Source organism: Cajanus cajan, chromosome 11 (genome assembly GCF_000230855.2).
Source record: "Cajanus cajan strain Asha chromosome 11, NIPB_CcT2T_4, whole genome shotgun sequence".
Lineage (NCBI taxonomy): Eukaryota > Viridiplantae > Streptophyta > Magnoliopsida > Fabales > Fabaceae > Cajanus > Cajanus cajan.
Window position 1 is genome coordinate 9266091 of NC_138527.1, and position 144179 is coordinate 9410269.

The 144179-nt window shown below is 32.1% G+C and overlaps 6 protein-coding genes and 1 long non-coding RNA gene across 10 annotated transcripts; 6 read left to right on the plus strand and 1 right to left on the minus strand.

The window, feature by feature from the left end:
- Positions 1-11427: 11427 nt before the first annotated feature.
- LOC145953345 (heparanase-like protein 2) lies at positions 11428-18626 on the plus strand. The gene is made up of 12 exons (XM_083067282.1): positions 11428-11440; positions 11566-11775; positions 12551-12633; positions 13871-13922; positions 15789-15934; positions 16044-16080; positions 16336-16516; positions 16638-16792; positions 16931-17164; positions 17303-17492; positions 17589-17714; positions 18281-18626. The coding sequence occupies exons 1-12, from the start codon at positions 11428-11430 to the stop codon at positions 18624-18626; spliced, it is 1773 nt and encodes a 590-aa protein (XP_082923408.1).
- Positions 18627-27144: 8518 nt separating this feature from the next.
- LOC109794246 (heparanase-like protein 2) lies at positions 27145-34341 on the plus strand. The gene is made up of 12 exons (XM_083067283.1): positions 27145-27157; positions 27283-27492; positions 28268-28350; positions 29588-29639; positions 31506-31651; positions 31761-31797; positions 32053-32230; positions 32352-32506; positions 32645-32878; positions 33017-33206; positions 33303-33428; positions 33996-34341. Exons 1-12 carry the CDS (start codon positions 27145-27147, stop codon positions 34339-34341), a joined length of 1770 nt encoding a protein of 589 aa, XP_082923409.1.
- Positions 34342-55499: 21158 nt separating this feature from the next.
- Positions 55500-61573, plus strand: LOC109794358 (heparanase-like protein 2). The gene is made up of 9 exons (XM_083066679.1): positions 55500-57180; positions 57290-57326; positions 57582-57762; positions 57884-58041; positions 58177-58410; positions 58549-58738; positions 58835-58960; positions 59172-59271; positions 59545-61573. The coding sequence occupies exons 1-9, from the start codon at positions 56977-56979 to the stop codon at positions 59869-59871; spliced, it is 1557 nt and encodes a 518-aa protein (XP_082922805.1). The 5' UTR covers positions 55500-56976; the 3' UTR covers positions 59872-61573.
- Positions 61574-72061: 10488 nt separating this feature from the next.
- Positions 72062-76080, minus strand: LOC109793938 (uncharacterized). 4 transcript variants are annotated; one of them, XR_014430642.1, is made up of 6 exons: positions 75860-76080; positions 75209-75290; positions 74918-75131; positions 74542-74665; positions 72984-73137; positions 72062-72301 (listed from the first exon to the last, which is right to left on the minus strand). It is a non-coding gene; the product is annotated as an uncharacterized LOC109793938 (long non-coding RNA). The 4 variants fall into 4 exon arrangements; XR_014430641.1 differs by having other exon boundaries at positions 74978-75131; positions 75860-76077; XR_014430643.1 differs by having other exon boundaries at positions 75046-75131; positions 75860-76076.
- A 15236-nt stretch (positions 76081-91316) lies between these two features.
- Positions 91317-97706, plus strand: LOC145953280 (heparanase-like protein 2). Its single transcript, XM_083067198.1, has 9 exons — positions 91317-92750; positions 92860-92896; positions 93152-93332; positions 93454-93611; positions 93747-93980; positions 94119-94308; positions 94405-94530; positions 94742-94841; positions 95116-97706. The coding sequence occupies exons 1-9, from the start codon at positions 92547-92549 to the stop codon at positions 95440-95442; spliced, it is 1557 nt and encodes a 518-aa protein (XP_082923324.1). The 5' UTR covers positions 91317-92546; the 3' UTR covers positions 95443-97706.
- A 7676-nt stretch (positions 97707-105382) lies between these two features.
- Positions 105383-112579, plus strand: LOC145953346 (heparanase-like protein 2). The gene is made up of 12 exons (XM_083067284.1): positions 105383-105395; positions 105521-105730; positions 106506-106588; positions 107826-107877; positions 109741-109886; positions 109996-110032; positions 110288-110468; positions 110590-110744; positions 110883-111116; positions 111255-111444; positions 111541-111666; positions 112234-112579. The coding sequence occupies exons 1-12, from the start codon at positions 105383-105385 to the stop codon at positions 112577-112579; spliced, it is 1773 nt and encodes a 590-aa protein (XP_082923410.1).
- A 23975-nt stretch (positions 112580-136554) lies between these two features.
- LOC145953064 (heparanase-like protein 2) lies at positions 136555-142597 on the plus strand. Its single transcript, XM_083066657.1, has 9 exons — positions 136555-139603; positions 139713-139749; positions 140005-140185; positions 140307-140464; positions 140600-140833; positions 140972-141161; positions 141258-141383; positions 141595-141694; positions 141968-142597. The coding sequence occupies exons 1-9, from the start codon at positions 139400-139402 to the stop codon at positions 142292-142294; spliced, it is 1557 nt and encodes a 518-aa protein (XP_082922783.1). The 5' UTR covers positions 136555-139399; the 3' UTR covers positions 142295-142597.
- The last annotated feature ends 1582 nt before the right edge of the window (positions 142598-144179 follow it).

Sequence of the window (144179 nt, forward strand, 5' to 3'; positions counted from 1 at the left end):
GGGACCTTAGATTTGGGTGAGACATTGATTTGTCGAGAGTTTACGGTTAATGGAGTTTCTAGAATCTATAGTTGTAGCGATTGAATCCAAGGAGGTTGTATATGAGAATTGGAGTTTTGGTATCCTTGATGAGAGATTGAAATGTTGGTAATTCCCTTGAGTGTTGGTGTTGGCATGTTTACCGTTTATGGTTTAGGTAGCATGTGAGTTTTATTTTCTAAGTCTGTTGTGCTAAATATGTGAGTTGTTTGGTTTAGGATTGTAGTGGGAAGCTTGAATATGAAGTTGAGGTGTGAGTTTGGAAGGGTTGATGTATTTTTGTGGCCTTAGATATATTGATATACTATTGCTGTTTGGTGTAGAGGATATTTTCGCTGCAGTTTTGTTGTGCCATTATGACTACCATATTGACAGATTTAGATTTTATGATCTTCATAAAAGTTATAGCCTTAGACGTTATCTTTCCAATGGAATTGGAATCAGGTAAAACGGAGGTCTAGAACTCCAGTTATAGCTACTTTGGTGATCAAAGGTCTAGCTGTAAGCGCCGAATATATCTGCTGCGGTTTTTGAAATTTTTAGCTAAGAAGAGGATCTTTTAGAATTTTATGTCTTCATAAGAGTTTTAACTTATTCTCTTAGCTTTCTTTTGAGATAGGTTTGAGATCATTTGGATGAGTATAACTCTCTAGGTATCATTTTCTTTGATCATTGTTGAAGGGATATGTATGGTGTCATGATATTTTTGAATCGTTAGACAATGCAAGGATAAAAATTGATTTTTGTCATGATTCTAAGATGTTAGGTGGATTGAGAGGTTGTTTAAGATTGTATGATGTTATGTGGTAAAGTTGATTCATGCTTTATGGTGTAAACGATGATTGATTCGTATATGCTTAGGGATAGTATATATGAAAATTTTAAAGTAGGTATTCTAATATGATTTGATATGCATGTATGTATATATGAGGATAGATGACTTTATGGATCAATTAGTGGATGTTTCTGTATTAATGAGATTGATCTTAGGATGTGATATCACCATATTAAGAGTTAAGTGTGAAGATATATCCAAGATAAATTTAGGATAGATTATCTAAGTATGATTTTTGACTGTATGAGATGAGTGTTCTAGGCCATGTAATTTTCTTGCGGAGGTATAACGTAGATCTATCTAAGATAGAAGTTGTGCTTAAGTGAGAGATACATGAGTCTATTAGCGAGGTTATGAGTTTCTTGGATTAGCTCATTGTTGTTGGATATTTATTGAGTAACTTTCTAAGATAGCATTACCTTTGAACATATTGAGTAAGAAGAGTGTTATTTTTGTGTGAGATAGTAAGTGTGATAGTAGTTTCCAAATTCTTAAGGAAAGATCGACTAGTGCGCTAGTGTGAGCATTGGCCGATCTCAGTAAGCCTTTTGTGATATATAGTTATGCTTTTAAAGATATGTTTGGGAGGAGTATTGTGACAAGAAGGAAAGGTAGTAGGTTATGATTTTAGGCAATTGAAAATTCATGAGAGGAATTTTCTTATCTATGACCTTGAGTTAGTAGCTTTAATATTTATACTAAGATTTGGAGACATTATGTATATGATTCCAAGCTTGAAGTATTTTTTGATCGTTAGAGCCTTAATTATCTGTTGATTGAGTAGTTAATTATGTGACTAAAGAGATAGTTTAATTTCTAGAGGACTAATATTTCAAACTTAGTTGTTAATTGAGTAAAGCTATTGTGGTGACCGATGTTTTGTGTAGGAAACCTTTATATTTATCTTCCCTTATGTTTAGAGAGATGAATCCTTTTGGCTCAAATTAGAGATTTAAGTTTGGCTTATAAGGTTACTCTTAGTAGTGTGAGACTAAGTATGACTTGAGTAACGAATGGATTGTTGAAGGAAATTGGAGAAGCACAATTTTGGTGACAAGATATGAGGCTATAGGATAAGGTGATGGATAAGAGTTTGACTTGGGTGTAGATGGAGTGGTGAAATTAGAGATCTGATATGTATACCTAGTGAACTTACGCTTAGGTGCTTAATCTTTAGAGATGATCATAGAAGTAAAACCAATGTTGTAGTAGATGCCTTGATTATGATAACCTCTGGTATATCGTTTATGATGATTTAAGGGTTGGATTTGATTGAAGAATTTAGAGACTTATGCTTTGTGTGTGAGATTATCCTTAGGAGCATTGAATTGATTATGTTGAAAGTGACTAGTGAATTAATGGATGAGATTAAAGAAGCCTAGGAGTTAGAGCCTTTCTTAGAGAACCAAGTGGAAAAGATTGGTAGGAGTGTAGATAATTTTTTTGAGTAGAATCGATGTTATTTTGAGGTGCAAGAACAAATTTGGGTGCTTAGTAACCTTCAATTAAGAAAGATGATTTTAGAGGAAGGACATTCATTTAGGAGCTACTGAGATGTATCGGGACCTTAGGAGGATGTATCAGAGTGGTGCAGCGGAAGCATGGTGGCCTAAGGTGAAGAGAGGAGTAGAGAAATTGTATGCTCGTGTTTAGTATGCAAGAAGTCTTTTGGAATTTTGTAGCACTTAGACGTCCCATTTTGGAACTGTAATGGTGAGTGGATAGACCTTAATTGTAGGTTTGTCTGAGATACTTAAGAGATCGATTCTATTTGTGTTTTAGTGGATAGACTCGCCAAGTTTACTTGTTTTACCTTTAGATATCCTTTGGTGAAATTGATAGAGTTGTACATCAATAAGGTAGTGAGGTTGCATAAGGATTAGAAAGTAAGAAGAGAGAAGTCTACCATTACAAAAATTTCGGGGACGAAATTTCTTAAAGGAGGGGAGTATTGTAACACCCCAATTTTCAAAAAGGTTATTATTATTATTATTAGATGGTATTTGGTCATAATTATTTTAATAATTATAGAGAAATATTATTTTGTACGTTTTAAATAATTATTATTTTGGACAATTATTTTGTACGAATTAAATAAGTATTTTTATTAGCATTTTTAAATAAATATTTATATGTTTTAAGAAAAGGTTGATTTTATACGATATTTTGTTATTGAAATTATATTATTATATTTAGGGTCAGAAATATATTATTATTATAGAGAAAAAATATTTTATAATATACATGTATTTATTTTATTTAATTATTTTGAGGAAAATTAGAAGTGGGTTAGAAGAGAAGGAAAATGGGTTGGGTTGACCCAGTCCAACGGATTAATTTTAAGAAAGGAGTCTGGTGGTGTTAACCCTATCTGCCTCATTTGCGTTCTGAAGGGTTAGGGAAAAAAAAGAGGAGAAACAAAGAGCTCTAAGGAAGAGTACTCAGGAACGATCTTAGATCACACCAAGACCATTCATCTTCTGCTCATCCAGGTACGGGGGAGATGTGTTTCTTCATATGTGAATATAGGGGTGTTCGGGTAGTGAGGGCAATCCCTAAGTCCCTCTAGGAACTCTATTTAAAATTCTGAACGATTATCTGTGCAATCGATGTTCTAAATTCTTAATTCATTTGGAAGAACTTATTTCTTGAATTGTCTTTGAATTCCATTGAGGCTTTCTTGTTAATTCTTTATCCTTAAATTTGATGACTTGAATTTTATGTGTTAAGAAGAGTTTAGATTTTTTTTGTAAAACCAATGGAAACCAATTTTTGAGGCTTGAGATGTGTATGGATTGATTTGGAACGTATAAAGAATATAAATGGAGTTAAGTTGAACCAACGGGGTGTAGAAGTAGTGAAAATTGGTAAAAACCTTGTTCAAACTCGTAAAACGCAGGTTTAATTTCACAGAGGGGAGTCTGGGCAGAGATTTGGGCGCTCAGCGCCAGTTTTGGGCGTCGGGCGTCGGGACCCCGACATACGTTTGTAATTTTGCGATATCTTTCTGTGTAGTTATCAAAATCGAGTTCCGTTTCTTTTGTTAGAAACTAGACATCTGGGGCTACCATTTAGACACAAGAATCGTGTAAAAATATTAATATTTGATCAGGTTATGTGAGTTGCAATTTGAGCCTTCCAATCTGTGTGCGAACCACAAAATCAATTTTTGTGAGCCCTGAATGGTAACCTAAACGACTTTATTAGAATTTGTGTTCTTAATGAAAGTTGTAGATATTGATGTTAGGATTCTAATGGAGTTGGTATCACTTAGAAAGGATATGTATATCTCGAGTTATGGTTAAATTATTAACTGAATGTCATAGATATTGTGATGTGTGTGAAGAATTATGTGAAATTTGTGGTCTATGATGTTGATAACTTAATGATAGGTACCTAGCATGTGAGGATGATATTGCATGGATTGTTATTGACATGTGATGATGTTATATAATGGAGATGCATTAATTATGAGTTACGTGGGATGCATGAGTTGCATGAGACTTATGAGTTGCGTGTGGTGCTTGAGAAGCCAGACGTGGCTATATTGCATTGGACCCTGGGCCCAGAGAGGGGTTGAGACAGGGGGGACCATGACGGGAGGCATTCCATGCGTGGGCCGTTGGGTGTTTAACTGCGCAGCTCACTGGCCACAGAGGGTTTAACGGTGGGTGGATTGCCTTTGCACGGGCCGCTGGGTGTTTAACCGTGCAACATACCGGCCCTGGGAGGGTGTGAGAACGGTATGCCCGCATTGGCAACAACTAAGGGAATTGATGAGGTACGCCCATTGTGCGGAGTGCCAAGTTGAGACTCTTAGGAGAGGAGATGTGTATGAGCATATAGTGAGCATGTGTATGAAAGCTTGTATGATTGAAAAAAAAATGATGTTTGGTAATTATATGAGATGTATTTGTTGTTTATAGTTAATGATGATATTTTGGTGCACGGTGTGGGGTGGGAATTGGGTAGCTCTATGTTCATATATGATGTTATCTATCTCTCACCGTCCTGTTTTTATGTGGTTTTCTTTTAGGTGAAGATGAAGGCACTCATAGTGTTGAATTCTAAATAGAAGGGGTTCTGCTCTGATAGGATGTGACATTGGGGCATGAATTTAGGATGCTTTAGTTATGAATTGTTATTTGTCGTTTGAGGAGACTTATTTTGAGGAGTTTTATATTCACCTTATATTTGTAAATTCTGGATCCCTTTCATTTTTCTTTAGAGACCTTGATAATTTTCTTTTAAGAGTAAAACTTTATTATTAATATTATTATTATTTCTATTTATTTCAAGACTTGTGAACCTATGAGTTTTTATTAAAATATGTGGACCCTTCTTGATATTATATTTATTGAATTATTCTTATTGTTGTTACTTATCTATTATGGGGTAGAAGGGTGTCATAGACCCAGAACGGCCCGTTCTGAAACCGGAATGGGTCGTTCTGGTTGCACTTTTGGTGTTTAGTTTTGCATCCGGAACGGCCCGTTCCAGGTGCAAAATTAACACACAAAAAGTGCATCAGAACGGGGCGTTCTGGTTTCAGAACGGCCCGTTCAGGTTTCAGAACGCGCGTTCTAGTTTCAGAACGGTCCGTTCCAAAACTGAGAATAGTGCCTTCATTGTATCTTTTGGTAATTATGCAATTTTGATCCCTAAGGTTTTAATTGAGTAATTTCAGTCTTTAAAAGATTATAGTTGTGTAATTTTAGTCTCACCATTTTTAAATGAATAATTTTAATCTCTCAAATATCATGATTGTGCAATTTTAGTCTTTCTTATTAAAAATATAATAATTTTAAAATTTTAATATATATATATATATATATATATATATATAATGTTTTAAAACTATATAATTGTTTGCTTATTTAAATTAACATATATTATAATTTTTTGTAATGTATCAAATGATATATATTTATTATTACTAAATAAATAAAATTTATATATTATTAATATTTTAATATTATTAATAAATTAATATCAATAATAATTTTCCTATATTTATAAATAAACTAATAATTTGATAAATATATATTAATATATATTAATATATTTTTACAAAAATATAAATATATAAGATCAGATATATATTTCTAATTAATATACTTATATTTTTGTAAAAGTATATTAGTTTATCTATAAATATATTAATAATACTATTGATATAATATCAAAAATTATAACATATGTTAATTTGAATAGATAAACAATTGTTTAATTTTAAAACATTATATATATATGTTGGATATCAGCACATATCAATCAGAATCTGTTGGAAATCAGCATATATCAATCAGAATATTCAATTGTGATTTGTAAATATTTAATGTTAATAAGATCAATTTTATTTTCCCTCCTTTAATTATTTAGATACAACATTTATAGGGAGAATTATTTCCCAGATTTTTAGGGATAGATTAGTGTGTAGATTTATTCCCTTGTATTCTATTTATACCACTTTTGTATTTTTCCCAAATCAGAGAAATATACATTATATTTTTCCGCAATATATATATATATATATATATTAAAATTATTAATTTTTAATGGGAGAAACTAAAATCGTAATGTTATGATATTCTTTATTAATTTTATTAAAAAATGTAATAATTTTGAAAAGTATTTTTTTATGGTAAAAATTTTAAAATTACTTATTTTATTAAAATATTTATTTTATTAGATATAACAACATAATTAAAATATAATTAATAATATATATTTTGTAAAATTATTAATATATTATATTTTTAAAAAAGTTAAAACCGGAACGGCCCGTTCTGAAACCGGAACGGGCCGTTCTGGTTTCACTTTTTGTGTGTTAATTTTGCATTTGGAACGGGCCGTTCTGAATGCAAAATTCATACACCAAAAAAGAAACCAGAACGACCCGTTCCGGTTTCAGAACGGGCCGTTCTGGGTCCAGGTATTTTAAAAAAAATTGTCATCCACGTGGCATCCACATGGCATCCACGTATGCATCTTCGTGGCATCCACGTGGACAAAAGTTAACTCCGTTGAAATAATTTGGACGGAAGTCCCAAATTGAAACCAATTAATTTTTAAGGGACCAAATTGAAACCAATTAATTAGTTTGGGACCAAATTGAAACCAAAAATAAAAGTGGGACTAAATTGAAACAAACAATTATTATAAGGGACCAAATTAGTATTTTAGCCAAATTTAATAATATAATTTCAATAACAAAATATCATATAAAATCAACCTTCTCTTAAAACATATAAATATTTATTTAAATATGCTAATAAAAAATACTTATTTAATACGTACAAAATAATTGTCCAAAACAATAATTATTTAAATCGTACAAAATAATATTTTTCTATAATTATTAAAATAATTATGACCAAATATCATATAATAATAATAATTATTATTATAATAATAATAATAACTTTATTGAAATCTGGGGTGTTACAGAAGGCCACCACCCGAAGGCTAAGTCTCAATTAAGCGTACGATGCATGTCGAACAAGACTCACAACATTATCATATTATAATAATATGCATCATAAATGCATGTCAATTTACTTTCACAATAGCCTCATCTATATACAAAGGCAAAACCTCATTCACTTTATCAAGATATCGATATAAATACTCAAACAATTTATCGTTTAATGATTTGTTGTACACATTTCATTTACAACATTCAATTGTCATAACTTCACAATTCATATTCAATCATCTCAAACAATTAGTACAAGAATCATTCCTTGGACAAGATAACCAACACATAATACATTGTATCACACAAGAGTCATAAGTTCACATTTCAAACACACATTTACATACATTAGCTCGATACACCTCAAGTCATTAACAATCAAATCACAACATAAATATTCACAATTATTCTCTTTCATGATTTCTCTTTCCTAAATATTGTTATAGGAACCTCAAATTATTCATAAGATCAAACACCTAAACAGTAAAGTTATTCATTATCGTCTTTCACACACTATATTTTCATAACTTAATCTTCTATGACATTGTGTTGTCTAAACACCTTATCTACAGACATACATATGGTATCAATTTGATATTAATGTTCCTTGAAATATAAGGCAATTTTGTACAACTTCTATGCTTATATTAAGAGCTAGTTCTACCATCAACTATTTTTAAAAATTACAAAATCTCAACATTTCAACCTAAATCTGACAGCCTGACCTCCTCTCACTAACTTGACCATAACTCGAGTTCTAGACCTCCTTTTTAAGTTATTCCAATGGTATTTGAAAGCTTATATCCAAGTATACAACTTTCATGTAGATTAGAAATCCTAATTATTTCATTCATGTCTACTCTAAAGGCTTATAATATACACATGTTACATTTCGCCTACAGAATATGAGGTTCATCTTTTAACTCACATAACTCGATCATTCCTTAACATTTTTAGATGATTCTTGAGTCTAAACTATAGCCCAAATATCTAATTTCTAACCCAACACCAAAAACTCAATTTTATTAATCACACACAAAGAAATCCCATCAATATCAAAGTATAATCATACAAGAATTCAGAACAAGGCACAACTAATACCCAAACTCTCTTCTCATTTCCAATAGGTAAAAACATAAATTAAAGCCTAATATTAGTTTATTATACCCTCAATTACTCAAATCCAACCTTAATTTCATATATTCGAGCATATAACATCAATCTTCACTTTTCTCTATAAGCAATGGTTACTTATAGGAACTACATGCATTCACAAGTTCTCAAACAATTTAAATTACATGAAATAAATTATATGTATAGTTCAAACATGACATATAATGCACATAATTACATAGTTATTAAACTTTTCATTCAATCACCAAAAATGCATTCTCTTAGGGTTCCCATAGGTGTAACAACCCAATTTCCACTAGGTCAAGAGCCCAATTAAGGTGGTTTAGTAGCACGGAACAGGCCATTCCAAATTACTAAATAGACCTACTTTTGGGAGCTGGAACGGGCCGTTCCGGATTTGGAACGGCCCGTTCAAAACCATAAAATTTGTCTATGATTCTTAGTTGGGAACGGGCCGTTCCGGACTTCAGAAATGGCCTTTGAACCTTATTTGAGAATGGGCCGTTTCAAAATATGACCGTTGAGAGTTTTAATGCAAACCCCAGAAGGGGCCGTTTCGCGAATCCTGATGCCTATAAATTGAGTGCTCTCGCACTCCTAAAATCATATTTTTCAGTTCTGACTTCTTTTAGTTCTGACTTCTTTCTTCTACATTCTCTTCTTTCCCTTCTACACTCTCTGAAGATTGAGGGGCACTTAGAGGAGGAGATCAAGAGATCTCTGTTTTGGTTTCAACTACTGTTTATCCAGGTACGGGGGAAAAGGGGATTATTTATATGTAGAGTTACATGAGGGAATTGGGTAGAGGAAGAGTCCCTTATGATTATGAGTAATTTTATAATTATTTTTGTTTGGAGAATTATTGGTCTTATGTGATTCTGTATGTATTTAGGATTACGAATATATGATTTATTTGTAAAAATGATGCTCTGGGAGAGAGAACGAAATTATAGAAAAGTGCCTGTAAGTTAGGTTTTGGAAAAATTAGATTATTTCTGTTTGAGGAATTAATGATACCATTAGATTCTGTATGTGTTGAGGATTAGAAATATATATTTAATTTGTAAGAATGACGATTTGGGAGAGAGAACGAAATTGTAGAAAAGTGCATGTGAGCTAGGTTTTAGAATAATTGTGGGTTTTACCGTTTATGTTAAATTATATTAAATTGATAATTCTATTGATTATTTTATTAATTTATGAATGTTATTATTATGTTAATTGATAAGAATTGATGATCTAGATGTGAATTGCATTAGGGGTGTGTAAACCCTTATTTTTGTTGGATTTATCTGTTGTGTATGTGATATGGAATTGTGTATGTAATATGGAATTGAGATATGAGATGAGATGTTGTGTGGATATGATTATGATTGTGATTGTGGTACCTCACACTAATGACCAGGGATGAGACGAACCTTGAGTAGTGATGCTTCAAGGACGAGCGTGCCCCTGGCATAGTGTGGGATGAGTGAGGCAATTAACACGCATCACTTATGTCAAATATGGCAGCCCTGTCATAGGGTTAATTGCAAGACTTGTGTGGATTGGAATGTGACTGTGGTTCCTCACACTAATGAACAGGGATGAGACGAACCTTGGGTAAGTGATGCTACGAGGATGAGTGTGCCCCTAGCATGGTGTGGGATGAATGAGGCAATTAACTCGTATCACTTGTGTCAGATGTGGCGTGGCCTTGGCATAGTGTTAATTGTAAGATTTGTGTGGATTATGATGGATTGATGTAATTGAGATGTGAAGATGATGAATGATTGATAAATTATGATATATATAAATTCTTGTGAATATTTCATTCAGTAAGGAGTTATGATGGATTATGTTGTGTTTTTTTTTCTTGTGTGCTTTCCATATAGATGTTTTCTTTTCTCACCGTATAATTTGTGGATGTTTTAGGTGAGGAAGATCCGGCTTTTAGTGGCATCTAGAATGCCAACCATTGAGTTATGGATGTGCTCTGATATTATGACATCGGGACAGAGGATTCTAGGATAAATTTTTATATTTATTTAGAGTTATACCTTCTCTTTTGAAAACAATTTGTAAACTCTCAAGTTTTACTTTCTAAATTTCATTTTTAATTATTTTAGTTATTTATGAAGGTTTTATGTGAACCTTTTTTACCATTGTTGAATATTTTATTCTTTAGTTAATTACAAGATTTATTTATATGTGTTGGGTAGTAAGGGTGTCACAATAGGAACTCACGAACAATTCAAGAGCCACAGGATTAGTTCAATACACAAAATTAAAAATAAATAGCATCAATTAAAGCAATGAAGAATCATATAGAAGACAAAGGAACTGATACAAATTGAGTTTCCCCCTCGTACAATACATTCAACAGAAAAGAGATTGGGGTCCAATCTCACTACCTCGCAATTATCCCATGTCCAAAGGGAGATTACACACTCCCCTTTACCTCGATGAACGGTTGATGAAGGACATTGATCTCCGGGGTGTTCTCGTATGAGGTATGGATCTCCTTCCTATGAGCATATGCATAATATGAAAAATGAAAAGCGTAAATAAAATAACTCTCATAACCTACTTTTTACAAACTTAACTCACACTTAACTCTTCAGTAAAAATACTTGAACCATAGTTCTCATTTCCTTTCCATCAAATATTAACACTTATAAATAAATAATATATCAAATAAACATATTTCTCCCAACCCAAATAATTATAACAAAAAATAGGGCTGTTCAAAAAAACCAAAAACTATTTAAAAAAAACCGGAACCAATTATAATAAATTGAACCGGTTTTAATTTTTAAAATGAAACTAAAAAATTGAACTTATTTTTTTAAAAAGCTTTGGTTCACTAAAACCGGAAAACGGAACAGCCCTCTCACTCACTCTATCTCGCATACGCACAACAAATAAACCACATTTCATTGCTCAGCCACGCTTTTGATAGATGGCCAGTGGAGGTAGTGGGTTTGATGCGGATTTCGAACGGAATTAACTATTTCACCTAGTAATTGAATGTGTTATTGTCGGCACGTGTATGCTATTGTATGGATGTGTGATTGTTGTAAGGTGTTTTGCGGTGCAGGGAGAGTGAACTTGATCGGGGAGCACATTGATTATGAAGGTTATTCGGTGTTGCCTATGGCTATTCGGCAAGACACAATCATGGCCATTCGGAGAAACGAGTCTGAAAAGGTTCTTAAGATCGCTAACGTGAATGGTGGAAAATATTCTGTTTGCACTTATCATGCTGATCCTCTCCAGGTGGATCCTCGAATCCTTTTGGTCAAGCACTGTATAATAATGTGAAGCTTAAAACAGCTTTAAGAAGAGCATTATTGTTACTATTATTATTTATTCGTATAACAAATTTTACGATCAAGAGAAAGAGAGAAAAATATAAAATATTGGTGTGTAAATTGATGTATTAATAACACATATCTTCTAAGAATGTTTGTTTGCTATTCATTTTTTGTCAATAAAATTGTTCTGTTTTGTTGATATTCATTGGCTGTGTTTTTCATGCAGGAAATCGACTTGAAAAATCACAAATGGGGCCATTATTTTATTTGTGGGTGAGTTTATTTCATATTTCTCTTGTCATTTCCTCGTTTTATTCTGAGGTATAATGGCTAGCTCAGTTAGATGTATGTGCTTTGTGTTTGTTCTCCTTAATGAACCTTGCTTAACGCTGCCAAGATGATGCAGAATATTGGTCATTCGAACTATTAGTCCTGGTCCTAGACTAGTGCGCATTCTGGTTACTTTATAAAAAAGAGTGCTTGCAATTTTATTTTAATGATATATTTACAATCTGTACTGTAAAATTTGAAATGATATGCTATGTATGAATGAAGGAGCGTTGAATAATATAATAGATACAGTGGTTTTGTTTTTTGGATGAAAAAGAAAGAGTGTAGAATTGTTGTTTAATTCAGTATTAATTGATAATGCAATCTGTAGTTTACCTCCAAGTGAATGTTGATCATTATCTCTGGTTTTCTATTAGAGATTACAATTTGTTTGTTGATGGCTTTAAATTAAAAGGAAAAAGGGCATCTTTTTTACAGGTTCTGGACTATCAAGCTCTGCAGCGTTTGTTTGTTCATCCACAATTGCTATTATGGCTGCTTTTGATGTGAACTTCCCAAAGGTATGCCTTTCGGGCTGGAATTCATGTGTGTGTAATAGTTTGTGGTTTATTTCTTCAAACCGGTTCAAAAACTGGTTTTATTATGAAACTGGTTTTAAACCGATTATAAACTTGTTTATTAAAGTAATTCAGTTTTAAACTGGTTTATTAAAGTGGTTTACATAATTTATAAACCAGTTTATTTTATTAAAATGGTGTAATGCAGTTTGGTGCGGTTTTTTTAAAAAACCAAACTATGCACACCCCTAACAAAAAATAATAATTAATAATTAACAAATATATAATACATAAAATAAATATATTTCTCCTCGTACCATTATACTTAAAATAAAATATACCAATATTCTTAGCAAAAACGAGTTTTTCTCTAAATACTTATTATTACAAAATATCATACACATTTCTCTAATAAATAGTATGCAAAACAATATTTTCAATTATTTATTATTTAATTAAAATGCTCATAATTATTAAAAGCCTATAAAATATCTCATTAAATCCTTTAATTAATCAAAATATACTATTAATAGTTTTAGAAAACTTGGGTGTTATAGTTTCAACCGAGAATGTAAAACATTTGAATTGTAGTGGAATGATTTAATTATGCCCAGGGTTCAAATGCAAATGAAGCCAAGAAGAGTGGGGTATACTTGAAGGAAGAAGGGTCAAGCTCATTTTGAGCTTTCGGTTACTTTGAGTAGTCCATTTTCTCTTTGGAAATATTTGTTTGTATATATTTTCTTTTATTTTTGGATCAAATTGTTTCTAAATTTAATTCCTTGTGATTTTCCCTCTAAGAGTGTATTTAGTATTTCAAAAGGGGTTCAACTATTGTTTCAGAGATGTGCCTATTGGGCGTGTTTGGGCCATGAGAGAGTGGATAATTTTCTTCAAGTAGTGGACCTCCACTCCCTCGTAGGATTGTCTCTCTTATAAGTTCACACAAGCCAACCAAGTCACATGTTCCACACACTAGTCACGCTTTTTGCATGTTTGCTTCTACACCTCATTTTCTACTAATACACCATTCAAAAAGTGCAAATGGTCAATCTAAATATAACATAACAACACAACGAATAAAAATACTAAATATTTAAAAGGGAAATTTCTCCTTAACTTCTTTCATCATTGAAATTCTCCTTATGGTAAGAACATCATTCTTGCTTATCTTTCCCTTGAGAGTGGCACGCCTCACCCTCCCAATCTTCTTGATGTTTGATTTTTGGTTTCATGGAAGAAACTTGAAGGAGGTTGGAGTTGCTATGGAGAAATCCCCTACGATTCACCCTGTAAATTCAACCGTTAAGTGCCTAGACTCGGTGATTGTATTTTTCTAATAGGAACTAGACATTAATTTTTTTGTTATTTGTTTAATCTTATTTATTTAATTCATTTATCCGACTTCATGCATTTTTATGTTGAGGAAAATTCTTTTATTTATTCTCAAATCTCTCTATCTAGGAGAAGACTTCAAAGGAAACTCTAAAGCTGAAATATAATCCTAAAGAATGTCAAGAGTGCAAAAGCAAAAATTCTTCAGCATTCAAAAAGTGTAAAAGAACAATCTAAATATAACACAACAAGACAATGAATAAGAAATTGTAAAGGCCGGATCTTTATAGTCACCTATATACTAACACATGTTTATATATATCATGAGGATAACAACATAAAAATAGAGATGGTTTACCACACATGGGATAATAAGAAAGAAGAAATGGAATGTGACAAAAATAGTTGTACAATTTAAAAACTCAGCAAATATGTACAAAATTTAAAAATATAGAGAGACAACCCATAAATAAAAAATGAAATGGAAAGATGATACACTTTGGGGGAATAATAAATGTTTTTTTTATATAATTATTATAGATCAAAACTTGTAATCAATTCTAATTTAAAAATCATATGCACACTAATTTTAATTTGAAAATAAAATAATATATAAATGACAATTTTCTAAACTTCTTTTCTAAACATTCAAATTTCATCATTAAAATATATCCTAATATGAAAAATGTTTATATTGTAGTTCTAATGTGAAAATTTTTAAACATATCTAAAATTATTTATAATTGGTTTCAATGATTTTATTCCCATCTCACAAGTATTTTGTGTTTGCTCTTAATTATTTCATTTTGCAATATCTAAAGCATTTGTTAGTATTTGTTTTATTTAATGTATGAAACAAATTGATCGAAAAAGAAAATTACAATGCCAAATAATTAGAATTGATGATAAATTAAATATGACTTTTAGGTTGATTATTATACATGTCAATCAACATACCACTTATGATTCTAATGCGGGTTGGGTCACGGTGTAAAAACTAATATTTACATCATCAACATAGAAATTAATTTCTTTGAGAGAAACGTGTTGTAAGAGAGAACAACGAATTTAATTAAAATTTAATAAGGCAATAATTAAAAGTTTTTATGCTTGTGTGTTCAATCACATATTACTATATGTGTATGTATGATGAGTTTTTTTAATGTTATTGTAACAACTATCCTAAAATTCATATTTCATATATGATTTGATTTTAGGCAGCAAGTTTAATTTGTCAACATAATAATTAAGCAGTGTCAAAAAATAGTAATAATTAAGCAAGCTAGTAACAAAAATTAATACCCTTAAATTAGTTGACTCTTTAAGTGACTATTTTTTTAAGGAAGGTAACTCATCGGGCTTATCCTAAAGTATTCCAGAACATATATATGAGAAAAACTGTTATTGAAAAAATCAACTATTAGCCAACAATTTTTGCCAATAAAGTCTCACGTGACATATGTCAAACTGAAATTTGACTTTTGATAATGAAAAAGGTTTCGTGTAAAAGACAAAATTGATATGGGAATACTGTGGCAAACAAAAATACAGGTAGATTAAAGAACAAAATGATTGAATTTCTAAAAAACTAATGACTAGATACATGATCCTTAAAAGTATTGAAGACAAGCAAAAACAGCTAATAACTTGCGTAAAAGAAGTAATTAGGTCGACTAATATTGGCAAGTAGCAAGAATATAAAATTTGCATAAATCTTGAAGACTTGGTGTGGTTTTCCATAGTTTCTTTTCAATCACTTTTCATAATGTATGTGAAAATAACTCTATGTTATGCTACTCTTTTATTATTTTCCTTATCTTCAGCAGAATATGTGAAACTCATAGTGAATGGGGTCACATCCATTGCTACGACAGATAATAATTTTGTTTGTGCAACTTTGGACTGGTGGCCTGCTAATAAGTGCAACTACAACGATTGTCCCTGGGGACAAACGGGCATTCTGAATTTGGTATTTACCATTAGGCACCAATGCACCATGTATATTTTCATCGTACATAATTTCAATAGAAAAAGAATATAACTAGTTTCCCATGTGTTTGTTGTTGCAACTTTTGCAGGACTTGAGTAACAAAGTTCTATCAAATGCAATCAAGGGTAGGTTTTATTTTTCTCAGGTCTAATCGTATGATCATTTTAAAAAGAAAAAAAACTTACAAGAAAAAGTATTGTTGGCCCTTCTAGGTTGTTTGCTTTTGTATCAATCATTTTTGGTCATCCTCGTTCTTTAGTTCAGTGGAGGCAAGATGTGACATTTTAATTGTCAAATGTCTATAGCATATATCATATGATCATGTGTAGACAATATTAGTCTATGAATTTCACATTACCTATCATTCCAAAATTTTGCAGCATTTAATCCCCTGAGGATCAGATTAGGAGGTTCAGTGGAAGATCAGATTGTTTACCAATTTGGGAAGCAAAAGAAATGCCCTCATTTCAAGAAGAGAGAAGGTGGTCTTTTTGGTTTCAGCACAGCATGCCTTCCCAAAATGAGATGGGATGAAGTACATGAGTTTTTTAACAAAACTGGGTACTTGTTTAGTTTTTACCATTATTTTTTCAGCACGAGGTACTATGATATATGTTAGTAGCGTGCTACATTCAATTCTGACATGCATTTTTTTTGTTTTCTTTATTTGCGTATTTTGCAGAGTGAAATTAATTTTTGGGTTGAATGCTCTCACTGGAAAGAAAAATTCCATACAAGACAAGTTGAACTGGGTTGGAAACTGGAATCCAAAAAATGCCATAAGTCTCATGAAGTACACAATATCAAAAGGATACAAAATAGATTCATATGAATTGGGTAGCTAAATTAAATCTTCAATTAATTTTGATTCAACCTTCGATATTTGAATTACATGCATATATATCTCTACGTATGTTATTTTTTTTATTTTCTTCGATTGATCCCATGTGCATTATGATTTATGATGCTTAATAGGAAATGAGCTATGTGCTGAGGGGATAGGAGCCAGAGTAGACAGTGTTCAATATGCTAAAGACATCACTATGCTCAGACGTATAGTTAATCTACTATACCCAGATGCTTCTAGAAGGCCTAAAGTGTTAGGCCCCGGTGGTTTCTATGGTAAGGAATGGTTTCAAAGCTTCTTACTAAATGTTGGGCCTGGCGTGGTTGATGGAGTGACCCACCACATTTACAACCTTGGTGCCGGTATGTATGTGTGTGTGAGTGTATGTAGATATATTTATATTGTTTTTTCTTTTTTGTCAATAGCAATAGCATGCACTTTACTACTTAGCTCTTAGTGATTGTTTTGCTTCTAACAATATTTATTCCAAATAAATTAAGGTGTTGACAAGGATGTTATCAACAAGATTCAAGACCCATATTTCTTGAGTCAAGTTGCTGAAACTTTCAAAAATGTTGCTCAAGCAGTCAAGGAATTCACACCGTGGGCAGCACCATGGGTTGGGGAAGCTGGTGGAGCCTATAACAGTGGTAGCAAAGATGTGTCTCACACTTTTGTTAATGGGTTTTGGTCGGTCTAATATGCCAATGAATTGAGTTCTTTTTAGTTTCTTTTTCAAAATTCCGCAACTATATATGTTAAGATCTCTTAACTTAATATAAATAGGTACTTGGACCAGTTGGGCATGACATCAACCTTAAACCACAAGGTTTATTGTAGACAAACTCTAGTTGGAGGAAACTATGGTTTGCTAAACACAACAAGCTTCATTCCTAACCCGGATTATTATGGGTAAGTCGTGTTTCATTTGTGTGGGAGAGGCACTCGCTACTAATGAATGTCTAATTCATTTAAAACTTACCCTAGCATGCACAACCAACATTCTTTATCTGTTATATTTCTAAGTTAATATTCTACAAAAATTTATCAAACAACCTAAGTGATCAAGACTTAATTATGGATTAACATGTCATTCTAATCAAAACGTATTTTGATCAATTAGAGCGCTTTTATGGCATCGACTTATGGGAAGCAAAGTGCTTTCGGTTTCCCACGAAGGATCACCATTTTTGCGTGCATACGCTCATTGCTCAAAGAAAGGGGTAAGCTCATTTATCTCAAAATGTCTTTTTTTTCTTTTTTTTCTCCCCTTATTTTGTCTTCACAAAAAAAAAACTATTCATATAGAGGTTAACAACACCATTCTATAGAAAAATAATTAGCATATCATAAAGTGTTACAATTATTTGGGAAAAAGTAATTATATAGATTAAATCAAACAAGTTTCTATAACGTCTAAAGACAATGTGTGCCATTTGTTCTTAATCTTATTTCTCTTTCTAATTAATCACTACTAGTTGTTTTCCTTACTCTCAGCCTGGAATCACTGTGCTACTCATAAACATGTCCAATTCCACTACTTTCAATGTATCCCTCGTTGATGACATGAATTTGGATCCCGTCTTGGAGACGATACCAGGAAAAGTACCAACGACTACTAGGGAAGAATACCATCTGACACCCAAAGATGGAAACATTCAAAGTGATGTGGTATTATTGAATGGAACTCCACTACAATTGACAAATTCACTAGACATACCAGAAATGAAACCACGGTTGGTTGATGCTTCTTCTCCAATCAAAGCAGACCCTGACTCAATTGTATTTGTCTATACCAAGAGCTTCAATGCACCAACATGTTGATAGCAAGTACAAACTGTTAATTAGAAACTTACAATACAAGAATTTATACATATCTATAGTTTCATTGTTCCAACACATACATGATATCAATCTGTAATATGACAATAAAATATTAAAATGTTAGTGTGGGAAACTATTTCTAATTCTAATTACTAGAACATTAATAAAATTTTAATGAAAAATTCGTAGTTGATTTATTAGAATGATTACACATTTATATTTGTATATACCAAGAACTTCAATGCACCAGCATGTGGATAATAAGCACAAAATGTTAATTAGCAACATACAAGACAACAATTTGTACATATTTAGAACTTTACTGTTTCATCACGTCCACATAATATTAATCTACAATGTTGGTAACTAATTTGTATTCTAAATTTTATTGACCAATCCGTAGTTGATTTATTAGAATGATTATGCAATTTATATAACTGTTGTATTATATTATTTGAGAGGTTTTATTAAAGATTTAGAATATTATAGAGAAAAATAAATTAGTTTTTTTTTAAATTCAATTAAAAAATAATGTTGAAATGCCTGCTAAAAGTAAAATCCCATTTTTCACAAAATAAATAAAATATTTCTTGATAAAATAATTATAGTTTCTAACGTAATTAATTAAATTAATTGGGTTAGTAACATAATTAAAATATTTATTAAATAAAATAAAAAAGGCTATAGAGGATAAAAAGACTATTGGGTTGGACTATGTGACCAATTAACCTAAAAGCTTATTAAAAACAAAAAAATAAGGGTTAGGTATTTTCTTACGTGTCATTCTAAACCGTAAAAGCACATGAAATTGGGGATAAGAAACGGCCAGGACAAGCAAGGCAGGCAAACACCAAGTTTATTAAATTAAAGCCCAAGTTTGGTCTATTATTTGTCATAGACTTTTTTTATAAGCCTAGCCTGACTCTTTTAAAAGCATGGTATGACCTATTAGCCTATTTAATATCCTATCTTACGTTATCTACGTTAAATAAGCCAGTAAACGCAAATTTAAATAAGTCAACAAATCTATTTTTCAATACTCGTGCATGTGTTTTTTGAATTTGCATGATAAAAAATAATTAGTTTAAATTGTTATTATTAAAATTTAGAGTTTAAAATAAAATTAATAAATTCACATAAGAGGGAATACTCAAGCATTATTATGTTCATTAACATGCACTCAGGTAGAGTGAGATGAAAGAAGAGAGTCTTATTTTTTTGAAAAAAAATCTAAATAGCCAGCAATGACGATGAAGGAAAAAAGTAGACAAAGATTTAGCTGCTAAAATTTTCTATTTTCTATTTCTTGATTTCATTTTTGTGACACCTTCTATCTCGCGAATAAATAAAACTGAATACAAGACTCTTTCATAAATAAAATCTAACGTGTTCAACATAGAAGGTATCACATTTTTAACCAAACAAAACCAACTGAAATCTCAATTAAATCCACTACAACAAAACAAACAATTATCTTAAAACTTGACAAAAGAAGATAATCTCTCTCTACGTCCCGATATCACATCGTATCAGAGCAGAAACCCAACTACAAGGACCAGGTCACACCAACAACATCCTTAACCTCATGATGTAAATCACTTACAAGAACATATAATAGAGATAACACAAAACAAGGAGAATGAGAAACATCTCACCTGGCTCACGAGGTAGAATATAATTGGATAACCAAACACAATAAAAAAGTAAAAATATATATCATAACAGATTACAGAAAAAGATATTGATACAACAAAATACAATTCAACTAATAATAAATAAATCATATAACCAATATAATTCATCACATAAATTCACTTGTATACATGTACATATGATTCAATTGACATGGACCTCATAATGCATATGCATTTAGCACCAATAAAATCAATTGTCAATTATTGCCCGAATGCTCACGATTGTCATTTTTTGCTTGAAGGTGTGACACCCTCTACCCCAACATACATATACAGTAATTATAAAAAATATATATAATTTTACATCAATAAAAATCAAATTTCCAACTACGTAAGGGTAAAGAGTTCACATTCATAAACTTAATCCAAATAACATGACGGTAAAATTACAAAGAAATAAAACTGAATTTTCCAAAATAATTTAATAAGAACATCTTAAACTAATCCTATCTATGTCCCGATGTCACATGTCCTATCAGAGCAAAACCCAACATAGAAGCCTAAATTTCATCACCAACATCCTCAGCCTCACACTGATGATCACCTGTATAATAGTCACAGCAAAACAACACGAGAAAAGGGAGTGAGAAACATCTCACTCTGGCTCATAGTGTAGAAATGTACGCCGAATAGCCAAACACAAACAAAACAGGTATAACATAGATAAATTAATAATAACATCACACTCATCCAAGACATAAACCATCACTTTATCACATAACATTAAAAATGCATAAGTATGGACACGGACTACATATTATCATGCATGTGGCGCCAGTAAAACATCACATGGCATATTGCCACTAGCAATACACGAACGGGTCGTTCTGGTTGCACTTTTGGTGTTTAGTTTTGCATCCGGAACCCGTTCCAGGTGCAAAATTAACACACAAAAAGTGCATCAGAACGGGGCGTTCTGGTTTCAGAACGCCCGTTCTGGTTTCAGAACGCCCGTTCTGGTTTCAGAACGGTCCGTTCCAAAACTGAGAATAGTGCCTTCATTGTATTTTTTGGTAATTATGCAATTTTGATCCCTAAGGTTTTAATTGAGTAATTTCAGTCTTTAAAAGATTATAGTTGTGTAATTTTAGTCTCACCATTTTTAATTGAATAATTTTAATCTCTCAAATATCATGATTGTGCAATTTTAGTCTTTCTTATTAAAAATATAATAATTTTAAAATTTTAATATATATATATATATATATAATGTTTTAAAACTATATAATTGTTTGCTTATTTAAATTAACATATATTATAATTTTTTGTAATGTATCAAATGATATATATTTATTATTACTAAATAAATAAAATTTATATATTATTAATATTTTAATATTATTAATAAATTAATATCAATAATAATTTTCTTATATTTATAAATAAACTAATAATTTGATAAATATATATTAATATATATTAATATATTTTTACAAAAATATAAATATATAAGATCAGATATATATTTCTAATTAATATACTTATATTTTTGTAAAAGTATATTAGTTTATCTATAAATATATTAATAATATTATTGATATAATATCAAAAATTATAACATATGTTAAGTTGAATAGATAAATAATTGTTTAATTTTAAAACATTATATATATATGTTGGATATCAGCACATATCAATCAGAATCTGTTGGAAATCAGCATATATCAATCAGAATATTCAATTGTGATTTGTAAAGATTTAATGTTAATAAGATCAATTTTATTTCCCCTCCTTTAATTATTTAGATACAGCATTTATAGGGAGAATTATTTCCCAGATTTTTAGGGATAGATTAGTGTGTAGATTTATTCCCTTGTATTCTATTTATACCACTTTTGTATTTTTCCCAAATCAGAGAAATATACATTATATTTTTCCGCAATATATATATATATATATATATATATATATATATATATTAAAATTATTAATTTTTAATGGGAGAAACTAAAATCGTAATGTTATGATATTCTTTATTAATTTTATTAAAAAATGTAATAATTTTGAAAAGTATTTTTTTATGGTAAAAATTTTAAAATTACTTATTTTATTAAAATATTTATTTTATTAGATATAACAACATAATTAAAATATAATTAATAATATATATTTTGTAAAATTATTAATATATTATATTTTAAAAAAAAAAAGTTAAAACCGGAACGGCCCGTTCTGAAACCGGAACGGGCCGTTCTGGTTTCACTTTTTGTGTGTTAATTTTGCATTTGGAACGGGCCGTTCTGAATGCAAAATTCATACACCAAAAAAGAAACCAGAACGGCCCGTTCTGGTTTCAGAACGGGCCGTTCTGGGTCAAGGTATTTTAAAAAAATTGTCATCCACGTGGCATCCACATGGCATCCACGTGGTATCCACGTATGCATCTACGTGGCATCCACGTGGACAAAAGTTAACTCCGTTGAAATAATTTGGACGGAAGTCCCAAATTGAAACCAATTAATTTTTAAGGGACCAAATTGAAACCAATTAATTAGTTTGGGACCAAATTGAAACCAAAAATAAAAGTGGGACTAAATTGAAACAAACAATTATTATAAGGGACCAAATTAGTGTTTTAGCCAAATATAATAATATAATTTCAATAACAAAATATCATATAAAATCAACCTTCTCTTAAAACATATAAATATTTATTTAAATATGCTAATAAAAAATACTTATTTAATACGTACAAAATAATTGTCCAAAACAATAATTATTTAAAACGTACAAAATAATATTCTTCTATAATTATTAAAATAATTATGACCAAATATCATATAATAATAATAATTATTATTATAATAATAATAATAACTTTATTGAAAACTTGGGTGTTACAGAAGGCCACCACCCGAAGGCTAAGTCTCAATTAAGCGTACGATGCATGTCGAACAGGACTCACAACATTATCATATTATAATAATATGCATCATAAATGCATGTCAATTTACTTTCACAATAGCCTCATCTATATACAAAGGAAAAACCTCATTCACTTTATCAAGATATCGATATAAATACTCAAACAATTTATCGTTTAATAATTTGTTGTACACATTTCATTTACAACATTCAATTGTCATAACTTCACATTTCATATTCAATCATCTCAAACAATTAGTACAAGAATCATTCCTTGGACAAGATAACCAACACATAATACATTGTATCACACAAGAGTCATAAGTTCACATTTCAAACACACATTTACATACATTAGCTCGATACACCTCAAGTCATTAACAATCAAATCACATCATAAATATTCACAATTATTCTCTTTCATGATTTCTCTTTCCTAAATATTGTTATAGGTACCTCAAATTATTCATAAGATGAAACACCTAAACAGTAAAGTTATTCATTATCGTCTTTCACACACTATATTTTCATAACTTAATCTTCTATGACATTGTGTTGTCTAAACACCTTATCTACAGACATACATATGGTATCAATTTGATATTAATGTTCCTTGAAATATAAGGCAATTTTGCACAACTTCTATGCTTATATTAAGAGCTAGTTCTACCATCAACTATTTTTAAAAATTACAAAATCTCAACATTTCAACCCAAATCTGACAGCCTGACCTCCTCTCACTAACTTGAACATAACTCGAGTTCTAGACCTCCTTTTTAAGTTATTCCAATGGTATTTGAAAGCTTATATCCAAGTATACAACTTTCATGTAGATTAGAAATCCTAATTATTTCATTCATGTCTACTCTAAAGGCTTATAATATACACATGTTACATTTCGCCTACAGAATATGAGGTTCATCTTTTAACTCACATAACTCGATCATTCCTTAACATTTTTAGATGATTCTTGAGTCTAAACTATAGCCCAAATATCTAATTTCTAACCCAACACCAAAAACTCAATTTTATTAATCACACACAAAGAAATCCCATCAATATCAAAGTATAATCATACAAGAATTCAGAACAAGGCACAACTAATACCCAAACTCTCTTCTCATTTCCAATAGGTAAAAACATAAATTAAAGCCTAATATTAGTTTATTATACCCTCAATTACTCAAATCCAACCTTAATTTCATATATTCGAGCATATAACATCAATCTTCACTTTTCTCTATAAGCAATGGTTACTTATAGGAACTACATGCATTCACAAGTTCTCAAACAATTTAAATTACATGAAATAAATTATATGTATAGTTCAAACATGACATATAATGCACATAATTACATAGTTATTAAACTTTTCATTCAATCACCAAAAATGCATTCTCTTAGGGTTCCCATAGGTGTAACAACCCAATTTCCACTAGGTCAAGAGCCCAATTAAGGTGGTTTAGTAGCACGGAACAGGCCATTCCAAATTACTAAATAGACCTACTTTTGGGAGCCGGAACGGGCCGTTCCGGATTTGGAACGGCCCGTTCAAAACCATAAAATTTGTCTATGATTCTTAGTTGGGAACGGGCCGTTCCGGACTTCAGAAATGGCCTTTGAACCTTATTTGAGAACGGGCCGTTTCAAAATATGACCGTTGAGAGTTTTAATGCAAACCCCAGAAGGGGCCGTTCTGGATGTGAATTTTACACATGACGTGAGATTTCAGAACGGGCCGTTCCGGATTTGAAACGGGCCGTTTCGCGAATCCTGATGCCTATAAATTGAGTGCTCTCGCACTCCTAAAATCATATTTTTCAGTTCTGACTTCTTTTAGTTCTGACTTCTTTCTTCTACATTCTCTTCTTTCCCTTCTACACTCTTTGAAGATTGAGGGGCACTTAGAGGAGGAGATCAAGAGATCTCTGTTTTGGTTTCAACTGCTGTTTATCCAGGTACGGGGGAAAAGGGGATTATTTATATGTAGAGTTACATGAGGGAAATGGGTAGAGGAAGAGTCCCTTATGATTATGAGTAATTTTATAATTATTTCTGTTTGGAGAATTATTGGTCTTATGTGATTCTGTATGTATTTAGGATTACGAATATATGATTTATTTGTAAAAATGATGCTCTGGGAGAGAGAATGAAATTATAGAAAAGTTCCTGTAAGTTAGGTTTTGGAAAAATTAGATTATTTCTGTTTGAGGAATTAATGATAGCATTAGATTCTGTATGTGTTGAGGATTAGAAATATATATTTAATTTGTAAGAATGACGATTTGGGAGAGAGAACGAAATTGTAGAAAAGTGCATGTGAGCTAGGTTTTAGAATAATTGTGGGTTTTACCATTTATGTTAAATTATATTAAATTGATAATTCTATTGATTATTTTATTAATTTATGAATGTTATTATTATGTTAATTGATAAGAATTGATGATATAGATGTGAATTGCATTAGGGGTGTGTAAACCCTTATTTTTGTTGGATTTATCTGTTGTGTATGTGATATGGAATTGTGTATGTAATATGGAATTGAGATATGAGATGAGATGTTGTGTGGATATGATTATGATTGTGATTGTGGTACCTCACACTAATGACCAGGGATGAGATGAACCTTGAGCAGTGATGCTTCAAGGACGAGCGTGCCCCTGGCATAGTGTGGGATGAGTGAGGCAATTAACACGCATCACTTATGTCAAATATGGCAGCCCTGTCATAGGGTTAATTGCAAGACTTGTGTGGATTGGAATGTGACTATGGTTCCTCACACTAATGAACAGGGATGAGACGAACCTTGGGTAAGTGATGCTACGAGGATGAGCGTGCCCCTGGCATGGTGTGGGATGAATGAGGCAATTAACTCGTATCACTTGTGTCAGATGTGGCGTGGCCTTGGCATAGTGTTAATTGTAAGATTTGTGTGGATTGTGATGGATTGATGTAATTGAGATGTGAAGATGATGAATGATTGATAAATTATGATATATATAAATTCTTGTGAATATTTCATTCAGTAAGGAGTTATGATGGATTATGTTGTGTTTTTTTTTCTTGTGTGCTTTCCATATATTTTAATTATTTTAGTTATTTATGAAGGTTTTATGTGAACCTTTTTTACCATTGTTGAATATTTTATTCTTTAGTTAATTACAAGATTTATTTATATGTGTTGGGGTAGTAAGGGTGTCACAATAGGAACTCACGAACAATTCAAGAGCCACAAGATTAGTTCAATACACAAAATTAAAAATAAATAGCATCAATTAAAGCAATGAAGAATCATATAGAAGACAAAGGAACTGATACAAATTGAGTTTCCCCCTCGTACAATGCATTCAACAGAAAAGAGATTGGGTTCCAATCTCACTACCTCGCAATTATCCCATGTCCAAAGGGAGATTACACACTCCCCTTTACCTCGATGAACGGTTGATGAAGGACATTGATCTCCGAGGTGTTCTCGTATGAGGTATGGATCTCCTTCCTATGAGCATATGCATAATATGAAAAATGAAAAGCGTAAATAAAATAACTCTCATAACCTACTTTTTACAAACTTAACTCACACTTAACTCTTCAGTAAAAATACTTGAACCATAGTTCTCATTTCCTTTCCATCAAATATTAACACTTATAAATAAATAATATATCAAATAAACATATTTCTCCCAACCCAAATAATTATAACAAAAAATAGGGCTGTTCAAAAAAACCAAAAAAACCACATTGAATTTAAAACCAAACCAAACTATTTAAAAAAACCCGGAACCAATTATAATAAATTGAACCGGTTTTAATTTTTAAAGTGAAACTAAAAAATTGAACTTATTTTTTTAAAAAGCTTTGGTTCACTAAAATCGGAAAGCGGAACAGCCCTCTCACTCACTTTATCTCGCATACGCACAACAAATAAACCACATTTCATTGCTCAGCCACGCTTTTGATAGATGGTCAGTGGAGGTAGTGGGTTTGATGCGGATTTCGAACGGAATTAACTATTTCACCTAGTAATTGAATGTGTTATTGTCGGCACGTGTATGCTATTGTATGGATGTGTGATTGTTGTAAGGTGTTTTGCGGTGCAGGGAGAGTGAACTTGATCGGGGAGCACATTGATTATGAAGGTTATTCGGTGTTGCCTATGGCTATTCGGCAAGACACAATCATGGCCATTCGGAGAAACGAGTCTGAAAAGGTTCTTAAGATCGCTAACGTGAATGGTGGAAAATATTCTGTTTGCACTTATCATGCTGATCCTCTCCAGGTGGATCCTCGAATCCTTTTGGTCAAGCACTGTATAATAATGTGAAGCTTAAAACAGCTTTAAGAAGAGGATTATTGTTACTATTATTATTTATTCGTATAACAAATTTTACGATCAAGAGAAAGAGAGAAAAATATAAAATATTGGTGTGTAAATTGATGTATTAATAACACATATCTTCTAAGAATGCTTGTTTGCTATTCATTTTTTGTCAATAAAATTGTTCTGTTTTGTTGATATTCATTGGCTGTGTTTTTCATGCAGGAAATCGACTTGAAGAATCACAAATGGGGCCATTATTTTATTTGTGGGTGAGTTTATTTCATATTTCTCTTGTCGTTTCCTCGTTTTATTTTGAGGTATAATGGCTAGCTCAGTTAGATGTATGTGCTTTGTGTTTGTTCTCCTTAATGAACCTTGCTTAACGCTGCCAAGATGATGCAGAGTATTGGTCATTCGAACTATTAGTCCTGGTCCTAGACTTGTGCGCATTCTGGTTACTTGATAAAAAAGAGTGCTTGCAATTTTATTTTAATGATATATTTACAATCTGTACTGTAAAATTTGAAACGATATGCTATGTATGAATGAAGGAGCGTTGAATAATATAATAGATACAGTGGTTTTGTTTTTTGGATGAAAAAGAAAGAGTGTAGAATTGTTGTTTAATTCAGTATTAATTGATAATGCAATCTGTAGTTTACCTCCAAGTGAATGTTGATCATTATCTCTGGTTTTCTATTAGAGATTACAATTTGTCTGTTGATGGCTTTAAATTAAAAGGAAAAAGGGCATCTTTTTTACAGGTTCTGGACTATCAAGCTCTGCAGCGTTTGTTTGTTCATCCACAATTGCTATTATGGCTGCTTTTGATGTGAACTTCCCAAAGGTATGCCTTTCGGGCTGGAATTCATGTGTGTGTAATAGTTTGTGGTTTATTTCTTCAAACCAGTTCAAAAACTGGTTTTATTATGAAACTGGTTTTAAACCGATTATAAACTTGTTTATTAAAGTAATTCAGTTTTAAACTGGTTTATTAAAGTGGTTTACATAATTTATAAACCAGTTTATTTTATTAAAATGGTGTAATGCAGTTTGGTGCGGTTTTTTTAAAAAACCAAACTATGCACACCCCTAACAAAAAATAATAATTAATAATTAACAAATATATAATACATAAAATAAATATATTTCTCCTCGTACCATTATAATTAAAATAAAATATACCAATATTCTTAGCAAAAACGAGTTTTTCTCTAAATACTTATTATTACAAAATATCATACACATTTCTCTAATAAATAGTATGCAAAACAATATTTTCAATTATTTATTATTTAATTAAAATGCTCATAATTATTAAAAGCCTATAAAATATCTCATTAAATCCTTTAATTAATCAAAATATACTATTAATAGTTTTAGAAAACTTGGGTGTTATAGTTTCAACCGAGAATGTAAAACATTTGAATTGTAGTGGAATGATTTAATTATGCCCAGGGTTCAAATGCAAATGAAGCCAAGAAGAGTGGGGTATACTTGAAGGAAGAAGGGTCAAGCTCATTTTGAGCTTTCGGTTACTTTGAGTAGTCCATTTTCTCTTTGGAAATATTTGTTTGTATATATTTTCTTTTATTTTTGGATCAAATTGTTTCTAAATTTAATTCCTTGTGATTTTCCCTCTAGGAGTGTATTTAGTATTTCAAAAGGGGTTCAACTATTGTTTCAGAGATGTGCCTATTGGGCGTGTTTGGGCCATGAGAGAGTGGATAATTTTCTTCAAGTAGTGGACCTCCACTCCCTCGTAGGATTGTCTCTCTTATAAGTTCACACAAGCCAACCAAGTCACATGTTCCACACACTAGTCACGCTTTTTGCATGTTTGCTTCTACACCTCATTTTCTACTAATACACCATTCAAAAAGTGCAAATGGTCAATCTAAATATAACATAACAACACAACGAATAAAAATACTAAATATTTAAAAGGGAAATTTCTCCTTAACTTCTTTCATCATTGAAATTCTCCTTATGGTAAGAACATCATTCTTGCTTATCTTTCCCTTGAGAGTGGCACGCCTCACCCTCCCAATCTTCTTGATGTTTGATTTTTGGTTTCATGGAAGAAACTTGAAGGAGGTTGGAGTTGCTATGGAGAAATCCCCTACGATTCACCCTGTAAATTCAACCGTTAAGTGCCTAGACTCGGTGATTGTATTTTTCTAATAGGAACTAGACATTAATTTTTTTGTTATTTGTTTAATCTTATTTATTTAATTCATTTATCCGACTTCATGCATTTTTATGTTGAGGAAAATTCTTTTATTTATTCTCAAATCTCTCTATCTAGGAGAAGACTTCAAAGGAAACTCTAAAGCTGAAATATAATCCTAAAGAATGTCAAGAGTGCAAAAGCAAAAATTCTTCAGCATTCAAAAAGTGTAAAAGATCAATCTAAATATAACACAACAAGACAATGAATAAGAAATTGTAAAGGCCGGATCTTTATAGTCACCTATATACTAACACATGTTTATATATATCATGAGGATAACAACATAAAAATAGAGATGGTTTACCACACATGGGATAATAAGAAAGAAGAAATGGAATGTGACAAAAATAGTTGTACAATTTAAAAACTCAGCAAATATGTACAAAATTTAAAAATATAGAGAGACAACCCATAAATAAAAAATGAAATGGAAAGATGATACACTTTGGGGGAATAATAAATGTTTTTTTTATATAATTATTATAGATCAAAACTTGTAATCAATTCTAATTTAAAAATCATATGCACACTAATTTTAATTTGAAAATAAAATAATATATAAATGACAATTTTCTAAACTTCTTTTCTAAACATTCAAATTTCATCATTAAAATATATCCTAATATGAAAAATGTTTATATTGTAGTTCTAATGTGAAAATTTTTAAACATATCTAAAATTATTTATAATTGGTTTCAATGATTTTATTCCCATCTCACAAGTATTTTGTGTTTGCTCTTAATTATTTCATTTTGCAATATCTAAAGCATTTGTTAGTATTTGTTTTATTTAATGTATGAAACAAATTGATGGAAAAAGAAAATTACAATGCCAAATAATTAGAATTGATGATAAATTAAATATGACTTTTAGGTTGATTATTATACATGTCAATCAACATACCACTTATGATTCTAATGCGGGTTGGGTCACGGTGTAAAAACTAATATTTACATCATCAACATAGAAATTAATTTCTTTGAGAGAAACGTGTTGTAAGAGAGAACAACGAATTTAATTAAAATTTAATAAGGCAATAATTAAAAGTTTTTATGCTTGTGTGTTCAATCACATATTACTATATGTGTATGTATGATGAGTTTTTTTAATGTTATTGTAACAACTATCCTAAAATTCATATTTCATATATGATTTGATTTTAGGCAGCAAGTTTAATTTGTCAACATAATAATTAAGCAGTGTCAAAAAATAGTAATAATTAAGCAAGCTAGTAACAAAAATTAATACCCTTAAATTAGTTGACTCTTTAAGTGACTATTTTTTTAAGGAAGGTAACTCATCGGGCTTATCCTAAAGTATTCCAGAACATATATATGAGAAAAACTGTTATTGAAAAAATCAACTATTAGCCAACAATTTTTGCCAATAAAGTCTCACGTGACATATGTCAAACTGAAATTTGACTTTTGATAATGAAAAAGGTTTCGTGTAAAAGACAAAATTGATATGGGAATACTGTGGCAAACAAAAATACAGGTAGATTAAAGAACAAAATGATTGAATTTCTAAAAAACTAATGACTAGATACATGATCCTTAAAAGTATTGAAGACAAGCAAAAACAGCTAATAACTTGCGTAAAAGAAGTAATTAGGTCGACTAATATTGGCAAGTAGCAAGAATATAAAATTTGCATAAATCTTGAAGACTTGGTGTGGTTTTCCATAGTTTCTTTTCAATCACTTTTCATAATGTATGTGAAAATAACTCTATGTTATGCTACTCTTTTATTATTTTCCTTATCTTCAGCAGAATATGTGAAACTCATAGTGAATGGGGTCACATCCATTGCTACGACAGATAATAATTTTGTTTGTGCAACTTTGGACTGGTGGCCTGCTAATAAGTGCAACTACAACGATTGTCCCTGGGGACAAACGGGCATTCTGAATTTGGTATTTACCATTAGGCACCAATGCACCATGTATATTTTCATCGTACATAATTTCAATAGAAAAAGAATATAACTAGTTTCCCATGTGTTTGTTGTTGCAACTTTTGCAGGACTTGAGTAACAAAGTTCTATCAAATGCAATCAAGGGTAGGTTTTATTTTTCTCAGGTCTAATCGTATGATCATTTTAAAAAGAAAAAAAACTTACAAGAAAAAGTATTGTTGGCCCTTCTAGGTTGTTTGCTTTTGTATCAATCATTTTTGGTCATCCTCGTTCTTTAGTTCAGTGGAGGCAAGATGTGACATTTTAATTGTCAAATGTCTATAGCATATATCATATGATCATGTGTAGACAATATTAGTCTATGAATTTCACATTACCTATCATTCCAAAATTTTGCAGCATTTAATCCCCTGATCAGATTAGGAGGTTCAGTGGAAGATCAGATTGTTTACCAATTTGGGAAGCAAAAGAAATGCCCTCATTTCAAGAAGAGAGAAGGTGGTCTTTTTGGTTTCAGCACAGCATGCCTTCCCAAAATGAGATGGGATGAAGTACATGAGTTTTTTAACAAAACTGGGTACTTGTTTAGTTTTTACCATTATTTTTTCAGCACGAGGTACTATGATATATGTTAGTAGCGTGCTACATTCAATTCTGACATGCATTTTTTTTGTTTTCTTTATTTGCGTATTTTGCAGAGTGAAATTAATTTTTGGGTTGAATGCTCTCACTGGAAAGAAAAATTCCATACAAGACAAGTTGAACTGGGTTGGAAACTGGAATCCAAAAAATGCCATAAGTCTCATGAAGTACACAATATCAAAAGGATACAAAATAGATTCATATGAATTGGGTAGCTAAATTAAATCTTCAATTAATTTTCATTCAACCTTCGATATTTGAATTACATGCATATATATCTCTACGTATGTTATTTTTTTTATTTTCTCCGATTGATCCCATGTGCATTATGATTTATGATGCTTAATAGGAAATGAGCTATGTGCTGAGGGGATAGGAGCCAGAGTAGACAGTGTTCAATATGCTAAAGACATCACTATGCTCAGACGTATAGTTAATCTACTATACCCAGATGCTTCTAGAAGGCCTAAAGTGTTAGGCCCCGGTGGTTTCTATGGTAAGGAATGGTTTCAAAGCTTCTTACTAAATGTTGGGCCTGGCGTGGTTGATGGAGTGACCCACCACATTTACAACCTTGGTGCCGGTATGTATGTGTGTGTGAGTGTATGTAGATATATTTATATTGTTTTTTCTTTTTTGTCAATAGCAATAGCATGCACTTTACTACTTAGCTCTTAGTGATTGTTTTGCTTCTAACAATATTTATTCCAAATAAATTAAGGTGTTGACAAGGATGTTATCAACAAGATTCAAGACCCATATTTCTTGAGTCAAGTTGCTGAAACTTTCAAAAATGTTGCTCAAGCAGTCAAGGAATTCACACCGTGGGAAGCACCATGGGTTGGGGAAGTTGGTGGAGCCTATAACAGTGGTAGCAAAGATGTGTCTCACACTTTTGTTAATGGGTTTTGGTCGGTCTAATATGCCAATGAATTGAGTTCTTTTTTGTTTCTTTTTCAAAATTCCGCAACTATATATGTTAAGATCTCTTAACTTAATATAAATAGGTACTTGGACCAGTTGGGCATGACATCAACCTTAAACCACAAGGTTTATTGTAGACAAACTCTAGTTGGAGGAAACTATGGTTTGCTAAACACAACAAGCTTCATTCCTAACCCGGATTATTATGGGTAAGTCGTGTTTCATTTGTGTGGGAGAGGCACTCGCTACTAATGAATGTCTAATTCATTTAAAACTTACCCTAGCATGCACAACCAACATTCTTTATCTGTTATATTTCTAAGTTAATATTCTACAAAAATTTATCAAACAACCTAAGTGATCAAGACTTAATTATGGATTAACATGTCATTCTAATCAAAACGTATTTTGATCAATTAGAGCGCTTTTATGGCATCGACTTATGGGAAGCAAAGTGCTTTCGGTTTCCCACGAAGGATCACCATTTTTGCGTGCATACGCTCATTGCTCAAAGAAAGGGGTAAGCTCATTTATCTCAAAATGTCTTTTTTTTTCTTTTTTTTTCTCCCCTTATTTTGTCTTCACAAAAAAAAACTATTCATATAGAGGTTAACAACACCATTCTATAGAAAAATAATTAGCATATCATAAAGTGTTACAATTATTTGGGAAAAAGTAATTATATAGATTAAATCAAACAAGTTTCTATAACGTCTAAAGACAATGTGTGCCATTTGTTCTTAATCTTATTTCTCTTTCTAATTAATCACTACTAGTTGCTTTCCTTACTCTCAGCCTGGAATCACTGTGCTACTCATAAACATGTCCAATTCCACTACTTTCAATGTATCCCTCGTTGATGACATGAATTTGGATCCCGTCTTGGAGACGATACCAGGAAAAGTACCAACGACTACTAGGGAAGAATACCATCTGACACCCAAAGATGGAAACATTCGAAGTGATGTGGTATTATTGAATGGAACTCCACTACAATTGACAAATTCACTAGACATACCAGAAATGAAACCACGGTTGGTTGATGCTTCTTCTCCAATCAAAGCAGACCCTGACTCAATTGTATTTGTCTATACCAAGAGCTTCAATGCACCAACATGTTGATAGCAAGTACAAACTGTTAATTAGAAACTTACAATACAAGAATTTATACATATCTATAGTTTCATTGTTCCAACACATACACATGATATCAATCTGCAATATGACAATAAAATATTAAAATGTTAGTGTGGGAAAATATTTCTAATTCTAATTACTAGAACATTAATAAAATTTTAATGAAAAATTCGTAGTTGATTTATTAGAATGATTACACATTTATATTTGTATATACCAAGAACTTCAATGCACCAGCATGTGGATAATAAGCACAAAATGTTAATTAGCAACATACAAGACAACAATTTGTACATATTTAGAACTTTACTGTTTCATCACGTCCACATAATATTAATCAACAATGTTGGTAACTAATTTGTATTCTAAATTTTATTGACCAATCCGTAGTTGATTTATTAGAATGATTATGCAATTTATATAACTGTTGTATTATATTATTTGAGAGGTTTTATTAAAGATTTAGAATATTATAGAGAAAAATAAATTAGTTTTTTTTAAATTCAATTAAAAAATAATGTTGAAATGCCTGCTAAAAGTAAAATCCCATTTTTCACAAAATAAATAAAATATTTCTTGATAAAATAATTATAGTTTCTAACGTAATTAATTAAATTAATTGGGTTAGTAACATAATTAAAATATTTATTAAATAAAATAAAAAAGGCTATAGAGGATAAAAAGACTATTGGGTTGGACTATGTGACCAATTAACCTAAAAGCTTATTAAAAACAAAAAAATAAGGGTTAGGTATTTTCTTACGTGTCATTCTAAACCGTAAAAGCACATGAAATTGGGGATAAGAAAAGGCCAGGACAAGCAAGGCAGGCAAACACCAAGTTTATTAAATTAAAGCCCAAGTTTGGTCTATTATTTGTCATAGACTTTTTTTATAAGCCTAGCCTGACTCTTTTAAAAGCATGGTATGACCTATTAGCCTATTTAATATCCTATCTTACGTTATCTACGTTAAATAAGCCAGTAAACGCAAATTTAAATAAGTCAACAAATCTATTTTTCAATACTCGTGCATGTGTTTTTTGAATTTGCATGATAAAAAATAATTAGTTTAAATTGTTATTATTAAAATTTAGAGTTTAAAATAAAATTAATAAATTCACATAAGAGGGAATACTCAAGCATTATTATGTTCATTAACATGCACTCAGGTAGAGTGAGATGAAAGAAGAGAGTCTTATTTTTTTGAAAAAAAATCTAAATAGCCAGCAATGACGATGAAGGAAAAAAGTAGACAAAGATTTAGCTGCTAAAATTTTCTATTTTCTATTTCTTGATTTCATTTTTGTGACACCTTCTATCTCGCGAATAAATAAAACTGAATACAAGACTCTTTCATAAATAAAATCTAACGTGTTCAACATAGAAGGGATCACATTTTTAACCAAACAAAACCAACTAAAATCTCAATTAAATCCACTACAACAAAACAAACAATTATCTTAAAACTTGACAAAAGAAGATAATCTCTCTCTACGTCCCGATATCACATCGTATCAGAGCAGAAACCCAACTACAAGGACCAGGTCACACCAACAACATCCTTAACCTCATGATGTAAATCACTTACAAGAACATATAATAGAGATAACACAAAACAAGGAGAGTGAGAAACATCTCACCTGGCTCACGAGGTAGAATATAATTGGATAACCAAACACAATAAAAAAGTAAAAATATATATCATAACAGATTACAGAAAAAGATATTGATACAACAAAATACAATTCAACTAATAATAAATAAATCATATAACCAATATAATTCATCACATAAATTCACTTGTATACATGTACATATGATTCAATTGACATGGACCTCATAATGCATATGCATTTAGCACCAATAAAATCAATTGTCAATTATTGCCCGAATGCTCACGATTGTCATTTTTTGCTTGAAGGTGTGACACCCTCTACCCCAACATACATATACAGTAATTATAAAAAAATATATAATTTTACATCAATAAAAATCAAATTTCCAACTACGTAAGGGTAAAGAGTTCACATTCATAAACTTAATCCAAATAACATGACGGTAAAATTACAAAGAAATAAAACTGAATTTTCCAAAATAATTTAATAAGAACATCTTAAACTAATCCTATCTATGTCCCGATGTCACATGTCCTATCAGAGCAAAACCCAACATAGAAGCCTAAATTTCATCACCAACATCCTCAGCCTCACACTGATGATCACCTGTATAATAGTCACAGCAAAACAACACGAGAAAAGGGAGTGAGAAACATCTCACTCTGGCTCATAGTGTAGAAATGTACGCCGAATAGCCAAACACAAACAAAACAGGTATAACATAGATAAATTAATAATAAAATCACACTCATCCAAGACATAAACCATCACTTTATCACATAACATTAAAAATGCATAAGTATGGACACGGACTACATATTATCATGCATGTGGCGCCAGTAAAACATCACATGGCATATTGCCGCTAGCAATACACGAAGAGTAGTCTAGGAGTACATGCCGGGTCACACCCTCTGCGCACTCTCACTAGAAGGATATACTACCAGAGTCTCGTCGGGATAGCTAAGCCGCGCAAGATACATCCCATGCACACAATGGGCGAGACTGGGACTTCCAAACCGAGCTATCCCCAAGGACTAATCCCCAAAGCTTTTACACTAGGGGGCCTTCTCTGGCGGTGTATTCCATATCGTACCCTTAAAACACTTATGAAAATGATGCATGTCAATCACGACTCTATGCATTCTCATATCACATTATCATTTCCCATGGTCATATGATATCATCGCATTTCGTCATCATATTTCATTATCACATTTCATATCCCATGTCTCAATCACATTTCACTTTACATCATCATATTCACAAAGCCTCCACAGAGCACTTTAATTTATATCAAAACTCGTTTATTTATAAAATTAAATACATATTTTTACATCTCATCAAACAAGGAATATAACAGAAAAATCAGAAATCAAAACAGAAAATATTTCATATTTTGCCTATTTCTCATAGGGTTTCCTATAGGAACCCATAGAGCACTCTAGATCATATTAAAACATATTTATTTTCAAAATTAACCACATACTCATGCATCACATCCAACAAAGAACACAACAAAGTAATCAGAAGGCAAAATAGAAAACATTCATATTTTGCCCGTTTTCTCATAGGGTTTCCCATAGGAACCCATAGAGATCTCAAGTCATACAATTAATTGCATATAAGAAAAATAATAAGCAAAACAGATACAATTGGGAGAAACCCCTCATACATGAGCATACATAAAAATATAGCAAACACAGGATTGGGGACCAATCCCACTACCCAGCATACAATCTCACACCCAGAGCGAGGTTTCTCACTCCCCCCTTACCTGGATGAGCAGAAGACAAAGGTGTGATCTAAGGTCGTTCCTGAGTACTCTTCCTTAGAGCTCTTTGTTTCTCGTTTTTTTTCCTAACCCTTCAGAACGCAAATGAGGTAGATAGGGTTAACGCTACCTGACTCCTTAAAATTAATCCATTGGGCTGGGTCAACCCAACCCATTTTCCTTCTCTTCTAACCCACTTCTCTTTTTCCTCAAAATAATTAAATAAAATAAATACATGTATATTATAAAATATTTTTCCTCTATAATAATATTATATTTCTGACCCAAAATATAATGGCTAAAACACTAATTTGGTCCCTTATATTAATTGTTTGTTTCAATTTAGTCCCATTTTAATTTTTGGTTTCAATTTGGTCTCAAACTAATTAATTGGTTTCAATTTAGTCCCAAATTAATTAATTGGTTTCAATGTGGGACTTCCGTCTAAATTATTTAAACGGAGTTAACTTTTAACCACGTGCATGCCACGTAGATGCATACGTGGATGCCACATGGATGCCACATGGATGCCAAATTTTTTTAAAACACCTGGACCCAGAACGGCCCGTTCTGAAACCGGAACGGGTCGTTCTGGTTGCACTTTTGGTGTTTAGTTTTGCATCCGGAACGGCCCGTTCCAGGTGCAAAATTAACACACAAAAAGTGCATCAGAACGGGGCGTTCTGGTTTCAGAACGGCCCGTTCTGGTTTCAGAACGCCCGTTCTGGTTTCAGAACGGTCCGTTCCAAAACTGAGAATAGTGCCTTCATTGTATTTTTTGGTAATTATGCAATTTTGATCCCTAAGGTTTTAATTGAGTAATTTCAGTCTTTAAAAGATTATAGTTGTGTAATTTTAGTCTCACCATTTTTAATTGAATAATTTTAATCTCTCAAATATCATGATTGTGCAATTTTAGTCTTTCTTATTAAAAATATAATAATTTTAAAATTTTAATATATATATATAATGTTTTAAAACTATATAATTTTTTGCTTATTTAAATTAACATATATTATAATTTTTTGTAATGTATCAAATGATATATATTTATTATTACTAAATAAATAAAATTTATATATTATTAATATTTTAATATTATTAATAAATTAATATCAATAATAATTTTCCTATATTTATAAATAAACTAATAATTTGATAAATATATATTAATATATATTAATATATTTTTACAAAAATATAAATATATAAGATCAGATATATATTTCTAATTAATATACTTATATTTTTGTAAAAGTATATTAGTTTATCTATAAATATATTAATAATATTATTGATATAATATCAAAAATTATAACATATGTTAATTTGAATAGATAAATAATTGTTTAATTTTAAAACATTATATATATATGTTGGCTATCAGCACATATCAATCAGAATCTGTTGGAAATCAGCATATATCAATCAGAATATTCAATTCTGATTTGTAAAGATTTAATGTTAATAAGATCAATTTTATTTCCCCTCCTTTAATTATTTAGATACAGCATTTATAGGGAGAATTATTTCCCAGATTTTTAGGGATAGATTAGTGTGTAGATTTATTCCCTTGTATTCTATTTATAACACTTTTGTATTTTGCCCAAATCAGAGAAATATACATTATATTTTTCCACAATATATATATATATATATATATATATATATATATATATTAAAATTATTAATTTTTAATGGGAGAAACTAAAATCGTAATGTTATGATATTCTTTATTAATTTTATTAAAAAATGTAATAATTTTGAAAAGTATTTTTTTATGGTAAAAATTTTAAAATTACTTATTTTATTAAAATATTTATTTTATTAGATATAACAACATAATTAAAATATAATTAATAATATATATTTTGTAAAATTATTAATATATTATATTTTTTAAAAAAAAGTTAAAACCGGAACGGCCCGTTCTGAAACCGGAACGGGCCGTTCTGGTTTCACTTTTTGTGTGTTAATTTTGCATTTGGAACGGGCCGTTCTGAATGCAAAATTCATACACCAAAAAAGAAACCAGAACGGCCCGTTCCGGTTTCAGAACGGGCCGTTCTGGGTCCAGGTATTTTAAAAAAAATTGTCATCCACGTGGCATCCACATAGCATCCACGTGGTATCCACGTATGCATCTACGTGGCATCCACGTGGACAAAAGTTAACTCCGTTTAAATAATTTGGACGGAAGTCCCAAATTGAAACCAATTAATTTTAAGGGACCAAATTGAAACCAATTAATTAGTTTGGGACCAAATTGAAACCAAAAATAAAAGTGGGACTAAATTGAAACAAACAATTATTATAAGGGACCAAATTAGTGTTTTAGCCAAATATAATAATATAATTTCAATAACAAAATAACATATAAAATCAACCTTCTCTTAAAACATATAAATATTTATTTAAATATGCTAATAAAAAATACTTATTTAATACGTACAAAATAATTGTCCAAAACAATAATTATTTAAAACGTACAAAATAATATTCTTCTATAATTATTAAAATAATTATGACCAAATATCATATAATAATAATAATAATTATTATAATAATAATAATAACTTTATTGAAAACTGGGGTGTTACAGAAGGCCACCACCCGAAGGCTAAGTCTCAATTAAGCGTACGATGCATGTCGAACAGGACTCACAACATTATCATATTATAATAATATGCATCATAAATGCATGTCAATTTACTTTCACAATAGCCTCATCTATATACAAAGGAAAAACCTCATTCACTTTATCAAGATATCGATATAAATACTCAAACAATTTATTGTTTAATGATTTGTTGTACACATTTCATTTACAACATTCAATTGTCATAACTTCACATTTCATATTCAATCATCTCAAACAATTAGTACAAGAATCATTCCTTGGACAAGATAACCAACACATAATACATTGTATCACACAAGAGTCATAAGTTCACATTTCAAACACATATTTACATACATTAGCTCGATACACCTCAAGTCATTAACAATCAAATCACATCATAAATATTCACAATTATTCTCTTTCATGATTTCCCTTTCCTAAATATTGTTATAGGTACCTCAAATTATTCATAAGATGAAACACCTAAACAGTAAAGTTATTCATTATCGTCTTTCACACACTATATTTTCATAACTTAATCTTCTATGACATTGTGTTGTCTAAACACCTTATCTACAGACATACATATGGTATCAATTTGATATTAAAGTTCCTTGAAATATAAGGCAATTTTGCACAACTTCTATGCTTATATTAAGAGCTAGTTCTACCATCAACTATTTTTAAAAATTACAAAATCTCAACATTTCAACCTAAATCTGACAGCCTGACCTCCTCTCACTAACTTGAACATAACTCGAGTTCTAGACCTCCTTTTTGAGTTATTCCAATGGTATTTGAAAGCTTATATCCAAGTATACAACTTTCATGTAGATTAGAAATCCTAATTATTTCATGCATGTCTACTCTAAAGGCTTATAATATACACATGTTACATTTCGCCTACAGAATATGAGGTTCATCTTTTAACTCACATAACTCGATCATTCCTTAACATTTTTAGATGATTCTTGAGTCTAAACTATAGCCCAAATATCTAATTTCTAACCCAACACCAAAAACTCAATTTTATTAATCACACACAAAGAAATCCCATCAATATCAAAGTATAATCATACAAGAATTCAGAACAAGGCACAACTAATACCCAAACTCTCTTCTCATTTCCAATAGGTAAAAACATAAATTAAAGCCTAATATTAGTTTATTATACCCTCAATTACTCAAATCCAACCTTAATTTCATATATTCGAGCATATAACATCAATCTTCACTTTTCTCTATAAGCAATGGTTACTTATAGGAACTACATGCATTCACAAGTTCTCAAACAATTTAAATTACATGAAATAAATTATATGTATAGTTCAAACATGACATATAATGCACATAATTACATAGTTATTAAACTTTTCATTCAATCACCAAAAATGCATTCTTAGGGTTCCCATAGGTGTAACAACCCAATTTCCACTAGGTCAAGAGCCCAATTAAGGTGGTTTAGTAGCACGGAACAGGCCATTCCAAATTACTAAATAGACCTACTTTTGGGAGCCGGAACGGGCCGTTCCGGATTTGGAACGGCCCGTTCAAAACCATAAAATTTGTCTATGATTCTTAGTTGGGAACGGGCCGTTCCAGACTTCAGAAATGGCCTTTGAACCTTATTTGAGAACGGGCCGTTTCAAAATATGACCGTTGAGAGTTTTAATGCAAACCCCAGAAGGGGCCGTTCTGGATGTGAATTTTACACATGACGTGAGATTTCAGAACGGGCCGTTCCGGATTTGAAACGAGCCGTTTCGGATTTGAAACGGGCCGTTTCGCGAATCCTGATGCCTATAAATTGAGTGCTCTCGCACTCCTAAAATCATATTTTTCAGTTCTGAATTCTTTTAGTTCTGACTTCTTTCTTCTACATTCTCTTCTTTCCCTTCTACACTCTCTGAAGATTGAGGGGCACTTAGAGGAGGAGATCAAGAGATCTCTGTTTTGGTTTCAACTGCTGTTTATCCAGGTACGGGGGAAAAGGGGATTATTTATATGTAGAGTTACATGAGTTACATGAGGGAATTGGGTAGAGGAAGAGTCCCTTATGATTATGAGTAATTTTATAATTATTTCTGTTTGGAGAATTATTGGTCTTATGTGATTCTGTATGTATTTAGGATTACGAATATATGATTTATTTGTAAAAATGATGCTCTGGGAGAGAGAACGAAATTATAGAAAAGTGCCTGTAAGTTAGGTTTTGGAAAAATTAGATTATTTCTGTTTGAGGAATTAATGATACCATTAGATTCTGTATGTGTTGAGGATTAGAAATATATATTTAATTTGTAAGAATAACGATTTGGGAGAGAGAACGAAATTGTAGAAAAGTGCATGTGAGCTAGGTTTTAGAATAATTGTGGGTTTTACCGTTTATGTTAAATTATATTAAATTGATAATTCTATTGATTATTTTATTAATTTATGAATGTTATTATTATGTTAATTTATAAGAATTGATGATCTAGATGTGAATTGCATTAGGGGTGTGTAAACCCTTATTTTTTTTGGATTTATCCGTTGTGTATGTGATATGGAATTGTGTATGTAATATGGAATTGAGATATGAGATGAGGTGTTGTGTGGATATGATTATGATTGTGATTGTGGTACCTCACACTAATGACCAGGGATGAGACGAACCTTGAGTAGTGATGCTTCAAGGACGAGCGTGCCCCTAGCATAGTGTGGGATGAGTGAGACAATTAACACGCATCACTTATGTCAAATATGGCAGCCCTGTCATAGGGTTAATTGCAAGACTTGTGTGGATTGGAATGTGACTGTGGTTCCTCACACTAATGAACAGGGATGAGACGAACCTTGTGTGACACCCTTCTACCCCATAATAGATAAGTAACAACAATAAGAATAATTCAATAAATATAACATCAAGAAGGGTCCACATATTTTAATAAAAACTCATAGGTTCACAAGTCTTGAAATAAATAGAAATAATAATAATAATAATAATAAAGTTTTACTCTTAAAAGAAAATTATCAAGGTCTCTAAAGAAAAATGAAAGGGATCCAGAATTTACAAATATAAGGTGAATATAAAACTCCTAAAAATAAGTCTCCTCAAACGACAAATAACAATTCATAACTAAAGCATCATAAATTCATGTCCCAATGTCACATCCTATCAGAGCAGAACCCTTTCCATTTAGAACTCAACACTATGAGTGCCTTCATCTTCACCTAAAAGAAAACCACATAAAAACAGGACGGTGAGAGATAAATAACATCGTATATGAACATAGAGCTACCCAATTCCCACCCCACACCGTGCACCAAAATATCATCATTAACTATAAACAACAAATACATCTCATATAATTACCAAACATCATTTTTTTTCAATCATACAAGCTTTCATACACATGCTCACTATATGCTCATACACATCTCCTCTCCTAAGAGTCTCAACTTGGCACTCCGCACAATGGGCGTACCTCGTCAATTCCCTTAGTTGTTGCCAATGCGGGCATACCGTTCTCACACCCTCCCAGGGCCGGTATGTTGCACGGTTAAACACCCAGCGGCCCGTGCAAAGGCAATCCACCCACCGTTAAACCCTCTGTGGCCAGTGAGTTGCGCAGTTAAACACCCAACGGCCCACGCATGGAATGCCTCCCGTCATGGTCCCCACTGTCTCAACCCCTCTCTGGGCCCAGGGTCCAATGCAATATAGCCACGTCTGGCTTCTCAAGCACCACACGCAACTCATAAGTCTCATGCAACTCATGCATCCCACGTAACTCATAATTAATGCATCTCCATTATATAACATCATCACATGTCAATAACAATCCATGCAATATCATCCTCACATGCTAGGTACCTATCATTAAGTTATCAACATCATAGACCACAAATTTCACATAATTCTTCACACACATCACAATATCTATGACATTCAGTTAATAATTTAACCATAACTAGAGATATACATATCCTTTCTAAGTGATACCAACTCCATTAGAATCCTAACATCAATATCTACAACTTTCATGAAGAACACAAATCCTAATAAAGTCGTTTATGTTACCATTCAGGGCTCACAAATATTGATGTTGTGGTTCGCTCACAGATTGGAAGGCTCAAATTGCAACTCACATAACTTGATCAAATATTAATATTTTTACACGATTCTTGTGTCTAAATGGTAGCCCCAGATGTCTAGTGTCTAACAAAACAAACGGCACTCGATTTGGATAACTACACAGAAGGATATCGCAAAATTACAAACGTATGTCGGGGTCCCGACGCCAGACGCCCAAAACTGGCGCTGAGCGCCCAAATCTCTGCCCAGACTCCCCTCTGTGAAATTAAACCTGCGTTTTACGAGTTTCAACAAGGTTTTTACCAATTTTCACTACTTCTACACCCCGTTGGTTCAGTTTAACTCCATTTATATTCTTCAGACGTTCCAAATCAATCCATACACATCTCAAGCCTCAAAAATTGGTTTCCATTGGTTTTACAAAAAAAAATCCAAACTCTTCTTAACACAAAAAATTCAAGTCATCAAATTTAAGGATAAAGAATTAACAAGAAAACCCCAATGGAATTCAAAGACAATTCAAGAAATAAGTTCTTCCAAATGAATTAAGAATTTAGAACATCGATTGCACAGATAATCGTTCAGAATTTTAAATAGAGTTCCTTGAGGGACTTAGGGATTGCCCTCACTATCCGAACACCCTTATATTCACATATGAAGAAACCCATCTCCCCCGTACCTGGATGAGCAGAAGATGAATGGTCATGGTGTGATCTAAGATCGTTCCTGAGTACTCTTCCTTAGAGCTCTTTGTTTCTCCTCTTTTTTTCCCTAACCCTTCAGAACGCAAATGAGGCAGATAGGGTTAACACCACCTGACTCCTTTCTTAAAATTAATCCATTGGACTGGGTCAACCCAACCCATTTTCCTTCTCTTCTAACCCTCTTCTAACCCACTTCTAATTTTTCTCAAAATAATTAAATAAAATAAATACATGTATATTATAAAATATTTTTTCTCTATAATAATAATATATTTCTGACCCTAAATATAATAATATAATTTCAATAACAAAATATCATATAAAATCAACCTTCTCTTAAAACATATAAATATTTATTTAAAAATGCTAATAAAAATACTTATTTAATACGTACAAAATAATTATCCAAAATAATAATTATTTAAAACGTACAAAATAATATTCCTCTATAATTATTAAAATAATTATGACCAAATACCATCTAATAATAATAATAATAACCTTTTTGAAAATTGGGGTGTTACAATACTCCCCTCCTTTAAGAAATTTCGTCCCCGAAATTTTTGTAATGGTAGACTTCTCTCTTCTTACTTTCTAATCCTTGTGCAACCTCACTACCTTATTGATGTACAACTCTATCAATTTCACCAAAGGATATCTAAAGGTAAAACAAGTAAACTTGGCGAGTCTATCCACTAAAACACAAATAGAATCGATCTCTTAAGTATCTCAGACAAACCTATAATTAAGGTCTATCCACTCACCATTACAGTTCCAAAATGGGACGTCTAAGTGCTACAAAATTCCAAAAGACTTCTTGCATACTAAACACGAGCATACAATTTCTCTACTCCTCTCTTCACCTTAGGCCACCATGCTTCTGCTGCACCACTCTGATACATCCTCTTAAGGTCTCGATACATCTCAGTAGCTCCTAAATGAATGTCCTTCCTCTAAAATCATCTTTCTTAATTGAAGGTTACTAAGCACCCAAATTTGTTCTTGCACCTCAAAATAACATCGATTCTACTCAAAAAAATTATCTACACTCCTACCAATCTTTTCCACTTGGTTCTCTAAGAAAGGCTCTAACTCCTAGGCTTCTCTAATCTCATCCATTAATTCACTAGTCACTTTCAACATAATCAATTCAATGCTCCTAAGGATAATCTCACACACAAAGCATAAGTCTCTAAATTCTTCAATCAAATCCAACCCTTAAATCATCATAAACGATATACCAGAGGTTATCATAATCAAGGCATCTGCTACAACATTGGTTTTACTTCTATGATCATCTCTAAAGATTAAGCACCTAAGCGTAAGTTCACTAGGTATACATATCAGATCTCTAATTTCACCACTCCATCTACACCCAAGTCAAACTCTTATCCATCACCTTATCCTATAGCCTCATATCTTGTCACCAAAATTGTGCTTCTCCAATTTCCTTCAACAATCCATTCGTTACTCAAGTCATACTTAGTCTCACACTACTAAGAGTAACCTTATAAGCCAAACTTAAATCTCTAATTTGAGCCAAAAGGATTCATCTCTCTAATCATAAGAGAAGATAAATATAAAGGTTTCCTACACAAAACATCGGTCACCACAATAGCTTTACTCAATTAACAACTAAGTTTGAAATATTAGTCCTCTAGAAATTAAACTGTCTCTTTAGTCACATAATTAACTACTCAGTCAACAGATAATTAAGGCTCTAACGATCAAAAAATACTTCAAGCTTAGAATCATATACATAATGTCTCCAAATCTTTGTATAAATATTAAAGCTACTAACTCAAGGTCATAGATAAGAAAATTCCTCTCATGAATTTTCAATTGCCTAAAATCATAACCTACTACCTTTCCTTCTTGTCACAATACTCCTCCCAAACATATCTTTAGAAGCATAACTATATATCACAAAAGACTTACTAAGATCGGCCAATGCTCACACTAGCGCACTAGTCGATCTTTCCTTAAGAATTTGGAAACTACTATCACACTTACTATCTCACACAAAAATAACACTCTTCTTACTCAATATGTTCAAAGGTAATGCTATCTTAGAAAGTTACTCAATAAATATCCAACAACAATGAGCTAATCCAAGAAACTCATAACCTCGCTAATAGACTCATGTATCTCTCACTTAAGCACAACTTCTATCTTAGATAGATCTACGTTATACCTCCGCAAGAAAATTACATGGCCTAGAACACTCATCTCATACAGTCAAAAATCATACTTAGATAATCTATCCTAAATTTATCTTGGATATATCTTCACACTTAACTCTTAATATGGTGATATCACATCCTAAGATCAATCTCATTAATACACAAACATCCACTAATTGATCCATAAAGTCATCTATCCTCATATATACATACATGCATATCAAATCATATTAGAATACCTACTTTAAAATCTTCATATATACTATCCCTAAGCATATACGAATCAATCATCGTTTACACCATAAAGCATGAATCAACTTTACCACATAACATCATACAATCTTAAACAACCTCTCAATCCACCTAACATCTTAGAATCATGACAAAAATCAATTTTTATCCTTGCATTGTCTAACGATTCAAAAATATCATGACACCATACATATCCCTTCAACAATGATCAAAGAAAATGATACCTAGAGAGTTATACTCATCCAAATGATCTCAAACCTATCTCAAAAGAAATCTAAGAGAATAAGTTAAAACTCTTATGAAGACATAAAATTCTAAAAGATCCTCTTCTTAGCTAAAAATTTCAAAAACCGCAGCAGATATATTCGGCGCTTACAGCTAGACCTTTGATCACCAAAGTATCTATAACTGGAGTTCTAGACCTCCGTTTTACCTGATTCCAATTCCATTGGAAAGATAACGTCTAAGGCTACAACTTTTATGAAGATCATAAAATCTAAATCTGTCAATATGGTAGTCATAATGGCACAACAAAACTGCAGCGAAAATATCCTCTACACCAAACAGCAATAGTATATCAATATATCTAAGGCCACAAAAATACATCAACCCTTCCAAACTCACACCTCAACTTCATATTCAAGCTTCCCACTACAATCCTAAACAAAACAACTCACATATTTAGCACAACAGACTTAGAAAATAAAACTCACATGCTACCTAAACCATAAACGGTAAACATGCCAACACCAACACTCAAGGGAATTACCAACATTTCAATCTCTCATCAAGGATACCAGAACTCCAATTCTCATATACAACCTCCTTGGATTCAATCGCTACAACTATAGATTCTAGAAACTCCATTAACCGTAAACTCTCGACAAATCAATGTCTCACCCAAATCTAAGGTCCCAATAATTTCTAGTTGATTAGCAAGGCTTCGTCCACTACTACTGGCACATATGCTTGCAATACGAGCGATACCACTCAACCACTACTTCTTACGTAAGCAAGAAGTATCAAAACAAATAAGCAATCATGAATAGCCTCAACTAAGCTATATCATGTCTTTCAGCCAAATTCTGAGAAAACAATATAAGTGTAAGCACAACACTAACAACACAAAGGAAACATCATCATCATCATCATTATCCTCATCATAAAGCAAAACATATTCCATCATTCATCTACCAAACAAGCATAGTAGACTCATAACTCACGGCCGATTGGATCGACCTGCTCTGATACCACTAAACCCTTCTACCCCATAATAGATAAGTAACAACAATAAGAATAATTCAATAAATATAATATCAAGAAGGGTCCACATATTTTAATAAAAACTCATAGGTTCACAAGTCTTGAAATAAATAGAAATAATAATAATAATAATAATAATAAAGTTTTACTCTTAAAAGAAAATTATCAAGGTCTCTAAAGAAAAATGAAAGGGATCCAGAATTTACAAATATAAGGTGAATATAAAACTCCTAAAAATAAGTCTCCTCAAACGACAAATAACAATTCATAACTAAAGCATCCTAAATTCATGCCCCAATGTCACATCCTATCAGAGCAGAACCCTTTCCATTTAGAACTCAACACTATGAGTGCCTTCATCTTCACCTAAAAGAAAACCACATAAAAACAGGACGGTGAGAGATAGATAACATCATATATGAACATAGAGCTACCCAATTCCCACCCCACACCGTGCACCAAAATATCATCATTAACTATAAACAACAAATACATCTCATATAATTACCAAACATCATTTTTTTTCAATCATACAAGCTTTCATACACATGCTCACTATATGCTCATACACATCTCCTCTCCTAAGAGTCTCAACTTGGCACTCCGCACAATGGGCGTACCTCGTCAATTCCCTTAGTTGTTGCCAATGCGGGCATACCGTTTTCACACCCTCCCAGGGCCGGTATGTTGCACGGTTAAACACCCAGCGGCCCGTGCAAAGGCAATCCACCCACCGTTAAACCCTCTGTGGCCAGTGAGTTGCGCAGTTAAACACCCAACGGCCCACGCATGGAATGCCTCCCGTCATGGTCCCCCCTGTCTCAACCCCTCTCTGGGCCCAGGGTCCAATGCAATATAGCCACGTCTGGCTTCTCAAGCACCACACGCAACTCATAAGTCTCATGCAACTCATGCATCCCACGTAACTCATAATTAATGCATCTCCATTATATAACATCATCACATGTCAATAACAATCCATGCAATATCATCCTCACATGCTAGGTACCTATCATTAAGTTATCAACATCATAGACCACAAATTTCACATAATTCTTCACACATATCACAATATCTATGACATTCAGTTAATAATTTAACCATAACTCGAGATATACATATCCTTTCTAAGTGATCCCAACTCCATTAGAATCCTAACATCAATATCTACAACGTTCATGAAGAACACAAATCCTAATAAAGTCGTTTAGGTTACCATTCAGGGCTAACAAAAATTGATGTTGTGGTTCGCACACAGATTGGAAGACTCAAATTGCAACTCACATAACGTGATCAAATATTAATATTTTTACACGATTCTTGTGTCTAAATGGTAGCCCCAGATGTCTAGTTGCTAACAAAACAAACCGAACTCGATTTGGATAACTACACAGAAAGATATCGCAAAATTACAAACGTATGTCGGGGTCCCGACGCCCGACGCCCAAAATTGGCGCTGAGCGCCCAAATCTCTGCCCAGACTCCCCTCTGTGAAATTAAACCTGCGTTTTACGAGTTTCAACAAGGTTTTTACCAATTTTCACTACTTCTACACCCCGTTGGTTCAGTTTAACTCCATTTATATTCTTCATACGTTCCAAATCAATCCATACACATCTCAAGCCTCAAAAATTGGTTTCCATTGGTTTTACAAAAAAAAATCTAAACTCTTCTTAACACATAAAATTCAAGTCATCAAATTTAAGGATAAAGAATTAACAAGAAAGCCCCAATGGAATTCAAAGACAATTCAAGAAATAAGTCCTTCCAAATGAATTAAGAATTTAGAACATCGATTGCACAGATAATCGTTCAGAATTTTAAATAGAGTTCCTTGAGGGACTTAGGGATTGCCCTCACTACCCGAACACCCCTATATTCACATATGAAGAAACCCATCTCCCCCGTACCTGGATGAGCAGAAGATGAATGGTCTTGGTGTGATCTAAGATCGTTCCTGAGTACTCTTCCTTAGAGCTCTTTGTTTCTCCTCTTTTTTTCCCTAACCCTTCAGAACGCAAATGAGGCAGATAGGGTTAATACCACCTGACTCCTTTCTTAAAATTAATCCATTGAACTGGGTCAACCCAACCCATTTTCCTTCTCTTCTAACCCACTTCTAATTTTCCTCAAAATAATTAAATAAAATAAATACATGTATATTATAAAATATTTTTTCTCTATAATAATAATATATTTCTGACCCTAAATATAATAATATAATTTCAATAACAAAATATCATATAAAATCAACCTTCTCTTAAAACATATATATATTTATTTAAAAATGCTAATAAAAATACTTATTTAATACGTACAAAATAATTATCCAAAATAATAATTATTTAAAACGTACAAAATAATATTCCTCTATAATTATTAAAATAATTATGACCAAATACCATCTAATAATAATAATAATAACCTTTTTGAAAATTGGGGTGTTACACCTTGGGTAAGTGATGCTATGAGGATGAGCGTGCCCTTGGCATGGTGTGGGATGAATGAGGCAATTAACTCGTATCACTTGTGTCAGATGTGGCGTGGCCTTGGCATAGTGTTAATTGTAAGATTTGTGTGGATTGTGATGGATTGATGTAATTGAGATGTGAAGATGATGAATGATTGATAAATTATGATATATATAAATTCTTGTGAATATTTCATTCAGTAAGGAGTTATGATGGATTATGTTGTGCTTTTTTTCTTGTGTGCTTTCCATATAGATGTTTTCTTTTCTCACCGTATAATTTGTGGATGTTTTAGGTGAAGAAGATCCGACTTTTAGTGGCATCTAGAATGCCAACCATTGAGTTATGGATGTGCTCTGATATTATGACATCGGGACAAAGGATTCTAGGATAAATTTTTATATTTATTTAGAGTTATACCTTCTCTTTTGAAAACAATTTGTAAACTCTCAAGTTTTACTTTCTAAATTTCATTTTTAATTATTTTAGTTATTTATGAAGGTTTTATGTGAACCTTTTTTACCATTGTTGAATATTTTATTCTTTAGTTAATTACAAGATTTATTTATATGTGTTGGGGTAGTAAGGGTGTCACAATAGGAACTCACGAACAATTCAAGAGCCACAAGATTAGTTCAATACACAAAATTAAAAATAAATAGCATCAATTAAAGCAATGAAGAATCATATAGAAGACAAAGGAACTCATACAAATTGAGTTTCCCCCTCGTACAATGCATTCAACAGAAAAGAGATTGGGGTCCAATCTCACTACCTCGCAATTATCCCATGTCCAAAGGGAGATTACGCACTCCCCTTTACCTCGATGAACGGTTGATGAAGGACATTGATCTCCGGGGTGTTCTCGTATGAGGTATGGATCTCCTTCCTATGAGCATATGCATAATATGAAAAATGAAAAGCGTAAATAAAATAACTCTCATAACCTACTTTTTACAAACTTAACTCACACTTAACTCTTCAGTAAAAATACTTGAACCATAGTTCTCATTTCCTTTCCATCAAATATTAACACTTATAAATAAATAATATATCAAATAAACATATTTCTCCCAACCCAAATAATTATAACAAAAAATAGGGCTGTTCAAAAAAACCAAAAAAACCACATTGAATTTAAAACCAAACCAAACTATTTAAAAAAAACCAGAACCAATTATAATAAATTGAACCGGTTTTAATTTTTAAAATAAAACTAAAAAATTGAACTTATTTTTTTAAAAAGCTTTGGTTCACTAAAACCGGAAAGCGGAACAACCCTCTCACTCACTCTATCTCGCATACGCACAACAAATAAACCACATTTCATTGCTCAGCCACGCTTTTGATAGATGGCCAGTGGAGGTAGTGGGTTTGATGCGGGTTTCGAACGGAATTAACTATTTCACCTAGTAATTGAATGTGTTATTGTCGGCACGTGTATGCTATTGTATGGATGTGTGATTGTTGTAAGGTGTTTTGCGGTGCAGGGAGAGTGAACTTGATCGGGGAGCACATTGATTATGAAGGTTATTCGGTGTTGCCTATGGCTATTCGGCAAGACACAATCATGGCCATTCGGAGAAACGAGTCTGAAAAGGTTCTTAAGATCGCTAACGTGAATGGTGGAAAATATTCTGTTTGCACTTATCATGCTGATCCTCTCCAGGTGGATCCTCGAATCCTTTTGGTCAAGCACTGTATAATAATGTGAAGCTTAAAACAGCTTTAAGAAGAGGATTATTGTTACTATTATTATTTATTCGTATAACAAATTTTACGATCAAGAGAAAGAGAGAAAAATATAAAATATTGGTGTGTAAATTGATGTATTAATAACACATATCTTCTAAGAATGTTTGTTTGCTATTCATTTTTTGTCAATAAAATTGTTCTGTTTTGTTGATATTCATTGGCTGTGTTTTTCATGCAGGAAATCGACTTGAAGAATCACAAATGGGGCCATTATTTTATTTGTGGGTGAGTTTATTTCATATTTCTCTTGTCGTTTCCTCGTTTTATTCTGAGGTATAATGGCTAGCTCAGTTAGATGTATGTGCTTTGTGTTTGTTCTCCTTAATGAACCTTGCTTAACGCTGCCAAGATGATGCAGAGTATTGGTCATTCAAACTATTAGTCCTGGTCCTAGACTAGTGCGCGTTCTGGTTACTTTATAAAAAAGAGTGCTTGCAATTTTATTTTAATGATATATTTACAATCTGTACTGTAAAATTTGAAACGATATGCTATGTATGAATGAAGGAGCGTTGAATAATATAATAGATACAGTGGTTTTGTTTTTTGGATGAAAAAGAAAGAGTGTAGAATTGTTGTTTAATTCAGTATTAATTGATAATGCAATCTGTAGTTTACCTCCAAGTGAATGTTGATCATTATCTCTGGTTTTCTATTAGAGATTACAATTTGTCTGTTGATGGCTTTAAATTAAAAGGAAAAAGGGCATCTTTTTTACAGGTTCTGGACTATCAAGCTCTGCAGCGTTTGTTTGTTCATCCACAATTGCTATTATGGCTGCTTTTGATGTGAACTTCCCAAAGTTATGCCTTTCGGGATGGAATTCATGTGTGTGTAATAGTTTGTGGTTTATTTCTTCAAACCGGTTCAAAAACTGGTTTTATTATGAAACTGGTTTTAAACCGATTATAAACTTGTTTATTAAAGTAATTCAGTTTTAAACTGGTTTATTAAAGTGGTTTACATAATTTATAAACCAGTTTATTTTATTAAAATGGTGTAATGCAGTTTGGTGCGGTTTTTTTAAAAAACCAAACTATGCACACCCCTAACAAAAAATAATAATTAATAATTAACAAATATATAATACATAAAATAAATACATTTCTCCTCGTACCATTATAATTAAAATAAAATATACCAATATTCTTAGCAAAAACGAGTTTTTCTCTAAATACTTATTATTACAAAATATCATACACATTTCTCTAATAAATAGTATGCAAAACAATATTTTCAATTATTTATTATTTAATTAAAATGCTCATAATTATTAAAAGCCTATAAAATATCTCATTAAATCCTTTAATTAATCAAAATATACTATTAATAGTTTTAGAAAACTTGGGTGTTATAGTTTCAACCGAGAATGTAAAACATTTGAATTGTAGTGGAATGATTTAATTATGCCCAGGGTTCAAATGCAAATGAAGCCAAGAAGAGTGGGGTATACTTGAAGGAAGAAGGGTCAAGCTCATTTTGAGCTTTCGGTTACTTTGAGTAGTCCATTTTCTCTTTGGAAATATTTGTTTGTATATATTTTCTTTTATTTTTGGATCAAATTGTTTCTAAATTTAATTCCTTGTGATTTTCCCTCTAGGAGTGTATTTAGTATTTCAAAAGGGGTTCAACTATTGTTTCAGAGATGTGCCTATTGGGCGTGTTTGGGCCATGAGAGAGTGGATAATTTTCTTCAAGTAGTGGACCTCCACTCCCTCGTAGGATTGTCTCTCTTATAAGTTCACACAAGCCAACCAAGTCACATGTTCCACACACTAGTCACGCTTTTTGCATGTTTGCTTCTACACCTCATTTTCTACTAATACACCATTCAAAAAGTGCAAATGGTCAATCTAAATATAACATAACAATACAACGAATAAAAATACTAAATATTTAAAAGGGAAATTTCTCCTTAACTTCTTTCATCATTGACATTCTCCTTATGGTAAGAACATCATTCTTGCTTATCTTTCCCTTGAGAGTGGCACGCCTCACCCTCCCAATCTTCTTGATGTTTGATTTTTGGTTTCATGGAAGAAACTTGAAGGAGGTTGGAGTTGCTATGGAGAAATCCCCTACGATTCACCCTGTGAATTCAACCGTTAAGTGCCTAGACTCGGTGATTGTATTTTTCTAATAGGAACTAGACATTAATTTTTTTGTTATTTGTTTAATCTTATTTATTTAATTCATTTATCCGACTTCATGCATTTTTATGTTGAGGAAAATTCTTTTATTTATTCTCAAATCTCTCTATCTAGGAGAAGACTTCAAAGGAAACTCTAAAGCTGAAATATAATCCTAAAGAATGTCAAGAGTGCAAAAGCAAAAATTCTTCAACATTCAAAAAGTGTAAAAGATCAATCTAAATATAACACAACAAGACAATGAATAAGAAATTGTAAAGGCCGGATCTTTATAGTCACCTATATACTAACACATGTGTATATATATCATGAGGATAACAACATAAAAATAGAGATGGTTTACCACACATGGGATAATAAGAAAGAAGAAATGGAATGTGACAAAAATAGTTGTACAATTTAAAAACTCAGCAAATATGTACAAAATTTAAAAATATAGAGAGACAACCCATAAATAAAAAATGAAATGGAAAGATAATACACTTTGGGGGAATAATAAATGTTGTTTTTATATAATTATTATAGATCAAAACTTGTAATCAATTCTAATTTAAAAATCATATGCACACTAATTTTAATTTGAAAATAAAATAATATATAAATGACAATTTTCTAAACTTCTTTTCTAAACATTCAAATTTCATCATTAAAATATATCCTAATATGAAAAATGTTTATATTGTAGTTCTAATGTGAAAATTTTTAAACATATCTAAAATTATTTATAATTGGTTTCAATGATTTTATTCCCATCTCACAAGTATTTTGTGTTTGCTCTTAATTATTTCATTTTGCAATATCTAAAGCATTTGTTAGTATTTGTTTTATTTAATGTATGAAACAAATTGATCGAAAAAGAAAATTACAATGCCAAATAATTAGAATTGATGATAAATTAAATATGACTTTTAGGTTGATTATTATACATGTCAATCAACATACCACTTATGATTCTAATGCGGGTTGGGTCACGGTGTAAAAACTAATATTTACATCATCAACATAGAAATTAATTTCTTTGAGAGAAACGTGTTGTAAGAGAGAACAACGAATTTAATTAAAATTTAATAAGGCAATAATTAAAAGTTTTTATGCTTGTGTGTTCAATCACATATTACTATATGTGTATGTATGATGAGTTTTTTTAATGTTATTGTAACAACTATCCTAAAATTCATATTTCATATATGATTTGATTTTAGGCAGCAAGTTTAATTTGTCAACATAATAATTAAGCAGTGTCAAAAAATAGTAATAATTAAGCAAGCTAGTAACAAAAATTAAAACCCTTAAATTAGTTGACTCTTTAAGTGACTATTTTTTCAAGGAAGGTAACTCATCGGGCTTATCCTAAAGTATTCCAGAACATATATATGAGAAAAACTGTTATTGAAAAAATCAACTATTAGCCAACAATTTTTGCCAATAAAGTCTCACGTGACATATGTCAAACTGAAATTTGACTTTTGATAATGAAAAAGGTTTCGTGTAAAAGACAAAATTGATATGGGAATACTGTGGCAAACAAAAATACAGGTAGATTAAAGAACAAAATGATTGAATTTCTAAAAAACTAATGACTAGATACATGATCCTTAAAAGTATTGAAGACAAGCAAAAACAGCTAATAACTTGCGTAAAAGAAGTAATTAGGTCGACTAATATTGGCAAGTAGCAAGAATATAAAATTTGCATAAATCTTGAAGACTTGGTGTGGTTTTCCATAGTTTCTTTTCAATCACTTTTCATAATGTATGTGAAAATAACTCTATGTTATGCTACTCTTTTATTATTTTCCTTATCTTCAGCAGAATATGTGAAACTCATAGTGAATGGGGTCACATCCATTGCTACGACAGATAATAATTTTGTTTGTGCAACTTTGGACTGGTGGCCTGCTAATAAGTGCAACTACAACGATTGTCCCTGGGGACAAACGGGCATTCTGAATTTGGTATTTACCATTAGGCACCAATGCACCATGTATATTTTCATCGTACATAATTTCAATAGAAAAAGAATATAACTAGTTTCCCATGTGTTTGTTGTTGCAACTTTTGCAGGACTTGAGTAACAAAGTTCTATCAAATGCAATCAAGGGTAGGTTCTATTTTTCTCAGGTCTAATCGTATGATCATTTTAAAAAGAAAAAAAACTTACAAGAAAAAGTATTGTTGGCCCTTCTAGGTTGTTTGCTTTTGTATCCATCATTTTTGGTCATCCTCGTTCTTTAGTTCAGTGGAGGCAAGATGTGACATTTTAATTGTCAAATGTCTACAGCATATATCATATGATCATGTGTAGACAATATTAGTCTATGAATTTCACATTACCTATCATTCCAAAATTTTGCAGCATTTAATCCCTTGAGGATCAGATTAGGAGGTTCAGTGGAAGATCAGATTGTTTACCAATTTGGGAAGCAAAAGAAATGCCCTCATTTCAAGAAGAGAGAAGGTGGTCTTTTTGGTTTCAGCACAGCATGCCTTCCCAGAATGAGATGGGATGAAGTACATGAGTTTTTTAACAAAACTGGGTACTTGTTTAGTTTTTACCATTATTTTTTCAGCACGAGGTACTATGATATATGTTAGTAGCGTGCTACATTCAATTCTGACATGCATTTTTTTTGTTTTCTTTATTTGCGTATTTTGCAGAGTGAAATTAATTTTTGGGTTGAATGCTCTCACTGGAAAGAAAAATTCCATACAAGACAAGTTGAACTGGGTTGGAAACTGGAATCCAAAAAATGCCATAAGTCTCATGAAGTACACAATATCAAAAGGATACAAAATAGATTCTTATGAATTGGGTAGCTAAATTAAATCTTCAATTAATTTTCATTCAACCTTCGATATTTGAATTACATGCATATATATCTCTACGTATGTTATTTTTTTTATTTTCTCCGATTGATCCCATGTGCATTATGATTTATGATGCTTAATAGGAAATGAGCTATGTGCTGAGGGAATAGGAGCCAGAGTAGACAGTGTTCAATATGCTAAAGACATCACTATGCTCAGACGTATAGTTAATCTACTATACCCAGATGCTTCTAGAAGGCCTAAAGTGTTAGGCCCCGGTGGTTTCTATGGTAAGGAATGGTTTCAAAGCTTCTTACTAAATGTTGGGCCTGGCGTGGTTGATGGAGTGACCCACCACATTTACAACCTTGGTGCCGGTATGTATGTGTGTGTGAGTGTATGTAGATATATTTATATTGTTTTTTCTTTTTTGTCAATAGCAATAGCATGCACTTTACTACTTAGCTCTTAGTGATTGTTTTGCTTCTAACAATATTTATTCCAAATAAATTAAGGTGTTGACAAGGATGTTATCAACAAGATTCAAGACCCATATTTCTTGAGTCAAGTTGCTGAAACTTTCAAAAATGTTGCTCAAGCAGTCAAGGAATTCACACCATGGGCAGCACCATGGGTTGGGGAAGCTGGTGGAGCCTATAACAGTGGTAGCAAAGATGTGTCTCACACTTTTGTTAATGGGTTTTGGTCGGTCTAATATGCCAATGAATTGAGTTCTTTTTTGTTTCTTTTTCAAAATTCCGCAACTATATATGTTAAGATCTCTTAACTTAATATAAATAGGTACTTGGACCAGTTGGGCATGACATCAACCTTAAACCACAAGGTTTATTGTAGACAAACTCTAGTTGGAGGAAACTATGGTTTGCTAAACACAACAAGCTTCATTCCTAACCCGGATTATTATGGGTAAGTCATGTTTCATTTGTGTGGGAGAGGCACTCGCTACTAATGAATGTCTAATTCATTTAAAACTTACCCTAGCATGCACAACCAACATTCTTTATCTGTTATATTTCTAAGTTAATATTCTACAAAAATTTATCAAACAACCTAAGTGATCAAGACTTAATTATGGATTCACATGTCATTCTAATCAAAACGTATTTTGATCAATTAGAGCGCTTTTATGGCATCGACTTATGGGAAGCAAAGTGCTTTCGGTTTCCCACGAAGGATCACCATTTTTGCGTGCATACGCTCATTGCTCAAAGAAAGGGGTAAGCTCATTTATCTCAAAATGTCTTTTTTTTCTTTTTTTTCTCCCCTTATTTTGTCTTCACAAAAAAAAACTATTCATATAGAGGTTAACAACACCATTCTATAGAAAAATAATTAGCATATCATAAAGTGTTACAATTATTTGGGAAAAAGTAATTATATAGATTAAATCAAACAAGTTTCTATAACGTCTAAAGACAATGTGTGCCATTTGTTCTTAATCTTATTTCTCTTTCTAATTAATCACTACTAGTTGCTTTCCTTACTCTCAGCCTGGAATCACTGTGCTACTCATAAACATGTCCAATTCCACTACTTTCAATGTATCCCTCGTTGATGACATGAATTTGGATCCCGTCTTGGAGACGATACCAGGAAAAGTACCAACGACTACTAGGGAAGAATACCATCTGACACCCAAAGATGGAAACATTCGAAGTGATGTGGTATTATTGAATGGAACTCCACTACAATTGACAAATTCACTAGACATACCAGAAATGAAACCACGGTTGGTTGATGCTTCTTCTCCAATCAAAGCAGACCCTGACTCAATTGTATTTGTCTATACCAAGAGCTTCAATGCACCAACATGTTGATAGCAAGTACAAACTGTTAATTAGAAACTTACAATACAAGAATTTATACATATCTATAGTTTCATTGTTCCAACACATACACATGATATCAATCTGCAATATGACAATAAAATATTAAAATGTTAGTGTGGGAAACTATTTCTAATTCTAATTACTAGAACATTAATAAAATTTTAATGAAAAATTCGTAGTTGATTTATTAGAATGATTACACATTTATATTTGTATATACCAAGAACTTCAATGCACCAGCATGTGGATAATAAGCACAAAATGTTAATTAGCAACATACAAGACAACAATTTGTACATATTTAGAACTTTACTGTTTCATCACGTCCACATAATATTAATCAACAATGTTGGTAACTAATTTGTATTCTAAATTTTATTGACCAATCCGTAGTTGATTTATTAGAATGATTATGCAATTTATATAACTGTTGTATTATATTATTTGAGAGGTTTTATTAAAGATTTAGAATATTATAGAGAAAAATAAATTAGTTTTTTTTTAAATTCAATTAAAAAATAATGTTGAAATGCCTGCTAAAAGTAAATTCCCATTTTTCACAAAATAAATAAAATATTTCTTGATAAAATAATTATAGTTTCTAACGTAATTAATTAAATTAATTGGGTTAGTAACATAATTAAAATATTTATTAAATAAAATAAAAAAGGCTATAGAGGATAAAAAGACTATTGGGTTGGACTATGTGACCAATTAACCTAAAAGCTTATTAAAAACAAAAAAATAAGGGTTAGGTATTTTCTTACGTGTCATTCTAAACCGTAAAAGCACATGAAATTGGGGATAAGAAAAGGCCAGGACAAGCAAGGCAGGCAAACACCAAGTTTATTAAATTAAAGCCCAAGTTTGGTCTATTATTTGTCATAGACTTTTTTTATAAGCCTAGCCTGACTCTTTTAAAAGCATGGTATGACCTATTAGCCTATTTAATATCCTATCTTACGTTATCTACGTTAAATAAGCCAGTAAACGCAAATTTAAATAAGTCAACAAATCTATTTTTCAATACTCGTGCATGTGTTTTTTGAATTTGCATGATAAAAAATAATTAGTTTAAATTGTTATTATTAAAATTTAGAGTTTAAAATAAAATTAATAAATTCACATAAGAGGGAATACTCAAGCATTATTATGTTCATTAACATGCACTCAGGTAGAGTGAGATGAAAGAAGAGAGTCTTATTTTTTTGAAAAAAAATCTAAATAGCCAGCAATGACGATGAAGGAAAAAAGTAGACAAAGATTTAGCTGCTAAAATTTTCTATTTTCTATTTCTTGATTTCATTTTTGTGACACCTTCTATCTCGCGAATAAATAAAACTGAATACAAGACTCTTTCATAAATAAAATCTAACGTGTTCAACATAGAAGGTATCACATTTTTAACCAAACAAAACCAACTGAAATCTCAATTAAATCCACTACAACAAAACAAACAATTATCTTAAAACTTGACAAAAGAAGATAATCTCTCTCTACGTCCCGATATCACATCGTATCAGAGCAGAAACCCAACTACAAGGACCAGGTCACACCAACAACATCCTTAACCTCATGATGTAAATCACTTACAAGAACATATAATAGAGATAACACAAAACAAGGAGAGTGAGAAACATCTCACCTGGCTCACGAGGTAGAATATAATTGGATAACCGAACATAATAAAAAAGTAAAAATATATATCATAACAGATTACAGAAAAAGATATTGATACAACAAAATACAATTCAACTAATAATAAATAAATCATATAACCAATATAATTCGTCACATAAATTCACTTGTATACATATACATATGATTCAATTGACATGGACCTCATAATGCATATGCATTTAGCACCAATAAAATCAATTGTCAATTATTGCCCGAATGCTCACGATTGTCATTTTTTGCTTGAAGGTGTGACACCCTCTACCCCAACATACATATACAGTAATTATAAAAAAATATATAATTTTACATCAATAAAAATCAAATTTCCAACTACGTAAGGGTAAAGAGTTCACATTCATCAACTTAATCCAAATAACATGACGGTAAAATTACAAAGAAATAAAACTGAATTTTCCAAAATAATTTAATAAGAACATCTTAAACTAATCCTATCTGTGTCCCGATGTCACATGTCCTATCAGAGCAAAACCCAACATAGAAGCCTAAATTTCATCACCAACATCCTCAGCCTCACACTGATGATCACCTGTATAATAGTCACAGCAAAACAACACGAGAAAAGGGAGTGAGAAACATCTCACTCTGGCTCATAGTGTAGAAATGTACGCCGAATAGCCAAACACAAACAAAACAGGTATAACATAGATAAATTAATAATAACATCACACTCATCCAAGACATAAACCATCACTTTATCACATAACATTAAAAATGAATAAATATGGACACGGACTACATATTATCATGCATGTGGCCCCAGTAAAACATCACATGGCATATTGCCGCTAGCAATACACGAAGAGTAGTCTAGGAGTACATGTCGGGTCACACCCTCTGCGCACTCTCACTAGAAGGATATACTACCAGAGTCTCGTCGGGATAGCTAAGCCGCGCAAGATACATCCCATGCACACAATGGGCGAGACTGGGACTTCCAAACCGAGCTATCCCCAAGGACTAATCCCCAAAGCTTTTACACTAGGGGGCCTTCTCTGGCGGTGTATTCCATATCGTACCCTTAAAACACTTATGAAAATGATGCATGTCAATCACGACTCTATGCATTCTCATATCACATTATCATTTCCCATGGTCATATCACATCATCGCATTTCGTCATCATATTTCATTATCACATTTCATATCCCATGTCTCAATCACATTTCACTTTACATCATCATATTCACAAAGCCTCCACAGAGCACTTTAATTTATATCAAAACTCGTTTATTTATAAAATTAAATACATATTTTTACATCTCATCAAACAAGGAATATAACAGAAAAATCAGAAATCAAAACAGAAAATATTTCATATTTTGCCTATTTCTCATAGGGTTTTCCGCAGGAACCCATAGAGCACTCTAGATCATATTAAAACATATTTATTTTCAAAATTAACCACATACTCATGCATCACATCCAACAAAGAACACAACAAAGTAATCAGAAGGCAAAATAGAAAACATTCATATTTTGCCCGTTTTCTCATAGGGTTTCCCATAGGAACCCATAGAGATCTCAAGTCATACAATTAATTGCATATAAGAAAAATAATAAGCAAAACAGATACAATTGGGAGAAACCCCTCATACATGAGCATACATAAAAATATAGCAAACACAGGATTGGGGACCAATCCCACTACCCAGCATACAATCCCACACCCAGAGTGAGGTTTCTCACTCCCCCCTTACCTGGATGAGCAGAAGACAAAGGTGTGATCTAAGGTCGTTCCTGAGTACTCTTCCTTAGAGCTCTTTGTTTCTCGTTTTTTTTCCCAACCCTTCAAAACGCAAATGAGGTAGATAGGGTTAACGCTACCTGACTCCTTAAACTTAATCCATTGGTCCCTTATATTAATTGTTTGTTTCAATTTAGTCCCATTTTAATTTTTGGTTTCAATTTGGTCTCAAACTAATTAATTGGTTTCAATTTAGTCCCAAATTAATTAATTGGTTTCAATGTGGGACTTCCGTCTAAATTATTTAAACGGAGTTAACTTTTAACCACGTGCATGCCACGTAGATGCATACGTGGATGCCACATGGATGCCAAATTTTTTTAAAACACCTGGACCCAGAACGGCCCATTCTGAAACCGGAACGGGTCGTTCTGGTTGCACTTTTGGTGTTTAGTTTTGCATCCGGAACGGCCCGTTCCAGGTGCAAAATTAACACACAAAAAGTGCATTAGAACGGGGCGTTCTGGTTTCAGAACGGCCCGTTCTGGTTTCAGAACGCCCGTTCTGGTTTCAGAACGGTCCGTTCCAAAACTGAGAATAGTGCCTTCATTGTATTTTTTGGTAATTATGCAATTTTGATCCCTAAGGTTTTAATTGAGTAATTTTAGTCTTTAAAAGATTATAGTTGTGTAATTTTAGTCTCACCATTTTTAATTGAATAATTTTAATCTCTCAAATATCATGATTGTGCAATTTTAGTCTTTCTTATTAAAAATATAATAATTTTAAAATTTTAATATATATATATAATGTTTTTAAACTATATAATTGTTTGCTTATTTAAATTAACATATATTATAATTTTTTGTAATGTATCAAATGATATATATTTATTATTACTAAATAAATAAAATTTATATATTATTAATATTTTAATATTATTAATATCAATAATAATTTTCCTATATTTATAAATAAACTAATAATTTGATAAATATATATTAATATATATTAATATATTTTTACAAAAATATAAATATATAAGATCAGATATATATTTCTAATTAATATACTTATATTTTTGTAAAAGTATATTAGTTTATCTATAAATATATTAATAATATTATTGATATAATATCAAAAATTATAACATATGTTAATTTGAATAGATAAATAATTGTTTAATTTTAAAACATTATATATATATGTTGGATATCAGCACATATCAATCAGAATCTGTTGGAAATCAGCATATATCAATCAGAATATTCAATTCTGATTTGTAAAGATTTAATGTTAATAAGATCAATTTTATTTCCCCTCCTTTAATTATTTAGATACAGCATTTATAGGGAGAATTATTTCCCAGATTTTTAGGGATAGATTAGTGTGTAGATTTATTCCCTTGTATTCTATTTATACCACTTTTGTATTTTTCCCAAATCAGAGAAATATACATTATATTTTTCCGCAATATATATATATATATATATATATATATATATATTAAAATTATTAATTTTTAATGGGAGAAACTAAAATCGTAATGTTATGATATTCTTTATTAATTTTATTAAAAAATGTAATAATTTTGAAAAGTATTTTTTTATGGTAAAAATTTTAAAATTACTTATTTTATTAAAATATTTATTTTATTAGATATAACAACATAATTAAAATATAATTAATAATATATATTTTGTAAAATTATTAATATATTATATTTTTTTAAAAAAAGTTAAAACCGGAACGGCCCGTTCTGGTTTCACTTTTTGTGTGTTAATTTTGCATTTGGAACGGGCCGTTCTGAATGCAAAATTCATACACCAAAAAAGAAACCAGAACGGCCCGTTCCGGTTTCAGAACGGGCCGTTCTGGGTCCAGGTATTTTAAAAAAATTGTCATCCACGTGGCATCCACATGGCATCCACGTGGTATCCACGTATGCATCTACGTGGCATCCACGTGGACAAAAGTTAACTCCGTTTAAATAATTTGGACGGAAGTCCCAAATTGAAACCAATTAATTTTTAAGGGACCAAATTGAAACCAATTAATTAGTTTGGGACCAAATTGAAACCAAAAATAAAAGTGGGACTAAATTGAAACAAACAATTATTATAAGGGACCAAATTAGTGTTTTAGCCAAATATAATAATATAATTTCAATAACAAAATATCATATAAAATCAACCTTCTCTTAAAACATATAAATGTTTATTTAAATATGCTAATAAAAAATACTTATTTAATACGTACAAAATAATTGTCCAAAACAATAATTAATTAAAACGTACAAAATAATATTTTTCTATAATTATTAAAATAATTATGACCAAATATCATATAATAATAATTATTATTATTATAATAATAATAATAACTTTATTGAAAACTGGGGTGTTACAGAAGGCCACCACCCGAAGGCTAAGTCTCAATTAAGCGTACGATGCATGTCGAACAGGACTCACAACATTATCATATTATAATAATATGCATCATAAATGCATGTCAATTTACTTTCACAATAGCCTCATCTATATACAAAGGAAAAACCTCATTCACTTTATCAAGATATCGATATAAATACTCAAACAATTTATCGTTTAATGATTTGTTGTACACATTTCATTTACAACATTCAATTGTCATAACTTCACATTTCATATTCAATCATCTGAAACAATTAGTACAAGAATCATTCCTTGGACAAGATAACCAACACATAATACATTGTATCACACAAGAGTCATAAGTTCACATTTCAAACACACATTTACATACATTAGCTCGATACACCTCAAGTCATTAACAATCAAATCACATCATAAATATTCACAATTATTCTCTTTCATGATTTCTCTTTCCTAAATATTGTTATAGGTACTCAAATTATTCATAAGATCAAACACCTAAACAGTAAAGTTATTCATTATCGTCTTTCACACACTATATTTTCATAACTTAATCTTCTATGACATTGTGTTGTCTAAACACCTTATCTACAGACATACATATGGTATCAATTTGATATTAATGTTCCTTGAAATATAAGGCAATTTTGTACAACTTCTATGCTTATATTAAGAGCTAGTTCTACCATCAACTATTTTTAAAAATTACAAAATCTCAACATTTCAACCTAAATCTGACAGCCTGACCTCCTCTCACTAACTTGAACATAACTCGAGTTCTAGACCTCCTTTTTAAGTTATTCCAATGGTATTTGAAAGCTTATATCCAAGTATACAACTTTCATGTAGATTAGAAATCCTAATTATTTCATTCATGTCTACTCTAAAGGCTTATAATATACACATGTTACATTTCGCCTACAGAATATGAGGTTCATCTTTTAACTCACATAACTCGATCATTCCTTAACATTTTTAGATGATTCTTGAGTCTAAACTATAGCCCAAATATCTAATTTCTAACCCAACACCAAAAACTCAATTTTATTAATCACACACAAAGAAATCCCATCAATATCAAAGTATAATCATACAAGAATTCAGAACAAGGCACAACTAATACCCAAACTCTCTTCTCATTTCCAATAGGTAGAAACATAAATTAAAGCCTAATATTAGTTTATTATACCCTCAATTACTCAAATCCAACCTTAACTTCATATATTCGAGCATATAACATCAATCTTCACTTTTCTCTATAAGCAATGGGTACTTATAGGAACTACATGCATTCACAAGTTCTCAAACAATTTAAATTACATGAAATAAATTATATGTATAGTTCAAACATGACATATAATGCACATAATTACATAGTTATTAAACTTTTCATTTAATCACCAAAAATACATTCTCTTAGGGTTCCCATAGGTGTAACAACCCAATTTCCACTAGGTCAAGAGCCCAATTAAGGTGGTTTAGTAGCACGGAACAGGCCATTCCAAATTACTAAATAGACCTACTTTTGGGAGCCGGAACGGGCCGTTCCGGATTTGGAACGGCCCGTTCAAAACCATAAAATTTGTCTATGATTCTTAGTTGGGAACGAGCCGTTCCGGACTTCAGAAATGGCCTTTGAACCTTATTTGAGAACGGGCCGTTTCAAAATATGACCGTTGAGAGTTTTAATGCAAACCCCAGAAGGGGCCGTTCTGGATGTGAATTTTACACATGACGTGAGATTTCAGAACGGGCCGTTCCGGATTTGAAACGAGCCGTTTCGGATTTGAAACGGGCCGTTTCGCGAATCCTGATGCCTATAAATTGAGTGCTCTCGCACTCCTAAAATCATATTTTTCAGTTCTGACTTCTTTTAGTTCTGACTTCTTTCTTCTACATTCTCTTCTTTCCCTTCTACACTCTCTGAAGATTGAGGGGCACTTAGAGGAGGAGATCAAGAGATCGCTGTTTTGGTTTCAACTGCTGTTTATCCAGGTACGGGGGAAAAGGGGATTATTTATATGTAGAGTTACATGAGGGAATTGGGTAGAGGAAGAGTCCCTTATGATTATGAGTAATTTTATAATTATTTCTGTTTGGAGAATTATTGGTCTTATGTGATTCTGTATGTATTTAGGATTACGAATATATGATTTATTTGTAAAAATGATGCTCTGGGAGAGAGAACAAAATTATAGAAAAGTGCCTGTAAGTTAGGTTTTGGAAAAATTAGATTATTTCTGTTTGAGGAATTAATGATACCATTAGATTCTGTATGTGTTGAGGATTAGAAATATATATTTAATTTTTAAGAATAACGATTTGGGAGAGAGAACGAAATTGTAGAAAAGTGCATGTGAGCTAGGTTTTAGAATAATTGTGGGTTTTACCGTTTATGTTAAATTATATTAAATTGATAATTCTATTGATTATTTTATTAATTTATGAATTTTATTATTATGTTAATTGATAAGAATTGATGATCTAGATGTGAATTACATTAGGGGTGTGTAAACCCTTATTTTTGTTGGATTTATCTGTTGTGTATGTGATATGGAATTGTGTATGTAATATGGAATTGAGATATGAGATGAGATGTTGTGTGGATATGATTATGATTGTGATTGTGGTACCCCACACTAATGACCAGGGATGAGACGAACCTTGAGTAGTGATGCTTCAAGGACGAGCGTGCCCCTGGCATAGTGTGGGATGAGTGAGGCAATTAACAAGCATCACTTATGTCAAATATGGCAGCCCTGTCATAGGGTTAATTGCAAGACTTGTGTGGATTGGAATGTGACTGTGGTTCCTCACACTAATGAACAGGGATGAGACGAACCTTGTGTGACACCCTTCTACCCCATAATAGATAAGTAACAACAATAAGAATAATTCAATAAATATAACATCAAGAAGGGTCCACATATTTTAATAAAAACTCATAGGTTCACAAGTGTTGAAATAAATAGAAATAATAATAATAATAATAATAAAGTTTTACTCTTAAAAGAAAATTATCAAGGTCTCTAAAGAAAAATGAAAGGGATCCAGAATTTACAAATATAAGGTGAATATAAAACTCCTAAAAATAAGTCTCCTCAAACGACAAATAACAATTCATAACTAAAGCATCCTAAATTCATGCCCCAATGTCACATCCTATCAGAGCAGAACCCTTTCCATTTAGAACTCAACACTATGAGTGTCTTCATCTTCACCTAAAAGAAAACCACATAAAAACAGGACGGTGAGAGATAGATAACATCATATATGAACATAGAGCTACCCAATTCCCACCCCACACCGTGCACCAAAATATCATCATTAACTATAAACAACAAATACATCTCATATAATTACCAAACATCATTTTTTTTCAATCATACAAGCTTTCATACACATGCTCACTATATGCTCATACACATCTCTTCTCCTAAGAGTCTCAACTTGGCACTCCGCACAATGGGCGTACCTCGTCAATTCCCTTAGTTGTTGCCAATGCGGGCATACCGTTCTCACACCCTCCCAGGGCCGGTATGTTGCACGGTTAAACACCCAGCGGCCCGTGCAAAGGCAATCCACCCACCGTTAAACCCTCTGTGGCCAGTGAGCTGCGCAGTTAAACACCCAACGGCCCACGCATGGAATGCCTCCTGTCATGGTCCCCCCTGTCTCAACCCCTCTCTGGGCCCAGGGTCCAATGCAATATAGCCACGTCTAGCTTCTCAAGCACCACACGCAACTCATAAGTCTCATGCAACTCATGCATCCCACGTAACTCATAATTAATGCATCTCCATTATATAACATCATCACATGTCAATAACAATCCATGCAATATCATCCTCACATGCTAGGTACCTATCATTAAGTTATCAACATCATAGACCACAAATTTCACATAATTCTTCACACACATCACAATATCTATGACATTCAGTTAATAATTTAACCATAACTAGAGATATACATATCCTTTCTAAGTGATCCCAACTCCATTAGAATCCTAACATCAATATATACAACTTTCATGAAGAACACAAATCCTAATAAAGTCGTTTAGATTACCATTCAGGGCTCACAAATATTGATGTTGTGGTTCGCACACAAATTGGAAGGCTCAAATTGAAACTCACATAACTTGATCAAATATTAATATTTTTACACGATTCTTGTGTCTAAATGGTATCCCCAGATGTCTAGTGTCTAACAAAACAAACGGAACTCGATTTGGATAACTACACAGAAAGATATCGCAAAATTACAAACGTATGTCGGGGTCCCGACGCCAGACGCCCAAAACTGGCGCTGAGCGCCCAAATCTCTGCCCAGACTCCCCTCTGTGAAATTAAACCTGCGTTTTACGAGTTTCAACAAGGTTTTTACCAATTTTCACTACTTCTACACCCCGTTGGTTCAGTTTAACTCCATTTATATTCTTCATACGTTCCAAATCAATCCATACACATCTCAAGCCTCAAAAATTGGTTTCCATTGGTTTTACAAAAAAAAATCCAAACTCTTCTTAACACATAAAATTCAAGTCATCAAATTTAAGGATAAAGAATTAACAAGAAAGCCCCAATGGAATTCAAAGACAATTCAAGAAATAAGTTCTTCCAAATGAATTAAGAATTTAGAACATCGATTGCACAGATAATCGTTCAGAATTTTAAATAGAGTTCCTTGAGGGACTTAGGGATTGCCCTCACTACCCGAACACCCTTATATTCACATATGAAGAAACCCATCTCCCCCGTACCTGGATGAGCAGAAGATGAATGGTCTTGGTGTGATCTAAGATCGTTCCTGAGTACTCTTCCTTAGAGCTCTTTGTTTCTCCTCTTTTTTTCCCTAACCCTTCAGAACGCAAATGAGGCAGATAGGGTTAACACCACCTGACTCCTTTCTTAAAATTAATCCATTGGACTGGGTCAACCCAACCCATTTTCCTTCTCTTCTAACCCACTTCTAATTTTCCTCAAAATAATTAAATAAAATAAATACATGTATATTATAAAATATTTTTTCTCTATAATAATAATATATTTCTGACCCTAAATATAATAATATAATTTCAATAACAAAATATCATATAAAATCAACCTTCTCTTAAAACATATAAATATTTATTTAAAAATGCTAATAAAAATACTTATTTAATACGTACAAAATAATTATCCAAAATAATAATTATTTAAAACGTACAAAATAATATTCCTCTATAATTATTAAAATAATTATGACCAAATACCATCTAATAATAATAATAATAACCTTTTTGAAAATTGGGGTGTTACAATACTCCCCTCCTTTAAGAAATTTCGTCCCCGAAATTTTTGTAATGGTAGACTTCTCTCTTCTTACTTTCTAATCCTTGTGCAACCTCACTACCTTATTGATGTACAACTCTATCAATTTCACCAAAGGATATCTAAAGGTAAAACAAGTAAACTTGGCGAGTCTATCCACTAAAACACAAATAGAATCGATCTCTTAAGTATCTCAGACAAACCTATAATTAAGGTCTATCCACTCACCATTACAGTTCCAAAATGGGACGTCTAAGTGCTACAAAATTCCAAAAGACTTCTTGCATACTAAACACGAGCATACAATTTCTCTACTCCTCTCTTCACCTTAGGCCACCATGCTTCCGTTGCACCACTCTAATACATCCTCTTAAGGTCCCAATACATCTCAGTAGCTCCTAAATGAATGTCCTTCCTCTAAAATCATCTTTCTTAATTGAAGGTTACTAAGCACCCAAATTTGTTCTTGCACCTCAAAATAACATCGATTCTACTCAAAAAAATTATCTACACTCCTACCAATCTTTTCCACTTGGTTCTCTAAGAAAGGCTCTAACTCCTAGGCTTCTCTAATCTCATCCATTAATTCACTAGTCACTTTCAACATAATCAATTCAATCACTACTACAAGAGGAACATTTTACATCGGTTCGTTTAGATATTTTACATCAGTTTTACAACCGATGTAGATTCAGGCGATGTAGAATGTGTGAGGCATTCTACATCGGTTCAGAAACCGATGTAAAAAGTCCACAAAACTACATCGGTTCTTGTACAAACCGATGTAATATATTGAACACTTTCTACATCATTTTATCAAAGAACCGATGTAGTATGCCACAACTGAGCTTTGGTGATTAGTTTCTCCACCACACAAATTTTATCACTAAAATTACAAGGATACTTGTTAATAATAGTCCCGGTCACACCTTTATATAATTTAAAAGAAAAAAACTAATAAATATTAAGATTGACTATTACGTATCAATTTTAAATAATATTGTAAGCCACGATCCTGACTTCAATCCAAGAGTTCAAAAGAAATCTTTTTTAATAATTAAAAGTAGAAAAAGCATCAACTAAATAGATAAATATAAAAAGATGAATTCATACAAGTGTTTATTCCAAATTCATACCACAAGTGTGATATCATTCACAGTGACACACAAATGTTTATTTCAAATTCATACCAAGTAAAACTAAACTCAATTAAAACTTGCAAAAAGTGTATCGATGATATCCAAGCCCAACTCAACCTTTATGCCATGGATACAATGTGAAAAGACATATCAATCACATGGGATCTGCAAAAAAAAAAAAAAAACCAAACAAATTTGTCTTCATTACTAAGCAACAATGAAAAACTTTCTTACATGTTAATGAAGTAGAAGGGTTACAGATAAGGAAAGATGACATGTGGCTTCTTGTTAAGCCCTTGCCTTATACTTTTATTGTTAATTAGAGCATGTTAATAAGTTATAAGTAAGGATTATCCTAATTAAAATACATACATGATATAGTTTATTATCATATTTCTACTAAAATTCAAGTAGGTGTACATTAATAATTGTTTGTAGAGTTTTTCTAAAACACACTCACTTATTTTATAATTAAAGTTAATAATATGCTAGAGTTATTAATGACGTAATAAAAGCATGTCGTATAAATAGTTCTTAAAAATGATTATTCCTAATAAAATTTACTTTTAATATTTTCTTTTATATATATATATATATATATATATATATATATACCTATTGAGCGAATATTTACTTGAAACCATAGAATTTCTACTTTAAAAAGTTCTAATATTATTTACATAATGTCAAGAGAACAATAAATGTAGTTATTTTTTATTTTGACAACCTTGTTTTATTCGTGACATGGAAAGCTTCAAAAAGTCATATGTTGCCTAAAATTTATTTCCTATGTTACTATATAATAGGCTATATAAAAAATAACAAAGAGAAAAAGAGTAAAAATGACCTCATATATGCCATAAGATAGACACGATTCAAAGGATTTAGATTCCTCCGATAAGAATGATAAACTTCTATCATTAATTAGACTAGCCACACTTCCCAGGTCCTCAATAGATGAGAAAGAATATCTTGATTCCTTGTATGATCTTAGCCATTTCCTGCATTTTGTAGAAGGCATAATATGCAGAGTCAAATTAATATGCCAATGATGATATCTAGGATGAAAGTGAAAGGCTAGAAAGTTCTAATAAAAGAGAAATCAGTATAATTATAAGCTCAAGTCATAAGGAACTTTATTATTTTTCAAGTAATGTTTCAGTAGAACACACCTCCAGGCTTTCTAGATTTACATTAGGAATATGCCAAAAATGTCATTAGAAGGCACATGTAACTAAAAAGGGAGCAGTTCAAACTAACTAGGCCAAAAAAGTAAATGCCAACATATCAAGCATGTTAGTGCTAATGTCTCAAAAATATAAAACAGTAGAGCAGTTCAAACTAGTTGGCATAAAATATTTGTGAATATATCGCAGGCAACGCTAATACCAGGTTTAATACAGAAAATAAAATCCCCATTCCATTTGACATTTGATTTGCACTGTGTCCTTGTTACTGGCTGAAAACTTATCCAATAAAATAGTGAACAACATTGGAAAACTCATTATAGGAATAAAATGAATAATAAGATTAGTTTGGAGTTGTTAAATGGAAATTATGAGAGCTCAAAGTCTCAAGCCTTCTTTGCTCGTATATTAAAAATCAAAAGCAAAGTTCTGTTATGTATTCCCTAAGCATAAAATAGGAAAAAAAAAACACCTATTTAATGCTAATTTGAGACAGGTTTTTCTTCTAAAGAAATTTATTTTAAAAAACTTCTATCTTTGTTTCCAAGCTAAATAAATGATGTCTGCAACTTCTATCTTTGCGGGATGTCCCAAACACACTCACGAGAATGAACTTTTGACATCACAGGCATGATATCTCATAACCAAAAAAAAATATTTCATTAAACTAAGTTAGTTTATTACAAGAAACCAACGATCAACATCAACAACAAAATCCTTATCATATTGAGCTCAGTTAAATACCAAATTCTTAGTGAATATCAAGCCAAACTTAAGAAAATAACTGCAATGAAGCACTAACAGATGAAAACACTAGGAATATATTAATTTGACCTTCATATTGAACAACCCGTGCAGGAAAACTAACTAGGCAAAAAAAAGTAAATCCCAACATATCAAGCATGTTAGTGCTAATGTCTAACAAATATAAAATAGTAGAGCAGTTCAAACTAGTAGGCATACTTTTCTGTACTTTTTGTTAATCAATTCAAATTGTAATCCCGTTTTACCTAAAACTTTTCAAACTTGTTGTATTCCTTACTTATTAAAAGATAGTAATTAGAAAATAAGTTTTGAAAATACTTTTTTCTTTTTGGGTGAAATTAATTATTGAGATGTTTTAAAGTTAAAGGAGATTGATTGCCAAAAATCTAATTCAGAGAGTCCAAATGAAAGCTTTAGCAGAAGCATAGATTTTGATATTAAAAAATTTCAAACCTTTAAAGTCATGTAATCACAACTAAGTATGTATCTTCCATCCTTCCCAAATTTTATGTCTGAGATAGAAGCAATAATCTCTGTGAAAAATGATCTGGACCCTGGAGCTTCTTGTTCCTCAAATCTGCACCAAAGGGTATTACCTATTAGAGTCTGGCAGGTATAAAAAATTACATAAAAGCATACATATAATAGACTTAATAAAAATTCTGCTTGAAAGTCTAGACCAAGAAGGAAAAATAAATGACCTTTCCAGTAATTCTGTCTACAGTTTCAACATTTGTTAAAAACTGAAAGCCTTATGGGGGCAGCAGGATGCTTAATTGTTAGGAGCCAAAAAAATTACCCAAAACCAAAAGAGTATATAAAAAATTACCCTACATCCATGAATTCCCAAACACTATGTTCACCACACTCAAACAGCCATCAATACAACCTTAAATACCCCTGCTTGTCACACGCAAATCCCCTCTCACTATAAAACGCCCAACAACTTGTTTTTACCCTTGATTCTGATAATATTGAACTCTAATCTACTTCGAGAAACACGGTAACCTGTGACATGTAAGCGTCCCAATCTATCTTCGTATCTGAAATTGTTAAAAGCTCAGTTTCAGCTTCTGCATTGAATTGAAATTGAAGGAGAAGATATGGAATTGAAACTTACAGGGGACGAATGCGATAAATATCCAACACTTTAGTCTTCGCCTATACTCCTATGCGGTAAATATCCAAAACACTTGCGGAACCTACATCAATTCCAAAGTTCAAACAATATAATAAGTGAAAATTCTATCACCAAAACATTAACTAAAATAGCAGTGAACACACACACAAGTAAAACATAACATAAATCTGCACAAATCAGAACCACCAAGCTAGCAAAAAAGGAATAAACCTCAAATCGAAGGGAGAACGCTCAAAACACAAAAACAAATCAAGAAATACACCATACTCATTCTTATAGTACCAAAATCACACAACCATCGAATTAACTCAAATCTTAATATTAAATGCGGTAGATTTCCACCGGCTAAATTAACCCTAATAATCGAATAGATTCGTAACTAGCTTTAAAATCATGTCTCAAAAGAAAACAAATCATTAGAAACTTATAAACACCAGAAGATTAAAAGGGGGAAAATACACAACGAAACACTTTCGCGGCTTAAAAAGTCACACGCGAATAGCTTGAACCAAATTGGCGAGAAATCGAAAATCAAAACAAATGAAAAAAAAAAAGCAGATTTGGAGTTTTTAGATCTAAAAGAGAAGAAGAGGGTTTCACAAAGCGGAAATGGAATACATAAATGCTCACTTGTGGATGGACGAAACGCTACGTTTTTCGCAAAGCAGATTATGAGGAAGACAAGGAGTGCGTCGGCGAAGAGAAGAGCGAATGCGAAGGGTGTTTTAGGGTTTTGGAGTAGAGAGGTTCTTCCTCTTGTTGCTCGCGGCGGCTACCAAAGTTGCTGAGTGAAAGGGTTTAGTAACACGGGTGTTCGTGGGCCGGTCTATTTCTACATCGGTCATAAGAAAAACCGATGTAGAATAATTCCTGATTCTAGTTTTACATCTGTCATAAGTAAAACCGACGTAGAATATGGTTGTATTTTTCATTTATTTACAAGTATGCCACCGCATTTATAATTTACATCGGTTCTACTACAACCGATGTAAATATAGCGATGTAGAACAGTATTTTTGTAGTAGTGAATGCTCCTAAGGATAATCTCACACACAAAGCATAAGTCTCTAAATTCTTCAATCAAATCCAACCCTTAAATCATCATAAACGATATACCAGAGGTTATCATAATCAAGGCATCTGCTACAAACATTGGTTTTACTTCTATGATCATCTCTAAAGATTAAGCACCTAAGCGTAAGTTCACTAGGTATACATATCAGATCTCTAATTTCACCACTCCATCTACACCCAAGTCAAACTCTTATCCAACACCTTATCCTATAGCCTCATATCTTGTCACCAAAATTGTGCTTCTCCAATTTCCTTCAACAATCCATTCGTTACTCAAGTCATACTTAGTCTCACACTACTAAGAGTAACCTTATAAGCCAAACTTAAATCTCTAATTTGAGCCAAAAGGATTCATCTCTCTAATCATAAGAGAAGATAAATATAAAGGTTTCCTACACAAAACATCGGTCACCACAATAGCTTTACTCAATTAACAACTAAGTTTGAAATATTAGTCCTCTAGAAATTAAACTATCTCTTTAGTCACATAATTAACTACTCAGTCAACAGATAATTAAGGCTCTAACGATCAAAAAATACTTCAAGCTTAGAATCATATACATAATGTCTCCAAATCTTAGTATAAATATTAAAGCTACTAACTCAAGGTCATAGATAAGAAAATTCCTCTCATGAATTTTCAATTGCCTAAAATCATAACCTACTACCTTTCCTTCTTGTCACAATACTCCTCCCAAACATATCTTTAGAAGCATAACTATATATCACAAAAGACTTACTAAGATCGGCCAATGCTCACACTAGCGCACTAGTCGATCTTTCCTTAAGAATTTGGAAACTACTATCACACTTACTATCTCACACAAAAATAACACTCTTCTTACTCAATATGTTCAAAGGTAATGCTATCTTAGAAAGTTACTCAATAAATATCCAACAACAATGAGCTAATCCAAGAAACTCATAACCTCGCTAATAGACTCATGTATCTCTCACTTAAGCACAACTTCTATCTTAGATAGATCTACGTTATACCTCCGCAAGAAAATTACATGGCCTAGAACACTCATCTCATACAGTCAAAAATCATACTTAGATAATCTATCCTAAATTTATCTTGGATATATCTTCACACTTAACTCTTAATATGGTGATATCACATCCTAAGATCAATCTCATTAATACACAAACATCCACTAATTGATCCATAAAGTCATCTATCCTCATATATACATACATGCATATCAAATCATATTAGAATACCTACTTTAAAATCTTCATATATACTATCCCTAAGCATATACGAATCAATCATCGTTTACACCATAAAGCATGAATCAACTTTACCACATAACATCATACAATCTTAAACAACCTCTCAATCCACCTAACATCTTAGAATCATGACAAAAATCAATTTTTATCCTTGCATTGTCTAACGATTCAAAAATATCATGACACCATACATATCCCTTCAACAATGATCAAAGAAAATGATACCTAGAGAGTTATACTCATCCAAATGATCTCAAACCTATCTCAAAAGAAATCTAAGAGAATAAGTTAAAACTCTTATGAAGACATAAAATTCTAAAAGATCCTCTTCTTAGCTAAAAATTTCAAAAACCGCAGCAGATATATTCGGCGCTTACAGCTAGACCTTTGATCACCAAAGTATCTATAACTGGAGTTCTAGACCTCCGTTTTACCTGATTCCAATTCCATTGGAAAGATAACGTATAAGGCTACAACTTTTATGAAGATCATAAAATCTAAATCTGTCAATATGGTAGTCATAATGGCACAACAAAACTGCAGCGAAAATATCCTCTACACCAAACAGCAATAGTATATCAATATATCTAAGGCCACAAAAATACATCAACCCTTCCAAACTCACACCTCAACTTCATATTCAAGCTTCCCACTACAATCCTAAACCAAACAACTCACATATTTAGCACAACAGACTTAGAAAATAAAACTCACATGCTACCTAAACCATAAACGGTAAACATGCCAACACCAACACTCAAGGGAATTACCAACATTTCAATCTCTCATCAAGGATACTAGAACTCCAATTCTCATATACAACCTCCTTGGATTCAATCGCTACAACTATAGATTCTAGAAACTCCATTAACCGTAAACTCTCGACAAATCAATGTCTCACCCAAATCTAAGGTCCCAATAATTTCTAGTTGATTAGCAAGGCTTCGTCCACTACTACTGGCACATATGCTTGCAATACGAGCGATACCACTCAACCACTACTTCTTACGTAAGCAAGAAGTATCAAAACAAATAAGCAATCATGAATAGCCTCAACTAAGCTATATCATGTCTTTCAGCCAAATTCTGAGAAAACAATATAAGTGTAAGCACAACACTAACAACACAAGGGAAACATCATCATCATCATCATTATCCTCATCATAAAGCAAAACATATTCCATCATTCATCTACCAAACAAGCATAGTAGACTCATAAGTCACGGCCGATTGGATCGACCTGCTCTGATACCACTAAACCCTTCTACCCCATAATAGATAAGTAACAACAATAAGAATAATTCAATAAATATAATATCAAGAAGGGTCCACATATTTTAATAAAAACTCATAGGTTCACAAGTCTTGAAATAAATAGAAATAATAATAATAATAATAATAAAGTTTTACTCTTAAAAGAAAATTATCAAGGTCTCTAAAGAAAAATGAAAGGGATCCAGAATTTACAAATATAAGGTGAATATAAAACTCCTAAAAATAAGTCTCCTCAAACGACAAATAACAATTCATAACTAAAGCATCCTAAATTCATGCCCCAATGTCACATCCTATCAGAGCAGAACCCTTTCCATTTAGAACTCAACACTATGAGTGCCTTCATCTTCACCTAAAAGAAAACCACATAAAAACAGGACGGTGAGAGATAGATAACATCATATATGAACATAGAGCTACCCAATTCCCACCCCACACCGTGCACCAAAATATCATCATTAACTATAAACAACAAATACATCTCATATAATTACCAAACATCATTTTTTTTCAATCATACAAGCTTTCACACACATGCTCACTATATGCTCATACACATCTCCTCTCCTAAGAGTCTCAACTTGGCACTCCGCACAATGGGCGTACCTCGTCAATTCCCTTAGTTGTTGCCAATGCGGGCATACCGTTCTCACACCCTCCCAGGGCCGGTATGTTGCACGGTTAAACACCCAGCGGCCCGTGCAAAGACAATCCACCCACCGTTAAACCCTCTGTGGCTAGTGAGTTGCGCAGTTAAACACCCAACGGCCCACGCATGGAATGCCTCCCGTCATGGTCCCCCCTGTCTCAACCCCTCTCTGGGCCCAGGGTCCAATGCAATATAGCCACGTCTGGCTTCTCAAGCACCACATGCAACTCATAAGTCTCATGCAACTCATGCATCCCACGTAACTCATAATTAATGCATCTCCATTATATAACATCATCACATGTCAATAACAATCCATGCAATATCATCCTCACATGCTAGGTACCTATCATTAAGTTATCAACATCATAGACCACAAATTTCACATAATTCTTCACACACATCACAATATCTATGACATTCAGTTAATAATTTAACCATAACTAGAGATATACATATCCTTTCTAAGTGATACAAACTCCATTAGAATCCTAACATCAATATCTACAACTTTCATGAAGAACACAAATCTTAATAAAGTCGTTTAGGTTACCATTCAGGGCTCACAAATATTGATGTTGTGGTTCGCACACAGATTGGAAGGCTCAAATTGCAACTCACATAACTTGATCAAATATTAATATTTTTACACGATTCTTGTGTCTAAATCGTAGCCCCAGATGTCTAGTGTCTAACAAAACAAACGGCACTCGATTTAGATAAGTACACAGAAAGATATCGTAAAATTACAAACGTATGTCGGAGTCCCGACGCCAGACGCCCAAAACTGGCGCTGAGCGCCCAAATCTCTGCCCAGACTCCCCTTTGTGAAATTAAACCTGCGTTTTACGAGTTTCAACAAGGTTTTTACCAATTTTCACTACTTCTACACCCCGTTGGTTCAGTTTAACTCCATTTATATTCTTCATACGTTCCAAATCAATCCATACACATCTCAAGCCTCAAAAATTGGTTTCCATTGGTTTTACAAAAAAAAATCCAAACTCTTCTTAACACATAAAATTCAAGTCATCAAATTTAAGGATAAAGAATTAACAAGAAAGCCCCAATGGAATTCAAAGACAATTCAAGAAATAAGTTCTTCCAAATGAATTAAGAATTTAGAACATCGATTGCACAGATAATCGTTCAGAATTTTAAATAGAGTTCCTTGAGGGACTTAGGGATTGCCCTCACTACCCGAACACCCTTATATTCACATATGAAGAAACCCATCTCCCCCGTACCTGGATGAGCAGAAGATGAATGGTCTTGGTGTGATCTAAGATCGTTCCTGAGTACTCTTCCTTAGAGCTCTTTGTTTCTCCTCTTTTTTTCCCTAACCCTTCAGAACGCAAATGAGGCAGATAGGGTTAACACCACCTGACTCCTTTCTTAAAATTAATCCATTGGACTGGGTCAACCCAACCCATTTTCCTTCTCTTCTAACCCACTTCTAATTTTCCTCAAAATAATTAAATAAAATAAATACATGTATATTATAAAATATTTTTTCTCTATAATAATAATATATTTCTGACCCTAAATATAATAATATAATTTCAATAACAAAATATCATATAAAATCAACCTTCTCTTAAAACATATAAATATTTATTTAAAAATGCTAATAAAAATACTTATTTAATACGTACAAAATAATTATCCAAAATAATAATTATTTAAAACGTACAAAATAATATTCCTCTATAATTATTAAAATAATTATGACCAAATACCATCTAATAATAATAATAATAACCTTTTTGAAAATTGGGGTGTTACAATACTCCCCTCCTTTAAGAAATTTCGTCCCCGAAATTTTTGTAATGGTAGACTTCTCTCTTCTTACTTTCTAATCCTTATGCAACCTCACTACCTTATTGATGTACAACTCTATCAATTTCACCAAAGGATATCTAAAGGTAAAACAAGTAAACTTGGCGAGTCTATCCACTAAAACACAAATAGAATCGATCTCTTAAGTATCTCAGACAAACCTATAATTAAGGTCTATCCACTCACCATTACAGTTCCAAAATGGGACGTCTAAGTGCTACAAAATTCCAAAAGACTTCTTGCATACTAAACACGAGCATACAATTTCTCTACTCCTCTCTTCACCTTAGGCCACCATGCTTCCGCTGCACCACTCTGATACATCCTCTTAAGGTCCCGATACATCTCAGTAGCTCCTAAATGAATGTCCTTCCTCTAAAATCATCTTTCTTAATTGAAGGTTACTAAGCACCCAAATTTGTTCTTGCACCTCAAAATAACATCGATTCTACTCAAAAAAATTATCTACACTCCTACCAATCTTTTCCACTTGGTTCTCTAAGAAAGGCTCTAACTCCTAGGCTTCTCTAATCTCATCCATTAATTCACTAGTCACTTTCAACATAATCAATTCAATGCTCCTAAGGATAATCTCACACACAAAGCATAAGTCTCTAAATTCTTCAATCAAATCCAACCCTTAAATCATCATAAACGATATACCAGAGGTTATCATAATCAAGGCATCTGCTACAACATTGGTTTTACTTCTATGATCATCTCTAAAGATTAAGCACCTAAGCGTAAGTTCACTAGGTATACATATCAGATCTCTAATTTCACCACTCCATCTACACCAAAGTCAAACTCTTATCCATCACCTTATCCTATAGCCTCATATCTTGTCACCAAAATTGTGCTTCTCCAATTTCCTTCAACAATCCATTCGTTACTCAAGTCATACTTAGTCTCACACTACTAAGAGTAACCTTATAAGCCAAACTTAAATCTCTAATTTGAGCCAAAAGGATTCATCTCTCTAATCATAAGAGAAGATAAATATAAAGGTTTCCTACACAAAACATCGGTCACCACAATAGCTTTACTCAATTAACAACTAAGTTTGAAATATTAGTCCTCTAGAAATTAAACTATCTCTTTAGTCACATAATTAACTACTCAGTCAACAGATAATTAAGGCTCTAACGATCAAAAAATACTTCAAGCTTAGAATCATATACATAATGTCTCCAAATCTTAGTATAAATATTAAAGCTACTAACTCAAGGTCATAGATAAGAAAATTCCTCTCATGAATTTTCAATTGCCTAAAATCATAACCTACTACCTTTCCTTCTTGTCACAATACTCCTCCCAAACATATCTTTAGAAGCATAACTATATATCACAAAAGACTTACTAAGATCGGCCAATGCTCACACTAGCGCACTAGTCGATCTTTCCTTAAGAATTTGGAAACTACTATCACACTTACTATCTCACACAAAAATAACACTCTTCTTACTCAATATGTTCAAAGGTAATGCTATCTTAGAAAGTTACTCAATAAATATCCAACAACAATGAGCTAATCCAAGAAACTCATAACCTCGCTAATAGACTCATGTATCTCTCACTTAAGCACAACTTCTATCTTAGATAGATCTACGTTATACCTCCGCAAGAAAATTACATGGCCTAGAACACTCATCTCATACAGTCAAAAATCATACTTAGATAATCTATCCTAAATTTATCTTGGATATATCTTCACACTTAACTCTTAATATGGTGATATCACATCCTAAGATCAATCTCATTAATACACAAACATCCACTAATTGATCCATAAAGTCATCTATCCTCATATATACATACATGCATATCAAATCATATTAGAATACCTACTTTAAAATCTTCATATATACTATCCCTAAGCATATACGAATCAATCATCGTTTACACCATAAAGCATGAATCAACTTTACCACATAACATCATACAATCTTAAACAACCTCTCAATCCACCTAACATCTTAGAATCATGACAAAAATCAATTTTTATCCTTGCATTGTCTAACGATTCAAAAATATCATGACACCATACATATCCCTTCAACAATGATCAAAGAAAATGATACCTAGAGAGTTATACTCATCCAAATGATCTCAAACCTATCTCAAAAGAAATCTAAGAGAATAAGTTAAAACTCTTATGAAGACATAAAATTCTAAAAGATCCTCTTCTTAGCTAAAAATTTCAAAAACCGCAGCAGATATATTCGGCGCTTACAGCTAGACCTTTGATCACCAAAGTATCTATAACTGGAGTTCTAGACCTCCGTTTTACCTGATTCCAATTCCATTGGAAAGATAACGTATAAGGCTACAACTTTTATGAAGATCATAAAATCTAAATCTGTCAATATGGTAGTCATAATGGCACAACAAAACTGCAGCGAAAATATCCTCTACACCAAACAGCAATAGTATATCAATATATCTAAGGCCACAAAAATACATCAACCCTTCCAAACTCACACCTCAACTTCATATTCAAGCTTCCCACTACAATCCTAAACCAAACAACTCACATATTTAGCACAACAGACTTAGAAAATAAAACTCACATGCTACCTAAACCATAAACGGTAAACATGCCAACACCAACACTCAAGGGAATTACCAACATTTCAATCTCTCATCAAGGATACTAGAACTCCAATTCTCATATACAACCTCCTTGGATTCAATCGCTACAACTATAGATTCTAGAAACTCCATTAACCGTAAACTCTCGACAAATCAATGTCTCACCCAAATCTAAGGTCCCAATAATTTCTAGTTGATTAGCAAGGCTTCGTCCACTACTACTGGCACATATGCTTGCAATACGAGCGATACCACTCAACCACTACTTCTTACGTAAGCAAGAAGTATCAAAACAAATAAGCAATCATGAATAGCCTCAACTAAGCTATATCATGTCTTTCAGCCAAATTCTGAGAAAACAATATAAGTGTAAGCACAACACTAACAACACAAGGGAAACATCATCATCATCATCATTATCCTCATCATAAAGCAAAACATATTCCATCATTCATCTACCAAACAAGCATAGTAGACTCATAAGTCACGGCCGATTGGATCGACCTGCTCTGATACCACTAAACCCTTCTACCCCATAATAGATAAGTAACAACAATAAGAATAATTCAATAAATATAATATCAAGAAGGGTCCACATATTTTAATAAAAACTCATAGGTTCACAAGTCTTGAAATAAATAGAAATAATAATAATAATAATAATAAAGTTTTACTCTTAAAAGAAAATTATCAAGGTCTCTAAAGAAAAATGAAAGGGATCCAGAATTTACAAATATAAGGTGAATATAAAACTCCTAAAAATAAGTCTCCTCAAACGACAAATAACAATTCATAACTAAAGCATCCTAAATTCATGCCCCAATGTCACATCCTATCAGAGCAGAACCCTTTCCATTTAGAACTCAACACTATGAGTGCCTTCATCTTCACCTAAAAGAAAACCACATAAAAACAGGACGGTGAGAGATAGATAACATCATATATGAACATAGAGCTACCCAATTCCCACCCCACACCGTGCACCAAAATATCATCATTAACTATAAACAACAAATACATCTCATATAATTACCAAACATCATTTTTTTTCAATCATACAAGCTTTCACACACATGCTCACTATATGCTCATACACATCTCCTCTCCTAAGAGTCTCAACTTGGCACTCCGCACAATGGGAGTACCTCGTCAATTCCCTTAGTTGTTGCCAATGCGGGCATACCGTTCTCACACCCTCCCAGGGCCGGTATGTTGCACGGTTAAACACCCAGCGGCCCGTGCAAAGGCAATCCACCCACCGTTAAACCCTCTGTGGCCAGTGAGTTGCGCAGTTAAACACCCAACGGCCCACGCATGGAATGCCTCCCGTCATGGTCCCCCCTGTCTCAACCCCTCTCTGGGCCCAGGGTCCAATGCAATATAGCCACGTCTGGCTTCTCAAGCACCACACGCAACTCATAAGTCTCATGCAACTCATTCATCCCACGTAACTCATAATTAATGCATCTCCATTATATAACATCATCACATGTCAATAACAATCCATGCAATATCATCCTCACATGCTAGGTACCTATCATTAAGTTATCAACATCATAGACCACAAATTTCACATAATTCTTCACACACATCACAATATCTATGACATTCAGTTAATAATTTAACCATAACTCGAGATATACATATCCTTTCTAAGTGATCCCAACTCCATTAGAATCCTAACATCAATATCTACAACTTTCATGAAGAACACAAATCCTAATAAAGTCGTTTAGTTTACCATTCAGGGCTCACAAAAATTGATGTTGTGGTTCGCACACAGATTGGAAGACTCAAATTGCAACTAATATAACTTGATCAAATATTAATATGTTTACACAAATCTTGTGTCTAAATGGTAGCCCCAGATGTCTAGTTTCTAACAAAACAAACGGCACTCGATTTGGATAACTACACAGAAAGATATCGCAAAATTACAAACGTATGTCGGGGTCCCGACGCCCGACGCCCAAAACTGGCGCTGAGCGCCCAAATCTCTGCCCAGACTCCCCTCTGTGAAATTAAACCTGCGTTTTACGAGTTTCAACAAGGTTTTTACCAATTTTCACTACTTCTACACCCTGTTGGTTCAGTTTAACTCCATTTATATTCTTCATACGTTCCAAATCAATCCATACACATCTCAAGCCTCAAAAATTGGTTTCCATTGGTTTTACAAAAAAAAATCCAAACTCTTCTTAACACATAAAATTCAAGTCATCAAATTTAAGGATAAAGAATTAACAAGAAAGCCCCAATGGAATTCAAAGACAATTCAAGAAATAAGTTCTTCCAAATGAATTAAGAATTTAGAACATCGATTGCACAGATAATCGTTCAGAATTTTAAATAGAGTTCCTTGAGGGACTTAGGGATTGCCCTCACTACCCGAACACCCTTATATTCACATATGAAGAAACCCATCTCCCCCGTACCTGGATGAGCAGAAGATGAATGGTCTTGGTGTGATCTAAGATCGTTCCTGAGTACTCTTCCTTAGAGCTCTTTGTTTCTCCTCTTTTTTTTCCTAACCCTTCAGAACGCAAATGAGGCAGATAGGGTTAACACCACCTGACTCCTTTCTTAAAATTAATCCATTGGACTGGGTCAACCCAACCCATTTTCCTTCTCTTCTAACCCACTTCTAATTTTCCTCAAAATAATTAAATAAAATAAATACATGTATATTATAAAATATTTTTTCTCTATAATAATAATATATTTCTGACCCTAAATATAATAATATAATTTCAATAACAAAATATCATATAAAATCAACCTTCTCTTAAAACATATAAATATTTATTTAAAAATGCTAATAAAAATACTTATTTAATACGTACAAAATAATTATCCAAAATATTAATTATTTAAAACGTACAAAATAATATTCCTCTATAATTATTAAAATAATTAAGACCAAATACCATCTAATAATAATAATAATAACCTTTTTGAAAATTGGGGTGTTACACCTTGGGTAAGTGATGCTACGAGGTTGAGCGTGCCCCTGGCATGGTGTGGGATGAATGAGGCAATTAACTCGTATCACTTGTGTCAGATGTGGCGTAGCCTTGGCATAGTGTTAATTGTAAGATTTGTGTGGATTGTGATGGATTGATGTAATTGAGATGTGAAGATGATGAATGATTGATAAATTATGATATATATAAATGCTTGTGAATATTTCATTCAGTAAGGAGTTATGATGGATTATGTTGTGTTTTTTTTTCTTGTGTGCTTTCCATATAGATGTTTTCTTTTCTCACCGTATAATTTGTGGATGTTTTAGGTGAAGAAGATCCGGCTTTTAGTGGCATCTAGAATGCCAACCATTGAGTTATGGATGTGCTCTGATATTATGACATCGGGACAGAGGATTCTAGGATAAATTTTTATATTTATTTAGAGTTATACCTTCTCTTTTGAAAACAATTTGTAAACTCTCAAGTTTTACTTTCTAAATTTCATTTTTAATTATTTTAGTTATTTATGAAGGTTTTATGTGAACCTTTTTTACCATTGTTGAATATTTTATTCTTTAGTTAATTACAAGATTTATTTATATGTGTTGGGGTAGTAAGGGTGTCACAATAGGAACTCACGAACAATTCAAGAGCCACAAGATTAGTTCAATACACAAAATTAAAAATAAATAGCATCAATTAAAGCAATGAAGAATCATATAGAAGACAAAGGAACTCATACAAATTGAGTTTCCCCCTCGTACAATGCATTCAACAGAAAAGAGATTGGGGTCCAATCTCACTACCTCGCAATTATCCCATGTCCAAAGGGAGATTACGCACTCCCCTTTACCTCGATGAACGGTTGATGAAGGACATTGATCTCTGGGGTGTTCTCGTATGAGGTATGGATCTCCTTCCTATGAGCATATGCATAATATGAAAAATGAAAAGCGTAAATAAAATAACTCTCATAACCTACTTTTTACAAACTTAACTCACACTTAACTCTTCAGTAAAAATACTTGAACCATAGTTCTCATTTCCTTTCCATCAAATATTAACACTTATAAATAAATAATATATCAAATAAACATATTTCTCCCAACCCAAATAATTATAACAAAAAATGGGGCTGTTCAAAAAAACCAAAAAAACCACATTGAATTTAAAACCAAACCAAACTATTTAAAAAAAACCGGAACCAATTATAATAAATTGAACCGGTTTTAATTTTTAAAATAAAACTAAAAAATTGAACTTATTTTTTTAAAAAGCTTTGGTTCACTAAAACCGGAAAGCGGAACAGCCCTCTCACTCACTCTATCTCGCATACGCACAACAAATAAACCACATTTCATTGCTCAGCCACGCTTTTGATAGATGGCCAGTGGAGGTAGTGGGTTTGATGCGGATTTCGAACGGAATTAACTATTTCACCTAGTAATTGAATGAGTTATTGTCGGCACGTGTATGCTATTGTATGGATGTGTGATTGTTGTAAGGTGTTTTGCGGTGCAAGGAGAGTGAACTTGATCGGGGAGCACATTGATTATGAAGGTTATTCGGTGTTGCCTATGGCTATTCGGCAAGACACAATCATGGCCATTCGGAGAAACGAGTCTGAAAAGGTTCTTAAGATCGCTAACGTGAATGGTGGAAAATATTCTGTTTGCACTTATCATGCTGATCCTCTCCAGGTGGATCCTCGAATCCTTTTGGTCAAGCACTGTATAATAATGTGAAGCTTAAAACAGCTTTAAGAAGAGGATTATTGTTACTATTATTATTTATTCGTATAAAAAATTTTACGATCAAGAGAAAGAGAGAAAAATATAAAATATTGGTGTGTAAATTGATGTATTAATAACACATATCTTCTAAGAATGTTTGTTTGCTATTCATTTTTTGTCAATAAAATTGTTCTGTTTTGTTGATATTCATTGGCTGTGTTTTTCATGCAGGAAATCGACTTGAAGAATCACAAATGGGGCCATTATTTTATTTGTGGGTGAGTTTATTTCATATTTCTCTTGTCGTTTCCTCGTTTTATTCTGAGGTATAATGGCTAGCTCTGTTAGATGTATGTGCTTTGTGTTTGTTCTCCTTAATGAACCTTGCTTAACGCTGCCAAGATGATGCAGAGTATTGGTCATTCAAACTATTAGTCCTGGTCCTAGACTAGTGCGCGTTCTGGTTACTTTATAAAAAAGAGTGCTTGCAATTTTATTTTAATGATATATTTACAATCTGTACTGTAAAATTTGAAACGATATGCTATGTATGAATGAAGGAGCGTTGAATAATATAATAGATACAGTGGTTTTGTTTTTTGGATGAAAAAGAAAGAGTGTAGAATTGTTGTTTAATTCAGTATTAATTGATAATGCAATCTGTAGTTTACCTCCAAGTGAATGTTGATCATTATCTCTGGTTTTCTATTAGAGATTACAATTTGTCTGTTGATGGCTTTAAATTAAAAGGAAAAAGGGCATCTTTTTTACAGGTTCTGGACTATCAAGCTCTGCAGCGTTTGTTTGTTCATCCACAATTGCTATTATGGCTGCTTTTGATGTGAACTTCCCAAAGGTATGCCTTTCGGGCTGGAATTCATGTGTGTGTAATAGTTTGTGGTTTATTTCTTCAAATCGGTTCAAAAACTGGTTTTATTATGAAACTGGTTTTAAACCGATTATAAACTTGTTTATTAAAGTAATTCAGTTTTAAACTGGTTTATTAAAGTGGTTTAAATAATTTATAAACCAGTTTATTTTATTAAAATGGTGTAATGCAGTTTGGTGCGGTTTTTTTAAAAAACCAAACTATGCACACCCCTAACAAAAAATAATAATTAATAATTAAAAAATATATAATACATAAAATAAATACATTTCTCCTCGTACCATTATAATTAAAATAAAATATACCAATATTCTTAGCAAAAACGAGTTTTTCTCTAAATACTTATTATTACAAAATATCATACACATTTCTCTAATAAATAGTATGCAAAACAATATTTTCAATTATTTATTATTTAATTAAAATGCTCATAATTATTAAAAGCCTATAAAATATCTCATTAAATCCTTTAATTAATCAAAATATACTATTAATAGTTTTAGAAAACTTGGGTGTTATAGTTTCAACCGAGAATGTAAAACATTTGAATTGTAGTGGAATGATTTAATTATGCCCAGGGTTCAAATGCAAATGAAGCCAAGAAGAGTGGGGTATACTTGAAGGAAGAAGGGTCAAGCTCATTTTGAGCTTTCGGTTACTTTGAGTAGTCCATTTTCTCTTTGGAAATATTTGTTTGTATATATTTTCTTTTATTTTTGGATCAAATTGTTTCTAAATTTAATTCCTTGTGATTTTCCCTCTAGGAGTGTATTTAGTATTTCAAAAGGGGTTCAACTATTGTTTCAGAGATGTGCCTATTGGGCGTGTTTGGGCCATGAGAGAGTGGATAATTTTCTTCAAGTAGTGGACCTCCACTCCCTCGTAGGATTGTCTCTCTTATAAGTTCACACAAGCCAACCAAGTCACATGTTCCACACACTAGTCACGCTTTTTGCATGTTTGCTTCTACACCTCATTTTCTACTAATACACCATTCAAAAAGTGCAAATGGTCAATCTAAATATAACATAACAACACAACGAATAAAAATACTAAATATTTAAAAGGGAAATTTCTCCTTAACTTCTTTCATCATTGAAATTCTCCTTATGGTAAGAACATCATTCTTGCTTATCTTTCCCTTGAGAGTGGCACGCCTCACCCTCCCAATCTTCTTGATGTTTGATTTTTGGTTTCATGGAAGAAACTTGAAGGAGGTTGGAGTTGCTATGGAGAAATCCCCTACGATTCACCCTGTGAATTCAACCGTTAAGTGCCTAGACTCGGTGATTGTATTTTTCTAATAGGAACTAGACATTAATTTTTTTGTTATTTGTTTAATCTTATTTATTTAATTCATTTATCCGACTTCATGCATTTTTATGTTGAGGAAAATTCTTTTATTTATTCTCAAATCTCTCTATCTAGGAGAAGACTTCAAAGGAAACTCTAAAGCTGAAATATAATCCTAAAGAATGTCAAGAGTGCAAAAGCAAAAATTCTTCAGCATTCAAAAAGTGTAAAAGATCAATCTAAATATAACACAACAAGACAATGAATAAGAAATTGTAAAGGCCGGATCTTTATAGTCACCTATATACTAACACATGTTTATATATATCATGAGGATAACAACATAAAAATAGAGATGGTTTACCACACATGGGATAATAAGAATGAAGAAATGGAATGTGACAAAAATAGTTGTACAATTTAAAAACTCAGCAAATATGTACAAAATTTAAAAATATAGAGAGACAACCCATAAATAAAAAATGAAATGGAAAGATGATACACTTTGGGGGAATAATAAATGTTTTTTTTATATAATTATTATAGATCAAAACTTGTAATGAATTCTAATTTAAAAATCATATGCACACTAATTTTAATTTGAAAATAAAATAATATATAAATGACAATTTTCTAAACTTCTTTTCTAAACATTCAAATTTCATCATTAAAATATATCCTAATATGAAAAATGTTTATATTGTAGTTCTAATGTGAAAATTTTTAAACATATCTAAAATTATTTATAATTGGTTTCAATGATTTTATTCCCATCTCACAAGTATTTTGTGTTTGCTCTTAATTATTTCATTTTGCAATATCTAAAGCATTTGTTAGTATTTGTTTTATTTAATGTATGAAACAAATTGATCGAAAAAGAAAATTACAATGCCAAATAATTAGAATTGATGATAAATTAAATATGACTTTTAGGTTGATTATTATACATGTCAATCAACATACCACTTATGATTCTAATGCGGGTTGGGTCACGGTGTAAAAACTAATATTTACATCATCAACATAGAAATTAATTTCTTTGAGAGAAACGTGTTGTAAGAGAGAACAACGAATTTAATTAAAATTTAATAAGGCAATAATTAAAAGTTTTTATGCTTGTGTGTTCAATCACATATTACTATATGTGTATGTATGATGAGTTTTTTTAATGTTATTGTAACAACTATCCTAAAATTCATATTTCATATATGATTTGATTTTAGGCAACAAGTTTAATTTGTCAACATAATAATTAAGCAGTGTCAAAAAATAGTAATAATTAAGCAAGCTAGTAACAAAAATTAAAACCCTTAAATTAGTTGACTCTTTAAGTGACTATTTTTTCAAGGAAGGTAACTCATCGGGCTTATCCTAAAGTATTCCAGAACATATATATGAGAAAAACTGTTATTGAAAAAATCAACTATTAGCCAACAATTTTTGCCAATAAAGTCTCACGTGACATATGTCAAACTGAAATTTGACTTTTGATAATGAAAAAGGTTTCGTGTAAAAGACAAAATTGATATGGGAATACTGTGGCAAACAAAAATACAGGTAGATTAAAGAACAAAATGATTGAATTTCTAAAAAACTAATGACTAGATACATGATCCTTAAAAGTATTGAAGACAAGCAAAAACAGCTAATAACTTGCGTAAAAGAATTAATTAGGTCGACTAATATTGGCAAGTAGCAAGAATATAAAATTTGCATAAATCTTGAAGACTTGGTGTGGTTTTCCATAGTTTCTTTTCAATCACTTTTCATAATGTATGTGAAAATAACTCTATTTTATGCTACTCTTTTATTATTTTCCTTATCTTCAGCAGAATATGTGAAACTCATAGTGAATGGGGTCACATCCATTGCTACGACAGATAATAATTTTGTTTGTGCAACTTTGGACTGGTGGCCTGCTAATAAGTGCAACTACAACAATTGTCCCTGGGGACAAACGGGCATTCTGAATTTGGTATTTACCATTAGGCACCAATGCACCATGTATATTTTCATCGTACATAATTTCAATAGAAAAAGAATATAACTAGTTTCCCATGTGTTTGTTGTTGCAACTTTTGCAGGACTTGAGTAACAAAGTTCTATCAAATGCAATCAAGGGTAGGTTTTATTTTTCTCAGGTCTAATCGTATGATCATTTTAAAAAGAAAAAAAACTTACAAGAAAAAGTATTGTTGGCCCTTCTAGGTTGTTTGCTTTTGTATCAATCATTTTTGGTCATCCTCGTTCTTTAGTTCAGTGGAGGCAAGATGTGACATTTTAATTGTCAAATGTCTATAGCATATATCATATGATCATGTGTAGACAATATTAGTCTATGAATTTCACATTACCTATCATTCCAAAATTTTGCAGCATTTAATCCCCTGAGGATCAGATTAGGAGGTTCAGTGGAAGATCAGATTGTTTACCAATTTGGGAAGCAAAAGAAATGCCCTCATTTCAAGAAGAGAGAAGGTGGTCTTTTTGGTTTCAGCACAGCATGCCTTCCCAAAATGAGATGGGATGAAGTACATGATTTTTTTAACAAAACTGGGTACTTGTTTAGTTTTTACCATTATTTTTTCAGCACGAGGTACTATGATATATGTTAGTAGCGTGCTACATTCAATTCTGACATGCATTTTTTTTGTTTTCTTTATTTGCGTATTTTGCAGAGTGAAATTAATTTTTGGGTTGAATGCTCTCACTGGAAAGAAAAATTCCATACAAGACAAGTTGAACTGGGTTGGAAACTGGAATCCAAAAAATGCCATAAGTCTCATGAAGTACACAATATCAAAAGGATACAAAATAGATTCATATGAATTGGGTAGCTAAATTAAATCTTCAATTAATTTTGATTCAACCTTCGATATTTGAATTACATGCATATATATCTCTACGTATGTTATTTTTTTTATTTTCTCCGATTGATCCCATGTGCATTATGATTTATGATGCTTAATAGGAAATGAGCTATGTGCTGAGGGGATAGGAGCCAGAGTAGACAGTGTTCAATATGCTAAAGACATCACTATGCTCAGACGTATAGTTAATCTACTATACCCAGATGCTTCTAGAAGGCCTAAAGAGTTAGGCCCCGGTGGTTTCTATGGTAAGGAATGGTTTCAAAGCTTCTTACTAAATGTTGGGCCTGGCGTGGTTGATGGAGTGACCCACCACATTTACAACCTTGGTGCCGGTATGTATGTGTGTGTGAGTGTATGTAGATATATTTATATTGTTTTTTCTTTTTTGTCAACAGCAATAGCATGCACTTTACTACTTACCTCTTAGTGATTGTTTTGCTTCTAACAATATTTATTCCAAATAAATTAAGGTGTTGACAAGGATGTTATCAACAAGATTCAAGACCCATATTTCTTGAGTCAAGTTGCTGAAACTTTCAAAAATGTTGCTCAAGCAGTCAAGGAATTCACACCGTGGGCAGCACCATGGGTTGGGGAAGCTGGTGGAGCCTATAACAGTGGTAGCAAAGATGTGTCTCACACTTTTGTTAATGGGTTTTGGTTGGTCTAATATGCCAATGAATTGAGTTCTTTTTTGTTTCTTTTTCAAAATTCCGCAACTATATATGTTAAGATCTCTTAACTTAATATAAATAGGTACTTGGACCAGTTGGGCATGACATCAACCTTAAACCACAAGGTTTATTGTAGACAAACTCTAGTTGGAGGAAACTATGGTTTGCTAAACACAACAAGCTTCATTCCTAACCCGGATTATTATGGGTAAGTCGTGTTTCATTTGTGTGGGAGAGGCACTCGCTACTAATGAATGTCTAATTCATTTAAAACTTACCCTAGCATGCACAACCAACATTCTTTATCTGTTATATTTCTAAGTTAATATTCTACAAAAATTTATCAAACAACCTAAGTGATCAAGACTTAATTATGGATTAACATGTCATTCTAATCAAAACGTATTTTGATCAATTAGAGCGCTTTTATGGCATCGACTTATGGGAAGCAAAGTGCTTTCGGTTTCCCACGAAGGATCACCATTTTTGCGTGCATACGCTCATTGCTCAAAGAAAGGGGTAAGCTCATTTATCTCAAAATGTCTTTTTTTTTCTTTTTTTTCTCCCCTTATTTTGTCTTCACAAAAAAAAACTATTCATATAGAGGTTAACAACACCATTCTATAGAAAAATAATTAGCATATCATAAAGTGTTACAATTATTTGGGAAAAAGTAATTATATAGATTAAATCAAACAAGTTTCTATAACGTCTAAAGACAATGTGTGCCATTTGTTCTTAATCTTATTTCTCTTTCTAATTAATCACTACTAGTTGTTTTCCTTACTCTCAGCCTGGAATCACTGTGCTACTCATAAACATGTCCAATTCCACTACTTTCAATGTATCCCTCGTTGATGACATGAATTTGGATCCCGTCTTGGAGACGATACCAGGAAAAGTACCAACGACTACTAGGGAAGAATACCATCTGACACCCAAAGATGGAAACATTCGAAGTGATGTGGTATTATTGAATGGAACTCCACTACAATTGACAAATTCACTAGACATACCAGAAATGAAACCACGGTTGGTTGATGCTTCTTCTCCAATCAAAGCAGACCCTGACTCAATTGTATTTGTCTATACCAAGAGCTTCAATGCACCAACATGTTGATAGCAAGTACAAACTGTTAATTAGAAACTTACAATACAAGAATTTATACATATCTATAGTTTCATTGTTCCAACACATACACATGATATCAATCTGCAATATGACAATAAAATATTAAAATGTTAGTGTGGGAAACTATTTCTAATTCTAATTACTAGAACATTAATAAAATTTTAATGAAAAATTCGTAGTTGATTTATTAGAATGATTACACATTTATATTTGTATATACCAAGAACTTCAATGCACCAGCATGTGGATAATAAGCACAAAATGTTAATTAGCAACATACAAGACAACAATTTGTACATATTTAGAACTTTACTGTTTCATCACGTCCACATAATATTAATCAACAATGTTGGTAACTAATTTGTATTCTAAATTTTATTGACCAATCCGTAGTTGATTTATTAGAATGATTATGCAATTTATATAACTGTTGTATTATATTATTTGAGAGGTTTTATTAAAGATTTAGAATATTATAGAGAAAAATAAATTAGTTTTTTTTTAAATTCAATTAAAAAATAATGTTGAAATGCCTGCTAAAAGTAAAATCCCATTTTTCACAAAATAAATAAAATATTTCTTGATAAAATAATTATAGTTTCTAACGTAATTAATTAAATTAATTGGGTTAGTAACATAATTAAAATATTTATTAAATAAAATAAAAAAGGCTATAGAGGATAAAAAGACTATTGGGTTGGACTATGTGACCAATTAACCTAAAAGCTTATTAAAAACAAAAAAATAAGGGTTAGGTATTTTCTTACGTGTCATTCTAAACCGTAAAAGCACATGAAATTGGGGATAAGAAAAGGCCAGGACAAGCAAGGCAGGCAAACACCAAGTTTATTAAATTAAAGCCCAAGTTTGGTCTATTATTTGTCATAGACTTTTTTTATAAGCCTAGCCTGACTCTTTTAAAAGCATGGTATGACCTATTAGCCTATTTAATATCCTATCTTACGTTATCTACGTTAAATAAGCCAGTAAACGCAAATTTAAATAAGTCAACAAATCTATTTTTCAATACTCGTGCATGTGTTTTTTGAATTTGCATGATAAAAAATAATTAGTTTAAATTGTTATTATTAAAATTTAGAGTTTAAAATAAAATTAATAAATTCACATAAGAGGGAATACTCAAGCATTATTATGTTCATTAACATGCACTCAGGTAGAGTGAGATGAAAGAAGAGAGTCTTATTTTTTTGAAAAAAAATCTAAATAGCCAGCAATGACGATGAAGGAAAAAAGTAGACAAAGATTTAGCTGCTAAAATTTTCTATTTTCTATTTCTTGATTTCATTTTTGTGACACCTTCTATCTCGCGAATAAATAAAACTGAATACAAGACTCTTTCATAAATAAAATCTAACGTGTTCAACATAGAAGGTATCACATTTTTAACCAAACAAAACCAACTGAAATCTCAATTAAATCCACTACAACAAAACAAACAATTATCTTAAAACTTGACAAAAGAAGATAATCTCTCTCTACGTCCCGATATCACATCGTATCAGAGCAGAAACCCAACTACAAGGACCAGGTCACACCAACAACATCCTTAACCTCATGATGTAAATCACTTACAAGAACATATAATAGAGATAACACAAAACAAGGAGAGTGAGAAACATCTCACCTGGCTCACGAGGTAGAATATAATTGGATAACCGAACATAATAAAAAAGTAAAAATATATATCATAACAGATTACAGAAAAAGATATTGATACAACAAAATACAATTCAACTAATAATAAATAAATCATATAACCAATATAATTCGTCACATAAATTCACTTGTATACATATACATATGATTCAATTGACATGGACCTCATAATGCATATGCATTTAGCACCAATAAAATCAATTGTCAATTATTGCCCGAATGCTCACGATTGTCATTTTTTGCTTGAAGGTGTGACACCCTCTACCCCAACATACATATACAGTAATTATAAAAAAATATATAATTTTACATCAATAAAAATCAAATTTCCAACTACGTAAGGGTAAAGAGTTCACATTCATAAACTTAATCCAAATAACATGACGGTAAAATTACAAAGAAATAAAACTGAATTTTCCAAAATAATTTAATAAGAACATCTTAAACTAATCCTATCTGTGTCCCGATGTCACATGTCCTATCAGAGCAAAACCCAACATAGAAGCCTAAATTTCATCACCAACATCCTCAGCCTCACACTGATGATCACCTGTATAATAGTCACAGCAAAACAACACGAGAAAAGGGAGTGAGAAACATCTCACTCTGGCTCATAGTGTAGAAATGTACGCCGAATAGCCAAACACAAACAAAACAGGTATAACATAGATAAATTAATAATAACATCACACTCATCCAAGACATAAACCATCACTTTATCAAATAACATTAAAAATGCATAAGTATGGACACGGACTACATATTATCATGCATGTGGCGCCAGTAAAACATCACATGGCATATTGCCGCTAGCAATACACGAAGAGTAGTCTAGGAGTACATGCCGGGTCACACCCTCTGCGCACTCTCACTAGAAGGATATACTACCAGAGTCTCGTCGGGATAGCTAAGCCGCGCAAGATACATCCCATGCACACAATGGGCGAGACTGGGACTTCCAAACCGAGCTATCCCCAAGGACTAATCCCCAAAGCTTTTACACTAGGGGGCCTTCTCTGGCGGTGTATTCCATATCGTACCCTTAAAACACTTATGAAAATGATGCATGTCAATCACGACTCTATGCATTCTCATATCACATTATCATTTCCCATGGTCATATCACATCATCGCATTTCGTCATCATATTTCATTATCACATTTCATATCCCATGTCTCAATCACATTTCACTTTACATCATCATATTCACAAAGCCTCCACAGAGCACTTTAATTTATATCAAAACTCGTTTATTTATAAAATTAAATACATATTTTTACATCTCATCAAACAAGGAATATAACAGAAAAATCAGAAATCAAAACAGAAAATATTTCATATTTTGCCTATTTCTCATAGGGTTTCCCGCAGGAACCCATAGAGCACTCTAGATCATATTAAAACATATTTATTTTCAAAATTAACCACATACTCATGCATCACATCCAACAAAGAACACAACAAAGTAATCAGAAGGAAAAATAGAAAACATTCATATTTTGCCCGTTTTCTCATAGGGTTTCCCATAGGAACCCATAGAGATCTCAAGTCATACAATTAATTGCATATAAGAAAAATAATAAGCAAAACATATACAATTGGGAGAAACCCCTCATACATGAGCATACATAAAAATATAGCAAACACAGGATTGGGGACCAATCCCACTACCCAGCATACAATCCCACACCCAGAGCGAGGTTTCTCACTCCCCCCTTAGCTGGATGAGCAGAAGACAAAGGTGTGATCTAAGGTCGTTCCTGAGTACTCTTCCTTAGAGCTCTTTGTTTCTCGTTTTTTTTTCCTAACCCTTCAGAACGCAAATGAGGTAGATAGGGTTAACGCTACCTGACTCCTTAAAATTAATCCATTGGGCTGGGTCAACCCAACCCATTTTCCTTCTCTTCTAACCCACTTCTCTTTTTCCTCAAAATAATTAAATAAAATAAATACATGTATATTATAAAATATTTTTCCTCTATAATAATATTATATTTCTAACCCAAAATATAATGGCTAAAACACTAATTTGGTCCCTTATATTAATTGTTTGTTTCAATTTAGTCCCATTTTAATTTTTGGTTTCAATTTGGTCTCAAACTAATTAATTGGTTTCAATTTAGTCCCAAATTAATTAATTGGTTTCAATGTGGGACTTCCGTCTAAATTATTTAAACGGAGTTAACTTTTAACCACGTGCATGCCACGTAGATGCATACGTGGATGCCACATGGATGCCAAATTTTTTTAAAATACCTGGACCCAGAACGGCCCGTTCTGAAACCGGAACGGGTCGTTCTGGTTGCACTTTTGGTGTTTAGTTTTGCATCCGGAACGACCCGTTCCAGGTGCAAAATTAACACACAAAAAGTGCATCAGAACGGGGCGTTCTGGTTTCAGAACGGCCCGTTCTGGTTTCAGAACGCCCGTTCTGGTTTCAGAACGGTCCGTTCCAAAACTGAGAATAGTGCCTTCATTGTATTTTTTGGTAATTATGCAATTTTGATCCCTAAGGTTTTAATTGAGTAATTTCAGTCTTTAAAAGATTATAGTTGTGTAATTTTAGTCTCACCATTTTTAATTGTATAATTTTAATCTCTCAAATATCATGATTGTGCAATTTTAGTCTTTCTTATTAAAAATATATTAATTTTAAAATTTTAATATATATATATATATATATATAATGTTTTAAAACTATATAATTGTTTGCTTATTTAAATTAACATATATTATAATTTTTTGTAATGTATCAAATGATATATATTTATTATTACTAAATAAATAAAATTTATATATTATTAATAAATTAATATCAATAATAATTTTCCTATATTTATAAATAAACTAATAATTTGATAAATATATATTAATATATATTAATATATTTTTACAAAAATATAAATATATAAGATCAGATATATTTTTCTAATTAATATACTTATATTTTTGTAAAAGTATATTAGTTTATCTATAAATATATTAATAATATTATTGATATAATATCAAAAATTATAACATATGTTAATTTGAATAGATAAATAATTGTTTAATTTTAAAACATTATATATATATGTTGGATATCAGCACATATCAATCAGAATCTGTTGGAAATCAGCATATATCAATCAGAATATTCAATTCTGATTTGTAAAGATTTAATGTTAATAAGATCAATTTTATTTCCCCTCCTTTAATTATTTAGATACAGCATTTATAGGGAGAATTATTTCCCAGATTTTTAGGGATAGATTAGTGTGTAGATTTATTCCCTTGTATTCTATTTATAACACTTTTGTATTTTGCCCAAATCAGAGAAATATACATTATATTTTTCCACAATATATATATATATATATATATATATTAAATTATTAATTTTTAATGGGAGAAACTAAAATCGTAATGTTATGATATTCTTTATTAATTTTATTAAAAAATGTAATAATTTTGAAAAGTATTTTTTTATGGTAAAAATTTTAAAATTACTTATTTTATTAAAATATTTATTTTATTAGATATAACAACATAATTAAAATATAATTAATAATATATATTTTGTAAAATTATTAATATATTATATTTTTTAAAAAAAAGTTAAAACCGGAACGGCCCGTTCTGAAACCGGAACGGCCCGTTCTGGTTTCACTTTTTGTGTGTTAATTTTGCATTTGGAACGGGCCGTTCTGAATGCAAAATTCATACACCAAAAAAGAAACCAGAACGGCCCGTTCCGGTTTCAGAACGGGCCGTTCTGGGTCCAGGTATTTTAAAAAAAATTGTCATCCACGTGGCATCCACATAGCATCCACGTGGTATCCACGTATGCATCTACGTGGCATCCACGTGGACAAAAGTTAACTCCGTTTAAATAATTTGGACGGAAGTCCCAAATTGAAACCAATTAATTTTTAAGGGACCAAATTGAAACCAATTAATTAGTTTGGGACCAAATTGAAACCAAAAATAAAAGTGGGACTAAATTGAAACAAACAATTATTATAAGGGACCAAATTAGTGTTTTAGCCAAATATAATAATATAATTTCAATAACAAAATAACATATAAAATCAACCTTCTCTTAAAACATATAAATATTTATTTAAATATGCTAATAAAAAATACTTATTTAATACGTACAAAATAATTGTCCAAAACAATAATTATTTAAAACGTACAAAATAATATTCTTCTATAATTATTAAAATAATTATGACCAAATATCATATAATAATAATAATTATTATTATAATAATAATAATAACTTTATTGAAAACTGGGGTGTTACAGAAGGCCACCACCCGAAGGCTAAGTCTCAATTAAGCGTACGATGCATGTCGAACAGGACTCACAACATTATCATATTATAATAATATGCATCATAAATGCATGTCAATTTACTTTCACAATAGCCTCATCTATATACAAAGGAAAAACCTCATTCACTTTATCAAGATATCGATATAAATACTCAAACAATTTATTGTTTAATGATTTGTTGTACACATTTCATTTACAACATTCAATTGTCATAACTTCACATTTCATATTCAATCATCTCAAACAATTAGTACAAGAATCATTCCTTGGACAAGATAACCAACACATAATACATTGTATCACACAAGAGTCATAAGTTCACATTTCAAACACACATTTACATACATTAGCTCGATACACCTCAAGTCATTAACAATCAAATCACATCATAAATATTCACAATTATTCTCTTTCATGATTTCTCTTTCCTAAATATTGTTATAGGTACCTCAAATTATTCATAAGATGAAACACCTAAACAGTAAAGTTATTCATTATCGTCTTTCACACACTATATTTTCATAACTTAATCTTCTATGACATTGTGTTGTCTAAACACCTTATCTACAGACATACATATGGTATCAATTTGATATTAAAGTTCCTTGAAATATAAGGCAATTTTGCACAACTTCTATGCTTATATTAAGAGCTAGTTCTACCATCAACTATTTTTAAAAATTACAAAATCTCAACATTTCAACCTAAATCTGACAGCCTGACCTCCTCTCACTAACTTGAACATAACTCGAGTTCTAGACCTCCTTTTTGAGTTATTCCAATGGTATTTGAAAGCTTATATCCAAGTATACAACTTTCATGTAGATTAGAAATCCTAATTATTTCATGCATGTCTACTCTAAAGGCTTATAATATACACATGTTACATTTCGCCTACAGAATATGAGGTTCATCTTTTAACTCACATAACTCGATCATTCCTTAACATTTTTAGATGATTCTTGAGTCTAAACTATAGCCCAAATATCTAATTTCTAACCCAACACCAAAAACTCAATTTTATTAATCACACACAAAGAAATCCCATCAATATCAAAGTATAATCATACAAGAATTCAGAACAAGGCACAACTAATACCCAAACTCTCTTCTCATTTCCAATAGGTAAAAACATAAATTAAAGCCTAATATTAGTTTATTATACCCTCAATTACTCAAATCCAACCTTAATTTCATATATTCGAGCATATAACATCAATCTTCACTTTTCTCTATAAGCAATGGTTACTTATAGGAACTACATGCATTCACAAGTTCTCAAACAATTTAAATTACATGAAATAAATTATATGTATAGTTCAAACATGACATATAATGCACATAATTACATAGTTATTAAACTTTTCATTCAATCACCAAAAATGCATTCTCTTAGGGTTCCCATAGGTGTAACAACCCAATTTCCACTAGGTCAAGAGCCCAATTAAGGTGGTTTAGTAGCACGGAACAGGCCATTACAAATTACTAAATAGACCTACTTTTGGGAGCCGGAACGGGCCGTTCCGGATTTGGAACGGCCCGTTCAAAACCATAAAATTTGTCTATGATTCTTAGTTGGGAATGGGCCGTTCCGGACTTCAGAAATGGCCTTTGAACCTTATTTGAGAACGGGCCGTTTCAAAATATGACCTTTGAGAGTTTTAATGCAAACCCCAGAAGGGGCCGTTCTGGATGTGAATTTTACACATGACGTGAGATTTCAGAACGGGCCGTTCCGGATTTGAAACGGGCCGTTTCGCGAATCCTGATGCCTATAAATTGAGTGCTCTCGCACTCCTAAAATCATATTTTTCAGTTCTGACTTCTTTTAGTTCTGACTTCTTTCTTCTACACTCTCTGAAGATTGAGGGGCACTTAGAGGAGGAGATCAAGAGATCTCTGTTTTGGTTTCAACTGCTGTTTATCCAGGTACGGGGGAAAAGGGGATTATTTATATGTAGAGTTACATGAGGGAATTGGGTAGAGGAAGAGTCCCTTATGATTATGAGTAATTTTATAATTATTTTTGTTTGGAGAATTATTGGTCTTATGTGATTCTGTATGTATTTAGGATTACGAATATATGATTTATTTGTAAAAATGATGCTCTGGGAGAGAGAACAAAATTATAGAAAAGTGCCTGTAAGTTAGGTTTTGGAAAAATTAGATTATTTCTGTTTGAGGAATTAATGATAGCATTAGATTCTGTATGTGTTGAGGATTAGAAATATATATTTAATTTGTAAGAATGACGATTTGGGAGAGAGAACGAAATTGTAGAAAAGTGCATGTGAGCTAGGTTTTAGAATAATTGTGGGTTTTACCGTTTATGTTAAATTATATTAAATTGATAATTCTATTGATTATTTTATTAATTTATGAATGTTATTATTATGTTAATTGATAAGAATTGATGATATAGATGTGAATTGCATTAGGGGTGTGTAAACCCTTATTTTTGTTGGATTTATCTGTTGTGTATGTGATATGGAATTGTGTATGTAATATGGAATTGAGATATGAGATGAGATGTTGTGTGGATATGATTATGATTGTGATTGTGGTACCTCACACTAATGACCAGGGATGAGATGAACCTTGAGTAGTGATGCTTCAAGGACGAGCGTGCCCCTGGCATAGTGTGGGATGAGTGAGGCAATTAACACGCATCACTTATGTCAAATATGGTAGCCCTGTCATAGGGATAATTGCAAGACTTGTGTGGATTGGAATGTGACTATGGTTCCTCACACTAATGAACAGGGATGAGACGAACCTTGGGTAAGTGATGCTACGAGGATGAGCGTGCCCCTGGCATGGTGTGGGATGAATGAGGCAATTAACTCGTATCACTTGTGTCAGATGTGGCGTGGCCTTGGCATAGTGTTAATTGTAAGATTTGTGTGGATTGTGATGGATTGATGTAATTGAGATGTGAAGATGATGAATGATTGATAAATTATGATATATATAAATTCTTTTGAATATTTCATTCAGTAAGGAGTTATGATGGATTATGTTGTGTTTTTTTTTCTTGTGTGCTTTCCATATATTTTAATTATTTTAGTTATTTATGAAGGTTTTATGTGAACCTTTTTTACCATTGTTGAATATTTTATTCTTTAGTTAATTACAAGATTTATTTATATGTGTTGGGGTAGTAAGGGTGTCACAATAGGAACTCACGAACAATTCAAGAGCCACAAGATTAGTTCAATACACAAAATTAAAAATAAATAGCATCAATTAAAGCAATGAAGAATCATATAGAAGACAAAGGAACTCATACAAATTGAGTTTCCCCCTCGTACAATGCATTCAACAGAAAAGAGATTGGGGTCCAATCTCACTACCTCGCAATTATCCCATGTCCAAAGGGAGATTACGCACTCCCCTTTACCTCGATGAACGGTTGATGAAGGACATTGATCTCTGGGGTGTTCTCGTATGAGGTATGGATCTCCTTCCTATGAGCATATGCATAATATGAAAAATGAAAAGCGTAAATAAAATAACTCTCATAACCTACTTTTTACAAACTTAACTCACACTTAACTCTTCAGTAAAAATACTTGAACCATAGTTCTCATTTCCTTTCCATCAAATATTAACACTTATAAATAAATAATATATCAAATAAACATATTTCTCCCAACCCAAATAATTATAACAAAAAATAGGGCTGTTCAAAAAAACCAAAAAAACCACATTGAATTTAAAACCAAACCAAACTATTTAAAAAAACCCGGAACCAATTATAATAAATTGAACCGGTTTTAATTTTTAAAGTGAAACTAAAAAATTGAACTTATTTTTTTAAAAAGCTTTGGTTCACTAAAATCGGAAAGCGGAACAGCCCTCTCACTCACTCTATCTCGCATATGCACAACAAATAAACCACATTTCATTGCTCAGCCACGCTTTTGATAGATGGCCAGTGGAGGTAGTGGGTTTGATGCGGATTTCGAACGGAATTAACTATTTCACCTAGTAATTGAATGTGTTATTGTCGGCACGTGTATGCTATTGTATGGATGTGTGATTGTTGTAAGGTGTTTTGCGGTGCAGGGAGAGTGAACTTGATCGGGGAGCACATTGATTATGAAGGTTATTCGGTGTTGCCTATGGCTATTCGGCAAGACACAATCATGGCCATTCGGAGAAACGAGTCTGAAAAGGTTCTTAAGATCGCTAACGTGAATGGTGGAAAATATTCTGTTTGCACTTATCATGCTGATCCTCTCCAGGTGGATCCTCGAATCCTTTTGGTCAAGCACTGTATAATAATGTGAAGCTTAAAACAGCTTTAAGAAGAGGATTATTGTTACTATTATTATTTATTCGTATAACAAATTTTACGATCAAGAGAAAGAGAGAAAAATATAAAATATTGGTGTGTAAATTGATGTATTAATAACACATATCTTCTAAGAATGTTTGTTTGCTATTCATTTTTTGTCAATAAAATTGTTCTGTTTTGTTGATATTCATTGGCTGTGTTTTTCATGCAGGAAATCGACTTGAAGAATCACAAATGGGGCCATTATTTTATTTGTGGGTGAGTTTATTTCATATTTCTCTTGTCGTTTCCTCGTTTTATTCTGAGGTATAATGGCTAGCTCAGTTAGATGTATGTGCTTTGTGTTTGTTCTCCTTAATGAACCTTGCTTAACGCTGCCAAGATGATGCAGAGTATTGGTCATTCGAACTATTAGTCCTGGTCCTAGACTAGTGCGCATTCTGGTTACTTTATAAAAAAGAGTGCTTGCAATTTTATTTTAGTGATATATTTACAATCTGTACTGTAAAATTTGAAACGATATGCTATGTATGAATGAAGGAGCGTTGAATAATATAATAGATACAGTGGTTTTGTTTTTTGGATGAAAAAGAAAGAGTGTAGAATTGTTGTTTAATTCAGTATTAATTGATAATGCAATCTGTAGTTTACCTCCAAGTGAATGTTGATCATTATCTCTGGTTTTCTATTAGAGATTACAATTTGTCTGTTGATGGCTTTAAATTAAAAGGAAAAAGGGCATCTTTTTTACAGGTTCTGGACTATCAAGCTCTGCAGCGTTTGTTTGTTCATCCACAATTGCTATTATGGCTGCTTTTGATGTGAACTTCCCAAAGGTATGCCTTTCGGGCTGGAATTCATGTGTGTGTAATAGTTTGTGGTTTATTTCTTCAAACCGGTTCAAAAACTGGTTTTATTATGAAACTGGTTTTAAACCGATTATAAACTTGTTTATTAAAGTAATTCAGTTTTAAATTGGTTTATTAAAGTGGTTTACATAATTTATAAACCAGTTTATTTTATTAAAATGGTGTAATGCAGTTTGGTGCGGTTTTTTTAAAAAACCAAACTATGCACACCCCTAACAAAAAATAATAATTAATAATTAACAAATATATAATACATAAAATAAATATATTTCTCCTCGTACCATTATAATTAAAATAAAATATACCAATATTCTTAGCAAAAACGAGTTTTTCTCTAAATACTTATTATTACAAAATATCATACACATTTCTCTAATAAATAGTATGCAAAACAATATTTTCAATTATTTATTATTTAATTAAAATGCTCATAATTATTAAAAGCCTATAAAATATCTCATTAAATCCTTTAATTAATCAAAATATACTATTAATAGTTTTAGAAAACTTGGGTGTTATAGTTTCAACCGAGAATGTAAAACATTTGAATTGTAGTGGAATGATTTAATTATGCCCAGGGTTCAAATGCAAATGAAGCCAAGAAGAGTGGGGTATACTTGAAGGAAGAAGGGTCAAGCTCATTTTGAGCTTTCGGTTACTTTGAGTAGTCCATTTTCTCTTTGGAAATATTTGTTTGTATATATTTTCTTTTATTTTTGGATCAAATTGTTTCTAAATTTAATTCCTTGTGATTTTCCCTCTAGGAGGGTATTTAGTATTTCAAAAGGGGTTCAACTATTGTTTCAGAGATGTGCCTATTGGGCGTGTTTGGGCCATGAGAGAGTGGATAATTTTCTTCAAGTAGTGGACCTCCACTCCCTCGTAGGATTGTCTCTCTCATAAGTTCACACAAGCCAACCAAGTCACATGTTCCACACACTAGTCACGCTTTTTGCATGTTTGCTTCTACACCTCATTTTCTACTAATACACCATTCAAAAAGTGCAAATGGTCAATCTAAATATAACATAACAACACAACGAATAAAAATACTAAATATTTAAAAGGGAAATTTCTCCTTAACTTCTTTCATCATTGAAATTCTCCTTATGGTAAGAACATCATTCTTGCTTATCTTTCCCTTGAGAGTGGCACGCCTCACCCTCCCAATCTTCTTGATGTTTGATTTTTGGTTTCATGGAAGAAACTTGAAGGAGGTTGGAGTTGCTATGGAGAAATCCCCTACGATTCACCCTGTAAATTCAACCGTTAAGTGCCTAGACTCGGTGATTGTATTTTTCTAATAGGAACTAGACATTAATTTTTTTGTTATTTGTTTAATCTTATTTATTTAATTCATTTATCCGACTTCATGCATTTTTATGTTGAGGAAAATTCTTTTATTTATTCTCAAATCTCTCTATCTAGGAGAAGACTTCAAAGGAAACTCTAAAGCTGAAATATAATCCTAAAGAATGTCAAGAGTGCAAAAGCAAAAATTCTTCAGCATTCAAAAAGTGTAAAAGATCAATCTAAATATAACACAACAAGACAATGAATAAGAAATTGTAAAGGCCGGATCTTTATAGTCACCTATATACTAACACATGTTTATATATATCATGAGGATAACAACATAAAAATAGAGATGGTTTACCACACATGGGATAATAAGAAAGAAGAAATGGAATGTGACAAAAATAGTTGTACAATTTAAAAACTCACCAAATATGTACAAAATTTAAAAATATAGAGAGACAACCCATAAATAAAAAATGAAATGGAAAGATGATACACTTTGGGGGAATAATAAATGTTTTTTTTATATAATTATTATAGATCAAAACTTGTAATCAATTCTAATTTAAAAATCATATGCACACTAATTTTAATTTGAAAATAAAATAATATATAAATGACAATTTTCTAAACTTCTTTTCTAAACATTCAAATTTCATCATTAAAATATATCCTAATATGAAAAATGTTTATATTGTAGTTCTAATGTGAAAATTTTTAAACATATCTAAAATTATTTATAATTGGTTTCAATGATTTTATTCCCATCTCATAAGTATTTTGTGTTTGCTCTTAATTATTTCATTTTGCAATATCTAAAGCATTTGTTAGTATTTGTTTTATTTAATGTATGAAACAAATTGATCGAAAAAGAAAATTACAATGCCAAATAATTAGAATTGATGATAAATTAAATATGACTTTTAGGTTGATTATTATACATGTCAATCAACATACCACTTATGATTCTAATGCGGGTTGGGTCACGGTGTAAAAACTAATATTTACATCATCAACATAGAAAATTTCTTTGAGAGAAACGTGTTGTAAGAGAGAACAACGAATTTAATTAAAATTTAATAAGGCAATAATTAAAAGTTTTTATGCTTGTGTGTTCAATCACATATTACTATATGTGTATGTATGATGAGTTTTTTTAATGTTATTGTAACAACTATCCTAAAATTCATATTTCATATATGATTTGATTTTAGGCAGCAAGTTTAATTTGTCAACATAATAATTAAGCAGTGTCAAAAAATAGTAATAATTAAGCAAGCTAGTAACAAAAATTAAAACCCTTAAATTAGTTGACTCTTTAAGTGACTATTTTTTTAAGGAAGGTAACTCATCGGGCTTATCCTAAAGTATTCCAGAACATATATATGAGAAAAACTGTTATTGAAAAAATCAACTATTAGCCAACAATTTTTGCCAATAAAGTCTCACGTGACATATGTCAAACTGAAATTTGACTTTTGATAATGAAAAAGGTTTCGTGTAAAAGACAAAATTGATATGGGAATACTGTGGCAAACAAAAATACAGGTAGATTAAAGAACAAAATGATTGAATTTCTAAAAAACTAATGGCTAGATACATGATCCTTAAAAGTATTGAAGACAAGCAAAAACAGCTAATAACTTGCGTAAAAGAAGTAATTAGGTCGACTAATATTGGCAAGTAGCAAGAATATAAAATTTGCATAAATCTTGAAGACTTAGTGTGGTTTTCCATAGTTTCTTTTCAATCACTTTTCATAATGTATGTGAAAATAACTCTATGTTATGCTACTCTTTTATTATTTTCCTTATCTTCAGCAGAATATGTGAAACTCATAGTGAATGGGGTCACATCCATTGCTACGACAGATAATAATTTTGTTTGTGCAACTTTGGACTGGTGGCCTGCTAATAAGTGCAACTACAACGATTGTCCCTGGGGACAAACGGGCATTCTGAATTTGGTATTTACCATTAGGCACCAATGCACCATGTATATTTTCATCGTACATAATTTCAATAGAAAAAGAATATAACTAGTTTCCCATGTGTTTGTTGTTGCAACTTTTGCAGGACTTGAGTAACAAAGTTCTATCAAATGCAATCAAGGGTAGGTTTTATTTTTCTCAGGTCTAATCGTATGATCATTTTAAAAAGAAAAAAAACTTACAAGAAAAAGTATTGTTGGCCCTTCTAGGTTGTTTGCTTTTGTATCAATCATTTTTGGTCATCCTCGTTCTTTAGTTCAGTGGAGGCAAGATGTGACATTTTAATTGTCAAATGTCTATAGCATATATCATATGATCATGTGTAGACAATATTAGTCTATGAATTTCACATTACCTATCATTCCAAAATTTTGCAGCATTTAATCCCCTGAGGATCAGATTAGGAGGTTCAGTGGAAGATCAGATTGTTTACCAATTTGGGAAGCAAAAGAAATGCCCTCATTTCAAGAAGAGAGAAGGTGGTCTTTTTGGTTTCAGCACAGCATGCCTTCCCAAAATGAGATGGGATGAAGTACATGAGTTTTTTAACAAAACTGGGTACTTGTTTAGTTTTTACCATTATTTTTTCAGCACGAGGTACTATGATATATGTTAGTAGCGTGCTACATTCAATTCTGACATGCATTTTTTTTGTTTTCTTTATTTGCGTATTTTGCAGAGTGAAATTAATTTTTGGGTTGAATGCTCTCACTGGAAAGAAAAATTCCATACAAGACAAGTTGAACTGGGTTGGAAACTGGAATCCAAAAAATGCCATAAGTCTCATGAAGTACACAATATCAAAAGGATACAAAATAGATTCATATGAATTGGGTAGCTAAATTAAATCTTCAATTAATTTTGATTCAACCTTCGATATTTGAATTACATGCATATATATCTCTACGTATGTTATTTTTTTTATTTTCTCCGATTGATCCCATGTGCATTATGATTTATGATGCTTAATAGGAAATGAGCTATGTGCTAAGGGGATAGGAGCCAGAGTAGACAGTGTTCAATATGCTAAAGACATCACTATGCTCAGACGTATAGTTAATCTACTATACCCAGATGCTTCTAGAAGGCCTAAAGTGTTAGGCCCCGGTGGTTTCTATGGTAAGGAATGGTTTCAAAGCTTCTTACTAAATGTTGGGCCTGGCGTGGTTGATGGAGTGACCCACTACAATTACAACCTTGGTGCCGGTATGTATGTGTGTGTGAGTGTATGTAGATATATTTATATTGTTTTTTCTTTTTTGTCAATAGCAATAGCATGCACTTTACTACTTAGCTCTTAGTGATTGTTTTGCTTCTAACAATATTTATTCCAAATAAATTAAGGTGTTGACAAGGATGTTATCAACAAGATTCAAGACCCATATTTCTTGAGTCAAGTTGCTGAAACTTTCAAAAATGTTGCTCAAGCAGTCAAGGAATTCACACCGTGGGCAGCACCATGGGTTGGGGAAGCTGGTGGAGCCTATAACAGTGGTAGCAAAGATGTGTCTCACACTTTTGTTAATGGGTTTTGGTCGGTCTAATATGCCAACGAATTGAGTTCTTTTTTGTTTCTTTTTCAAAATTCCGCAACTATATATGTTAAGATCTCTTAACTTAATATAAATAGGTACTTGGACCAGTTGGGCATGACATCAACCTTAAACCACAAGGTTTATTGTAGACAAACTCTAGTTGGAGAAAACTATGGTTTGCTAAACACAACAAGCTTCATTCCTAACCCGGATTATTATGGGTAAGTCGTGTTTCATTTGTGTGGGAGAGGCACTCGCTACTAATGAATGTCTAATTCATTTAAAACTTACCCTAGCATGCACAACCAACATTCTTTATCTATTATATTTCTAAGTTAATATTCTACAAAAATTTATCAAACAACCTAAGTGATCAAGACTTAATTATGGATTAACATGTCATTCTAATCAAAACGTATTTTGATCAATTAGAGCGCTTTTATGGCATCGACTTATGGGAAGCAAAGTGCTTTCGGTTTCCCACGAAGGATCACCATTTTTGCGTGCATACGCTCATTGCTCAAAGAAAGGGGTAAGCTCATTTATCTCAAAATGTCTTTTTTTTCTTTTTTTTCTCCCCTTATTTTGTCTTCACAAAAAAAAAAACTATTCATATAGAGGTTAACAACACCATTCTATAGAAAAATAATTAGCATATCATAAAGTGTTACAATTATTTGGGAAAAAGTAATTATATAGATTAAATCAAACAAGTTTCTATAACGTCTAAAGACAATGTGTGCCATTTGTTCTTAATCTTATTTCTCTTTCTAATTAATCACTACTAGTTGCTTTCCTTACTCTCAGCCTGGAATCACTGTGCTACTCATAAACATGTCCAATTCCACTACTTTCAATGTATCCCTCGTTGATGACATGAATTTGGATCCCGTCTTGGAGACGATACCAGGAAAAGTACCAACGACTACTAGGGAAGAATACCATCTGACACCCAAAGATGGAAACATTCGAAGTGATGTGGTATTATTGAATGGAACTCCACTACAATTGACAAATTCACTAGACATACCAGAAATGAAACCACGGTTGGTTGATGCTTCTTCTCCAATCAAAGCAGACCCTGACTCAATTGTATTTGTCTATACCAAGAGCTTCAATGCACCAACATGTTGATAGCAAGTACAAACTCTTAATTAGAAACTTACAATACAAGAATTTATACATATCTATAGTTTCATTGTTCCAACACATACACATGATATCAATCTGCAATATGACAATAAAATATTAAAATGTTAGTGTGGGAAACTATTTCTAATTCTAATTACTAGAACATTAATAAAATTTTAATGAAAAATTCGTAGTTGATTTATTAGAATGATTACACATTTATATTTGTATATACCAAGAACTTCAATGCACCAGCATGTGGATAATAAGCACAAAATGTTAATTAGCAACATACAAGACAACAATTTGTACATATTTAGAACTTTACTGTTTCATCACGTCCACATAATATTAATCAACAATGTTGGTAACTAATTTGTATTCTAAATTTTATTGACCAATCCGTAGTTGATTTATTAGAATGATTATGCAATTTATATAACTGTTGTATTATATTATTTGAGAGGTTTTATTAAAGATTTAGAATATTATAGAGAAAAATAAATTAGTTTTTTTTAAAATTCAATTAAAAAATAATGTTGAAATGTCTGCTAAAAGTAAAATCCCATTTTTCACAAAATAAATAAAATATTTCTTGATAAAATAATTATAGTTTCTAACGTAATTAATTAAATTAATTGGGTTAGTAACATAATTAAAATATTTATTAAATAAAATAAAAAAGGCTATAGAGGATAAAAAGACTATTGGGTTGGACTATGTGACCAATTAACCTAAAAGCTTATTAAAAACAAAAAAATAAGTGTTAGGTATTTTCTTACGTGTCATTCTAAACCGTAAAAGCACATGAAATTGGGGATAAGAAAAGGCCAGGACAAGCAAGGCAGGCAAACACCAAGTTTATTAAATTAAAGCCCAAGTTTGGTCTATTATTTGTCATAGACTTTTTTTATAAGCCTAGCCTGACTCTTTTAAAAGCATGGTATGACCTATTAGCCTATTTAATATCCTATCTTACGTTATCTACGTTAAATAAGCCAGTAAACGCAAATTTAAATAAGTCAACAAATCTATTTTTCAATACTCGTGCATGTGTTTTTTGAATTTGCATGATAAAAAATAATTAGTTTAAATTGTTATTATTATAATTTAGAGTTTAAAATAAAATTAATAAATTCACATAAGAGGGAATACTCAAGCATTATTATGTTCATTAACATGCACTCAGGTAGAGTGAGATGAAAGAAGAGAGTCTTATTTTTTTGAAAAAAAATCTAAATAGCCAGCAATGACGATGAAGGAAAAAAGTAGACAAAGATTTAGCTGCTAAAATTTTCTATTTTCTATTTCTTGATTTCATTTTTGTGACACCTTCTATCTCGCGAATAAATAAAACTGAATACAAGACTCTTTCATAAATAAAATCTAACGTGTTCAACATAGAAGGTATCACATTTTTAACCAAACAAAACCAACTGAAATCTCAATTAAATCCACTACAACAAAACAAACAATTATCTTAAAACTTGACAAAAGAAGATAATCTCTCTCTACGTCCCGATATCACATCGTATCAGAGCAGAAACCCAACTACAAGGACCAGGTCACACCAACAACATCCTTAACCTCATGATGTAAATCACTTACAAGAACATATAATAGAGATAACACAAAACAAGGAGAGTGAGAAACATCTCACCTGGCTCACGAGGTAGAATATAATTGGATAACCAAACACAATAAAAAAGTAAAAATATATATCATAACAGATTACAGAAAAAGATATTGATACAACAAAATACAATTCAACTAATAATAAATAAATCATATAACCAATATAATTCATCACATAAATTCACTTGTATACATGTACATATGATTCAATTGACATGGACCTCATAATGCATATGCATTTAGCACCAATAAAATCAATTGTCAATTATTGCCCGAATGCTCACGATTGTCATTTTTTGCTTGAAGGTGTGACACCCTCTACCCCAACATACATATACAGTAATTATAAAAAAATATATAATTTTACATCAATAAAAATCAAATTTCCAACTACGTAAGGGTAAAGAGTTCACATTCATCAACTTAATCCAAATAACATGACGGTAAAATTACAAAGAAATAAAACTGAATTTTCCAAAATAATTTAATAAGAACATCTTAAACTAATCCTATCTATGTCCCGATGTCACATGTCCTATCAGAGCAAAACCCAACATAGAAGCCTAAATTTCATCACCAACATCCTCAGCCTCACACTGATGATCACCTGTATAATAGTCACAGCAAAACAACACGAGAAAAGGGAGTGAGAAACATCTCACTCTGGCTCACTATGGCCTTCACTCTGCGCACTCTCACTAGAAGGATATACTACCAGAGTCTCGTCGGGATAGCTAAGCCGCGCAAGATACATCCCATGCACACAATGGGCGAGACTGGGACTTCCAAACCGAGCTATCCCCAAGGACTAATCCCCAAAGCTTTTACACTAGGGGGCCTTCTCTGGCAGTGTATTCCATATCGTACCCTTAAAACACTTATGAAAATGATGCATGTCAATCACGACTCTATGCATTCTCATATCACATTATCATTTCCCATGGTCATATCACATCATCGCATTTCGTCATCATATTTCATTATCACATTTCATATCCCATGTCTCAATCACATTTCACTTTACATCATCATATTCACAAAGCCTCTACAGAGCACTTTAATTTATATCAAAACTCGTTTATTTATAAAATTAAATACATATTTTTACATCTCATCAAACAAGGAATATAACAGAAAAATCAGAAATCAAAACAGAAAATATTTCATATTTTGCCTATTTCTCATAGGGTTTCCCGCAGGAACCCATAGAGCACTCTAGATCATATTAAAACATATTTATTTTCAAAATTAACCACATACTCATGCATCACATCCAACAAAGAACACAACAAAGTAATCAGAAGGCAAAATAGAAAACATTCATATTTTGCCCGTTTTCTCATAGGGTTTCCCATAGGAACCCATAGAGATCTCAAGTCATACAATTAATTGCATATAAGAAAAATAATAAGCAAAACAGATACAATTGGGAGAAACCCCTCATACATGAGCATACATAAAATATATAGCAAACACAGGATTGGGGACCAATCCCACTACCCAGCATACAATCCCACACCCAGAGCGAGGTTTCTCACTCCCCCCTTACCTGGATGAGCAGAAGACAAAGGTGTGATCTAAGGTCGTTCCTGAGTACTCTTCCTTAGAGCTATTTGTTTCTCGTTTTTTTTCCTAACCCTTCAGAACGCAAATGAGGTAGATAGGGTTAACGCTACCTGACTCCTTAAAATTAATCCATTGGGCTGGGTCAACCCAACCCATTTTCCTTCTCTTCTAACCCACTTCTCTTTTTCCTCAAAATAATTAAATAAAATAAATACATGTATATTAGAAAATATTTTTCCTCTATAATAATATTATATTTCTGACCCAAAATATAATGGCTAAAACACTAATTTGGTCCCTTATATTAATTGTTTGTTTCAATTTAGTCCCGTTTTAATTTTTGGTTTCAATTTGGTCTCAAACTAATTAATTGGTTTCAATTTAGTCCCAAATTAATTAATTGGTTTCAATGTGGGACTTCCGTCTAAATTATTTAAACGGAGTTAACTTTTAACCACGTGCATGCCACGTAGATGCATACGTGGATGGCACATGGATGCCAAATTCTTTTAAAACACCTGGACCCAGAACGACCCGTTCTGAAACGGGTCGTTCTGATTGCACTTTTGGTGTTTAGTTTTGCATCCGGAACGGCCCGTTCCAGGTGCAAAATTAACACACAAAAAGTGCATCAGAACGGAGCGTTCTGGTTTCAGAACGGCCCGTTCTGGTTTCAGAACGCCCGTTCTGGTTTCAGAACGGTCCGTTCCAAAACTGAGAATAGTGCCTTCATTGTATTTTTTGGTAATTATGCAATTTTGATCCCTAAGGTTTTAATTGAGTAATTTCAGTCTTTAAAAGATTATAGTTGTGTAATTTTAGTCTCACCATTTTTAATTGAATAATTTTAATCTCTCAAATATCATGATTGTGCAATTTTAGTCTTTCTTATTAAAAATATAATAATTTTAAAATTTTAATATATATATATATATATATATATATATATATATAATGTTTTAAAACTATATAATTGTTTGCTTATTTAAATTAACATATATTATAATTTTTTGTAATGTATCAAATGATATATATTTATTATTACTAAATAAATAAAATTTATATATTATTAATATTTTAATATTATTAATAAATTAATATCAATAATAATTTTCCTATATTTATAAATAAACTAATAATTTGATAAATATATATTAATATATTTTTACAAAAATATAAATATATAAGATCAGATATATATTTCTAATTAATATACTTATATTTTTGTAAAAGTATATTAGTTTATCTATAAATATATTAATAATATTATTGATATAATATCAAAAATTATAACATATGTTAATTTGAATAGATAAATAATTGTTTAATTTTAAAACATTATATATATATGTTGGATATCAGCACATATCAATCAGAATCTGTTGGAAATCAGCATATATCAATCAGAATATTCAATTTTGATTTGTAAAGATTTAATGTTAATAAGATCAATTTTATTTCCCCTCCTTTAATTATTTAGATACAGCATTTATAGGGAGAATTATTTCCCAGATTTTTAGGGATAGATTAGTGTGAAGATTTATTCCCTTGTATTCTATTTATACCACTTTTGTATTTTTCCCAAATCAGAGAAATATACATTATATTTTTCCGCAATATATATATATATATATATATATATATTAAAATTATTAATTTTTAATGGGAGAAACAAAAATCGTAATGTTATGATATTCTTTATTAATTTTATTAAAAAATGTAATAATTTTGAAAAGTATTTTTTTATGGTAAAAATTTTAAAATTACTTATTTTATTAAAATATTTATTTTATTAGATATAACAACATAATTAAAATATAATTAATAATATATATTTTGTAAAATTATTAATATATTATATTTTTTTAAAAAAAGTTAAAACCGGAACGGCCCGTTCTGAAACCGGAACGGGCCGTTCTGGTTTCACTTTTTGTGTGTTAATTTTGCATTTGGAACGGGCCGTTCTGAATGCAAAATTCATACACCAAAAAAGAAACCAGAACGGCCCGTTCCGGTTTCAGAACGGGCCGTTCTGGGTCCAGGTATTTTAAAAAAAATTGTCATCCACGTGGCATCCACATGGCATCCACGTGGTATCCACGTATGCATCTACGTGGTATCCACGTGGACAAAAGTTAACTCCGTTTAAATAATTTGGACAGAAGTCCCAAATTGAAACCAATTAATTTTTAAGGGACCAAATTGAAACCAATTAATTAGTTTGGGACCAAATTGAAACCAAAAATAAAAGTGGGACTAAATTGAAACAAACAATTATTATAAGGGACCAAATTAGTGTTTTAGCCAAATATAATAATATAATTTCAATAACAAAATATCATATAAAATCAACCTTCTCTTAAAACATATAAATATTTATTTAAATATGCTAATAAAAAATACTTATTTAATACGTACAAAATAATTGTCCAAAACAATAATTATTTAAAACGTACAAAATAATATTCTTCTATAATTATTAAAATAATTATGACCAAATATCATATAATAATAATAATTATTATTATAATAATAATAATAACTTTATTGAAAACTGGGGTGTTACAGAAGGCCACCACCCGAAGGCTAAGTCTCAATTAAGCGTACGATGCATGTCGAACAGGACTCACAACATTATCATATTATAATAATATGCATCATAAATGCATGTCAATTTACTTTCACAATAGCCTCATCTATATACAAAGGAAAAACCTCATTCACTTTATCAAGATATCGATATAAATACTCAAACAATTTATTGTTTAATGATTTGTTGTACACATTTCATTTACAACATTCAATTGTCATAACTTCACATTTCATATTCAATCATCTCAAACAATTAGTACAAGAATCATTCCTTGGACAAGATAACCAACACATAATACATTGTATCACACAAGAGTCATAAGTTCACATTTCAAACACACATTTACATACATTAGCTCGATACACCTCAAGTCATTAACAATCAAATCACATCATAAATATTCACAATTATTCTCTTTCATGATTTCTCTTTCCTAAATATTGTTATAGGTACCTCAAATTATTCATAAGATGAAACACCTAAACAGTAAAGTTATTCATTATCGTCTCACACACTATATTTTCATAACTTAATCTTCTATGACATTGTGTTGTCTAAACACCTTATCTACAGACATACATATGGTATCAATTTGATATTAATGTTCCTTGAAATATAAGGCAATTTTGTACAACTTCTATGCTTATATTAAGAGCTAGTTCTACCATCAACTATTTTTAAAAATTACAAAATCTCAACATTTCAACCTAAATCTGACAGCCTGACCTCCTCTCACTAACTTGAACATAACTCGAGTTCTAGACCTCCTTTTTAAGTTATTCCAATGGTATTTGAAAGCTTATATCCAAGTATACAACTTTCATGTAGATTAGAAATCCTAATTATTTCATTCATGTCTACTCTAAAGGCTTATAATATACACATGTTACATTTCGCCTACAGAATATGAGGTTCATCTTTTAACTCACATAACTCGATCATTCCTTAACATTTTTAGATGATTCTTGAGTCTAAACTATAGCCCAAATATCTAATTTCTAACCCAACACCAAAAACTCAATTTTGTTAATCACACACAAAGAAATCCCATCAATATCAAAGTATAATCATACAAGAATTCAGAACAAGGCACAACTAATACCCAAACTCTCTTCTCATTTCCAATAGGTAAAAACATAAATTAAAGCCTAATATTAGTTTATTATACCCTCAATTACTCAAATCCAACCTTAATTTCATATATTCGAGCATATAACATCAATCTTCACTTTTCTCTATAAGCAATGGTTACTTATAGGAACTACATGCATTCACAAGTTCTCAAACAATTTAAATTACATGAAATAAATTATATGTATAGTTCAAACATGACATATAATGCACATAATTACATAGTTATTAAACTTTTCATTCAATCACCAAAAATGCATTCTCTTAGGGTTCCCATAGGTGTAACAACCCAATTTCCACTAGGTCAAGAGCCCAATTAAGGTGGTTTAGTAGCACGGAACAGGCCATTCCAAATTACTAAATAGACCTACTTTTGGGAGCCGGAACGGGCCGTTCTGGATTTGGAACGGCCCGTTCAAAACCATAAAATTTGTCTATGATTCTTAGTTGGGAACGGGCCGTTCCGGACTTCAGAAATGGCCTTTGAACCTTATTTGAGAACGGGCCGTTTCAAAATATGACCGTTGAGAGTTTTAATGCAAACCCCAGAAGGGGCCGTTCTGGATGTGAATTTTACACATGACGTGAGATTTCAGAACGGGCCGTTCCGGATTTGAAACGAGCCGTTTCGGATTTGAAACGGGCCGTTTCGCGAATCCTGATGCCTATAAATTGAGTGCTCTCGCACTCCTAAAATCATATTTTTCCGTTCTGACTTCTTTTAGTTCTGACTTCTTTCTTCTACATTCTCTTCTTTCCCTTCTACACTCTCTGAAGATTGAGGGGCACTTAGAGGAGGAGATCAAGAGATCTCTGTTTTGGTTTCAACTGCTGTTTATCCAGGTACGGGAGAAAAGGGGATTATTTATATGTAGAGTTACATGAGGGAATTGGGTAGAGGAAGAGTCCCTTATGATTATGAGTAATTTTATAATTATTTCTGTTTGGAGAATTATTGGTCTTATGTGATTCTGTATGTATTTAGGATTACGAATATATGATTTATTTGTAAAAATGATGCTCTGGGAGAGAGAACGAAATTATAGAAAAGTGCCTGTAAGTTAGGTTTTGGAAAAATTAGATTATTTCTGTTTGAGGAATTAATGATACCATTAGATTTTGTATGTGTTGAGGATTAGAAATATATATTTAATTTGTAAGAATAACGATTTGGGAGAGAGAACGAAATTGTAGAAAAGTGCATGTGAGCTAGGTTTTAGAATAATTGTGGGTTTTACCGTTTATGTTAAATTATATTAAATTGATAATTCTATTGATTATTTTATTAATTTATGAATGTTATTATTATGTTAATTGATAAGAATTGATGATCTAGATGTGAATTGCATTAGGGGTGTGTAAACCCTTATTTTTGTTGGATTTATCTGTTGTGTATGTGATATGGAATTGTGTATGTAATATGGAATTGAGATATGAGATGAGATGTTCTGTGGATATGATTATGATTGTGATTGTGGTACCTCACACTAATGACCAGGGATGAGACGAACCTTGAGTAGTGATGCTTCAAGGACGAGCGTGCCCCTGGCATAGTGTGGGATGAGTGAGGCAATTAACACGCATCACTTATGTCAAATATGGCAGCCCTGTCATAGGGTTAATTGCAAGACTTGTGTGGATTGGAATGTGACTGTGGTTCCTCACACTAATGAACAGGGATGAGACGAACCTTGTGTGACACCCTTCTACCCCATAATAGATAAGTAACAACAATAAGAATAATTCAATAAATATAACATCAAGAAGGGTCCACATATTTTAATAAAAACTCATAGGTTCACAAGTCTTGAAATAAATAGAAATAATAATAATAATAATAATAAAGTTTTACTCTTAAAAGAAAATTATCAAGGTCTCTAAAGAAAAATGAAAGGGATCCAGAATTTACAAATATAAGGTGAATATAAAACTCCTAAAAATAAGTCTCCTCAAACGACAAATAACAATTCATAACTAAAGCATCCTAAATTCATGCCCCAATGTCACATCCTATCAGAGCAGAACCCTTTCCATTTAGAACTCAACACTATGAGTGCCTTCATCTTCACCTAAAAGAAAACCACATAAAAACAGGACGGTGAGAGATAGATAACATCATATATGAACATAGAGCTACCCAATTCCCACCCCACACCCTGCACCAAAATATCATCATTAACTATAAACAACAAATACATCTCATATAATTACCAAACATCATTTTTTTTCAATCATACAAGCTTTCATACACATGCTCACTATATGCTCACACACATCTCCTCTCCTAAGAGTCTCAACTTGGCACTCCGCACAATGGGCGTACCTCGTCAATTCCCTTAGTTGTTTCCAATGCGGACATACCGTTCTCACACCCTCCCAGGGCCGGTATGTTGCACGGTTAAACACCCAGCGGCCCGTGCAAAGGCAATCCACCCACCGTTAAACCCTTTGTGGCCAGTGAGTTGCGCAGTTAAACACCCAACGGCCCACGCATGGAATGCCTCCCGTCATGGTCCCCCCTGTCTCAACCCCACTCTGGGCCCAGGGTCCAATGCAATATAGCCACGTCTGGCTTCTCAAGCACCACACGCAACTCATAAGTCTCATGCAACTCATGCATCCCACGTAACTCATAATTAATGCATCTCCATTATATAACATCATCACATGTCAATAACAATCCATGCAATATCATCCTCACATGCTAGGTACCTATCATTAAGTTATCAACATCATAGACCACAAATTTCACATAATTCTTAACACACATCACAATATCTATGACATTTAGTTAATAATTTAACCATAACTAGAGATATACATATCTTTTCTAAGTGATACCAACTCCATTAGAATCCTAACATCAATATCTACAACTTTCATGAAGAACACAAATCCTAATAAAGTCTTTTAGGTTACCATTCAGGGCTCACAAATATTGATGTTGTGGTTCAGACACAGATTGGAAGGCTCAAATTGAAACTCACATAACTTGATCAAATATTAATATTTTTACACGAATCTTGTGTCTAAATGGTAGCCCCAGATGTCTAGTTTCTAACAAAACAAACAGCACTCGAGTTGGATAACTACACAGAAAGATATCGCAAAATTACAAACGTATGTCGGGGTCCCGACGCCCGACGCCCAAAACTGGCGCTGAGCGCCCAAATCTCTGCCCAGACTCCCCTCTGTGAAATTAAACCTGCGTTTTACGAGTTTCAACAAGGTTTTTACCAATTTTCACTACTTCTACACCCCGTTGGTTCAGTTTAACTCCATTTATATTCTTCATACGTTCCAAATCAATCCATACACATCTCAAGCCTCAAAAATTGGTTTCCATTGGTTTTACAAAAAAAAATCTAAACTCTTCTTAACACATAAAATTCAAGTCATCAAATTTAAGGATAAAGAATTAACAAGAAAGCCCCAATGGAATTCAAAGACAATTCAAGAAATAAGTTCTTCCAAATGAATTAAGAATTTAGAACATCGATTGCACAAATAATTGTTCAGAATTTTAAATAGAGTTCCTTGAGGGACTTAGGGATTGCCCTCACTACCCGAACACCCCTATATTCACATATGAAGAAACCCATCTCCCCCGTACCTGGATGAGCAGAAGATGAATGGTCTTGGTGTGATCTAAGATCGTTCCTGAGTACTCTTCCTTAGAGCTCTTTGTTTCTCCTCTTTTTTTCCCTAACCCTTCAGAACGCAAATGAGGCAGATAGGGTTAACACCACCTGACTCCTTTCTTAAAATTAATCCATTGGACTGGGTCAACCCAACCCATTTTCCTTCTCTTCTAACCCACTTCTAATTTTTCTCAAAATAATTAAATAAAATAAATACATGTATATTATAAAATATTTTTTCTCTATAATAATAATATATTTCTGACCCTAAATATAATAATATAATTTCAATAACAAAATATCATATAAAATCAACCTTCTCTTAAAACATATAAATATTTATTTAAAAATGCTAATAAAAATACTTATTTAATACGTACAAAATAATTATCCAAAATAATAATTATTTAAAACGTACAAAATAATATTCCTCTATAATTATTAAAATAATTATGACCAAATACCATCTAATAATAATAATAATAACCTTTTTGAAAATTGGGGTGTTACAATACTCCCCTCCTTTAAGAAATTTCGTCCCCGAAATTTTTGTAATGGTAGACTTCTCTCTTCTTACTTTCTAATCCTTATGCAACCTCACTACCTTATTGATGTACAACTCTATCAATTTCACCAAAGGATATCTAAAGGTAAAACAAGTAAACTTGGCGAGTCTATCCACTAAAACACAAATAGAATCGATCTCTTAAGTATCTCAGACAAACCTATAATTAAGGTCTATCCACTCACCATTACAGTTCCAAAATGGGACGTCTAAGTGCTACAAAATTCCAAAAGACTTCTTGCATACTAAACACGAGCATACAATTTCTCTACTCCTCTCTTCACCTTAGGCCACCATGCTTCCGCTGCACCACTCTGATACATCCTCTTAAGGTCCCGATACATCTCAGTAGCTCCTAAATGAATGTCCTTCCTCTAAAATCATCTTTCTTAATTGAAGGTTACTAAGCACCCAAATTTGTTCTTGCACCTCAAAATAACATCGATTCTACTCAAAAAAATTATCTACACTCCTACCAATCTTTTCCACTTGGTTCTCTAAGAAAGGCTCTAACTCCTAGGCTTCTCTAATCTCATCCATTAATTCACTAGTCACTTTCAACATAATCAATTCAATGCTCCTAAGGATAATCTCACACACAAAGCATAAGTCTCTAAATTCTTCAATCAAATCCAACCCTTAAATCATCATAAACGATATACCAGAGGTTATCATAATCAAGGCATCTGCTACAACATTGGTTTTACTTCTATGATCATCTCTAAAGATTAAGCACCTAAGCGTAAGTTCACTAGGTATACATATCAGATCTCTAATTTCACCACTCCATCTACACCAAAGTCAAACTCTTATCCATCACCTTATCCTATAGCCTCATATCTTGTCACCAAAATTGTGCTTCTCCAATTTCCTTCAACAATCCATTCGTTACTCAAGTCATACTTAGTCTCACACTACTAAGAGTAACCTTATAAGCCAAACTTAAATCTCTAATTTGAGCCAAAAGGATTCATCTCTCTAATCATAAGAGAAGATAAATATAAAGGTTTCCTACACAAAACATCGGTCACCACAATAGCTTTACTCAATTAACAACTAAGTTTGAAATATTAGTCCTCTAGAAATTAAACTATCTCTTTAGTCACATAATTAACTACTCAGTCAACAGATAATTAAGGCTCTAACGATCAAAAAATACTTCAAGCTTAGAATCATATACATAATGTCTCCAAATCTTAGTATAAATATTAAAGCTACTAACTCAAGGTCATAGATAAGAAAATTCCTCTCATGAATTTTCAATTGCCTAAAATCATAACCTACTACCTTTCCTTCTTGTCACAATACTCCTCCCAAACATATCTTTAGAAGCATAACTATATATCACAAAAGACTTACTAAGATCGGCCAATGCTCACACTAGCGCACTAGTCGATCTTTCCTTAAGAATTTGGAAACTACTATCACACTTACTATCTCACACAAAAATAACACTCTTCTTACTCAATATGTTCAAAGGTAATGCTATCTTAGAAAGTTACTCAATAAATATCCAACAACAATGAGCTAATCCAAGAAACTCATAACCTCGCTAATAGACTCATGTATCTCTCACTTAAGCACAACTTCTATCTTAGATAGATCTACGTTATACCTCCGCAAGAAAATTACATGGCCTAGAACACTCATCTCATACAGTCAAAAATCATACTTAGATAATCTATCCTAAATTTATCTTGGATATATCTTCACACTTAACTCTTAATATGGTGATATCACATCCTAAGATCAATCTCATTAATACACAAACATCCACTAATTGATCCATAAAGTCATCTATCCTCATATATACATACATGCATATCAAATCATATTAGAATACCTACTTTAAAATCTTCATATATACTATCCCTAAGCATATACGAATCAATCATCGTTTACACCATAAAGCATGAATCAACTTTACCACATAACATCATACAATCTTAAACAACCTCTCAATCCACCTAACATCTTAGAATCATGACAAAAATCAATTTTTATCCTTGCATTGTCTAACGATTCAAAAATATCATGACACCATACATATCCCTTCAACAATGATCAAAGAAAATGATACCTAGAGAGTTATACTCATCCAAATGATCTCAAACCTATCTCAAAAGAAATCTAAGAGAATAAGTTAAAACTCTTATGAAGACATAAAATTCTAAAAGATCCTCTTCTTAGCTAAAAATTTCAAAAACCGCAGCAGATATATTCGGCGCTTACAGCTAGACCTTTGATCACCAAAGTATCTATAACTGGAGTTCTAGACCTCCGTTTTACCTGATTCCAATTCCATTGGAAAGATAACGTATAAGGCTACCACTTTTATGAAGATCATAAAATCTAAATCTGTCAATATGGTAGTCATAATGGCACAACAAAACTGCAGCGAAAATATCTTCTACACCAAACAGCAATAGTATATCAATATATCTAAGGCCACAAAAATACATCAACCCTTCCAAACTCACACCTCAACTTCATATTCAAGCTTCCCACTACAATCCTAAACCAAACAACTCACATATTTAGCACAACAGACTTAGAAAATAAAACTCACATGCTACCTAAACCATAAACGGTAAACATGCCAACACCAACACTCAAGGGAATTACCAACATTTCAATCTCTCATCAAGGATACCAGAACTCCAATTCTCATATACAACCTCCTTGGATTCAATCGCTACAACTATAGATTCTAGAAACTCCATTAACCGTAAACTCTCGACAAATCAATGTCTCACCCAAATCTAAGGTCCCAATAATTTCTAGTTGATTAGCAAGGCTTCGTCCACTACTACTGGCACATATGCTTGCAATACGAGCGATACCACTCAACCACTACTTCTTACGTAAGCAAGAAGTATCAAAACAAATAAGCAATCATGAATAGCCTCAACTAAGCTATATCATGTCTTTCAGCCAAATTCTGAGAAAACAATATAAGTGTAAGCACAACACTAACAACACAAGGGAAACATCATCATCATCATCATTATCCTCATCATAAAGCAAAACATATTCCATCATTCATCTACCAAACAAGCATAGTAGACTCATAACTCACGGTCGATTGGATCGACCTGCTCTGATACCACTAAACCCTTCTACCCCATAATAGATAAGTAACAACAATAAGAATAATTCAATAAATATAATATCAAGAAGGGTCCACATATTTTAATAAAAACTCATAGGTTCACAAGTCTTGAAATAAATAGAAATAATAATAATAATAATAATAAAGTTTTACTCTTAAAAGAAAATTATCAAGGTCTCTAAAGAAAAATGAAAGGGATCCAGAATTTACAAATATAAGGTGAATATAAAACTCCTAAAAATAAGTCTCCTCAAATGACAAATAACAATTCATAACTAAAGCATCCTAAATTCATGCCCCAATGTCACATCCTATCAGAGCAGAACCCTTTCCATTTAGAACACAACACTATGAGTGCCTTCATCTTCACCTAAAAGAAAACCACATAAAAACAGGACGGTGAGAGATAGATAACATCATATATGAACATAGAGCTACCCAATTCCCACCCCACACCATGCACCAAAATATCATCATTAACTATAAACAACAAATACATCTCATATAATTACCAAACATCATTTTTTTTCAATCATACAAGCTTTCACACACATGCTCACTATATGCTCATACACATCTCCTCTCCTAAGAGTCTCAACTTGGCACTCCGCACAATGGGCGTACCTCGTCAATTCCCTTAGTTGTTGCCAATGCGGGCATACCGTTCTCACACCCTCCCAGGGCCGGTATGTTGCACGGTTAAACACTCAGCGGCCCGTGCAAAGGAAATCCACCCACCGTTAAACCCTCTGTGGCCAGTGAGTTGCGCAGTTAAACACCCAACGGCCCACGCATGGAATGCCTCCCGTCATGGTCCCCCCTGTCTCAACCCCTCTCTGGGCCCAGGGTCCAATGCAATATAGCCACGTCTGGCTTCTCAAGCACCACACGCAACTCATAAGTCTCATGCAACTCATTCATCCCACGTAACTCATAATTAATGCATCTCCATTATATAACATCATCACATGTCAATAACAATCCATGCAATATCATCCTCACATGCTAGGTACCTATCATTAAGTTATCAACATCATAGACCACAAATTTCACATAATTCTTCACACACATCACAATATCTATGACATTCAGTTAATAATTTAACCATAACTCGAGATATACATATCCTTTCTAAGTGATCCCAACTCCATTAGAATCCTAACATCAATATCTACAACTTTCATGAAGAACACAAATCCTAATAAAGTCGTTTAGGTTACCATTCAGGGCTCACAAAAATTGATGTTGTGGTTTGCACACAGAATGGAAGACTCAAATTGCAACTCACAAAACTTGATCAAATATTAATATTTTTACACGAATCTTGTGTCTAAATGGTATCCCCAGATGTCTAGTTTCTAACAAAACAAACGGCACTCGATTTGGATAACTACACAGAAAGATATCGCAAAATTACAAACGTGTGTCGGGGTCCCGACGCCCGGCGCCCAAAACTGGCGCTGAGCGCCCAAATCTCTGCCCAGACTCCCCTCTGTGAAATTAAACCTGCGTTTTACGAGTTTCAACAAGGTTTTTACCAATTTTCACTACTTCTACACCCCGTTGGTTCAGTTTAACTCCATTTATATTCTTCATACGTTCCAAATCAATCCATACACATCTCAAGCCTCAAAAATTGGTTTCCATTGGTTTTACAAAAAAAAATCCAAACTCTTCTTAACACATAAAATTCAAGTCATCAAATTTAAGGATAAAGAATTAACAAGAAAGCCCCAATGGAATTCAAAGACAATTCAAGAAATAAGTTCTTCCAAATGAATTAAGAATTTAGAACATCGATTGCACAGATAATCGTTCAGAATTTTAAATAGAGTTCCTTGAGGGACTTAGGGATTGCCCTCACTACCCGAACACCCTTATATTCACATATGAAGAAACTCATCTCCCCCGTACCTGGATGAGCAGAAGATGAATGGTCTTGGTGTGATCTAAGATCGTTCCTGAGTACTCTTCCTTAGAGCTCTTTGTTTCTCCTCTTTTTTTCCCTAACCCTTCAGAACGCAAATGAGGCAGATAGGGTTAACACCACCTGACTCCTTTCTTAAAATTAATCCATTGGACTGGGTCAACCCAACCCATTTTCCTTCTCTTCTAACCCACTTCTAATTTTCCTCAAAATAATTAAATAAAATAAATACATGTATATTATAAAATATTTTTTCTCTATAATAATAATATATTTCTGACCCTAAATATAATAATATAATTTCAATAACAAAATATCATATAAAATCAACCTTCTCTTAAAACATATAAATATTTATTTAAAAATGCTAATAAAAATACTTATTTAATACGTACAAAATAATTATCCAAAATAATAATTATTTAAAACGTACAAAATAATATTCCTCTATAATTATTAAAATAATTATGACCAAATACCATCTAATAATAATAATAATAACCTTTTTGAAAATTGGGGTGTTACAATACTCCCCTCCTTTAAGAAATTTCGTCCCCGAAATTTTTGTAATGGTAGACTTCTCTCTTCTTACTTTCTAATCCTTATGCAACCTCACTACCTTATTGATGTACAACTCTATCAATTTCACCAAAGGATATCTAAAGGTAAAACAAGTAAACTTGGCGAGTCTATCCACTAAAACACAAATAGAATCGATCTCTTAAGTATCTCAGACAAACCTATAATTAAGGTCTATCCACTCACCATTACAGTTCCAAAATGGGACGTCTAAGTGCTACAAAATTCCAAAAGACTTCTTGCATACTAAACACGAGCATACAATTTCTCTACTCCTCTCTTCACCTTAGGCCACCATGCTTCCGCTGCACCACTCTGATACATCCTCTTAAGGTCCCGATACATCTCAGTAGCTCCTAAATGAATGTCCTTCCTCTAAAATCATCTTTCTTAATTGAAGGTTACTAAGCACCCAAATTTGTTCTTGCACCTCAAAATAACATCGATTCTACTCAAAAAAATTATCTACACTCCTACCAATCTTTTCCACTTGGTTCTCTAAGAAAGGCTCTAACTCCTAGGCTTCTCTAATCTCATCCATTAATTCACTAGTCACTTTCAACATAATCAATTCAATGCTCCTAAGGATAATCTCACACACAAAGCATAAGTCTCTAAATTCTTCAATCAAATCCAACCCTTAAATCATCATAAACGATATACCAGAGGTTATCATAATCAAGGCATCTGCTACAACATTGGTTTTACTTCTATGATCATCTCTAAAGATTAAGCACCTAAGCGTAAGTTCACTAGGTATACATATCAGATCTCTAATTTCACCACTCCATCTACACCAAAGTCAAACTCTTATCCATCACCTTATCCTATAGCCTCATATCTTGTCACCAAAATTGTGCTTCTCCAATTTCCTTCAACAATCCATTCGTTACTCAAGTCATACTTAGTCTCACACTACTAAGAGTAACCTTATAAGCCAAACTTAAATCTCTAATTTGAGCCAAAAGGATTCATCTCTCTAATCATAAGAGAAGATAAATATAAAGGTTTCCTACACAAAACATCGGTCACCACAATAGCTTTACTCAATTAACAACTAAGTTTGAAATATTAGTCCTCTAGAAATTAAACTATCTCTTTAGTCACATAATTAACTACTCAGTCAACAGATAATTAAGGCTCTAACGATCAAAAAATACTTCAAGCTTAGAATCATATACATAATGTCTCCAAATCTTAGTATAAATATTAAAGCTACTAACTCAAGGTCATAGATAAGAAAATTCCTCTCATGAATTTTCAATTGCCTAAAATCATAACCTACTACCTTTCCTTCTTGTCACAATACTCCTCCCAAACATATCTTTAGAAGCATAACTATATATCACAAAAGACTTACTAAGATCGGCCAATGCTCACACTAGCGCACTAGTCGATCTTTCCTTAAGAATTTGGAAACTACTATCACACTTACTATCTCACACAAAAATAACACTCTTCTTACTCAATATGTTCAAAGGTAATGCTATCTTAGAAAGTTACTCAATAAATATCCAACAACAATGAGCTAATCCAAGAAACTCATAACCTCGCTAATAGACTCATGTATCTCTCACTTAAGCACAACTTCTATCTTAGATAGATCTACGTTATACCTCCGCAAGAAAATTACATGGCCTAGAACACTCATCTCATACAGTCAAAAATTATACTTAGATAATCTATCCTAAATTTATCTTGGATATATCTTCACACTTAACTCTTAATATGGTGATATCACATCCTAAGATCAATCTCATTAATACACAAACATCCACTAATTGATCCATAAAGTCATCTATCCTCATATATACATACATGCATTTCAAATCATATTAGAATACCTACTTTAAAATCTTCATATATACTATCCCTAAGCATATACGAATCAATCATCGTTTACACCATAAAGCATGAATCAACTTTACCACATAACATCATACAATCTTAAACAACCTCTCAATCCACCTAACATCTTAGAATCATGACAAAAATCAATTTTTATCCTTGCATTGTCTAACGATTCAAAAATATCATGACACCATACATATCCCTTCAACAATGATCAAAGAAAATGATACCTAGAGAGTTATACTCATCCAAATGATCTCAAACCTATCTCAAAAGAAATCTAAGAGAATAAGTTAAAACTCTTATGAAGACATAAAATTCTAAAAGATCCTCTTCTTAGCTAAAAATTTCAAAAACCGCAGCAGATATATTCGGCGCTTACAGCTAGACTTTTGATCACCAAAGTATCTATAACTGGAGTTCTAGACCTCCGTTTTACCTGATTCCAATTCCATTGGAAAGATAACGTCTAAGGCTACAACTTTTATGAAGATCATAAAATCTAAACCTGTCAATATGGTAGTCATAATGGCACAACAAAACTGCAGCGAAAATATCCTCTACACCAAACAGCAATAGTATATCAATATATCTAAGGCCACAAAAATACATCAACCCTTCCAAACTCACACCTCAACTTCATATTCAAGCTTCCCACTACAATCCTAAACCAAACAACTCACATATTTAGCACAACAGACTTAGAAAATAAAACTCACATGCTACCTAAACCATAAACGGTAAACATGCCAACACCAACACTCAAGGGAATTACCAACATTTCAATCTCTCATCAAGGATACCAGAACTCCAATTCTCATATACAACCTCCTTGGATTCAATCGCTACAACTATAGATTCTAGAAACTCCATTAACCGTAAACTCTCGACAAATCAATGTCTCACCCAAATCTAAGGTCCCAATAATTTCTAGTTGATTAGCAAGGCTTCGTCCACTACTACTGGCACATATGCTTGCAATACGAGCGATATCACTCAACCACTACTTCTTACGTAAGCAAGAAGTATCAAAACAAATAAGCAATCATGAATAGCCTCAACTAAGCTATATCATGTCTTTCAGCCAAATTCTGAGAAAACAATATAAGTGTAAGCACAACACTAACAACACAAAGGAAACATCATCATCATCATCATTATCCTCATCATAAAGCAAAACATATTCCATCATTCATCTACCAAACAAGCATAGTAGACTCATAACTCACGGCCGATTGGATCAACCTGCTCTGATACCACTAAACCCTTCTACCCCATAATAGATAAGTAACAACAATAAGAATAATTCAATAAATATAATATCAAGAAGGGTCCACATATTTTAATAAAAACTCATAGGTTCACAAGTCTTGAAATAAATAGAAATAATAATAATAATAATAATAAAGTTTTACTCTTAAAAGAAAATTATCAAGGTCTCTAAAGAAAAATGAAAGGGATCCAGAATTTACAAATATAAGGGGAATATAAAACTCCTAAAAATAAGTCTCCTCAAACGACAAATAACAATTCATAACTAAAGCATCCTAAATTCATGCCCCAATGTCACATCCTATCAGAGCAGAACCCTTTCCATTTAGAACTCAACACTATGAGTGCCTTCATCTTCACCTAAAAGAAAACCACATAAAAACAGGACGGTGAGAGATAGATAACATCATATATGAACATAGAGCTACCCAATTCCCACCCCACACCGTGCACCAAAATATCAGCATTAACTATAAACCACAAATACATCTCATATAATTACCAAACATCATTTTTTTTCAATCATACAAGCTTTCACACACATGCTCACTATATGCTCATACACATCTCCTCTCCTAAGAGTCTCAACTTGGCACTCCGCACAATGGGCGTACCTCGTCAATTCCCTTAGTTGTTGCCAATGCGGGCATACCGTTCTCACACCCTCCCAGGGCCGGTATGTTGCACGGTTAAACACCCAGCGGCCCGTGCAAAGGCAATCCACCCACCGTTAAACCCTCTGTGGCCAGTGAGTTGCGCAGTTAAACACCCAACGGCCCACGCATGGAATGCCTCCCGTCATGGTCCCCCCTGTCTCAACCCCTCTCTGGGCCCAGGGTCCAATGCAATATAGCCACGTCTGGCTTCTCAAGCACCACACGCAACTCATAAGTCTCATGCAACTCATGCATCCCACGTAACTCATAATTAATGCATCTCCATTATATAACATCATCACATGTCAATAACAATCCATGCAATATCTTCCTCACATGCTAGGTACCTATCATTAAGTTATCAACATCATAGACCACAAATTTCACATAATTCTTTACACACATCACAATATCTATGACATTCAGTTAATAATTTAACCATAACTCGAGATATACATATCCTTTCTAAGTGATCCCAACTCCATTAGAATCCTAACATCAATATCTACAACTTTCATGAAGAACACAAATCCTAATAAAGTCGTTTAGGTTACCATTCAGGGCTCACAAAAATTGATGTTGTGGTTCGCACACAGATTGGAAGACTCAAATTGCAACTCACATAACTTGATCAAATATTAATATTTTTACACGAATCTTGTGTCTAAATGGTAGCCCCAGATGTCTAGTTTCTAACAAAACAAACGGCACTCGATTTGGATAACTACACAGAAAGATATCGCAAAATTACAAACGTATGTCGGGGTCCCGACGCCCGACGCCCAAAACTGGCGCTGAGCGCCCAAATCTCTGCCCAGACTCCCCTCTGTGAAATTAAACCTGCGTTTTACGAGTTTCAACATGGTTTTTACCAATTTTCACTACTTCTACACCCCGTTGGTTCAGTTTAACTCCATTTATATTCTTCATACGTTCCAAATCAATCCATACACATCTCAAGCCTCAAAAATTGGTTTCCATTGGTTTTACAAAAAAAAATCCAAACTCTTCTTAACACATAAAATTCAAGTCATCAAATTTAAGGATAAAGAATTAACAAGAAAGCCCCAATGGAATTCAAAGACAATTCAAGAAATAAGTTCTTCCAAATGAATTAAGAATTTAGAACATCGATTGCACAGATAATCGTTCAGAATTTTAAATAGAGTTCCTTGAGGGACTTAGGGATTGCCCTCACTACCCGAACACCCTTATATTCACATATGAAGAAACCCATCTCCCCCGTACCTGGATGAGCAGAAGATGAATGGTCTTGGTGTGATCTAAGATCGTTCCTGAGTACTCTTCCTTAGAGCTCTTTGTTTCTCCTCTTTTTTTCCCTAACCCTTCAGAACGCAAATGAGGCAGATAGGGTTAACACCACCTGACTCCTTTCTTAAAATTAATCCATTGGACTGGGTCAACCCAACCCATTTTCCTTCTCTTCTAACCCACTTCTAATTTTCCTCAAAATAATTAAATAAAATAAATACATGTATATTATAAAATATTTTTTCTCTATAATAATAATATATTTCTGACCCTAAATATAATAATATAATTTCAATAACAAAATATCATATAAAATCAACCTTCTCTTAAAACATATAAATATTTATTTAAAAATGCTAATAAAAATACTTATTTAATACGTACAAAATAATTATCCAAAATAATAATTATTTAAAACGTACAAAATAATATTCCTCTATAATTATTAAAATAATTATGACCAAATACCATCTAATAATAATAATAATAACCTTTTTGAAAATTGGGGTGTTACAATACTCCCCTCCTTTAAGAAATTTCGTCCCCGAAATTTTTGTAATGGTAGACTTCTCTCTTCTTACTTTCTAATCCTTATGCAACCTCACTACCTTATTGATGTACAACTCTATCAATTTCACCAAAGGATATCTAAAGGTAAAACAAGTAAACTTGGCGAGTCTATCCACTAAAACACAAATAGAATCGATCTCTTAAGTATCTCAGACAAACCTATAATTAAGGTCTATCCACTCACCATTACAGTTCCAAAATGGGACGTCTAAGTGCTACAAAATTCCAAAAGACTTCATGCATACTAAACACGAGCATACAATTTCTCTACTCCTCTCTTCACCTTAGGCCACCATGCTTCCGCTGCACCACTCTGATACATCTCTTAAGGTCCCGATACATCTCAGTAGCTCCTAAATGAATGTCCTTCCTCTAAAATCATCTTTCTTAATTGAAGGTTACTAAGCACCCAAACGTGAATGGTGGAAAATATTCTGTTTGCACTTATCATGCTGATCCTCTCCAGGTGGATCCTCGAATCCTTTTGGTCAAGCACTGTATAATAATGTGAAGCTTAAAACAGCTTTAAGAAGAGGATTATTGTTACTATTATTATTTATTCGTATAAAAAATTTTACGATCAAGAGAAAGAGAGAAAAATATAAAATATTGGTGTGTAAATTGATGTATTATTAACACATATCTTCTAAGAATGTTTGTTTGCTATTCATTTTTTGTCAATAAAATTCTTCTGTTTTGTTGATATTCATTGGCTGTGTTTTTCATGCAGGAAATCGACTTGAAGAATCACAAATGGGGCCATTATTTTATTTGTGGGTGAGTTTATTTCATATTTCTCTTGTCGTTTCCTCGTTTTATTCTGAGGTATAATGGCTAGCTCAGTTAGATGTATGTGCTTTGTGTTTGTTCTCCTTAATGAACCTTGCTTAACGCTGCCAAGATGATGCAGAGTATTGGTCATTCAAACTATTAGTCCTGGTCCTAGACTAGTGCGCGTTCTGGTTACTTTATAAAAAAGAGTGCTTGCAATTTTATTTTAATGATATATTTACAATCTGTACTGTAAAATTTGAAACGATATGCTATGTATGAATGAAGGAGCGTTGAATAATATAATAGATACAGTGGTTTTGTTTTTTGGATGAAAAAGAAAGAGTGTAGAATTGTTGTTTAATTCAGTATTAATTGATAATGCAATCTGTAGTTTACCTCCAAGTGAATGTTGATCATTATCTCTGGTTTTCTATTAGAGATAACAATTTGTCTGTTGATGGCTTTAAATTAAAAGGAAAAAGGGCATCTTTTTTACAGGTTCTGGACTATCAAGCTCTGCAGCGTTTGTTTGTTCATCTACAATTGCTATTATGGCTGCTTTTGATGTGAACTTCCCAAAGGTATGCCTTTCGGGCTGGAATTCATGTGTGTGTAATAGTTTGTGGTTTATTTCTTCAAACCGGTTCAAAAACTGGTTTTATTATGAAACTGGTTTTAAACCGATTATAAACTTGTTTACTAAAGTAATTCAGTTTTAAACTGGTTTATTAAAGTGGTTTAAATAATTTATAAACCAGTTTATTTTATTAAAATGGTGTAATGCAGTTTGGTGCGGTTTTTTAAAAAAACCAAACTATGCACACCCCTAACAAAAACTAATAATTAATAATTAAAAAATATATAATACATAAAATAAATACATTTCTCCTCGTACCATTATAATTAAAATAAAATATACCAATATTCTTAGCAAAAACGAGTTTTTCTCTAAATACTTATTATTACAAAATATCATACACATTTCTCTAATAAATAGTATGCAAAACAATATTTTCAATTATTTATTATTTAATTAAAATGCTCATAATTATTAAAAGCCTATAAAATATCTCATTAAATCCTTTAATTAATCAAAATATACTATTAATAGTTTTAGAAAACTTGGGTGTTATAGTTTCAACCGAGAATGTAAAACATTTGAATTGTAGTGGAATGATTTAATTATGCCCAGGGTTCAAATGCAAATGAAGCCAAGAAGAGTGGGGTATACTTGAAGGAAGAAGGGTCAAGCTCATTTTGAGCTTTCGGTTACTTTGAGTAGTCCATTTTCTCTTTGGAAATATTTGTTTGTATATATTTTCTTTTATTTTTGGATCAAATTGTTTCTAAATTTAATTCCTTGTGATTTTCCCTCTAGGAGTGTATTTAGTATTTCAAAAGGGGTTCAACTATTGTTTCAGAGATGTGCCTATTGGGCGTGTTTGGGCCATGAGAGAGTGGATAATTTTCTTCAAGTAGTGGACCTCCACTCCCTCGTAGGATTGTCTCTCTTATAAGTTCACACAAGCCAACCAAGTCACATGTTCCACACACTAGTCACGCTTTTTGCATGTTTGCTTCTACACCTCATTTTCTACTAATACACCATTCAAAAAGTGCAAATGGTCAATCTAAATATAACATAACAACACAACGAATAAAAATACTAAATATTTAAAAGGGAAATTTCTCCTTAACTTCTTTCATCATTGAAATTCTCCTTATGGTAAGAACATCATTCTTGCTTATCTTTCCCTTGAGAGTGGCACGCCTCACCCTCCCAATCTTCTTGATGTTTGATTTTTGGTTTCATGGAAGAAACTTGAAGGAGGTTGGAGTTGCTATGGAGAAATCCCCTACGATTCACCCTGTGAATTCAACCGTTAAGTGCCTAGACTCGGTGATTGTATTTTTCTAATAGGAACTAGACATTAATTTTTTTGTTATTTGTTTAATCTTATTTATTTAATTCATTTATCCGACTTCATGCATTTTTATGTTGAGGAAAATTCTTTTATTTATTCTCAAATCTCTCTATCTAGGAGAAGACTTCAAAGGAAACTCTAAAGCTGAAATATAATCCTAAAGAATGTCAAGAGTGCAAAAGCAAAAATTCTTCAGCATTCAAAAAGTGTAAAAGATCAATCTAAATATAACACAACAAGACAATGAATAAGAAATTGTAAAGGCCGGATCTTTATAGTCACCTATATACTAACACATGTTTATATATATCATGAGGATAACAACATAAAAATAGAGATGGTTTACCACACATGGGATAATAAGAAAGAAGAAATGGAATGTGACAAAAATAGTTGTACAATTTAAAAACTCACCAAATATGTACAAAATTTAAAAATATAGAGAGACAACCCATAAATAAAAAAATGAAATGGAAAGATGATACACTTTGGGGGAATAATAAATGTTTTTTTTATATAATTATTATAGATCAAAACTTGTAATCAATTCTAATTTAAAAATCATATGCACACTAATTTTAATTTGAAAATAAAATAATATATAAATGACAATTTTCTAAACTTCTTTTCTAAACATTCAAATTTCATCATTAAAATATATCCTAATATGAAAAATGTTTATATTGTAGTTCTAATGTGAAAATTTTTAAACATATCTAAAATTATTTATAATTGGTTTCAATGATTTTATTCCCATCTCCCAAGTATTTTGTGTTTGCTCTTAATTATTTCATTTTGCAATATCTAAAGCATTTGTTAGTATTTGTTTTATTTAATGTATGAAACAAATTGATCGAAAAAGAAAATTACAATGCCAAATAATTAGAATTGATGATAAATTAAATATGACTTTTAGGTTGATTATTATACATGTCAATCAACATACCACTTATGATTCTAATGCGGGTTGGGTCACGGTGTAAAAACTAATATTTACATCATCAACATAGAAATTAATTTCTTTGAGAGAAACGTGTTGTAAGAGAGAACAACGAATTTAATTAAAATTTAATAAGGCAATAATTAAAAGTTTTTATGCTTGTGTGTTCAATCACATATTACTATATGTGTATGTATGATGAGTTTTTTTAATGTTATTGTAACAACTATCCTAAAATTCATATTTCATATATGATTTGATTTTAGGCAACAAGTTTAATTTGTCAACATAATAATTAAGCAGTGTCAAAAAATAGTAATAATTAAGCAAGCTAGTAACAAAAATTAAAACCCTTAAATTAGTTGACTCTTTAAGTGACTATTTTTTCAAGGAAGGTAACTCATCGGGCTTATCCTAAAGTATTCCAGAACATATATATGAGAAAAACTGTTATTGAAAAAATCAACTATTAGCCAACAATTTTTGCCAATAAAGTCTCACGTGACATATGTCAAACTGAAATTTGACTTTTGATAATGAAAAAGGTTTCGTGTAAAAGACAAAATTGATATGGGAATACTGTGGCAAACAAAAATACAGGTAGATTAAAGAACAAAATGATTGAATTTCTAAAAAACTAATGACTAGATACATGATCCTTAAAAGTATTGAAGACAAGCAAAAACAGCTAATAACTTGCGTAAAAGAAGTAATTAGGTCGACTAATATTGGCAAGTAGCAAGAATATAAAATTTGCATAAATCTTGAAGACTTGGTGTGGTTTTCCATAGTTTCTTTTCAATCACTTTTCATAATGTATGTGAAAATAACTCTATGTTATGCTACTCTTTTATTATTTTCCTTATCTTCAGCAGAATATGTCAAACTCATAGTGAATGGGGTCACATCCATTGCTACGACAGATAATAATTTTGTTTGTGCAACTTTGGACTGGTGGCCTGCTAATAAGTGCAACTACAACGATTGTCCCTGGGGACAAACGGGCATTCTGAATTTGGTATTTACCATTAGGCACCAATGCACCATGTATATTTTCATCGTACATAATTTCAATAGAAAAAGAATATAACTAGTTTCCCATGTGTTTGTTGTTGCAACTTTTGCAGGACTTGAGTAACAAAGTTCTATCAAATGCAATCAAGGGTAGGTTTTATTTTTCTCAGGTCTAATCGTATGATCATTTTAAAAAGAAAAAAAACTTACAAGAAAAAGTATTGTTGGCCCTTCTAGGTTGTTTGCTTTTGTATCAATCATTTTTGGTCATCCTCGTTCTTTAGTTCAGTGGAGGCAAGATGTGACATTTTAATTGTCAAATGTCTATAGCATATATCATATGATCATGTGTAGACAATATTAGTCTATGAATTTCACATTACCTATCATTCCAAAATTTTGCAGCATTTAATCCCCTGAGGATCAGATTAGGAGGTTCAGTGGAAGATCAGATTGTTTACCAATTTGGGAAGCAAAAGAAATGCCCTCATTTTAAGAAGAGAGAAGGTGGTCTTTTTGGTTTCAGCACAGCATGCCTTCCCAAAATGAGATGGGATGAAGTACATGATTTTTTTAACAAAACTGGGTACTTGTTTAGTTTTTACCATTATTTTTTCAGCACGAGGTACTATGATATATGTTAGTAGCGTGCTACATTCAATTCTAACATGCATTTTTTTTGTTTTCTTTATTTGCGTATTTTGCAGAGTGAAATTAATTTTTGGGTTGAATGCTCTCACTGGAAAGAAAAGTTCCATACAAGACAAGTTGAACTGGGTTGGAAACTGGAATCCAAAAAATGCCATAAGTCTCATGAAGTACACAATATCAAAAGGATACAAAATAGATTCATATGAATTGGGTAGCTAAATTAAATCTTCAATTAATTTTGATTCAACCTTCGATATTTGAATTACATGCATATATATCTCTACGTATGTTATTTTTTTTATTTTCTCTGATTGATCCCATGTGCATTATGATTTATGATGCTTAATAGGAAATGAGCTATGTGCTGAGGGGATAAGAGCCAGAGTAGACAGTGTTCAATATGCTAAAGACATCACTATGCTCAGACGTATAGTTAATCTACTATACCCAGATGCTTCTAGAAGGCCTAAAGTGTTAGGCCCCGGTGGTTTCTATGGTAAGGAATGGTTTCAAAGCTTCTTACTAAATGTTGGGCCTGGCGTGGTTGATGGAGTGACCCACCACATTTACAACCTTGGTGCCGGTATGTGTGTGTGTGTGAGTGTATGTAGATATATTTATATTGTTTTTTCTTTTTTGTCAATAGCAATAGCATGCACTTTACTACTTAGCTCTTAGTGATTGTTTTTCTTCTAACAATATTTATTCCAAATAAATTAAGGTGTTGACAAGGATGTTATCAGCAAGATTCAAGACCCATATTTCTTGAGTCAAGTTGCTGAAACTTTCAAAAATGTTGCTCAAGCAGTCAAGGAATTCACACCGTGGGCAGCACCATGGGTTGGGGAAGCTGGTGGAGCCTATAACAGTGGTAGCAAAGATGTGTCTCACACTTTTGTTAATGGGTTTTGGTCGGTCTAATATGCCAATGAATTGAGTTCTTTTTTGTTTCTTTTTCAAAATTCCGCAACTATATATGTTAAGATCTCTTAACTTAATATAAATAGGTACTTGGACCAGTTGGGCATGACATCAACCTTAAACCACAAGGTTTATTGTAGACAAACTCTAGTTGGAGGAAACTATGGTTTGCTAAACACAACAAGCTTCATTCCTAACCCGGATTATTATGGGTAAGTCGTGTTTCATTTGTGTGGGAGAGGCACTCGCTACTAATGAATGTCTAATTCATTTAAAACTTACCCTAGCATGCACAACCAACATTCTTTATCTGTTATATTTCTAAGTTAATATTCTACAAAAATTTATCAAACAACCTAAGTGATCAAGACTTAATTATGGATTAACATGTCATTCTAATCAAAACGTATTTTGATCAATTAGAGCGCTTTTATGGCATCGACTTATGGGAAGCAAAGTGCTTTCGGTTTCCCACGAAGGATCACCATTTTTGCGTGCATACGCTCATTGCTCAAAGAAAGGGGTAAGCTCATTTATCTCAAAATGTCTTTTTTTTTCTTTTTTTCTCCCCTTATTTTGTCTTCACAAAAAAAAACTATTCATATAGAGGTTAACAACACCATTCTATAGAAAAATAATTAGCATATCATAAAGTGTTACAATTATTTGGGAAAAAGTAATTATATAGATTAAATCAAACAAGTTTCTATAACGTCTAAAGACAATGTGTGCCATTTGTTCTTAATCTTATTTCTCTTTCTAATTAATCACTACTAGTTGCTTTCCTTACTCTCAGCCTGGAATCACTGTGCTACTCATAAACATGTCCAATTCCACTACTTTCAATGTATCCCTCGTTGATGACATGAATTTGGATCCCGTCTTGGAGACGATACCAGGAAAAGTACCAACGACTACTAGGGAAGAATACCATCTGACACCCAAAGATGGAAACATTCGAAGTGATGTGGTATTATTGAATGGAACTCCACTACAATTGACAAATTCACTAGACATACCAGAAATGAAACCACGGTTGGTTGATGCTTCTTCTCCAATCAAAGCAGACCCTGACTCAATTGTATTTGTCTATACCAAGAGCTTCAATGCACCAACATGTTGATAGCAAGTACAAACTCTTAATTAGGAACTTACAATACAAGAATTTATACATATCTATAGTTTCATTGTTCCAACACATACACATGATATCAATCTGCAATATGACAATAAAATATTAAAATGTTAGTGTGGGAAACTATTTCTAATTCTAATTACTAGAACATTAATAAAATTTTAATGAAAAATTCGTAGTTGATTTATTAGAATGATTACACATTTATATTTGTATATACCAAGAACTTCAATGCACCAGCATGTGGATAATAAGCACAAAATGTTAATTAGCAACATACAAGACAACAATTTGTACATATTTAGAACTTTACTGTTTCATCACGTCCACATAATATTAATCAACAATGTTGGTAACTAATTTGTTTTCTAAATTTTATTGACCAATCCGTAGTTGATTTATTAGAATGATTATGCAATTTATATAACTGTTGTATTATATTATTTGAGAGGTTTTATTAAAGATTTAGAATATTATAGAGAAAAATAAATTATTTTTTTTTTAAATTCAATTAAAAAATAATGTTGAAATGTCTGCTAAAAGTAAAATCCCATTTTTCACAAAATAAATAAAATATTTCTTGATAAAATAATTATAGTTTCTAACGTAATTAATTAAATTAATTGGGTTAGTAACATAATTAAAATATTTATTAAATAAAATAAAAAAGGCTATAGAGGATAAAAAGACTATTGGGTTGGACTATGTGACCAATTAACCTAAAAGCTTATTAAAAACAAAAAAATAAGTGTTAGGTATTTTCTTACGTGTCATTCTAAACCGTAAAAGCACATGAAATTGGGGATAAGAAAAGGCCAGGACAAGCAAGGCAGGCAAACACCAAGTTTATTAAATTAAAGCCCAAGTTTGGTCTATTATTTGTCATAGACTTTTTTTATAAGCCTAGCCTGACTCTTTTAAAAGCATGGTATGACCTATTAGCCTATTTAATATCCTATCTTACGTTATCTACGTTAAATAAGCCAGTAAACGCAAATTTAAATAAGTCAACAAATCTATTTTTCAATACTCGTGCATGTGTTTTTTGAATTTGCATGATAAAAAATAATTAGTTTAAATTGTTATTATTAAAATTTAGAGTTTAAAATAAAATTAATAAATTCACATAAGAGGGAATACTCAAGCATTATTATGTTCATTAACATGCACTCAGGTAGAGTGAGATGAAAGAAGAGAGTCTTATTTTTTTGAAAAAAAATCTAAATAGCCAGCAATGACGATGAAGGAAAAAAGTAGACAAAGATTTAGCTGCTAAAATTTTCTATTTTCTATTTCTTGATTTCATTTTTGTGACACCTTCTATCTCGCGAATAAATAAAACTGAATACAAGACTCTTTCATAAATAAAATCTAACGTGTTCAACATAGAAGGTATCACATTTTTAACCAAACAAAACCAACTGAAATCTCAATTAAATCCACTACAACAAAACAAACAATTATCTTAAAACTTGACAAAAGAAGATAATCTCTCTCTACGTCCCGATATCACATCGTATCAGAGCAGAAACCCAACTACAAGGACCAGGTCACACCAACAACATCCTTAACCTCATGATGTAAATCACTTACAAGAACATATAATAGAGATAACACAAAACAAGGAGAGTGAGAAACATCTCACCTGGCTCACGAGGTAGAATATAATTGGATAACCAAACACAATAAAAAAGTAAAAATATATATCATAACAGATTACAGAAAAAGATATTGATACAACAAAATACAATTCAACTAATAATAATAAATCATATAACCAATATAATTCATCACATAAATTCACTTGTATACATGTACATATGATTCAATTGACATGGACCTCATAATGCATATGCATTTAGCACCAATAAAA

Coding starts and splice junctions, on each gene's coding strand:
- LOC145953064 (XM_083066657.1), top strand. CDS start 139,400: ATGTATGTGAAAATAACTCTATGTTATGCTACTCTTTTATTATTTTCC. Junction 139,750..140,004: donor TCTATCAAATGCAATCAAGG/GTAGGTTTTATT, acceptor AAAATTTTGCAG/CATTTAATCCCCTGAGGATC. Junction 141,695..141,967: donor CTCATTGCTCAAAGAAAGGG/GTAAGCTCATTT, acceptor CCTTACTCTCAG/CCTGGAATCACTGTGCTACT.
- LOC145953345 (XM_083067282.1), top strand. Junction 11,776..12,550: donor AATCCTTTTGGTCAAGCACT/GTATAATAATGT, acceptor TCTTTTTTACAG/GTTCTGGACTATCAAGCTCT. Junction 15,935..16,043: donor AAACGGGCATTCTGAATTTG/GTATTTACCATT, acceptor CAACTTTTGCAG/GACTTGAGTAACAAAGTTCT.
- LOC145953280 (XM_083067198.1), top strand. CDS start 92,547: ATGTATGTGAAAATAACTCTATTTTATGCTACTCTTTTATTATTTTCC. Junction 92,897..93,151: donor TCTATCAAATGCAATCAAGG/GTAGGTTTTATT, acceptor AAAATTTTGCAG/CATTTAATCCCCTGAGGATC. Junction 94,309..94,404: donor ACTTTTGTTAATGGGTTTTG/GTTGGTCTAATA, acceptor TAATATAAATAG/GTACTTGGACCAGTTGGGCA.
- LOC145953346 (XM_083067284.1), top strand. Junction 106,589..107,825: donor TTGATGTGAACTTCCCAAAG/GTATGCCTTTCG, acceptor GTTTCATGGAAG/AAACTTGAAGGAGGTTGGAG. Junction 107,878..109,740: donor AATCCCCTACGATTCACCCT/GTAAATTCAACC, acceptor CCTTATCTTCAG/CAGAATATGTGAAACTCATA.
- LOC109794358 (XM_083066679.1), top strand. CDS start 56,977: ATGTATGTGAAAATAACTCTATGTTATGCTACTCTTTTATTATTTTCC. Junction 57,181..57,289: donor AAACGGGCATTCTGAATTTG/GTATTTACCATT, acceptor CAACTTTTGCAG/GACTTGAGTAACAAAGTTCT. Junction 57,327..57,581: donor TCTATCAAATGCAATCAAGG/GTAGGTTCTATT, acceptor AAAATTTTGCAG/CATTTAATCCCTTGAGGATC.
- LOC109794246 (XM_083067283.1), top strand. Junction 27,493..28,267: donor AATCCTTTTGGTCAAGCACT/GTATAATAATGT, acceptor TCTTTTTTACAG/GTTCTGGACTATCAAGCTCT. Junction 31,652..31,760: donor AAACGGGCATTCTGAATTTG/GTATTTACCATT, acceptor CAACTTTTGCAG/GACTTGAGTAACAAAGTTCT.